Below are 121,896 nucleotides of genomic sequence, written 5' to 3' on the forward strand. Positions count from 1 at the left end.
TGAAACCTAATACCCAATGTGATGGTATTTGGAGGTGGAGCCTTTGAGACCTGATTAGGTCATGAAGGCAAAGTCCTCATGAAAGGGATTAGTGCCCTTATAAAAGAGACCCCAGAGAGCTCCCTTGCCCCTTCTGCCATGTGAGGACACGATGAAAAGGCAGCCATCTACCTCTCTCCAGACACCAAACCTGCCAACACTCTGCTCTTGGACTTGCCAGCCTCCAGAACTGTGAAAAATGAATTTTTGTTGTTGATAAGCTAACTCAGTCTATGGTATTTTTGTTATAGCAGCCTGAAAGAACAAAGACTCAGATGTACAGGAATAAAAATAGGCTCAGAGGATGAGGGTGGGGGTAGACCAGCCAGGATCCCAGTAGGAAAAGATGACACACAAACTGGATAATCTGATGAATCCAGGGAGAGCTGTATGGTGAGGATTGCCTGACAAGAGCTGCATCTTTGGTCAAGGGATGTGGCCAAGCCATTGGGACCCAACAGATGCAGCTAGGGATGTACATTTCCAACCTCACTCTTCTCCTACCTTCCAATCTCTTGGTAATGATCCTCATTTGCCAAACCTGATGGGAAGCCAGAAGCAAAGGAATCCATGATATAGACGAAGCTAAGTTTCTTTGGACACAGAGCAAGGAACTAAAAGGTAGGGAGTGCATTTGAAGGAACAAACAGATGACATGCTGCACCACAGGCAAAAATGAAAAGATCTTTTAGATGTTCTTTAAAATCAGCAAAAAAAAAAAAAAAAAAGGAGAGATAGATGAAACAATATTGGCAAGGTGTTTACAGCCATGGAATGAGTTCTTCATGGGGGCTAGTTCTACTTCTCTTTCTTTACACTTTTGTGTATTTTTGAAATTTTGAGAAGTTAAAAGGAAACAGAAGAAAGAAGAGGAGAAGGAAGAGGAGGAGGAAGGGGAGCAGTAGGAAGAGAAAGGAGGGAGCTGGAATTCTAGTGGTTCCATTAAAAGTTAAACCCTGTACTTACATTATAGTCAATATGTGTTGTGCTTTCTCATTGTGGGAAGCTCCTGTTAGTGCCTAATGAAAGCACTGTAATAGCTGTAAAGAGAATACAACCAGCCTCAGAAAAGGATGTGGGGAAGCGAAAACACAATGGAAAGCCTGACCATTAGATTGTTGGTGACCAGACAGGAGAAGAGACGACTGCACAGAAACAAAGACAAAGAGCAGCCTTCTCGAGCATCGCCCCACTCTCAGACCACGTCAGCTGTAGGGAGAGTAACTGATAAGTTACTGCAGAGAGTTGGAGAAGAAATAGCAGCTGCAGAAGATACTGTCCTGTTCTCCAAGGTAAGCGGTGGTCATCTTGGAAAGTAGGATGGGGAGGAAGCAGCCCATGGAGCTGGAGTAACAGTCCCTCTGGTAAGATTCACCAATATTTTCTACCTCAAAGCCCTGGAATACCCATCATCACGTGTGAAGTCTGGGGGATCCTGGACTATCTCATTATTTGTGTTTGGCTTTGAACTTTCAAAAACTTTGCTCACTCCTTAAGAAATAGGATGCAGAAACCAGGGTTGGCTCAACATCAGTCAGGAGTCAGGTCTTATTAAGATTGGATTCTGAGCTATCTGGTGTAGCATAGGTGTGTTCATTGAGATCCAGGTCAGAATCACAAAATTTACAGACTTCTTCTAAATATATATATATATATATATAGCTTTCTCATCCTGTAGCTTAGTGTTTATGCACACAGAATTTGGTGTCAGACAAACTTGGGTTTAAGTTCTAAATACTTACTAACTGTTGGCAAGTTATTTAATTGCATCAGAAAATAAAGAGCATCATAAATGTATCTACAGGGTTGTTGAGGTGATTAAATGCACACAAAGAGGTAGGAAATAGTTAGGATCTCAGTGACTATTATCTGTGATTATACTTACCATTGTCTTTGAATACCAAATACCTACTAAGTATTGTGCTAGGCATTTAACCTACATTTTATTTGGCCTTTACAATAACCACCAAATTATGCCAAATCACGTTAACATTCAGTGAGCCAGGCTCAATTTGTTAAATAATTTCCTCGATTATGCAGTTAGGAAATTTGGGGATCATGGTTTAAATCTGGGTCTATTTCAGAAACAATTGGGATTTTTCACTACATGAGGCTGAATTATGTTTCAGGTGATCCAGAGAACCTATTTCAAAATGAAGCAATGCCTAGATATAGGTTAATTTATTAGCTACTAAGTTCAATTTCTGTCTGAATATTGTTTTTTCCGCTTTAATAAAGATGTGGGTTTTTAAAGTAAATGTAGAGAATCGTGGATGAAAGGAACAAACCTCATGGATTAATCAACAAGCCAAGTGAATCGAAACTTCCCCTTTAAAATATATTATTATAAAAGATTTAAAATATTCAAAAGATACAGAAAATAGTATTGTGAAATCTCACACACCTATACCCAGATTTGACACCTGCCAACAATTTTCCATATTTTTTAAGAAGCAAAGCTTTACTGATAGAGTTGAAGCCTTAATCTCATTGTCCATCCTACGTTTCTTCCCCAGTAGTAATAACCCCATCTTGAAGTTGGTATGCATCTTTGTCCAGCTCTCTCTTGTTAGAAATAATTGTTTCCTTGATTTTAAATTTCATATAAACTATCATACTGTACATATTCTACAACTCGCTTTCATTTGTTCAATATCTTTTACAGTTAATATGTTTTATATATAATTGTAATGTATTCACTTTTTACTATATTATAATAACCGTACAAAATGTAGTATATTTATACATTATGCTACAAGTTAATTTGTTTATTCTACTATTGTTGGGCCTTGAGGCTGCTTCCAATTTTTGCCATGAGAACAGTTACAGTGCACACTTTGGTGCATGTCTCTAAATGTAGAGTTCTAGGTCCTAGAGTGTTTCCTTCTTCAGGTTAACTGAACATTTCCTGGACATTGCAACCCTGCTCCAAATTTTTAGCCTTATAAACAGAATCAGTGATGTATGTTTTTATACACTTTTTCCATGACTTTCTTAATTTGTTTACTAATTTTTTTCCCTTACGTCCCAACTCCTTCCCAACTATAGATCTGACTTATTCCTTTTATTAGCTAATAATATCCCATGTCACAGTTGTACCACACTTTATTCAGCCACCTTCCCTTGGATGAAAAGTTAGGTTATTTCAATGTTTTATTTAGCTACTACAAACAACTTTTCGATAGACATTCTCATTCATATACCCTTGTCTATTGATACTGTTGATTCCTCAAGTTAAATTATTCAAAGAATAAATGTTTTGCATTTTAATAAAATCACTTTCTGGGAAGGCTCTGGCAATTTTCTATCTCCACTCATTTGGTATTCTCTCTCTCTCTCTCTCTCTTTTTATTTATTTTTTTTAATTTTTGCAGTTTGATTTTATGGCAACCTACTGGCAAGATTGACAGTCTCTTCTGCCTTAGGGACCATTAAAATTTTCTCTGGTTGGAATTGCCTAATTCATCTTCTTTACCCAAATTTCCATTGGGCTTTTTCACTTACCAATTTGAAGGAGCTCTTTTTCATATTCAAACTATTTACTACTACGGGACAATGATACCCCCCCCACCCTGCACTGTACCTCTCTGCCTTGATAACAAAACCCTGAATTTCTTAAGTATCAGGTGACAACGTGCTCAGGCGCAGGTAAAGAAGTAGTATCGATCCCTAACCCAGGATGAAAATCTCACTCCCATTTTCCAGAAACTGGTATGAAAGTGGCCTCATGTCCTAATATGTCCAATACGATATAAGAAAAAGTTTACGGGAGTGGGGGGCTTCCGAAAGAGATATGCCACTCCCCCCCAAAACTGATGAAAATAGCATTAGGCCATTTTGGGGGTGGGGATAGTGTATTATTTGCAGCTGAAATTATCTTAACGGATACTTCAATTACAGTCACTGCAAATATTTTCTCAGTTATCAATAAAGTTTGATTTTGTTCGTATCTTTTGTGTTGCAAAAAAAATTTTACTATTTCTAAATAGGGCTATATTTTTCTTTAAAGATGTGCAATTTCCTGTATTAGTTTAATGGTTTCCCAAATCCCCAGGTTATAGAATGGTTGCTGCTGTTGTTTTACACTCAAGGGCTTTTACAATGTTGAGAATTAATTTTTTATAGATATGACGTAGAGATACAAAAAAATTCTTTATTTTCAGATGAATAGTGAATTGCTCCAAGTTTATTGAATATTAAATCACCTATACTTTCCCACAGTATGCAAAATGAAGCCATTCCACTACTTTTTTATCATGACATTTAATAAATATGTAAATTTTGTGGTATCCTATAATCTAATTCAATAAGGGAAGAGTACACAGCACTAACCACGGGATCCAGTGTCCCTTTAAGAGATGCTCTCTGTGTTCTGCTCCATCTTGCCACGGAAATGATCCCGTGCTGTGTCTCTCCTGGGAAGAATACTCAATCCTGTAAACTTGAGAAACATTGCCATGTTTCATTTCACCAATATAGAGAGTCTTCAAGTGGTCGTATCAAATTTAATCTGGGGGAGAATAAAAATCTCTCCAATGCATTTTCTCTTTGGTGGGTAAGGAAATCAGAATGTGTCCTGGGCACACTTCTTCCTGAGCCTTTACCATCTGTGCGTTGTCGAACATAATCTAAGAGTAGAAATTGGGGCAAAGTTACACGGCTTTTCCTCAAAGTTAATTTTTCTATCACAGGAGGTCTGACGGCTCTATTTCAGCACTGTTAAATCTTCTAGTTTTTCCTGAAGCCAGCCAACGTTTATCCTGTTAACAAGGATGACTTACGAAACAAGGCTTTTCAAAAGCAGCAAAATCAATGGCTTGCCATCGCTCTCTTGGAGGCTGACAAAAACAGACCCTGATTAATTACGTTCCTAACACATGTATTTTTTGGAAACTTAGTCAGGGGTGTGTCAGAAATGGCTTTAAATGGCTATGAAGAAGAGCTAGTGCACGTTTTCATCTGCATACATAATTTATGCTAATGGTACATAATTTATGCTAATGGCATACATTTTCCGTACAAAAATCTAGCAGGTTGAATTGTTAGTGGAATGGATACAATCAGAACATCACATATGAGGCATTTTCCTCTCCTGCAACTTCAAGTTTGTAATCGAAAACACAGAACTACTTAACAATGACTATAAATGTGGGCTACATGGCAAAGATAATTGCTTTTACATTTTGTCTCTTTTTTGTGGATTTCTTCCCAAACGACTTCCAAATGAGTATTTAAGGTCACCGTTTACAACTATGAGCTCCCTCTTCGCTGCAGTCAGGAGATCTTAGAATGTTTTCTGCACCAGCATTTCTCAAATTCTGTGTGGAAAGTAACAAGGTTCCATCCCCCTCCCCCGTCCCCCCAACACACCACTGACCAATCATCTTGGAAAAGAAAATGAAAGTGAATTGTTATAAAGATGAAATTTAAAAGGTACCAAATATAATCCTCAGGGATTTGTTTTAATGTTTAGATTAAACAGACATAAAATTACTCACTCTGTCCAATTGCTATAAAAGTTCTAACACTTACTCTTGAGTTGCTATATTTATCTCATTGCAGACCAGTGACAAATAGTTCAGGAGGGGCTCCTGTTCACAAGCCCTACTTTGAGAAGCACTGCTCCAGATAATGATTGATAAAGGAACATGTGCCACTTTCAAGGTCTCCTCTGTTAGGAGATACTTAGAAAGTTAATAGAAGTGTCCCCATCACTGTCTAAACCCAGCAGATTTATGGGAGCTGATAATGTGCCCTCGACTATATTTCTGATGAGCTTGCTGAGATCAGAGAGCCCCTGGGTTCAGGATTTTCTTCCAAATCATGTTTAGCTAACCATCTGAAGATGGGAATAAATCTCTTTGAGACCCCGTTAAAGAAGCAGAATTTAGGAAAAAGCTGCCTGAGAATGGGTGCTCTTAGAGCGCAAGAAGAACATCTCTCAAATCTGCCCCACTCCACTCCCTCCCCACTGCCATCATTTGATCTGAACATCTGCAAAATCCATCTGCAGTTCCACTCTGGGTCCCTTCCAAGTCATCCCTTGCTTACGTCCCTTCGGTGGCTTCCCATCCCCCTCAAGATGATATCAAGATGGCAGACCACGGCACACATGATTGTCTTTCTCTCCCCAGCATCTTCTCTGTCACTCTCTCCACACTCCCAGAAAACAAGGTCAGGTCAGAAAAACTCACAAGCCAACTTCAAGTGGCTCTTACCAGACAGAGATGGGGAAATTTAAGCAACAATAGGAGTAATAGCTGCAAAAGATCAGACATGCTAAATTATTTAAATCCATGTGTTCATAATAACACTTTCAAAACTTGTTGATCATCTTTGGAAGATGCCGGGGATGAACTCATTGTTCTGTAAGCAGGTGTATAAAGAAAAGCCACAAGCATTTATCCTGCCTTTGCTATACAGACTATACCTCAGTACAATCAAATAATTGATGAGGGGAGGTTTTTCTATATGGAATTATTCCAGCGAAAGAAGAAAGAATATCAGCAGTTTGCAGCCCCTCGTGGAATAATAGAGGTAGGTAATGATAATCAATTGGACTATTCTTGCTAAAAAATTTAACCTGCATCTAATCAAGCCTCTAGATCCAGCTACAAGTTTCAGGAAATACAGAAGGTAGTGAAATATACTGTGCGTACTAGGGGGATACAACTGAGAAAATCCAGAGTGTGGGAATTTTACAGGATGAACAACCCAGTTTCTCCAACAAAGAAATGGCAGGGGAAAAACAGAGACAGGGAGTTGGAATCTATAGATTAAAGTACATTTAGATGATGTATCAACGAAATGTCATTTTTAGACTTTGGATTTTGATGTGAATAAACCAAACAATATATATTCCTATATACTCATTCTATATATTTACATTATACATATATTAATATTTTGTATATTAATATATTAGTGAATGAACTGAGAAAATTTGAACCCTTAATACTGATATTGAGGAGTATTAACAATTATGTTAGTTTGATAGTGGTAGTGTGGATAGCTTTTTAAGACCCATTATGTTTTAGATATGCACACTGAAATGTCACAAATGAAATTGTGCAATGCCTAGATTTGCTTCAGAATAAACCATTTGGGGTAGGTTGAAGGGTTAATATGGGAATATAAATGAAACTCGATTGATCATGAGTTAATAACTGAAACTAGGTGTTGAGTCCATGGGGGTTCATTATTCTATTCTTTGTAATATTGTGTTTGAATTCTCATAATTAAATATTTTTTCATTAAATCGCCTATAATTTCAGGCTCCAAAATAATCACTACTTGTAACTTTTTAGCTGGTATTTTTCTATGTGCATGTATAAGTATACACATATAATGATTAAATATAATTCATACCTAATTTTATTTTTAAAAGAGGCAATTCTATACATAATGTTCTCATTCAGCCATTTGTACTTAACGGTACATCACAAGTATTTTGCATATCATTGAATATTCTTCTACAATATTATTTTAATGACTTCAAAGGGCCCTATTAGATATATTTAGATATATATGTAACTATTTCTTACTGTATTTACAATTCCTATCTTTCACTCATTTGTATTATTTCTACTACGTTGCTTATATAAATAATGCTGCATTGAACTTCTTTGCATGTTCATCTTTTTTCAAGCAATCATTCTCTTAGGAAATATTCCAGATATCCTGAAATAAAAATACAGAAGTTGTAAGACTCTGCACATTTATTGTCATATTGCCTGTGTGACAGGTGTGCTCATCTTCCTACCCCTCTTTCAGTAGTAGATACTATAGACTTTAAAAACTGGACCTGCAGTAACCTTTGGGCCATACCAGCCCTGGAACACCAAGAAATAAGAAAAGCTTCCCAAGAAACCATGACACGTCATGGCCTATGAAATGCATCCTGCTTTCCAACATCAAAATGTAGAAATTTTTGTATCTTAGACTTAACGAAAGAAAAGTATAGTGTTCACTTCTCATTAATTGATTTAATTACCCATTAATTCAGTATATAATTCCCACATTCAGAAATATTTCCCAAGTTCCTCATAGTCGGGGTACTGTTTAGAACTGAAATGTAAAGATATAAGAATGGATTCTCTGCCTTCAGAAGAGCTCAGGTATCAATCTGTATAACACATTACAATACCATATTTTCCTGTTAGATCAGAGGAACACGAACTATTATAGGAGCAGAGCGATTAGCACAATTCCTTTTTTTCTGGGGAGATTGGAAAGCACTAGTGAAGACAGTGCATGCCACCTGTCCTCGAAGAGGGAGCCTGTTTCTCCAGGCCGAGGGAGGCAGACACGGTATGGCCCTGGCCTGGCCCTCTGATCTCTGCCCCTGGCATCTCTTTGCTTCCTAAAGGTGTGCCTCAATTAGGTGGGGTAGTAAAGGTTATATTTCAGTCTTGGCTCCAAAAATCAGAGAAACAGGTTTTTAAAAGGCTTCTGAGGAATTCAAGACTACAATGGATTGCCTCTGATGCTGGAGTGAGAATCTAAAATCAGTGCAAAAGGTTAAAAGAAAAAGCGTGTAGCCAAATCTACCCTGGAAAAAAATCATTGACTCCTTTAGATTACTAGGAATCAGGCCCTTGAGGTTCCAAAGATGTGATCTTTTTTTCCCTTCATTGTTCTGTACGTTTAAAGTGATGCCTTTCTTTTCCTTCTGGCGTTTGGGGAAAAGTCCTTGAGAAGGCAAATGAGAAGATGAAAGGATTCTCTCAGCCTCTTTCTCTCCAGTCTCAGAGTTGAATTGGCCCAAATTGGATACTCAAATGATGTGACTCCATTCCCATCACTTGCAGAATATAAAGCAAGTAATTTAAAACATTTAAAGAATTTAAAGTGAGTAATCACTAGAGAAGACAAAAATAAATACCATGAACTAAAAGACAAATGAAAGGAAACCATGAAACACGTAAGTCACATGAAGTCCTATAAAAGGAAATACAACAGATATCAGCATATGAACACATTTAAATAATATTATATATGGTATATTTTCATATGTATAAGCAGAAAATCCACTGCAATCCAAATTGTTAACAGTGCCTATATTTGTGGAATAGAAACAGAAAGAAAAATGAAGAGCATTCATTTTTAACTGTATCTAATATATTATCTGAGTTTAAAAGCAGTGCTTCATCTTCAAGTGAAATAATTATTTAAAATATGAACATTTAGTTTAAGGTTTTTAAATCGTTCTATATTTATTTTGAATGCATCTTTGCTCTTTCCTTTGCTTTTGTTTTAGAAATATTGCTTTATTTGAGTAACTTACTTCCAAATTACTCTTATGTGTTTTGAAAAGTATCAAAGACCATCTAAGAAGGATATTTCCTCCCCCACATTCATATAAGTGGGTAGGTAGGGAATCTGAAAGAGTAAACATTTAACCAAAAGAAATGGGAAAATGCATGAAATTTTATTAAATTCCTTACTTGCCCCCAGCTATTCAGTGACAGTGCGGGAACCAGAAAAACTAGAATAGAAACTAAAGAAGTTAAATTTTTTCACTGCACATCTGAATATAATTGAGTAATTTAGAGACCTAATAACACATATATACCTACCTAGCCAACCTTTTCAAAAAATAGCAAAATAACAGACATAAATAGATTAAAACATTTATGTAAAAGACAAAACCGCATAGACTGGGTCAAAAATATAAACCTAAGTTTATGCTGTTTAAAAAAGAATATTTAAAATCAAGGAAAACAAATTTGTATTAGACAGATTTGTATTACATTTGAAAATAAATGTGAAAAACATTCAATGATATAAACGAAGTCACGTATTGGAAAGAGATCAATTGAAATGAGGAACTATTGTCATAAACTTTTATGCAGTGAATGATATATCCTAAAAATAAATAAAGCAAAATTTTTTTTAATTTTATAAAAAACTCAACAGCAAAATTTGATGTCTTGATTTTACTTTTCTTCCTGAAAAGAAAAAAAATTCCCAAAGTATGTTTTCTTCCTGACACTTGCATGCTATTTATATATTTATACTCTGGAATGTTTTTGTTATTTCCACCTTCGGTCCTTAAATGTGTTTAGCCTTAGATCCTGCCCCTCTGTTTTCTCCAGAAACAAGTGAATGGATTCTCGCTGGATCACTTAAGCACAGTTGGGGATCTCCCTACAGATACCCAGATCCTATGCCATTTGACCAGCCCCGAGGGAGGTGATGGACCTGGAGCCCATGGAGACCCTTGTAACAGTCCTTCCTTTAGGCAGTTTTCCCTCACTTTGGGCATGTGCTTCATGCTATGCCTGATATAGCAGGGCATCCTTCCTGGCACAGGAATAGTCCCACTTTATCTTGGACCTGTTTTGCAAGCTGTCAAATTTTACAACAAAAAAAAAGAGTTTCCTTGAAAACCCTTGTCTAGAATCATTGCTGTGGCTTTGGCTAGCTCTGTGATAGTCTTGCAGCCAAAGTCCTCAGAGCCAGCTCATAACAACAAATGTAAATGGATCAAAGTAAAAGGCAAAACTTCACAGAATTTAAAAATCATACAGGATTTAGAGTGGAAATTTTCAAGACTGGAGGACATGAAAGATCTGGGGGGAAAAAAGGAAAGATTTTGATACAGATATGGAAGGACATACCATATTCCTATGTGGGGAAAGTCAATATCCTTAATCAATTCCTGTTCTTTCTTTTTTTTTTTTTTTTTTGTGGTACGTGGGCCTCTCACTATTGTGGCCTCTCCTGTTGCGGAGCACAGGCTCCGGACGCGCAGGCCCAGTGGCCATGGCACACGGGCCCAGCCGCTCCGCGGCACATGGGATCCTCCCAGACCGGGGCACAAGCCCATGTCCCGTGCATTGGCAGGCGGACTCTCAACCACTGCGCCACCAGGGAAGCCACCTGTTCTTTCTTTAAAAATAATCTGTTAGTTTAGTGCAACTCCAGTCATATTCCCAGGTATTATTTTGGGGGGCGGGGGGAGGGGATAGGGATGGAGGAGAGAATTGTAGGAAGGCTGGATACAAAAGTTTTTTAAAAAGCAAAAGAATTATGACATTTTAACAATGCAACAAAGAGTACAGAAATTTTTAGTTAAAGGAATTGAGAAAGCTTCATAAGCAAATATAAATAAAAAATATAAAATAAAATAAAGGATAAGGCCAGCAATATAATACTAGATAAAAAAAGATTTCAAGAGAAAAGGCACTGAGTGGGCCAAAGAAGGTGATTTTAATTTTCTAAGATAAACTTGGAAATGAAGATGTGATATTTATGTATCTTTGAATTAAATAAAATCACTTTCATATTCATCCTCCTTAAGATGACTCTCCAGTCATCTTGTTTGGAGCTGTGGATGTCTCTCAAATTGCAATCACAGGTAATCTTTTAATTTGATCCCTTAGATGACTAATTATAACCAGTGTGTGTGTCTCTTACCAATTTATATCCAGGTGTTGGAGAGGACCCTTATTTCCCCCTCCAGATACTAACAACAGGTGTCAAAGTATAGAAGTTTTTTTTTTTTTTGGAATGAGTTTGCCCTAGATGGAATCAATCAATCAATCTTTGAATACAGTAAACGTGGGCTTCATGTCTTCTCTATTATTTTTCTGAATAGGAAGAAAGGAGATAATAAGGAAGAATTGTTGGGTCTGCAGTTTACTTCACCAGCAATGAGGTGACACTGTTAGGTCAGAACACCAACAGTTCTGAAATGAGTCAGAAGAAGTCAAAGGAAGAAAGAAACAAAGAATCATGTTGGATTCATTGGCGGGGGAGGGGGAGGTGTGTGGTGCAGGCAGGTGGATCCTCTGTGTAGAAGACACACATTGCCTTTAGGAATAGCCACAAACATAGTCCTCTTTTGCATTATTGAAACGGGTTCAGACGTTCGTTATTGCTGAAGTATTTTACAACAGTAGGAGAAACTGCTACAGAAAATAAAACCTTGAAAAGAGAATTTAAAAAGCCATATCTAGGTTAGGTGATCATTTCATTTTCAGCACAAAAAATCCAGAACAGTGAAAGAAGCCTGCTGGTCTTTTCATCTCTATTCTCCTGCATTGATTCAAGCATCCCTGAGAGTTATTTCAAGAACTGTTTTCACACATTCCCTCATTTTGTTTCTTTTTTTAAGCTTTCTGGAAGCAAAACCCAAGCTGTCAGTTGCAGCCATGGAGATAAACAGAGATCTGTAAGCCATCATTTTGAAGCCTTCTTCTCTTTTAACTATTCTTAGCAGGATGAAGCTACCCTGACTGCATGATAGGTCACCTGGGGAGCTTTTCAAAAACCCCAGATACTCAGGACACACTCAAGGCCAATTAAATCTGAACCTTGTGAGGTGTGCACAAGGCATGGCAGAAGTAGATGCCCCCTGGTAGCAACATTTTCTTGGGACCCAGATTCAGGGGTATTTTCTAGGTCATCCTGATAAGCCCTTATGTTAGAATAGCTTTCACTTCTCTCATAAATATCATCTCATTTAATCCTTACCACAAGCTGTGTGGTGGGTCATACTCTCCCAGTTTTACAAATGAGGAGTTTAAAGTTCAGATGAACTTGTAAGCATCAGACCCAAGTGTGTAACCCAGTGACCTAAATTTAAGGAAAAACTAGATCTTCCTGAACAGCCCCCAGTGACTTAACTCTCATTACAAAATTCCTGCAGAAGAGAACAGCTGGGTCCATATTATCAAACCTTGAGGAACACGGGTGAAAGCTCCCATGGTTTCCACATCACTCCCCTTCTGATGAGAGTCTTGTGGTTTGGAGTGACTAATGAATTATTAGTATCATTAGAATTCTTCATGGACTCATACAATCCTGAGAGTTAATAGAAAAGTTATGCTGGTCTCTGCCCCTGGTTCCTGACACAGAGCTCCTGAAACCCTTACCATTTCCTGGGTGATAGGAGTGTCTTTTGTTCGAATGAGATGACTCTGGGTGGGTTCCTGGATGAGGGCTGGTCGCTGGAAAGACCAACCCATGATTAGATGCTTAGAATTTTCAGCCCTGCCCCCCATTCTCTTGAGAAGGGAGGAGGCCTGAAAATGGAGTTTATGATCCATCATGACTACGTGATGAGGCCTCCATAATAATCCCAAAGTATGGGGGTTGGAGAGTTTCCATGTTGGTGAACACATGGAGGTGCCCAGAGAGGGCCTGGGCGCTCCACACCCCTTCCCCCATACCTTGCCCTATGCCTCTCTTCATCTGGCTGTTCATCTGTATCCTTTATCATATCCTTTTACAAACTGGCAAATGTAAGTAAGTATTTCCCTGAGTTCTGTGAGTCACTTGTGGATGAAAAATATCTCCTGCCGTATCAGTAAACAAAAGAAATTGCAGCCAGCCAGCCAGCAGCCACAGTAGCCTCCCCCAGAGATGCGCCCTGAGGGGATTCAGGCTGGAGAAAAGCAGGATACTGGCCCTAGACAGCTGAGGCGCCTATCAAAGGAATGCTTTCAATGAGCCCAGCTTCTTGCACCTTTCCATACCTAGAAAAGCACTAAATTCATTTACGGGAGATGTCTGGTTTTCTTTAACTAACAGCAATCTTCTGATGCTCCAACTACCTGGTTTTTATTACAAAACTCCTATGTATCCTGGCTCCTCCCCGACCTCTTCAGAGCATCCCTCAGAGAGATCTGAGAGGCTGTCTTCTGAGCCTAAGTCCTCAGCAAATGTGCCGAATGAAGCAGATTAATCAAACCCAAGGAGGGGTTCGTGGAAACCTCCAATTTACAGCCAGTCGATCGGAAACACAGACAAAACCCAGGGCTTGCAACTGGCATCCGAAGTGTGTCGGGGTGGCCAGGCTGGGCAGTCTTGTGGGACTGAGCCCTTAACCTGTGGGATCGGATGCCCACTCCAGGCAAGTAGTGTCACAACTGAGCTAAATTGTAGCACACCCAGATGGTGTTGCTGAATGGCTTGATGTGGGGGAAAACTTCCACACCTTTGGTGACCAGAAGTGTCAGAAATGAAGTATCTCTGTAAAAGTAGAAGAGACACCCAGGAGAGAAACACAGGTAGAAAAACGGAGTAGGTTTTTCCTTAACAAATTCATAATTTGGAGAAAACTGAGATGTCCTCAAATCATCCTGTGGTCAGATAGGGTCTTAGGAATGTGTACCATTACCTCTTATGATGAAGCAATAGGTATCTGATATTGTTTGGGCTATTTTTAGTAGCTATAAAGAATATTAGGTTTGATTGTGGGTACAGAAGTTATCTGGATAGGACATCCACCGGATTGTCCAGACAGGTGGAATTTTTCTGCATGATCAAGTGCTTAGTGGCAGGATAAAAGGGTGCTTCCCACTTAGGGGAGGATGGTTCACTGGACCAGAATATTAAGACTGAAACCAATCAAAAACATGGGTGAATCTTAAAATTATAGTATTAAGATATGAGTGAGAATGATGCACTAAAGACCTCAAAATCCTCTCCATAAAAGCAATAAAAACATACCAAAACTTGACAAAAGTAACTTTTTCAAAATTCTAGAAATTAACCAAAGACTTGCAACAAAGTGAATGTTTATTCAAAAAGGGGGGAGGAGTGGAATATTGATAAAAATAATGAGCCTTGGGATATTTTAACCTGCTCTATTATGGTGGCAGCCTGTCAGTCACTTAAGGGGCCAGGGAGGGTTGAAGCTCTTTCAAAGCCTCACTGTCAGAGAATTACCACTATTTGACCTGTCTGGCAGTTCCCTGGAAAACAACACACACAAGGATTGTCTTTATTTGACTTGACTCAGAAGTCACACAATGCCAATAGATTTTTGCCCAGTGGCATGTGTTAAAAAAAAATTAGCAGCAGTTGTTCAACATCACGGCTACCTGAAATGACAATAACAATTGAAGCAAATAACAAGTAGACCAAACACTTGCAAGGAAAAGCTAGGGAGTGAGATTTCCAGAGGGTGCTTTGAAAAGCTTGAACACTTTCCTAGGAATCTAGAAGAACACACATATACGTGGGGCTGTGCACAGGCTCAGGAAAAACCTACTGGCACGGAACCTTGAGGTTCCGTGCCAGTAAAGAGAGAAGGCTAAAAAAAAAAAAAAAAAAAAAAAAAAAAGAGAGAAGGCTAAGGTAGAATAATAAGTTAGATGGCTGAATGTTGAAAGCATGCCCCCAACATATACAGAGCTCTCAGTAAAGACAGGGAGACTTAATGATTCCATGAATTTAAGTACATCGGTGTCCGATCATTACCTGACCACTAAACTAACCATGCAAAGACGTCAGACGTCACCCAAGAAAAATATACAGAACTTACAGAATTAGCTGAGGAAAGAGATTTTTTTTAAAAGCAGCAGTGGGCTTCCCTGGTGGCGCAGTGGTTGGGAACCCGCCTGTCGATTCAGGGGACACGGGTTCGTGCCCCGGTCCGGGAGGGTCCCGCGTGCCGCGGAGCGGCTTCGCCCGTGGGCCGTGGCCGCTGGGCCTGCGCGTCCGGAGCCTGTGCTCCGCAATGGGAGAGGCCACAACAGTGAGAGACCCGCATATCACACACACACAAAAAACAAATCCGACGCAGCCAAAAATAAATTAAAGGAAGAAAGAAAGAAAGAATATTTTAAAAAAAGAAATGAGCTATATAGTCATGAAAAGACATGGAGGACCCTTAAATGCATACCACTAAGTGAAAGAAGCCAATATGAAAAGGCTACATACTGTAGGATTCTGACTTCATGGCAATCTGGAAAAGACAAAACTGTGGAGACAGTAAAAAGATCACTAGTTGCCAGGAGTTTGGGGTGAAAAAAGATGGACAAAAGATTTGAATAGATATTTCTCCAAGGAAGATATACAAATGGCCAACGAGTCCATGAAAAGTGCTCAAAGTTACAGAAAGGCAAATCCAACACCCCAATGAGATACCACTTCACAATCACCAGGATGGTTATAATCAAAAAGATGGATGATAACAGGGGTTGGCGAGGATGTGGAAAAACTGGAACCACCACACATTGCTGGTGGGAATGTAATATGGTGCAGTTTCTTTGAAAACCAGTTTAGGCAGTTCTTCAAATGGTTAAATACAGAGTTCCGTGGGATGCAGCTGTTACACACTTTGGTATATACCTAAGAGAAATGTAAACATATATGTATACAAAAACTTGCACGCAAACGTTTATAGCAGCATTATTTCTGTTAACCCCCCAAAATGGAAGCAACCCAAATGTCCATCACCTCATGAATGGATAAGTAGAATGTGGTGTATCTTTACATTGGCATGTTACACAGTCTTAAAAAGAAATGAAGTCCCAAAATACGCTGTAAAGTGGATGACCTTGAAAACAGTCTGTGAAGTGAAAGAAGCCAGACACAAAAGCCACATACTGTGTAATTCCTTTTATATCCAGAAATATCCAGAAGAGGCAAATCCACAAGGACAGAAGGTAGATTAGTAATTGCCAGGAGCTGGAGGAAAGGAGAAGTAGGGAATGACCACTAATGGGTAGAGGGTTTTGGGGGGAATAATAAAAATGTTCTGGAATTAGCAATGACAGCTGCACAACTCTGTGATGATACTAAAAAACACTGAACTGCACACTTTAAATGGACGAATGGTATGGCATCTTTATTATTTCTCAATTTTTTAAGAAAGGAAAAAAAATCGTGTTAAGCAAAAGTCTCCAAACAAACAAATAAAATCCCATTTAAATAAATTTCAAGAGGCAAAGCTAAACTATAGTGTCGAGGAATACATACTTACGTGGTGAAACTATAACAAAAAAAATTAAGTGATTATCATAAAATTCAGACTAATGATTATTTTAAGAGGTTTCTGGTTTGGTGGGAACACATGAGAACTAATGGGGTGCTGGTAGCGCTTCATTTTTTGGTGTGGGTGGTGGTTATCTGGCTGTTCCTTTTATGATAATTCAGTAACTTGCACATTTATGTAGTGTACACTTTTCTATTATGTGCTATATTTCATAATACGTGTCCTTTTTGATTTGTTAGGAAAAAACACCATGGATTAGAGGCTCTACAATTTACGTAATCATTCCCATATTGTTGACATTTCAATTGCTTCCAATTTTTCATTATTCTTAACAACACTGCAATTAACATTTTTTTGCAAAAATCTCCTCCCATATTTTTTAATATTAACTTGGGATAGATTTACATATGTGGGACTACAGAGTCAAAGGATTCAAATATTTTGCAATTGATACTATGAGCCCTCAAATGTAGTTTTCCTTTTTTGTGTTACATGTGGTTTATTTCAACCCAGTGTTTCAGTTTTCCAAGGCCTTTCTGAATTCTGATTCTATCCTTGGATATGTGAGCTACCCCCCTCTCCCTCCAGGGCATTTCCATCTTCCTCTCAAGCAGGCTCAAGATCTCTCATTACAAGCCCAGGTTATGCAGTGAGCTTGGGTTCTGCTCCCTCCTAGTTACATGCATCAATGTTCAGGACCATATCCAGAGCACTCCTGATAATGAAGGAGCTTCTGCATCTGAGATTTGCAGCCTGTGGCTTCCAGGCAACCTCCACTCTGCAAAGTACTCTTAAAACCACAATGCAGTGCCATCCACACTGTCAAGTTATAGCGTCCATGACTCATACAAATATAGCATGAGTGTGTGCCAAATATTTTCTTCAACTCAGTTAATGAGAGACCAGTAAGGTGGTAAAACTGTTAAGAGAACAATTCAAGGAATAAAGATTGATGGAGTCAGTCAGTCATTTTAAGAAAGGCTGAAATGAACTTGCTAATAGATATAAAACTTTGTAGAGTCGTACAGGGTGATTAAACAAAAGTAATATTTGGAATTATTTTTTTACCAAACACAGAAATACACAGATGAACATGTAACTTCACAGTGTGTGGGTTCTAATCGAGGGGTAACAAAGTCAAGTGTAGGTGTATTCAGCTAGATGATAAATAACCTTTAGGGGAAGGATTGTGAAATAGTGCCCCAGTATGACATTTTAAAGGACATGGAGTCATCCTTTGGCTTTATTTCCAAGTGTTGGATATTTTTCTAACCACACTTCTTCTGTGGCCCTGAAAAAATTTACTGTGTCTGTCTTTTGCTATTTAGAAAATGCTGAAAGACTTAGGTAGACTGCATTGTAAAATCTAAGTCACTACATAGAAAAATGTTTTTCTCTTCCTGAGGCTAACTCAGTTCTATTTTGCATTATCTGAAAGCTCACAAAAGGTCAGTTCTCTTTTGTTGAAGCCATTGATGCTTTGCAAGATGTAAGAAATCTCCCATCTTCAAGTGTCCATGGAGAGAGCATATGCCCATCAGTCTCCTAAAATTGTGTTCAGATTATTGGTATAGGCACATATGTGCATTTTGCTTAAAAAAGAAAACACATATCCATCACCACAGAGGGTTAAGAAACACTGCCAAGTGGGGCCTCTGCAACTAGTATTTCCATGAAATTAGCCACCATATTGCAGGGTGCCTTTTCTTTATGTGTGTCCTACTGCCTTCTTTAGAATCACTGGTTATAAACCCTGGTTTTAGTCCCATCCCTCCTATCCACCAGGCTGTGAGCAGCTCTCTCCTTCCTATGGGGAAAAAAAGTACCCATAATGCTCCACAGCACCAACCCAGACATGCGCAGAGTAACACTGCAAAAAAGGTAAAGAAACAAAAAGGTGCCATATTCTTGGACGTTATGTTTTGCAGACAAACAACCCAAAAAGCCCTGCTGTTAATGAAGCACTGCTCATTTGTTATTGTAATTCCTTCTGTTCTAAATTTTATCTGCAGCCTAGCTTTGTTAAGAATTCGAACACACTCTAACATATCATTTGCATTATGTGAATATATATTTAACGTAAAGCTATTCCAAGATACCAAAAGTAATTGATGGTAAGGTTAGATTTCCTATGTAAGCTATGAAATAAAAGTCCAAAAGCCTTCTCAAGGCAGGAACAATCCACCAGCCTGTGTTGTCTTTTGGTCAATCCCTAACAAATGACTCAAGCAAAGCCATTAAAGGCTTCTTTCAACTCACAAATTTTATTTTAATTAGAGACTAGAGTTCCTGGTTACTGAATGAATTGTGCCTATAATAAGCTTTATATTTAAATACACTCTGAGACACTATTTTTACTATGTTTTTCTTATTTGAATAGGAGGATTAACATTACGGGGGCCAAAAAGTTGATAGGAAAGATAAAAGCGACACAAAGCAGGATTTCAATCTCTCTCCAATGATGGATAAATAACATTTAACGGTGTAACAATAATAATAGCAGGTGCCATTAACTTAACAATTAATATGTGGCAATCATTGTGATCTATGCCTGACAGATATTTAGTCGCTCATTTATTTAACAACTATTTATTAAATGCTTGTTATGAGTCAAGCACTGTCTATGTGCCCTAGCCTATAAAATATAAAGTTTCTGCCCTCATCGTGTTTAATAATGCTAAAGAGAGGAGAGACCATAAACACAGAAAGAAATACATATACACACACATTTTATTGAGGTATGACTGACATACAAAATACTGTACCTATTCAGGATTTCCCTGGTGGCTCAGTGGTTAAGAATCCACCTGCCAACGCCGGGGACATGGGTCCAATCCCTGGTCGGGCAGGATCCCACATGCTGCGGAGTAACTAAGCCCGTGAGCCACAACTACTGAGCCTGTGTGCTGCAACTACTGAAGCCCGCTCAACGCAACGAAGAGTAGTCCCCGCTCGCCACAACTAGAGAAAGCCCACACGCAGCAACGAAGACCCAACGCAGCCTAAATAAATAAATGAATAAATAAATAAATAAAATTTTTTAAAATACCATACCTATTCAATGTATACAATTTGATGAAGTTGGAGATAAGCATACACCCATGAAACCATCACCACGGTCAATGCCATAAACATATCCATCACCTTCAAGTTTCCTCCTGCCATTATTATTATTATTATTTATGATAAGAACACTTAACATAAGATCTATCTTCTTAACAAATTTTTAAGTATACACTACAGTATTGTTAACAACAGGCACTATGCTGCACATCAAATCTCTAGGATTGGGACTTCCCTGGTGGCACAGTGGTAAAGAATCCACCTACCAATACAGGGGACATGGGTTCGATCCCTGGTCCGGGAACTAAGATCCCACGTGTCACGGGACAAATAAGCCCATGCTCCGCAACTACTGAGCCTGAGCTCTAGAGCCCACGAGCCACAACTACTGAGCTCCCGCGCCTCAACGAGACAGCCTGTGTGCCACAAACTACAGAGCCCACGCGCTGGAGCCCACATTCCACAGCTAGAGAAGAGAAAGCCCGTGCACCACAACTAGAGAGAAGCCCGCGCACCACAATGTAAGATCCCACATGCCTCAACGAAGATCCCACATTCTGCAACTAAGACCCAATGCAGCCAAATAAATAAATAAATATATTTAAATCTCTAGGATTTATTTATCTTATATAACTGCAGGTTTATACCTTTTGACTAATACCTCCCAATTTCCCCCTCTCCCCCAGCCCAGATTTCTACTCTCTGCTTCTGTGGGTTTGAACATTTTAGATTCCTCATATAACTGAGGACTCATGCTGTATTTGTCCTTCTGTATCTAACTTATTTCACTTAACATAATACTCTCAAGGTCCATACATGTTGATGCAAATGGCAAGATTTCCTCTTTTTAAAGGCTGAATAATATTCCATTGCCTGTATAGCATGTTTTCTTTATCCATTTGTCCATTGATGAACATTTAGCTTGTTTCTATGTGTTGGCTACTGTGAAAAATGCTGCACTGAACATGGGAGCGCAGATAACTCTTTGGGATCCTAATTTCAATTCCTTTAGATATATATAGCCAGAAGTGGAATTGCTGGGTCATGTAATATATCTATTTTTTTGAGGAACCTCCATACTATTTTCCATAGTGGTTGCACCAATTTACTTTTCCACCAACAGTGTACAAGCATTCCCTTTTCTCCACATTCTCACCAACACACTTATCTTTTGGATTTTTGTTAATAGTCATCCTAAAAATGTGAGGTAATACCTAATTGTGGTTTTGACTTGCATTTTTCTGGTGATTAGTGATTTTAATCATCTTACCATATACCTGTTGGCTATTTCCATGTCTTCTTTGGAGAAATGTCTACTCCATTTCTTTGCTCATTTTTAATCATGCTATTTGTTTTTTGCTATTGAGTTGTAGTAGTTCCCTATATATTTGAATATTAATCCTTTGTCAGATATGGTTTACAAATATTTTCTCCTATCCCAAAATTTGTCTTTTCATTTCGTTAGTTGTCCCCTTTGCCGTGCAGGAGCTTTTTAGTTTGTTATAGTCCCACTTGTCCATTTTTGCTTCTGTTGTATGTGCTTTTGGTGTCACATCCAAGAAATCATCGTCAAGACCAGTGTCAAAAAAATTTCCCCGTATATTTTCTTCCAGAAGTTTTATGGTTTCAGATCTTATGTTTAAGTCCCTAGTCCATTTTGACTTAACTTTTGTGTACGGTGTAAGAGAGGGGTCCAATTTCATTCTTCTGCAAGTGAAATATTTAGTTTTCCCAACACCATATATTGAAGAGGCTCTCCTTTCTCCATTGTGTATCCTTGGTACCCTTGATTACTGGTTCACCCTTGTCAACACACATATGTATGTATAAAATTTTATAACCTGAAACATACCTTAAAGAAAATAGGTTAATCAAATACAGAGGTAACTGGAGTGAGTCAAAGGAGGACTATTTTGACCAGATGGTCAAAGGCCTCTTTGGGGAGGTCCCATGAGATGACTTGGGGAAGAGCTTTCTGGGCAAAGAAAATAGCAAGTGCAAAGGCTTTGAACTTACTGAATAGAATTGAATGGAATTTGGCATGTTTGAGAGACTCAGAAAGAAGTCCAGAGGTCATATTGGATGAAGATGAAAATGAGGAGAGATGAAAAGCTCATTTGAGGGTTTAAGTAGGAGAATCATGTCTCTGATTCATTTTTCAAAGATCCCTCTGGAGAATGCATGGTAAAGGAGTAAGAGTGGAAGCAGGGAGATGGGGAAGTTGTTGAGTTGGTGGAGATGCAAGATGATGGTGTTTGTGACTGGATTTATCATTGTGCAAGGCAGGAAATGGCAGATTCTGTTTACATTTTTGTGGTGGAGTGATTAGGATTTGATAATGGATGAAATATAGGGTGTGAGGTCAGGGAGAACTCAGAGATGAATACTGGGACAAAATAGAACCCCTGCTCTCCTTATCTCCTTTCCTATAATGGAAAAATTGATACACAATGTCAAAAATTCACTATAGCAGCCAAACAAGTGTCCCAACACAGTGCAAAATATGTTTAACTTCAAAAATAATAAAATAAGTGAAGAGTTACAAACCCAAACTGTCATTTTGGTTTGTCCAATTATCAAAGACTTTTAAATGATATATATCAGTATTATCAAGGATGCTTAAAGAACCACCCTCACATCCCAATAGTAAACTGCAAAGGAATCCAAACACTCAAAAGGGCAATTTGAAAATTTATTTTCAATCACCTTCAACCTGTACACTTTCTCCAGCAGTTCTACCTCTTGGAAAATATTCTAAGAAAATAATCAACTATGAGCTAGATTTGCATTCAAAAATCATTAATTGCAGTAACAATAAAGGAAAATTAGAAACAATATAAATATCCAATGATAGCAAAATGGTTAAAAATATTATGGTACAAATATTTATGGTGTCCTTAAAACCATATTTGGTAATAATTTTTGTGATTATAAAATGATTATGATATAAATAATGAGCTCAAAAAGCATGATAAAACAACTTTACATGCATAAACATGCCTATGCGTGCAAATAATAGGAAGTATAAAGCTAAAAGGTTAATAATGGTTTTCTCAGAGAGGTCTGATGATAGATGATTATTTCAAAATATCCACAATGAATATGTATTACTTTTTTCCCCAGCTTTATTGAGGTATGATTGACAAATAATAATTATATATACTTAAGGTGTACACATTGATATACATACACATTGTGAAATGGTGGAAATTTTATCGTTACAAATTGTACAATCCCCAAGAAATCCAGGGAAATTTCTGGGCTGCAGTGTAGTGACAGTTGCTTTCAAACCAAGCCTGGCAATTTTCATGGACCCCTGAGTCTATCTCTCTAAGCTTGGGGATGTTTGCAGTGTTCTCCCGGGAGACTCTCACAACCACTCTTGTACTGGATTCTCTTTCTCATGTGACTTACATATATTGATTGGCTTTTTCCCTTCATCTGAGACCTTGTCTGCAGAAATTTTGCTGAAATGTCTTGAAGTTGGAAGCATGCTTCCCTGAGACTTGTGCTGGTAAAATACTTCCCTCTTAGGTTCTTTAGGTTCTTTTCCCTCTTAGATTTAAGTGGGAATGCAGGAGAGGTGGAATCAATTTGCTGAGCCCAGATCGCATTTGCACACGGTACCCTCATAGCAGGGCCTCTCCACATCTCCTATCTGCCAAGTTCCTTCACATACCAGCAGGAAGAGAACAGGGGAGAAACAGCAGATTATCATTTTAGGGGGATCACGTACACTTGTTTTTGCCACTCTCTCTACTGCTATCTCACCAAATCAGGGTCCCTTTTTTTTCTAATATGTGTAAAGCTGAGAAACTAATGAAACCAAACATACACTAGCAAACAACTTTTGCCACAAAGGCCATATTTAGCCAGCGATAGAAGCATATATACAATTGATTAATTGGTGTCCAAACATACAAGAGAAACCAAATTTTCAGCCTATTTTGGATGCATAGTCTGACTTAAAGGTTTGTGAATGTAAATCAGCAAATTTCCCCAAGATTATACCATCCAGTGACTCCAATGTTCATTGTATCAATTATCAAATTTTATTTAATTTTATTTTCTTAAAGTCTTATATGAAAAACTTTTCTTCCATGATCATTACAGCTCTTGTGGGTTTTGGAGAAGCAATGCCATGAAAAGGTGGTTGCTGAAGGGTAATTTAATCAGCATTCTCATAAATTACACATGTTTTCTGTCTGATTTGCAGACAGGAAATGTCTCAGGACAGAAAGCATGTCCTCCATATTTTAATTTGATTTCCAGGTCTAATTACATTTGCTTAAACTCAACACACTTGTGATTCTACAAGGAGGACATGGTTGTATGATATTATTTCAGCTTTTTAAAACTTCTAAAGTTGGCTTTTCTTCCTGGAAATTGAACTCCTACTGTCATCCAAAGATACAGGCATCAAAGGTAACTTACTTTTATCACATGTTAACGAAGAGATTTACTGTAAAATTGATAAATTGACCATAGCCTCATTGCAAAAAAAAATGATAATGGAAAATATAGCTAGAATTATCAAATAAGAGCAATAGGGTAAAAGGGCCAACTCTGTCAATTCTTCCAGATACACAAGCTTTCTCCTTCTCCCGAAATGCACCAGTTATATCACAAAAGGTTTTCAAATCCTGCCAATTTCTTTTGAAATGCTTTGCACCATTTTTCAATCCTTTTCATTACCAAATTCTAGATCAGACCTCAAGTATTTTTTACAAGCCTGAAACATTACAGTATCTTGTATTTCCTCTCTAGTCTCTCACCTGTCTATCTATTTGACACCTCAGTTTTCACTTTTATTATTTAAATTACCTAATTAAAATATCCATCATCATCTCCTCAATCAAAATCTTCCCAACATTGGTTACTTCCAATGTGTCAGATCCACTGTTGAGGAATTAATGTTATGGATGATGGGGCAGTTGCAAGAAAACAGACATGCCCTCTGTTTTCCGTGACCAGGGTGAACTGTCTGAACTCTGAGCTGCACGGCATCAGGAACCAATGTTTCCTCTACTTGGTCTTGGTCATGTTCAGAAACATGACAGCAAACGCCAGGAACAGTCTTGCTGAGATCATTCTCAGACTCAGAAGAGTAAGGAGAGGTCAAGGGACTCTCCAATTTCAGAGTCTCAGGTTACAGTTTGAAGCCAAAAGCTGAGCAGAAAAGGGCAGATTAGCAGAGCAAATTCTTTTTCTTACGTCTCACAGACTCTGCCCAGCCAGGAGGATACATCCAAGGAAATAAGGATTAAATTGAAGCACTTGTTGGTGCCCTTTCTTTCTTAGAATGTGGACCTGAAAATATTTAATTTTTCAATGAGGTTACATATGGAAACAACCTGGAGAGCTAGGACTCGCACATACTTAGTAAGTGTACGAGTCAGCTGGGGCTGCCACAACAAAATTCCACAGACTGGGTGGCTTAAAAAGCAGAGATTTATTTTCTCACAATTCTGGAGGCTGTGAACCAGATCAAGGTGTTGGCAGGTTCAATTTCTTCCAAGGCCTCTCTCCTTGGTTTGTAGATGGCCGCTTTCTTGCTATGTCTTCACATGGTTTGTGGGTGTGTGGTTTTTTTTTTTTTCATGAGAACATCAGTCAGGTTAGGTTAGGGTCCACACAATGGCCTCATTCTCATTTTACTTTGATTGCCTCTTTAAATTAATTATCTTGGCTTATCTCCAAATCCAGACACATTTTGAGGTATTGGGGGTTAGGACTTCAACATAAGAACTTGGAGGGGAAGTTCGAGATGGTGATACTAGAGCTGCTATACTGAAATAAAAATCATGCCAAGATGGGCTTCAGTTCATGATAAAATAGACTCATCTGGAAGCACTCGAGACTTTAAGAATGTGTCCATAAGAGTTGCCTAAATTGCCCCAAGTCTGTTTTTATTCTTCATAATCTCATAGGTTAAATAATCAAAACATCATATTGTAATAAGATTGTAGTGCTTGTATTAGCATTCAATGTTAATGTGTTTATAGAGATCCATTTTGGGGTATTTGATTCATGAGTTTTTAAATGCCTAAGCACATGGTGCATTTTTCATTATCATTGTGTTATTGCTTTAAAGTTTCATTGCACTATGGTGAGACGATGTGTCGTGTATGAAAATAATTATTTTAAATGTGTTGAGGCTTGCTTTATGGCTTAAGACATATCCAAATTTTATAACTGTTCCATGTGTATTTGAGAAAAATTGTATTCCTTGTTAGATGCTATATATGTCCATTAAAATCTACCTTATTAACCGTGTTATCAAAGTTTCCAATTTGTGTATCTGTGTGTGTGTGCTCGACCTACAATTACTACTGATATGGGCAGTGAAATTTCTTAATATACTGATGAATTTGTCACCATTTCCTTGTAATTAGTTTTAGATATTTTGATGCAATTTTAGGTAACTGTGTTTAGAATTCTCTCTCTCTCTCTCTCTGATGAAGTGACACTTTCATTATTAGTTAGTAATGTTCTACACTCATCGATGTTTTGTCTCAAAAACCATTTTGTTTGATATTAATAGACATCGGCTTCCTTTTGGTTAACATTTTCCTGGTGTATCTCTTTTCACCTTTTGCTTTTGATATTCTGTCATTTCAATGTCCTTATATGGTATTTTAGTCTCTTATAGTCAACAGATAACTAAATTTGGTGTCTTTTTAATCTTCTAGCACAATTTATGCCTCTTAACAGATGTATTTTGATCCTTCATCTTTTTGTGTTCTCAATTATTTAGTTGTATTTATCTGAAATTATTTTATGTTATTTTAATATTTTTGTATTCTTTTCTTTTTGCTTACTTTTGATTAATTGCCCACATACACACTCTTATTCTACCATCTTTTGTCTACTATTGGAAAATATACCCACTATTTTTATTCTTTAAGAGTTCTGCCAATCCTCAAATTCATAGCAGTTGGTTTGGAAATTTTTTGTTTATGAGTTTGTACTTGGCTAAATTTATTCTCTGGGAACCCCGAGGACTCTGGGTAGAGGATCGTTTTCTCCAGAGAGGATCTGCATTTGCCTCTGTTTAGTGTCAAGGGCACTACCAACCCAATACCATTTTAATTTCATTTTCTCAGCTGGGGATTGTCATGGCCCTGCAGGCAGCAACTAGTCACACCCCAAGCTCAAATGAGGTCTCACTTTGGGTTACAGTTTTTCTGAGTGAAAAATTTTGTTTTGTTTTGTTTTACTTTTTTTGGCTTCTTATCTGTCTGTCTGTTTGTTCTCCCCAGTCCAGAGTCTTGTGGAGATGAGCAGATTTCCTTGTTGATGCTCTGCAACAGCAGGTGTAAATGTTTTAACTTCCTTTTTGAGGGAGTATCCATTTTAAGCATCCTGATGTGATGGAGTGTCTCAAGTTCATCCCCCCTCCTCCTCAGGCAAAGCCCTAATCTCTTGTTCTCCTGTTTGCTGTCCTCAGTGACGCTCCCAGGCCTGTGCACTTTTACATCCCGGATTCAGCCCCCACTAGGGTAGTTTAGCACTTTACTTTCTGGAAAGTTCAGCAATGCTTATACGATATGCTTGCTCCAATTTATCCAACAACTATTTATTTTGCAGTAGCAGAAGTTTTCAGAATCCCTAGACCACCATACTGATGGACGCAGAAGTATAAAAAGCACTTTTCATCAGGTTGAATATTAAATTTGATCAAATGCATTTTTATCCCCTATTGAGAGATGTTTCCTCCCCTTCCATTTACTAATTCATAATATTTGTAGAGAATTTACAATATGCAAGGCACTGTGCTATGTGTTTTATGCGCTCTACCCTATCTAATCCTCAAATCCTCAACACCTTGAAGGGTGTCACAGATCGTTACTCTCTCGAGATGGGATGTGCTTCCAGGCGTTTCTTTGCCAAGACCTCTTTTTTCCAAAATAATCCACACAACTCAGTGAAGTAGCATTTAAAATGGGTGACTTGCTGTAAATGTTATTGTTCAGCTGTTGTTTAATTATATTGCTTCATCTTTTTAAGTCTCAGTTTCTCATCTGTCAAAAGAGGGTAAAACTGACATCTACTAGACAGGATTGTATGAGATGAAATGGCAAAAAAAAAAGTGGGTAAGAATGTAGTAAAGTACTTGGAGCATAAAAAGTGCTCAATGTATCTATTCATTCATTCAACCAATATTTAATTGATGACTTTTGACTTCCCAGGCATTGGCCTCAGGGTTGGGAAGGTAGCACTGAAGAGGAACAGACACAGTCGCTGCCTTCAGGGGGCCTCCATTCCAAGGGAGGTGAAAGACGTTAGATCACAAATTCCACAACTCCCTTCTTAATTACAATTGTGATCAGTGCAATGAAAGAGAAATACAGAGTGAGATGGCCTAGGAACCAGAGCTAAGAGTCTAAGAAAACTTTCTAGAGGTACTGACAGATTATCTTTTCCAGCTCATCTGGAAGGCTGTTAGAATGCAATCTGCGATGTATAAATACAGACAGAATCCAAGGCGTTCCTCACCCTCTTCTGGATTAGGGAGTTAGTGGAGGTTTCATGTGATTGTGCAACTCTAGATAAAATAGCAAAATAAACCTGAGATAGTGACAATGTTACTCTGCCCTTTTTGAGCCCAGGTATACTTGTTTTCATAGAAATGTACACCCTTTTGTGCAACTATTCATCAGCAGGACTCTTACGCCTTTGGATTCTCTTTTTCATCACTATTCAAAACATGTCTCACGGCTCCATCACTGGAGTGAATAGATTCTTTTAGTTTATCTACAATCTCCTCTTGTTATACACTGCCTTTTGCTACGGCATAATTCAGTTATTTATGTTGATAAAATATTCTCTTGCAATGGCTTTGATCCCAAACCATATTTTAAACCAATTTCACAACCAGAAGAAAATAAAGAAATGAACCAGCTTATCAGTCATCATTCAATCCTTCATTCAATCCATCCTGAGCTGTCTCCAACGTGCCAAGGCTGGATATACAGAAGGAGCCAGGCTGAAAAGGTTCCTGCTTGCTTCAACCATAAACTTTGGTGGGGGCAGGGGCCCCCAGTGAGGTGACAGTGAGGTGACATATGAACTGAGAGATGAGACAGAACCAGGCGGTGAGGCAGGGAAAGAACCTTCCAGGTCTCCCCTTGCACACTGGAGTCTAGCTATGGTGAGTGTCTTGGTGTTGCAGAATTCAACCATGAATGTAGGATCAAAGGTGCTGATGCTGCTGGGGGGTGAGGAGGTTGACTACGATCCATGCTTCCCTAGTGTGTGACTTCCTTGTGGAAGGCTAGATGTGTAGTACAGTAAGTCCCCTACACATGAAACTTCAAGTTGCAAACTTTCAAAGATGCGAACGTGTGTTCCATCAACGTCAGGCGTGAGTGACATTGCAGCTCGCCCTCCGTCTCCTGTTGCTGACGATCCTTCAGCTCTACCATCTCCCCCCTCCTCGCCCTCCTCCAGCCAGTAACTCTTCTTGCCCGTTCACTCGATGCCAGCCCCTGGATGCCAGCTGTTGTGCTGTACTACTGCACGTTTCAAGGTACTGTACTGCAAGAGTCAAAATGTTTTCTTTACTTTTTGTGTTTGTTTTTTATGTATTATTTGTGTGAAAAGTATTATAAACCTATTCCAGTACAGTATTATAGAGCCAATTGTGTTAGTTGGGTACCTAGGCTAACTTTGTTGGACTTACAAACAAATTGGACTTAATGAACGTGCTCTCGGGACGGAACTCGTTCGTATATAGGAGACTTACTGTATAGCAGGGGCAGGGTGCAGGTCGGGGTGCCTCTTTGGTTTCTTGGGTAGAACCTGTGTCTGCAAGATCAGCTAATAACAGATGGAGGAAGGTAAGGTGGGTAGCAACTGTCTGTTAGAACTGTCAGTTCCCCTGTCAGCTGAGCCAGGCCTTCTCCTTTATTGGTTTGAAGACAAAGTGTGTGCAGATCTCTGATTGCAGATTGATGCAAATTCACCCTGTAGTTAGTGAATCATCCCCCAGACTCTTTGCTACAGTTTTCAATCTGGTCTTTTTCTGCTGCTTGATGAAAACCATAGCAGGACTTGCTATCTTAAAAGAGAATAAACCACAAAGTCAAAGGTGGTGTAGACCTTTTATGTTCGTGCTTTTCTGGCAGATATTTTTGTATATCTGATGACTTTGCAACAAGAACTTTCATCAGTCAGCTCTGTAGTGACACATCTTTGAGCACTCCCCAAATTTGTTCCAAAGGGAGCCCAGAGAATGCATCTCTAGGGGTCCTGCAAGAAGACAAAGCTTGCGGTTTTTTTGCATCAGATTTCCACAGTCACGAATCTATAACAGCAACGGGCATTAGCAAAGAGCCTCATCACCTCGCTTCCTGGGACGGTGTCACAGATGGTGACTAGTAACAAACAGGGCGGTTTCCGTCGGCCAGCCTTACTCCTGTAAACGACACAAAGGAACTTTGGAAATGGAATCCTGGTTTTTCTGGTTCTCTGGTGCCATCTGGAGGTCTGATGCTAAATTCACATCCAATTATTTATTTCTACGAAACAGGTCCAAGTGTGTGGCGAAGAGGAATGAGTACGTAATTCATCAGTTCAGACTCTGTTGTATCCTTAAAGGTGAAGCGAAGCACTGGGCTGAGGAAATTATTTATATACTTTTGACCACACGTCCTTCCTGATGTAAAATCAAATAGCATGGTTTATCGTTTGTTCAAAGTGTGAGAAAGAATGAGCTATACAGATGGACTGCCTGCACTGAAAGGACTCATCGGCAACCGTTTAGGGCTTGAGTAGACTCGGGTTTAAATTGCATTAGCCCAAGTTCAAGTGTAAGGAGGACAATAGGAAAATATGTAAAGCATTTTTATTTAAGAGTGTGAGTTCTGAAGACAGTTTGCACTAATTCAAATACCACCGCCACCACTTACAAGCTGTGTGAACTTAAATGAGTTATATAATTTTTTTTCCCTCCAAAATGAGTTTAATAGTCTGTACCCTAAAAGGTCATTGTGAGAAGTAAATTATATAATGTGTGTAAAGTGCTTACCACAGAGCCTGGAGTGCAATCCTCAACAAACACTGAGATGTATTAGGTGACACCAGAACCTTCTGAGCGCTCTACCCAAAGGCTTCTGAATAATGAAGGTTTCTAGTCCAGCTGGTTGGAGCAGGTTCTATGCCAGTGAAGACAGCGAGCCCTGGGTAGTGAGTATTTCCCGAATGGGTTAAGTGTTCAGCTGACCACACTGGCCACGTGTGGAGGGGTATCATCAAGGCATGAGGTCAGGCTGGACATAGGCAGATGGCTTTGCTTCTGAAAACAAATCGTTGGAGTTCTTATTTGCAATTGGAAATGACACCCAATGCAATTCTAGAGAAGTCAGCCCATGGCACTTAATGTGTTGGATGGAGCTGTAGGGTGAACAAGATCTGATCCCTCCCAAGGAGAAGTATTTTCATGTTTCACAATAGAATTGAGGACATTATACCAACACAGGCAGAATTCAGGTTTAGTATGGAGAATTCCATCATAGGTGCACAAGAAAAAAATGTCTGGACACACACAGAAGGAACCCAGGATCCCCAGATATGGATGGGATGGAAGAGAGGGCCATGGTCTCCAACGGGCCTCCCGATGAAGAAGCAACAAGATAGGCTGTGATTTAAAAACATGCTAGGGGTTCCCTGGTGGCTCAGTGGTTGAGAGTCCGCCTGCCGATGCAGGGGACACGGGTTCGTTTCCCGGTCCGGGAAGATCCCACATGCCGCGGAGCAACTAAGCCCGTGAGCCATGGCCGCTGAGCCTGCGCGTCCGGAGCCTGTGCTCCGCGACGGGAGAGGCCACAACAGTGAGAGGCCCGCGTACCGCAAAAAAAAAAAAAAACATGCTGAACACGTTTCTTTTTTTTCTTAAATTCACATTAACATAACACACAAGTCAACTTCTGAAACAAGAAAACATTCTTATTATATTAGTGATTGTTATTCTTGCAATATCAGTAATACCCTCTGATAATCATGCAGCCTTTGTAGTTTGTAAAGAATTTTCAAAAATAGGAACATCAGAAACTTTTATCTTTATAAAAGTATATATTTTTATATATACTGAGTTGATAAACACAAAGCACCTTAGACAGAACTTAGCACACAGGCAGTGCTAAATTTATTATTATTGTTGCCGTCGTTGTTGTTATCTTTAGAGGAAAATGGTCTCCAGTTACACTTGGATCTAAACAGAATTTCTTCATAGCGTGTTGCAGCATATAGATGTGACATTTCTTTTTAATTTTTTTATTTAGTTATTTTATTTTTCACTGCGTTGGGTCTTCGTTGCTGCACACAGGCTTTTTCTAGTTGCAGCGAGCGGGGTTACTCTTCATTGGGGTGCACGGGCTTCTCACTACTGTAGCTTCTCTTGTTGCGGAGCACAGGCTCTAGGCACACAGGCTTCAGTAGCTGTGGCACGTGGGCTCAGCAGTTGTGGCTCGTGAGCTCTAGAGTGCAGGCTCTGTAGTTGTGGTGCACGGGCTTAGCTACTCCGCGGCATGTGGGATCATCCCAGACCAGGGATCGAACCTGTGTCCCCTCAGTTGGCAGGCGGATCCTTAACCACTGTGCCACCAGGGAAGCCCTAGATGTGACTTTAAAACATATCCAATATAAGATTCTCTCTTCAATGAAGAAAGTAAATTATTGCTTTGAGAAAAATTAAGCTCTTTATGATCAAGTTGTTTGTCCCATAATTGAATCCCTGGTTTCACATTCTCAACCTTAAAAATTGTGATCTTTGCTCCTTAGGTGACAAATTCACGCTACTTAAGATATTGACCACTCAAGGGTGTAACTCGATTTATTGAAGAGTCGAAACTAAATAAGCACAACAGGAAATGGTTTCTGTTTTTCTCTCATCTTTGCTTTCAAACTCAATAACTTGGATTGCTCCTTTCTCATCCATTTAAGGATGCTTTGGGCAAATCTCATAGCTTTTCAGTCACTTTCCAGTACTTATGTGATAGTGAACAGCCCAGTCTAGCCCAGTTGGTTTTGAATTTCAATCACTTACCAGATCTCATACACCCGTCTCCTGATCCACAGGACCTGCCAGGCATCAGACCAGAGACTTGAGCACGATATGATACACGTTCTCTGGAGCACTTCTCCCTTTCTCTTTTTTCCTCCCACCTTAGGCCAGGGGAGGATAAATCAGAGAAAAGGTGCAAAGATGTTTTTATTTAATGGGCGTTATTGCTGTTCTGGCAGCCAATGTGGTCTGTACAGGAGGCTTTTTTTTTTTTTTTTTTTTTGCGGTACGCGGGCTTCTCACTGCTGTGGCCTCTCCCACTGCAGAGCACGGGCTCCGGACGCACAGGCTCAGCGGCCATGGCTCACGGGCCCAGCTGTTCTGCGGCATGTGGGATCTTCCCGGACTGGGGCACGAACCCATGTCCCCTGCATCAGCAGGCGGACTCTCAACCACTGCACCACCAGGGAAGCCCCAGGAGGCTATTTTGTGAGACACACATGTGTTCCTTTGGGGACTCCATAGGTGGCTTCCTCATGCTCATTTTCTTTATTACTTGGGAGAGCCACTCCAGCTTAATCCCTCAGTAAGCCCCCTCCCCAGCTCCTGCCTCCAGAGAGATGCCCTTATCCTCTTGTTTTCTGGTGAGCCTACAGCTGCTCCTGCTTGACTGACAGCCCACTTTGGTGAGATACCTTCAAAGTGACTCAAACCTGACACCCTTCCATGGTGTCCACTTGAAAAGCAAGAAACCTGCCCACCCTGTCCCACCAGATAAAAGGGGTGTGGGGATAGAGGGCACTCGCTGTTGCCCCTCTCTCTGCCATCTCCCTCCTCTCTTTTCTTTTGTTTGAACAGGCACAGATAGCATATAGGAGCAATTCACTGCCTACACAGATGTCTAGCCAGGGATTGAGAAGCTCGCTGCCCCCCACTCACACAGACATTATAGTTTTGGGGGTTTTTTAAATAAATTTATTTATGTATTTATTTATTTTTGGCTGCGTTGGGTCTTCACTGTGGTGCACGGGCTTCTCACTGCGGTGGCTTCTCTTGCTGTGGAACACGGGCTCTAGGCGCGTGGGCTCAGTAGTTGTGGCTCACAGGTTCAGTAGTTGTGACTTGTGGACTCTAGAACACAGGCTCAGTAGTTGTGGCTCACGGGCTTAGTTGCTCTGTGGCATGTGGAATCTTCCCTCACCAAGGATCAAACCCGTGTCCCCTGCATTGGCAGGTGGATTTTTAACCACTGTGTCACCAGGGAAGTCACACAGACATTACTGAATGTGCAAATCTCTGTAAGTGATTCTTAGAGCACTTCTCATTTTGCCTGGAGGAGAAGTGTGCAAAGCCCCAGGCTTTGGCTATGACTCTGCAGGGTCCCCTCCCTTCCTCAGTCCTAGTCTCACCTACACTGAAGGATGTGGTAGAGGGGGGATACCCAGGCCAGTTCTTCCATCTCTTGGCAGTTCCTGGGCAGGCCCTTTGCATTCAGGCCACCTAACCTCTGATTTCCACCACTAGATATTAGTTTCAATGTAGCTATGTAAAAATACAAATGGGCTAACCACCTGTCAAATACAAACAACATGGGAAACATGGGGCTGTTAGTTGAATGGGAGCTGAGACTAACTCACCCAATCATTTCTTGGATCGCTTAAACAACCTTTAGAATAGACTAACTAGGAGCGCAATGAAATTTTAAATTTAAGGATATTATTACACTTTGAGTTTATAAAACATATGTAAGGAGAATTGTTTCATCATTTTTTCTCTAAAACTGCCACACTACACGAGGACCCCTTGATACACCAAGAGCAATGTGTAGGTCACAATGTGAGAAGCCTAACTCAAGGAGGCTCTTGGCTTTAAAAAGTCCATGACATTGACTCCTCCAACTAGATAAATGATAGTTGTATGAACTGAATGTTTATACCTCCCCAAATTCATATGCTGAAATTCTAATCCCCCCTATGATGGTCCTTGGCGAAGAAGCCTTTAATGTGGCAGATCAATCATTTGCTAAAAAAAATTACTGTGGATGTGAACCAAAGACCTAATAGGTGATCTCAGTGGAATCCTGGAGTAGCAAATGGGATTATACCAGCAGACACATGGCCAGCTGGGCCTAAAGGAAACAGAGACAATAGGATAGAATGAAGGTAGGCTTCAAACTTGCGCTATTCTTCAGCACAGAGGGGAGATTGTGAAAGCGATTCACAGGTCATCAAGGCCATCGCCTCAGCTTCATAAGCCAGCCAGTCTCTGCCCAGAGCCATGGGAGTGGGATCTCCCAAAGCCAGCGGGCAGGGCCACTCAGAGCCTTGGGGACATGACTTTCATGGGAAGATAGAACGAATGTACTTTGAGGTAAGAAGGACAGGAATTTGGTGGTGGTTGGGCAAGGGAAACAGGAGCACAATGTTATCAACAGAATGTTTGTGTTTCCCCCAAATTCAAGTTGAAGCCTTAATCCCCAGTGTGATGGTATTTGGAAGTGGGACCTTTAGGAGGTAAGGTCATGAGGGTGGAGCTCTCATGATAACATTAGCTCTCTTATAAGAAGAGGAAGAGAACAGAGCTCACTCTCTCTGCCACATGAGGCTACTGGGAACCTTAATCAGACATCGAATGCACTGGCACATTGATCTTGGACTTCTCAGAACTGTAAGAAATAAATACCTGTTGTTTAAGCGGCCCAGCTTATGGTATTTTGTTATAGCAGCCCAAGAAGAATAATATAATAGGATATACGGGGTGGGGGAGTAGGGCATATATATCTCTTTCTGGGGAAAATCTGGAATGTGCATAAACCTCAAGGTTGTTTGAGAATTGGGTAGGGGAGTTAGTCTAGTATAGTTCATCTCTCATGTCAGTGTAGTTAAGAATCAGCTCTTCTATTTGTTGAATAAATGTAAAAAAAAAAAAGAGAGAGAGTGAGAGAATCATCTCTTCTAACCAGGTGCATGGACTTTACCCCCATGGCGTATGATTCAGTAGGTAGTAGGGTCCAAGGACCTGAATCTTCAACAAACACCCCAAATGATTGATACAAGTGATCCATGGACCTGACCTTGAGAAATACTACCTTAGATCATGTTTAAGACCTCTCTGAATCCTAAAATCTGATTCCACGAATTTCATATGACTGTCCTTTCACTGGAAGGACTTTGTCTGACACAAGGTGACAGCATGTCAGGGATTTTCTGGCAGTTGTTTCCGCACTTGATGAGACATTGAGCTCATCAATCTTTAAAACCCTGTCCCATTTTTAAAATGTGTCCGTTCATTGTGCACAGCTCACAGGCATTCTTTACCTGGGACCACTAGTGTCCCTGGAAAGAAAGGAGCTGACACACGGAGACACTGCTATCTTCCACAGGAGAATCTGTCACTCCACAGGGTCAGAACAAAGGGACAAGAGGGCAAGAACTAGGAGAGGGATTGTGGTCCAGGATCACAATAGAGGCAGAGAAGTCTCCCTCAGACATACTCAACACCAAGTTCAATGAAGCACAGCAGGTGATGATCTGACCACTACTGCATGAAGCACGTCCTGCAAGAGATTCTGGATTTGAGCCCTGGAAGTTATGGCAGCTTCCCCAAAACACATGTTCAGAGAGGACATCCCCATGCTCTTACCTGGAGGCTGGACTGAACAGAAGCCACTCACACCATACTCTTAGTGCTGGGAAATGGCCGATAAAGAATTTCATGTCACAGGTAATTATAGGAGCTCTCTCTCTCCAACAAGAGTTACCCAAGAAAAACCAAGAGAGTTAAGAAATACAGTATTGTAAAGGATTGACTGCTAATTTATAAGAAGCCTGAAGTGTATCTAAGATGAGCCATCTTCTATAAAACATCCACAATGAGCAGAAAAGACCAAGGATACACAACATTTTCCCACAATGATGTCCTCAGAATATTCCATTTAAAAAATATTTCTTGGAGTCAACACACTTCTTGGACAATGAACATTGAAGTTAAATAAATAATAATAATAATAAAACATGATTTTCTGGAGAATAATAAGCAATACTCTGAAATTACATTATATTTGTTAGCTCTCTCTCTTTTAAATCAAATTATTTTTCCCACTTCAATTCAAAAACATCTTCATATAATTCAATCGAATAATTTGATAAGTCAAATATCACTGTGAGGTTTACAGTAAAAAAATAAAATAAAACAAAGACTGTAATCACTTGGGCTTCTTTTCCTAACCTCCAGGATAGCTGACATAAAATCCAAGTAGGAAAAATAATTCTTCTTCCACCACCATGGAAGAGGGCTGGGAGGGCCCTGAGTTAGTCTGAATTTGTTCAAGTGACCTTTCCTGAATACATCACTAAAATCAGGGAGATTGTCATAGTGAGCAGTTTATGCCAGTCAGGACCTGCTCCTGGAACTGGACAAAGGTCCCTCTGAATGACACCTCATGGCTGCTCTCCAGTGGTGGCAGTGATGCTGGACAGACCAGTAACAGTGTCCACTATACTCTTGGAGACACTTTTCCCAAGTCCTCTTCTTTTCCCCCCCGGTAGTAGACTGACTCGTAATCCCCAAAGATTTTCAGGCCCTAGTCACTGGAATACGTAGATGGCAAATCCCTGGACCTTATACGGCAAAAGAGATTTTGCAGATGTGATTACCTAAAGGAAGTTGAGATGGGGAGATTATTCTGGATTGTTCAGGTGAGTCCGATGTAACAACAGGTATCCTTATAGGAGTGAGGCAGAGGGGGATTAAACACAGAAGAATAAGGCAAGGTAAGGACTGAAGCTAGATGCTACCCTGCTGGCTTTGAACATGAAAGAAGTGGACATAAGCCAAGGAATAAAGGAACACAGCTCCAGAAGCTGGAAAAGATAAGGAGAAAATTCTCCCCCAGATGCTCTGGAGGGAGGGTGGACATGCAAACACCCTGATTTAGGTTCAGTGAAACTGATTTTGGACTTCTGACCTCCAGAACTGTAAGAGAATAAATGTGTTCTTTTTAAGCCATCAAGTGTGTTGTAATTTGTTACAGCAGCCATAGGAAACTAATACACTCCCCAATTCCCTGATTTTTTTAACCAAAACACACTCAAATCTCTGCTGCAACTTCCTGTCCTACCCACTATCTTCATCATGTAGATTGCCCAAGCCCATGACTCAGTACTTCTCACTGCTCCTCTATGCTCCAGGACATCCTTCTCCATGTAATTTCTTATTCTGCAGCACACACACAAAAATCTAGGAACTGGTCAAAAAGAGAGAGGCTCTAAGAGCTAGAAGAGGCTGAGTGCAGGAAGGGAGAAAATTGGCTCTGCCACTGAGGATTCTCTTTGTAGAATGAGGTGAGTCACAGGCGTGCAGAGACTGTGGACAACTAAGCATTAATAGTTAGGTCCATGGGCTTCCCTGGTGGCGCAGTGGTTGGGAGTCCGCCTGCCGATGCAGGGGACACGGGTTCGTGCCCCGGTCCGGGAAGATCCCACATGCCGCGGAGTGGCTGGGCCCGTGAGCCATGGCCGCTGAGCCCGTGCGTCCGGAGCCTGTGCTCCGCAGCGGGAGAGGCCACAACAGTGAGAGGCCCGCATACCGGAAAAAAAAAAAAAAAAAAAAAAAAAAAAAATAGTTAGGTCCTGCCAAAGATGGTCAACCAAGTAAGAATACATTTAAAAAAACAATTGCCCCAATAATAAAAGGAAATACACAATGAAGAAACATAATTGGCTAATGAAGATACAAGACATTATATGGTTAGTTTACCTACTAATAGTCAAACAAATGCAAATTTAAACCACACCATGATTGCATTTTCACCTAACAAATTGTCCGTCCGAGATTAAAATCGTTGCCTAATATTTCGGAAATAAATGTTCACTCTCATAAATTGATTACTGAGAAGTAAATTGGTGCAGACTTTTTTTAAAGATTTTTTTTTTGATGTGGACCATTTTTAAAGTCTTTATTGAATTTGTTACAGTATTGCGGTATGCGGGCCTCTCACTGTTGTGGCCTCTCCCGTTGCGGAGCACAGGCTCCGGATGCACAGGCTCAGCGGCCATGGCTCACGGGCTTAGTTGCTCCGCGGCATTGGGATCTTCCCGGACCAGGGCACGAACCCGTGTCTCCTGCATCGGCAGGCGGACTCTCAACCACTGCGCCACCAGGGAAGCCCTGCTTCTGTTTTATGTTCTGGCATTTTTGTCTGTGAGGCATGAGGGATCTTAGCTCCCCGACCAAGGATCAAACCCACATCCCCTGCATTGGAAGGCAAAGTCTCAACCACTGGACCACAGGGAAGTCCTGGTGCAGACTTCTTGGAGTACAACTTGTGATTCAATATCAAATCTCTTTAAAATATGCGTTCTGTTGAATCCTACCTTTAAGAATTTATCCTTAGGAAATAATCATGAACACGTGTAACATTCATCTTTAGCCACAAAAATGTCCTCAGTAGAATTTTTATAACAGGAAAAAAATTAAATTGTAGAAATAATATATGGGTGAAATAATTTATGCTCCATCCATACAGTATATTATTTAAGTGCTTTTTGCCAAATGGCAAGATAGCATCATTTACCTCTCTGTCCTTTGCATAGGTCTGTTTTATATTAGTCTTAATATCTTAGTTCTACAACTTTCATCTTCTAGCCAAAATTTAATAAAATTCAAAACTTTTATCTCCTAAGAAAGGTAAAAACCAACTGGTTCAGCCCTATCCCTGGGCCCGCCACATTTTAACACTTTCTTGAGACTCTTTTTCTTGTCTCCCATCAACAGCTTTAATGATCTGCTTTCTTTCCAAAACTGTATATCACAAAGAAGGTGTTTTATCACTTTAAGAGATCTACACTCCTCACAGCTCAAGGTAAACAGCCGTCCTGAAACAGGATTCTGCTGGCCTCACTCATGAGGTATGAGAATTGTTTCCTGCATTAACCCTGCTCAACTTCAGAGTTGTAATATGCACTTCTCCCTCTCATGGAATGTTTTATGGACTAAATACCACCTTTTCTGGTCTTGTGACTGCAACTCCTGTTTGGTTTTGTTTTAATTTGCCTTGTATACATTTGCCCATCTTTTTCTTTCAACCCTTCTCCATCGCGTCGTTTTGGGTATGTCTCTTATAAACAGAGGAGAGCCACATTTTGCTTTTGATCCAACAAAGTATTTTTTTTCCTTATAGATTAGTTAAACCCATTAGTAGTTATTTATAGGACATGTTTTGTCTCAGTTCTGTCATATTCTTTTCTGTTATAGTTCCTGTTTTATCATTTTAAAAGTCTTTTACTACGTGGAGTGTGTGTGTTTGGTTTTCTAATACAGGTATATCCCTCCTTCTGAAAGCTCGCTTTACGCCACTTAGCTTTTACGAAAGACCTTGCATTAGTACCTGGAGAGAAATTCGAAGAGGATTTTTACTTTTACAGAAAAAGCCATTGCCATACTAATGTAGGCCTTTCCTAAAAGTAAGTGACCTAACTTGAACTTTTGGAAAGTGGGGGACACTCTTCACTTTACAGCACTTCAGTTTGAGAAAGGTTTCATAGGAAGGCTGTACTGGGTGCTTTCATGTATCAGGGGAAACCTGTATTTCTAAACGTTTGTATGTGAGTTCTAGTGGTTACCTATATGACATCATTGAATACCATCATGAAAAACCATCTAACACCCTGTGTGTCCCTGTCTGCACAACTGCCCACTAGACTGTGAACTCACTGGGGGCAGGGACTGTGCCATGTACCAGTGTATCTTCACTTCCCAGCACATAGTAGGCCCTCCCCTGAGTAAAAGAATGAATAGATATCTCTGCATAGTTCACTGTACAAGTTGAAATCCCCTTCCAAATGGGTGAATGAAACCTGCCCTGCTCAGTTGAAGCTAACAAGCTGTGTTTATGTTTCTCGTGGAAGACATTGACAGCTAAGCTTCTCCTCTACGTTGACTTTTAGGTTTGCTTCATGTTCACAGTACTAAGAGTGACTGCAGAGCTGAATTTAGCCACAAGATGGAGACTTTATCCTAGTCCTGGAAAGCATTCCAGCTCCTGGAATTTCTGTACTCGACAATTTTAGGATGAATACATTAATTCACTTCTAGTCCAGCCTCTGGCCCCATCTATAAAATGGAGGGGGTCACAGAGAGGTCACAGAGCCTGTTTTCAGCAGACAGGAAGGAGAGATTCTCCTGCTGATCTTGAAGAAATAAACAACTGTGATGTGAACTGCCTATGAAGAGGGCCACAGAGCAGGGGACCACGTAGAGCCAGACTTATACAGGAGTTTAGACTGGATTTGGAAGGATTCAAATTGAGTAGTTTCTTATGGGATAAAGGTGACAGCACCATTTAGTCTCCTTAACAAGGTAACTCAACATGTCCTGGACGTCCCACTGAATGGGATGGGGTAATGGGCTGAGCAGTAGGGCCAGCGTGCAGCAAAAGGATGGGGAGCATGGCTTTCTTTCTGGCCTTGCTCATGTCTTCAGGATGGGAGCCCCTAAATGTTTCATGTATCCCTCCTACCTACCCACATCCGCTGAGTAGAACAAGGTCTGGTATCAGTTGATTAGCACAGGGAAAGACCTTCCCAATCGGGGATTATGAATGTGAAGAGGGAAAGTCTAGCTTCAGTATTCTTTTTTTTTTTGGACGATTTTTGGGTGCGTTGGGTCTTCGTTGCTGTGCACGGGCTTTCTCTAGTTGCAGCGAGCAGAGGCTACTCTTTGTTGTGGTGCACAGGCTTCTCACTGCGCTGGCTTCTCCTGTTGCAGAGCATGGGCTCTAGGCACGTGGGCTTAGTAGTTGTGGCTCGCGGGCTCTAGAGCGCGGTCTCAGTAGTTGTGGTGCACAGGCTTAGCTGCTCCGTGGCATGTGGGATTTTCTCAGACCAGGGCTCAAACCTGTGTCCCCTGCATTAGCAGGCGGATTCTTAACGACTGGGCCATCAGGGAAGTCCTGGTGTCAGTATTCTGACGTAAGTCTCTCCAAGTGTAAGGTGGCAGGAGTTGTCTTCTCAATGTGGCCTTGTCATCACTGGGCTTCAGCATCTGGAAAGGAAAATGAGTCTGTGTACATCCTATACACACACACACACACACACACACACACACACACACACACACACACTGGATCACTTAGTTTCCATCACTTGTATCCTGGACTCTATTGTACCTTCCTGCATACCCCCCGCCCCCAACAAGGCCAGACAATGAGACATCAGTCCTTCACTACAGAACCAGAAGACAAAGGTTGCAGATACTTGACTGTGAAACTCAAAAGGTCAATGGCATTGAGACGGGCAACTTGTCTAAGTAAATGATAGGAAAGGTTGCTATTTCCTGCCTTTAGATACCAGGAGCTGGGGAAGAGCCAGAGAAGGAAGGGACAAGGTAGACAAGAGAGTATAAGATCCAAAGATCTCCAGCAGCACAGTTGAAGCAGGCTTCGCAAGTCAGCATAATCTTAGAGCCCGTTTGTCTTTCATTTCATCATTAAGGGAAGACCAGAAATGGAGAACAGCCATCACTGCTTTCAATGATCCAAGGAGAAGAACATCTGTCTATGTTGTAAGAATTTGCCCTAGCCTCCATCCAAACCATGCCATGTGGATATCATCCCTCCTATGGTACAGAACACATTTCAGCTGTGCCACATACACAGGATGGGGGCCTGGATGCCTGCAGAATGGTGGGGTCTAAATGAGTTACCCTCTTAGCACATCAATGTGTGACATTATGCAGGATATTATCAACAAGGAGAGCTTACCCCAGCTTTGGTGCCCAGAGTGCTTATTGGGGTTTCATTATGTAGGCATGATTGATTGAATCACTGGCCATACGGTTGAACTGAACCTCCAGCCCTGCTGCCCTCCTGAGAGATTGGGCTGATATTACCTGCCTCAAAGCTTCACCCCACTTAATCACATAGCTGGTCTTTCTTACAGGACCAGCCCCCTTCCTGAGACATCTGCTTAGCATAAACTATCAAATGTGGCCCCATGAATAACAAAGATACTTATTTATTTATTTATTCTTTCAGTCAGTCACTCATTTATTTATTTGGTTGTGCCAGGTCTTAGTTGTGGCAGGCATGCTCCTTAGTTGTGGCTTGAGGGCTCCTTAATTGTGGCATGTGAACTCTTAGTTGCCGCATGCATGTGGGATTTTGTTCCCTGACCAGGGATCAAACCCAGACCCCCTGCATTGGGAGCACAGAGTCTTAACCACTGCGCCACCAGGGAAGTCCCCAAAGATACTTCTATAATGCAAGAAATTCCAAAGCTTTAGAGTCTACCTACCTTAATAACAAAGACACTCCTATTATGTAAGAAATTCCAAACATTTAGAGCTATAGGGGCAAGGGTCAGCCATACTGTTTATTACACATCAGCTAAAATAATAAGAATCATGACAAGAATTGGTTGTAGCAGGTGTCCATTTTCGATGCCAGATCATAGTTACAAGGAGAGTGATGGTTGGTAAAGTCAGAGTGTGTGAGGATCAAAGGGCCCAAGAGGTGGGGTTAGGAAATAGGGGGCTAACGCATAACAAAGTCTCAAAGTGTGAAAGAAGGATGGGGAGAATCCTGCCTTCTGGCTTAAAGGATTGGAATCCTTGGACTCTTTCAAAAGCTGTCATCTTCCAATGTTCCTGTGTGGCCTTCTGGCACTGACATCTCTATAGTGGCTCCCAGATTTTCCTGGAGTACCTCAGTCTTCAAGTACTGACCTGCTGTCCAAACACACATTAAAACTCTTCTTTGTATCTACCCAGCCTAGGTGGGAAAGTTCTTTTTTTTTCATTCTTATTGCCTTAAAAGTGAAGATTGGGGAGAATCCTTTCTCCATTTGCATTTTGTCATGGGCTAGGTCAAAGAAAGGCCTTGCTTTTATTCTCATATTATTAGACAAAAAAAATAAGAACAAAGGAGTTAGTTCACCTACTCTTTATTTCAACTCCTCCCTTGAGAAGAGTTCATTTCTACAACCTGTAAACTTAATTAGTAGCTTGGAGATGTCATTCTGAAAGACCGGCAGTCTGTTCCAAACCATCTAATCATTCAGTTTCTCATGTAGATAAATCTTGGACTGGTCCATGCAACCAGCCCTCCCAATATGCCTGGTCATGCCTCTACCATATGAAGGGACACAGCCCCAGCCTGGAGATGAGGTCTCCTGTGACACAGAGATGAGGAAGGTTATAATGAAAGGTTGGCTGTGGCCTAAAGAGTCAATAGATTATTCACTGGGAAGTCAGAATTCTAATGCAAATTTATAGCTCTATTCCCAAAGAAGCTTTGTTTGTGTTGACTTGTGTTTTCATTTGAAATGGCTTTCTTGTGATCCCTGTCCTCCAGGAGCTAATGATATCTTTGCAACAAGGCAGTGCTGCGATAGATAGCCTACTTCTTTCTCTTCTGAGTAACAGACACCGAGGGCTGCCTTGGGAAGACACTTGGCTAGACTTCCACCTATTTATCTGCATCAGGGCTGGCAGACACTGTAATTGCATTTGCTTCATTTCTTATACAATTTATAGGAAGATCATCGAGCAACAGGAAAGAACAGAGGTCAGAATATGTGAGAATGACACTGAAAGTTTTAGGCTGGCCATTGGAATTAGAAAAACCAGAAAGGTCTGCTTCAAGGACTTACAAAAAGGTCTGAAACAAGGCTGTAATCCTCTCGGGGATTGTTCCTTCAGCCAGTATTCTTCAGGAGATTTTGATTACAAAATAGATCATCAATCATATCAATAAAGACTACTACATAATTACATTGCGATTACATAGTAGATATTATACATTAAGTCTCGGGTCTGTGAGCATCATCATTAAAGAAGCTGTGTTCAACACAATAAAAATTAGTATCTGGCTCATATCCGAGACTTATGTTGTTCTAGTGAAGTTCCAGGGAAGCTCTTCTCTGTGTAGTGACTCAGAGATCCAGCTAACTTCCATCTGTGGCTCTGCCTTCTCAGCCCATAACCTCCATGGTCACTGCCAAAGGAGATAAGACATGTAGATGGGTTATAACATCTCTTAAATGATCTATATATATAATACGTTTTACTTTGGTTCACATGTCATTAGAATCAGGCACAGGACCTGGCCTAATCACAAGGGTGTTGAGAAATATAGTCTCCCCCATGTGTCCATGAAGGACAGAAAAATCAGATATGGGTGAGACCTGGTTGTCCCTTCCTTTTTGCCTCATAACTGTCCTTATTATCAGGGTCATATTAGAGGTATACTATTATATTTAACAGATGTAAATATAGCACACAGGAGGTACTCAGTGAAAGCTAGCTTTTGTCATCATTTATTATTCCATGTCATTACTCGTTACATTAAACATGTGGTTTGCACAAAAGAAATAGCATAAAAATAAAAGGAGGAAATGACATTTGGAAAGGCAGCTTAGAGCTCTTTTTCCCCCCCAGTACTTGACAGTACCACGTTTTTTAAAATAAACTTTAATTTTATAATACTTTTATATTTAAAGAAAAATTGTAAAGATAATACCCCCCCACCCAGTTTCCCCCATTATTAATACTTACATTCGTATGGTACCTTTGTCACAATTAATGAACCAGTGCAGATACATTATCATTCATTAAAGACCATGCTTTATTCAGATTTTCTTAGTTATTACCTAGTGACCTTTTCCTGTTCAGGAATCCTACCCAGGATCCCACATTACATTTAGTCCTCATTTCTTTTGACTAGAACATGTCACCCGAAAATATGTCACTTTGGCACATTGATTATTTTGGATTAAAGGCACTTAAGAAACAGCCAGTACAAGAAAGACACTCTTGTCCTCCTTTGTCCCTCTAAAAACAGGAGACAAGTCTCCCATGTGAAAGGTACCCTCCCTGAAGGCATCCTTTTCAGCAGAGACAGGGAATTTAGGGCTGAGAAGGCTGTATTAACAAACCTTGTTACTTATTCCCCATTTACTACCTTTGGCCCCAATCCCTTTGTCTTGTCAATTGTTCACACATTTATTGTTTCCTTGTCTACAAAATACAAAAGCTTCCTTCTCTGGTCACTTCTCTGGATCTTCATTCTCTTCAGAAGGCTTCAGTGTACATGTGAAAATTCAGTAAAATTGGAATGCTTTACTCCTATTAATCTGTTTCATATCCATGTAATTCTGAAGCCCAGCCAGAGACTCAAATTGGGTAGAGGAGAGTTTTTCCTCCCCCGCATAACACAGCAGTTCCCTCACTGCCTGGTGATTCTTGCTTTGTTTGTCTGTCATGCCACGAAGCATCAGGTTGCTTTAAGGAGAGGATCATGTATTGTTTTCCATCTCATCCCTAAGGAAGTGCGCAGAACCAGGCACAAACCAGACAGTAGGTAAATGCCTGGTGAGCAAACACAGCAATAAACGTGCTTGTTTACATCTCACATCCTGGCACATCTGCTTGTCCTCCTGGCCTCCGCCATGTCAGCTCATCCCAGAACAGGCCAAGTTTGAGAATTCTACTTGGGGACAGAGCAGACAGGATATGGACAGTAGGAGAGGAACAGAATTTTCTTCAATGAGGGTGCCAAAGAACTTCTGCCCGAAGGGAGAAAGAACAGGAAAGGGTCAACCCAGCTTTCGGAATAAACTAGTCTGGATATAGCAAGCGACACTTTATTCCCACCCCTAACCAGCACCCCACTCCCACCTCCACGTGTCTTTGACTGCCATCTCTACTTGATGGCCATTTGGAGATCATTTGAAGTCCATTCTGTCATTGTTTTCTTGCTAAGCTTCCTTTATACAGAAAAAAATGATAATACAGTTAGGATGCTTTCAAAAGTCCCGGGGGGGAAATTAATTTGTTTACAGGATTGGGTATCATACGGTTAAACCAACAAGAAGGAACAGACGGCTCTCCTTCGCAGCTGCGCTAAGCCACTGCCCAGTGAGGTCACAGGCAGGCGATGCTTCCAGGGTCCCAGCAAGCTCAACACGGGCTCTCTGTTTTGAACCGTGGCCATGCAGACACACCCTAGAGCCATTCTTTTGAGAGTGGCTCCCATATCATTCTCACCACGGTGCCGCTCTCAGTTACGCTAGCTCAGCTCTCTTCTCTGGGATTTTGGTCCTCTTGCTAGGATTGATGTGTACAGCACGGACTGACACCTCTCCTGCAACCCACCCCTGATGCTTCCTTGCCTGTGCCTTCATGAATCTTTTCTCTCCATCTTGCAACCACTCAGATGCTTTCCTGGCACTTGGGTATTAGTCCTGCAGCCCAAGCATTACACTGGAAGTGAACCTCAATAATATTCAAGCAGATGGCACCTAGGGGTCGAAAATAAGTACACAAAATTGAGATACAGTAAACTCCCATAAATTATTGGCCTGCATTGTCTAGCGGTGTGTTGTTAATATAAAATTTCCACGTGACAGCATTGAATTGTACGTACATCTTTATTCTCTTTAACATATGCCAAGTCTGCATTATCAGAGTTTCCAAATTTGCAGGGTAGAAATTTAATAAGACCCAATCATAACTAGGCCTAGTTCGTCTTCCTTTTTTAAATCTCACGAAAGATATCACTTAACAGATTTCATCTTTCCTGTGATTGGCTGGGACCACGTGTTCAAGGACACAGTGAGGTCTCTCTCAGCAACCAGCCTGCTTCCCTGGGAGCTCTGGGACTGAATCCCTGTGTTTCTCCACCTTGGCAGGCTGCTTCCCTCTTCCATGGCCGACTGCAGTAAATGCAAACACCCAGAGTTAAATTCTACACTGGTAATTGGCTACCGTTTGGGCTTGTTTATTAGATTCATACGCTTTTTAGAAAGGGGAAGATATTTTCAAAATTGTATTTGTATTTGTAGCCAGATAAAGGAGCACACAGTGTGGGCTTCCCTGGTGGCACAATGGTTAAGAATCCACCTGCCGGGCTTCCCTGGTGGCGCAGTGGTTGAGAGTCCGCCTGCCAATGCAGGGGACATGGGTTCGTGCCCCGGTCCGGGAAGATCCCACAAGCCGCGGAGCGGCTGGGCCTGTGAGCCATGGCCGCTGAGCCTGCGTGTCCGGAGCCTGTGCTCCGCAACGGGAGAGGCCACAACAGTGAGAGGCCCACGTAACACAAAAAATAAAAAATAAAAATAAATTAAAAAAAAAAAAAAAGAATCCACCTGCCAATGCAGGGGACACGGGTTCGAACCCTGGTCCAGGAAGATCCCACATGCCACGGAGCAACTAAGCCTATGTGCCACAACTACTGAGCCTGGGCTCTAGAGCCTGTGAACCACAACTACCGAGCCCACGCACCACAACTACTGAAGTCTATGCACCTAGACCCCGTGCTCTGCAACAAGATAAGCCACCGCGATGAGAAGCCCGTGCACCACAATGAAGAGTAGCCCCCGCTCGCCGCAACTGGAGAAAGCCCGCGCGCAGTAACAAAGACCCAACGCAGCCAAGATTTTTTAAAAATGTTTCTAAAGTTTAAAGAGCACACAGTGTGTATCTGTCATGTAGTTGGTAAGCAGATTTGCAACATACTTTCTTTGCAAGTTCTCTACATGAATCAGGTCAGGTCTTGAGAAATAATTTCAAATCCATTCTAATCAAGCTTTTAGGCTGAAGTTGAAATAATGTTAGTAATGGTGATGATAGTGGTCATAACAATAGTTCCTATATAATTGCTAAACTCAAACCTTTCTAGCTGTGCTTTCACGATGAGGTTTAAATAATACTAACATTAGAGACACAACAGTAAAACGTAGTTGCGCACACTAGTACTAATTCATACAACAACTTTGCAAGGTGATTGCCACTCTGCAGGTGAGAAAAGAAAGCCTCCAGGATAGTCAGTGACTGTTAATATTGAGAACTCTCTCCTAAGCGTCTCACCTTTGACAAAAGATTTGAAGGAGAAAAGGTAGCAGGAATTCCACACAGTAGAAGCGGAGAATTTTAGGTTTTTTTTTTTTTTTTTTTTAATTAGGGGGAAATCTGCAGTAGCACTAGGAACTGGGAAAGAGACGCTTCCACATATTAAGTGCTTCAAGAAGTTTCTAGAAGATAAGGTAAAATGGAAGAAGATTAAGGAAAGCTCTGTTGACCACTTTAGAACTCCTGTCCATAGGAAAGTTTGTTACCGAGTCCAAGCTCTCTCTGCTCGCCACACAACAGGCCAAATTCAGAGAGAGCTGTTGAGGCAAAGGAATACGACTTTATTGGGGTTTGGATGCCAGTTTCTTTTATAGCACAGAGAGGGGGAGGAGATGAGGAAGTAAAATTAAGAGGCCATAAGTTTTGCAAATATCCCCTGGAATGGCCAGCCTCGGGGAGGGGATGTGTTAATTTCTTCTTTCTTGCAGTCATACAGAGGTAGAACAGGGTTGCTTTGTTACCCTGAACAAAGGTGCTGTGGTTTAAAATTCAGGCAGAGGGGCAGGGTTCCCCAAGACAGGCCATTATGCATAGACAGTATCCTTTTAGTGAACAAACGCAATGGAAGCAAAGGTTAAAGTAACAGAAACAGATCCAACATGCAGTCTGACTTGGCTCTTCCCTGTTACAAGTTGAGGTGCATTCACAGGAAGTTGCTAGAGCCCCATAAATACCACTATTATGAAAGAGCAGGGGCTAGATATGAAGACGGATAGTGCAAGAGATGGGAGCATTTTTTATTCTGCCCCTTTCCCTGCTGTAGCTTAAAAACATTCAGAATGATAATATGCAGTAAATACATACAATGGAGTATGAGTCAGCCTTAAAAAGGAAGGAAATTCTGACACAGGCTACAACATGCATAAACCTTGGGGTCCTTTTGCTAAGTGAAATGAGCCAGTCACAAAAAGACAAATACTGTATGATTCCAATTCTTTGAGGTCCCTGGGGTGGTCACATTCACTGAGACAGAACGATGGTTGCCAGAGGCTGAGGACCTGGGATCCTCTGCTGCAGTGCTTGCACCTGGGCAAACCTCTCCTCCAGCGACAAAGTACAAAGAAACTATATGGGACTAAAAATAAATGCGTGCATGGGCAGTTGGGGCAAATTCTGGACGAAAAGACACAAAACACCAAAAAAACTCAACTGCCACTTCTGAAGAGCTGGGAGCAAAGCAGGGGGTCGGGAGCAATAGCAGGGTATTTTGCATGCCCCCTGCACACGACACCTCCTAAGCTACCCCTCCGGCCCAACCCCTGGACACACCCCTACCCTCACCCCATATAAGGAACAAGTGCCCCCCTCGGGGAGCTAGCAAGCAAGGGAACCAGTTGCCAGTTGTTTTTCTTGTCCCCCCCCCCCCCCCGGCTGCAGGTGGGGCCCCCAAAAAGCCTTGTCTGAATTTCTGGTCTGGCCTCTAGTCAATTTCTATTGATTGGGGAAGGTCAAGAACCCCAGTCAGTACCAAGGGGAAGAGCGGGATGGGGAGTTATTGTTTAATGGGTATGGAGCTTCCGTTTTGCACCATGAAGAGAGATGCATGGTGGTGATGGTTGCACAACAGTGTGAATGTAAATACCACTGAATTGCACACTTAAAATGGCTTTACAATGACAAACATTATGCATATTCAGAATTAGATTGTAGGGACGGAGGTGATCAAAACAAGAGTGGCCATTCCAAACAGGAAGTCTCCAGCATGGGTATTTTCCACAGATTCTGACTCTCTCCAATGTGGTGAGATCTTCCTGCTGTGGAAAAGTTCCTAACAGAGCAGGAAGGGAGGCAGGCTGAGCCACATAAGGATCTGAGGAAGAGGCCACGATGCACAAAAGAACACAAGGAGAGAACTGCCTTCTGGTGCAAGAAGGGAGGAGTTAACCGAACGAACGCCCAATTCTTCTTTTCAGGATGCTCCCCACCTCATGTCCCCCTCCACTGCCTCCACCACCCAGCAGTCTCCCCCAGTGACCAGCTGAGAGAAGGACTCCAACAGCATCCCTGAACCAGCGAGGAAAGCCAAAGAACATTATGGGGGAGCAAATACCAAACGTTCAGAACACTGCTTATTCAAGGAGCATGAATAGAAAAAGAATTAACTAAAAGTTCTGCAACATAAAAAAGGAAATGAATGTGAAGCATGCAAGAGTACAGATAAAGCATATTTCAGAAAAAAGATTTCCTGCAGAAAACAAAACGTAAATCTTAGACCATATTTACTTCTCCAAATGAAATAAAATCAAATGATTCTTTCTGAAACGAGAGGCAAATTGAGATAACAAGACAAGACAGTGAGTTATAAAGGAAACCGGAAGAGTTAAGAAAATGTGAGTGGAAATTGACATGGCAAAATGAAAACAGGATTAGCAGAATCCCAAGAAATAGGATAAGGGTAATCCGAGCCCCTCAATAGCCTTGAATGAAAGGTTAAGGTCAAGGATTATAAAAATAAGGGAAAACTTTAAACATGGTAAAAGCAAGGATATCAGTCATATAATACATATTTCAATGAGCTTTTTAAAGATACATCATAGATCAGACTATTAACCCAAAGTAGGTCATCAAGAATCTAGTCACAAGGGCTTCCCTGGTGGCGCAGTGGTTAAGAATTCACCTGCTAATTCAGGGTACACGGGTTCGAGCCCTGGTCTGGGAAGATCCCACATGCCGCGGAGCAACTAAGCCCATGCTCCACAACTACTGAGCCTGCGCTCTAGAGCCGGCGAGCCACAACTACTGAAGCCCGCGTGCCCAGAGTCCGTGCTCTGCAACAAGAGAAGCCACCGCAATGAGAAGCCCACGCACCGCAACAAAGAGTAGCCCCCGCTCACTGCAACTAGAGAAACGCCCTAGCGTGCAGCAACGAAGACCCAACGCAGCCATAAATAAATAAATAAAAAGAATCTAATCACAATTCCCACTTGGCTCTTTGCCCTTTCTGAGAAAGGAGTGGGGGAGGCAGGGTTTGGGGAGAAAGTCGAATAATTCTGACAGAGCAATACAACCATCTCCTAATTTAAGAGAAAAACCCCAGAGGCAAGAGCAGCCATGAGCGCTTTTTCTGTCAGGGTTCAACCAGAGAAGCAGAGTCAATACCTGGGATTTGTAACAGGGGTCAGAAGGTCTTCAGTCATGGCAGCTGGTGAGGTCGATGCAGAGGTGCTGCTTTTGCCTCTGCCGTTGGGCTGAAGTTGCTCTAGGTCGCCTGGCCTGGGAGTGAGGCAGGAGAGCTGAGTGTGAAATGGAGGAGAGTGAGGACGAGAGAGATTCCTCCCTTCCCCACCCCCGCCGAATGACCGGAACCCACCTGGGCAGACTAGAACCCACGTGTGTCCCCCATCATCTCCGACCTCAAAGATGCAGATGACATACAGGGGTGGTTGGTGCCTATCACACAGAGGTGCACGTACACCTGGTGCAGCGCTCAGAGGGGCTGAAAAAAGAGATCTGATAGGCGCAGAAGAAGTTGAGTGTTGGCTACAACCCCACGCCAGCAGGGCAGGCTAGCAACTCAGAGACAACGTGTGTGAGCCGCGCAGCACCTGCCGCTCGTCGCCAACCTCGAGAGCACAGAAAATGGCAGCTCCTTCTCTTCCATCTTCCAGATCGTTCACATATCTCTTGTAGCCAATCACAGCCCAGAACCACACAGAAAAGGGGCCACTGGGAAACACCTTTCCAGCTTAGCCATGTTACCACTGTACAGAGCCTCCCTCAAGAGACAGGAAGACCCTATGTTTAGAATCTCTTTTGTCACTACAGATCCATAACCCTCCTCTATGTCTGCCCAGGAGATTCAAGACAATGTTTCACTACCAAATACCAAAGGGTGCTGCTGATGGGGCTTCTCGCTGATGCTACAAGTTTCAACCTCCACAGAGAAGCGCTCATCCTACCCCTTTGTGGTCCAGCGGGACTCCCCACCCCCATCCCAGACCCAGGAGAAGGTAGCAACAGGAAGGCAGCCAGTCAGCCACAGCCACACTGGAAGCTGCTGGAATGAAAGTGACTTTGGAAACAAACAGTGATGCCAGAGGTTGGCAAAAGAAAGAGAAACACGGTAAGAAATTTTACTTTTGCCTGCTTTTTCTCCAGTCCTAGCTGCCCCTGCTCTGGGCTATTAAATCTCTAAACAAGTAGTATAAAAATCCCAGAAGATTTATAAGGAAGATCCTCATGGCATTCATGGGTACAATACTTAAGATGAGAAATGAATTTGTACATGAACTATTTTTGAGCATAAATGGGTCAGAATGGACCTCTCCTCATTTGAAAATCAACAAATATGAACGGACCTACGAAAATATGCTTTAACCTAAAAGGAGATATGGTTCTAAAGGAAAATAAAGAGAGAAGGGCACTTAATTGTTTAAAAGTCTTGCTTGAAGAAATAAGTAAATTTTAAGGGAAAAATTGCTTTGCACTTTAAGAAAATGGATTTTGAAAGGTCACAATAAAGCAAGAAGTGAAAATGATATGTCAAAAAAAAGATGAAAAGAGATGTCAGTAAAAATTGAAGGAAAAACAAATATAATTTTTTTAAAAGAGAGGATTTTAAAATATCACGCTTAGACTAAAACAAGAACGTGGTAAACTTCATGGTTAGGTGGTAGGTCAACATATTATAAAGATGTCCCGTGTGGAATCTGCTTTGTTCTGTTCACTCAACCGATCCGTAGATGTTCTGGGCTTCCATCAGCTTTTGGAGACATAATGTTTCTGTGAAGGATGTGAAGGAAATGCTGAGATGAGGCCACCACTCCCAAGAGACAACACTACTGTACTGTCTAAAAGTCCCCCCAAACTACGGAAAATACAATCTAAAAATCGTTAAAGAAAAACCGCAGCCAGCTACTAAATGGTTGCTTGACAAGGAATTCAACTGCTTTCCTTTACCCCAGTTTTTGAGAATGCTCGATTTTTCCGTTTCCTAGGACAGTTTATGTGTTTAGATATAATCACCCAGGAAAAAAATTTTCTTTTTTTTTTCTTTTTTTGTGGTACGCGGGCCTCTCACTATTGTGGCCTCTCCTGTTGCGGAGCACAGGCTCCGGACGCGCAGGCTCAGCGGCCATGGCTCACGGGCCCAGCCGCTCCGCGGCATGTGGGATCTTCCCGGACTGGGGCACGAAGCCGTGTCCCCTGCATCGGCAGGCGGACTCTCAACCACTGCGCCACCAGGGAAGCCAGAATTTCTCTTTTGGAGGAAGCATAACTGCAGAGCAGGACAGGAAAGCTCTATAATTCGTATCTCAGTTGCCACACATCTGATGATGATCATTTCTTCCACAGGATTCTGTTGGGGTGGTGACAATCTGTCTTCACTCATTGCAGCGAGCAAGTGTAGCAAAGGACCCCTTCAGCCCTGTGGTCAACCTCTCACAACTCTCAAAATGAGTAACAGAGTATCCCTATTTTCCTCATGGAAATCTCAGAGTGTCTGCTCAGTTTCAAACTTATTTGCAGCTGCTGATTTCAGGAGGAACTCAACAATAATAATTTGCTCTCATGTCTCAACAAATTCCGTTGTCATTTAGAAAATTGGAAACAATTCTTGAATGTCTTCCCTCAATAACATTCTCTGGATCCAAAGTGTATTTCTAAACTTCAAACAAAAGCTTTTAGAGTCACTCAAACAATATAACAGGCGAGTAAATATATCCCAGAAATGGAAAAGTCTCTCTTGTAAAATCCAGAGCTAAACACTTGATAACTTAGAAAAGGGAGCTTGGCGTTGCTGATGGGACTTAGTACCCTCTAGGGGATATTCATTTCTCAGAATTCTATTCACTTAGCAGCGGGGGGAAATGTCTTTAATTGACGACAAAGGGAATGAATGTTATTGTTCCTGTAAGCTAAGCCATCTGATGATTTCTGTTAAAACCTCCTGGGATTTCTAACAAAATTTTATTCTTTTTTTTTTTTTTTTTTCCAACTGAAAGGGATTTGTGTGTTACACAAATAGAGCTTTCCTTGCTACTTCTCTCCTTTTCAACCTTTATTATCTTCCTCCTTCTCCCACTACCCAGAACCTGTAAGCAGTTCATCTAGGAAATAATAGTTTAGCCCATTTTGACACTGGATCCTTTCTGATTTTTTTAAGTGTTTAAATTGTTCGCATTTAAGGGATTTTTAGTCATTTATCTATATACACATGCTGGCTTAAGTTAAAACCACCCAGCACATCTAAAACCTCTAATCAAATTGTCAGAGGAAGTCAGATGCACAGCTCAGTAATTTATCCCTTGCATTCAGAAACCGACATCCCCTGCCTGCACTTCCTCTTTCTGCCTGGCCCTTGGGAGCCCAGAGGAGCAGGGGGCCCAGAGGGGAATTGGGGAAATGAATCTGAGTCCCTCTTGCTGGGAACAAGGAGTAGCGATGACCCCCTCACCTTGCACTCATCACCACAATGAATGCCAGGTGGACTTCAAAAAGAATTTTTAAAAATCAGACCAAGGAAGCCGTAAAAAAAAAACAAAAACAAAAACACCACACAGACAAATTTGAGCACATTAAAACTCATTTTACCAATGTTAATAAAAACACATCATAACATAATTTGTTTTAATAAATCCCTGTAGTATACTTCAAAAATTGCTATTATCTTTTCCTACCCCTTGAAAAACACAAGCATATATATGTATACATGTGTATATACACATATACACGTGTATAATATATTTAAGCAAAGAAGAGACAAAAATGCTCAAAATAGCTGATTGCATAAAATTAACATAAAATATTTCAATTTTTGAATAAATATTTCAAAATAAGGCAAAGCGGTCTTTAGAAAAAGTAGGATGAAAAAAATCATTGAAATGCTCAGATACAGTTTATGTAAGAGCTCTAAAAGAATGCTACAAAAAAAAAAAAAACTAACCTCAGGAGGCTAGAAATAATTCTGTTACTAGGCCATTTTGTTCATTTGATAAACACAAATCTCATCTAGTAAGACAGACTATCAGGTCAAATAGCCTCAGGCAAATTGGCAGACAGGTGACCTTCCATCAGAGGCCCCAGTCCATCTCTGAGCAAAGGCCAGCTCTGGCACCCCGGCCTTTGCTTTTTCCTCATGCCCAGAGCCCTAAGTCTGAATAGTCTGGTAGTCCCTGAACCTCAATGCCCCAGGCTAGGGCTCTGGCTTCCTTTGTCAGTCTAGTGCATGGCAGACAGTAAGAGGGGTCTAATGATTTGCTAATGAATTAATAGAGGAATGAATGAGTGCATGAATGAAGTCCCCCTCCTAAGCCCCACACCTGGAGTTGCTAATAGATTTCCTTTCTGTCCTGTTGTCTGGTGCCTGCCCCATTCACTGACTCACCCCTTTGTGGCATCTCTAGTGTACTGACTAGGAGGCATCTTCAATGGCAAAGGCTGCTTCTATTTCAGTCCTGCACCAGGCCATTCAGTTAATGTACAACCAACCTTGCTGCAAGCAAATTGTTTCTTGTGTTAATTAAAAAATGGAGGTTTAGGGCTTCCCTGGTGGCGCAGTGGTTGAGAATCCGCCTGCCGATGCAGGGGACACGGGTTCGTGCCCCGGTCCGGGAAGATCCCACATGCCGCGGAGCGGCTGGGCCCGTGAGCCATGGCCGCTGAGCCTGTGCGTCCGGAGCCTGTGCTCCGCAACGGGAGAGGCCACAACAGTGAGAGGCCCGCATATCACAAAAAAAAAAAAAAAAAAAAATGGAGGTTTATATGGTGAAGCTATGGGAAAGTCCTGGACTTGGGGATGAATTCAAAGGTTAAAGTAAAAGAAACACATCTAATATGGAGTCAGATTTATTCTTCCTTATTACATGAACACGGACAGGATTCTTACCCTCTCTAAGCTTTTTTCTTGATAGTTACTTTTAAATGGTGTAGGGGGAAAAGTGTATAGATAGAAATAAAGCAAATGTGGCAAAATGTTAGCAATTGGTGGATCTATGTTAGGAGTATACAATATTTGTGGTATTGTTCTATCACTTATGTAGGTTTGACTTTTTTCAAAATAGAAAAAAAGAAGCTGAGAATAGATAAATAAAAACAAATAAAGTGTTATGCTGGTGCCTCTCCTGGGGCTCTGCTGTGTGGATGTTACCGAACTCAAGTACCGAAATGTCAGAGTCTGGAGCAGAGAAAGGTTTATTGCAGGGCCATGCAAGGAGACAGATGGCTTGTGCCCCCCAAAACCCAGAACTCCCCAAAGGGTTTCAGCAAAGCATTTTTAAAGGCAAGGTGAAGAAGGGGCGTGGTTGGTTATTGCAAACTTTTTGGTGTAGGAATCCTTTGTTCCTGCAGCTGTCCACCTAGGTCAGGTCAGGATGTTCCTGTAAACCTCCAACAAGACAACTGTTATTCTCTGTTCTGCAACTTTTTATCTCTATACAAATGGAAAAGTGTTATACCCTTAAAGGTCAGAGCCTTGAGAATGGGCCCTCCTGTATATTTCAGGCTATAGGCAACATTCTTAACTCAAAGCAATAGAATACAAAGGTTAAAGTAAAAGAAACAGATCTAATACGGAGTTAGATTTATTCTTCCCTGTTACATGAACAGGCACAAGATTCTTACCCTTTCTAAGCTTCTTTCTTGATTGTTAAAAACAAAAAACAAAAACCTATGCCTTGCATTATCCCTAAGTATTTTGTGAACGCCAGTCATGGTAATAGATACAAAGTGCTTTGCAAACCACAGAGCCCTTTCTGGGCACAAGGGTCACCGATGTGGTTATTTGGGCTGCACCAAGTGCTCTTAGATCACCTGGCCAAGCCTCTTGCCTTTGTCCGTCTTGACTCCAACCAATCTCTGCTGCCACAGCCACCTTAACATACATATGCATGATTGGCTTCCTGGCTTCTCCCCAGCTCTGAGCATCGGCTACAGACATGCAGTCCAGCTCCTGAGAACTGGAGGGCAGAGCACCTCGCAGATCCAGTTCAGAAACCTCGGTTGGAGCGGACTCCTGCCTGCCGGCTTCCCAGCACCCTGCCCACCAGCACTAATCACTGGTAGCCAGTCTGCTCCCATGAAACCATCAAAGGCATCCCAGCGTTACAGGAGCATCAGGAGAAATGCCAGCCAGCACTACTTCTACCAGGAGTCCCTGCTGCTCAGGTGAGCCAGTCCCGTCCATCCACTGGGGCAGGTTTGTGAGGAGGGAAAGCCTGGGTCACCCTTGCTTGCATCTGACCAGAGGACCAAGCCCCCATCCTGCTCGGTTCTCCTTCAGAATGAACTCCGAAACTCCTTTTTCCAGGTCACTATACAGCAGGGGTGGCAACCTCAGCGATGTACACAGACATGGATGGCTCCACCTGCTTCTAATCAGAATCCAAAAGCCTGTACCCCAACCTGGCTTTATTGCTGGCCAAACCCACAGACGTGCTTGATCTGTTTTCTCTCTGTTTACTCAATCAGCAATGTCAAGAGAGAGAGCAGACAATACATCTGTCCTAATAAATGAGGTTTCCGTTGGAAAAGGCTACAGGCTGGTTAGAAGTGGGGGAGTATTATTCAAATTTGTTAAATATTTATAAAGGTACATTAAAATCGCCATTAATTTGGAGAAACTGGAGAAAATTCTCCTTTGAGTGGGTGAAAACAAGCTGAATTAGAGAAAAACAAAGGAATTATTTTCCCTTACTTTTAAGTGCATCATTGATGAAATAGCCACAGCAAAATATCCTTAACTCCTCCTGAAAAGTTGCATTAGGGTTAGTGTATCCATTTTCGCTGGGAATAAGTGTTGCTGTGTGTTGAAAAGTTTTTCTCCTAGAGAGTAACTATTTCCCTGAAACTTCTGTGCATGTAAATTTGCTTAGCTAATTTCTTGTTCATAGAAACTGCTGCCTGTTTGCCTCTGTTATCTCTGATTTCAAATGAATCAAAGCAGGAGTACAGGGAGTGGGGGCTCTGGATGAGAAAGTTTGATTTTTATTTATTTTACATCCAGAGTTAGGGGACAGGAGGCCTCCTTTCTTTGGAATTAGCTGATTATTTCAATGAGCCTGAAAAAGAAATCGTTTTGCCACCAAAGATGCTGCTATTCAGCAATCCTACAGGAGCGCTCTCTGTTCCTTTTATGATATCTTCTGAGAGTATCTTTTATTCTTTGAAGCCTTTCTCGTTCACTGACCCATCAAACTAACAGAACCCAGTGAATGTGTTCCAGTGGCTGCTAACAACTGCCGAATTCTCTCTCTGCCTCCCTGGATCGATCCCTCCCCTCTCCTACACACACTAACTTCATACAGATGGCCCCAAGGCAGCAAGATGCTAAACTTACCCAGGGCAAGATCTGGGATGGAAGCAATTCTACTAATCAGATTTCCACCTTAATGCCCTGATCATTTCAGCAACTTGGATGACAGCTTTACTGCTGATGAAACGGGGGACAGCCATGATCCAGAACAAATCTTCCAGAATATACAGTTCCAGAAAGATCTCATGGCAAACATTCGCTGCCGACCCTGGACCATGGGACAGAAGCTGAGTGCACTGAGGTAAGGGTTATGGGTTATTGCAAGTATGCTGCCCACTAAACCACCCACTCTGCCCTGCCCTGGGAAACGAGCATAAAAATCCACATTGGAGTGGTGGGTCAAATGCTCTTGATCTGACTTAGAGAAGTCACAGACACGTCTGAGGGATTCACCTGGTCCAGACAGGGCCTCTGTGTGTGTCTGTGTATGTGTGTCTGAGTTGGGTGTGTGTCTTGGTAGAGAGTTTTTGAGTTTCTACCTCCTTTTCAAATACTAGATTTTAGCACTATGCCTAGAGATGAACAAAATAACTAAACTCACTAAGTATGCAATCTAGAATGAAAATAAATATTAGTGTTACCTGCTTGGCTATTACCTCCCTCTTGGCGGGGGGGATCTCTGTGAGAAACTAGATTACTGGGACACTTAGAGTCATATTGGAGAGTCTGTTTAGATAATAATGAAGAGCTGAATGTTGGAAGACATTGCCTTGCCATGTGATATTAGGTTCTTTTCATCATTTCTCTAAAGACCAGTTCCTTTCTCTGTAAAGTTGAAGTGAAGGTGAAGGAGAGCACCTACCTCCTGCAGCACTGTTAAGCTATCAGGGTGCTGCTAAAGGCAAAAATTCCTGCTTGCCCTCGGACTTAATCAGAAACTACGGCAGAGGGCTCCAGCATTTTTAGCGTGCGTTCAGGTTGATTCTTTTGCAAACTAGGGTTTGAAATCCCTTGATAGCAGTTCAAGGATTAAATGAGGTAAACTATATGATATTAAGCCTTGTATCTGGGCTATAGTAGTCACTCCCTATGAGTGGGTAGTGATTGATGATGGGGATCCCTGGGATCACAGCAAGGGGGGTGAGTAGAATGGTTCTTAATGACCAGTGCCACTGAGCTACTCTGACCCATGAAGTGGACCTTCCTAGAGAAACAGACATTACCCATAATCATAGGGCACCTACTGTGTGGACAGGATTAGAACCACGGTCGTATCTTACGTTTTAGTGCCCCTTTCCAGATACCAAGTACATTGCCCTGTCTCTCCAATCCACCATTAGGTTTGCATTTCTTTCCCATCAAATCATACCTTCATTAGATTTCTACTCCAGGCATTGTTCCTCCAGTCTGGCCAAAGAGCCAGCCTGCCCCCCAGGTGGCCGAAGCAGATAGCTAAGGTCATCCATAGTTTCCACTCCCAGAAGTTTCCAGTTAATTCTCCATGTCCGATATCAGTTCTCGTCACTTCCATTTCTTTGAGTAAGGATGACATTTTTCAAATGAGAAGACTGATACTCAGAGATATTAAGTGGCTTCCCCCAGGACACACAGCTTCTGAGTGCTGCAACTGAGCTTTAAAGCTGGGCTTCCTGACCTCAACTCCAATGTTCTAGTCTATTGAAACAGAGGAACTCTACCAATTTATCCTAAAAAAAAAAGCCATGTAACTATGTAGCACAGGGAACTATATTCAATATCCTGTGATAAACCATACTGGAAAAGAATATAAGAAAGAATGTACATATATGTATAACTGAATCACTTTGCTGTACAGCAGAAATTAACACAACATTGTAAATCAACTCTACTGCAATAAAAAGTCATGTATTCTATCAGAATTTTAAAAATCATACAGAAATGCTGATGATTAATGACTATCTGAACTGTAAGAGATTGAATCTTTTTAACCTGCAGGCAGAGCAAAGCAGATGATAACTTTTCTGTCAGAATCAAAAGAACAAACCAGGCCTTCCTCCACAAGCGTAAGCCAGGGACCTCAGCCAGGGCTCCAAGACACCAACACCAGCAAGGCACAGGCCAGTGGTCCAGCTCTCAGAGAACAGCTCACCCTCTGAGACCTGCATTTGTCATTCCCGCGTCACACTTTTCCTCCCCGTCACCTTGAGAAGCTACTGGAGCAGTGCTTCACTAATTGGGCCTGCGAGACTCATCAGGTCTGTGGAAGGCGCACAGAGCACTGGACCCTGACTGCTGGAGGCTCACGGGAGCATTGCTGACACAGATAAAGCAGTGAGCTCTGTCTGTGGGGGGACAGGGCATATATTTGTTTCCCCTGTAGGGAGGCAAGTGGTCAGTGTCGTGGAGTCAGCATTGGTCTATGATGGGGCCTGGGTTTAGGTACTGTCCCCACTGCTGTTACTGACCAGGGTCCTTGGCCTCCTTAATCAATAGAAATTAATCAGAGGTCAGACAAGGAATTCAGGCAAGGCTTTATTGGAGCCGCGACTGCAGCAGGGGGGTGGTGAGAACAAACAATAAGTTTCCTGGCTCACTCACTTGCTGAGGGGGAGGCGAGCGTGTTCCTTATCTGGGGTGAGGGTAGGGGTGTGTCCAGGGGTCGGGCCGGAGGGGTGGCTTAGGAGGTCTGCCCATCCCCTTGGTGGTGGTGGTGTGTGCAGGACGCATGCGCAGTACCCCGCTTTTGCTCCTGACCCTTCAGAAGTGGCAGTTGGGCTTTTTGGGTTTTTTTGTATCTCGCTGTCCATAATTTGCCCCAACTGCACTTGCACGCAGTTGTTTTTAGTCCCTTATAGTTTCCTTGTATTTTGTTGCTCAAGGAGATGTTTGTCCAGGTGCAAGCACTGCGGCAAAGGGTCCCAGGTCCCAGCCTGCCTCACTGCCGCCTCAGCCCCCTACTCAGCTCCCCATCCCAACACTTACGCACCACCCCCCACTCCTGTTGTTGTTTCAGGTCTCTATCATCCCTATTAGCTAGTGGGCTTTTCCAGGGCAACAACTCTATCTTATGCACCTCCGTATTCCACTGTACTTGACCCAAACAAGTGTGCAGAAAATGTTTACAGGGAAAAAAATTATAGTGAATGAAATTAAATGAATTATTATTTCACATATATAGGCCCCTATCTTTTAGATGCTATAAAAGGTATAACATCAACCCCTCACCCTTGCCTGCATTTCTGGTTCTAACCAGGATGAAGCCAGCACATTGGCGGGGCTGTGAAGGTGGAGTATTTGCAGTGAGGGCAGGGAGGTTCAAAGCTCAGCACTCTGGTTAGGCACGTTCTGAAGCGGTCACGCTGTTTGTGGAAAAGGAAGTCAGCTAGTTCCTTGTGTCAATCAACGAAAGACTAGGAACCTGTGAGTGTTACTTGGGATATACATGCATGAACTCCCCACCCAGTACACTGGTCCAACTAACAAACGGAATGATTCAGCAGTTCTTCAACACTGAGCATAATTAAGTGGTCAACCACGGATTAATGAAGAGCTCATCGGCGTAGTCACAGATGAGGTCACCTTGAACGTGACATTCTTCGCTAAGAGTTTTTGACTTCAGTCCGTTCCACGGAATTAACTTTTTTTTTTCTAATCCTGTGATTCTTTAAGTGTGAATTTAACCATCTATCCTAATGAATTCAGTCTATTTTCAAGGATCAGCCATTTCGGTGACCCCTCAGGTCAACTCACCAAAGTGTTCAGCTAGTGCGCCAGTAGTTAGTCTGGGCTAAATCAGGTTGTTCATGGCTACATAGACACAACTTTCTTGGTCACATTAACCAGACACTACCCTTTTCTCAAAGCAGATTCTCTGAGCTAGGTCTGACTTTCACTTCCAAAGAATTAATTGCAGGAGGAAGGCTGCTGAGATTAAGTGGAGGAGCTGAGATGCTAGTACCTGATACCAGGATTTCCAAAGCCCATAATACCCAGCCAACAGCCAGAATCAGGGCAGGGAGTTAAGAAATTCAGTTGCAACTGACTTTAGTATTCACTCATCATTTCCTATGAAGTCATGCCTTTAAATGTTATAGAAAATATCTTAAGGAAGTTTTCTGGTTACCACTGTTTGACTATCTATTCCTGCTGCACTTCCACATGTTTTGCCAAGATTATCAAGGTGATAAAATTGCGCTCACCACCAAGTTTTTCTTCTCTCAGGCGAGCGAAGGACATTGTGCTGAAGTTTGAGGGGAGGCTGACCAGGACCCGAGGCTACCAAGCAGCAGGTGCTGAGGTAAAGAGCCCACACATGGACATGCCCACCCTTCCTGTGGTCTCCGGGCCCGGGAAGTTGTACTTGTCCTTGCAGTTGTTGTACTACATAGGTTGTGAAAATCCATCATTAATAGCTGTAGAACAGTATGGTGAGCTTGAAGGTCTGCATGTCCCCAAACTTGGATTTTAGTTCCCGATGCTGTCACTTACCAAATTGTGTGACCCTGGGTAAGCCCAACTCATCAGAAAAAGGTTATATCTGCCCTTGGGAGAATCATCTAGCCTCTTTCCTGAGTTAAGCCCACCCATGTGTGTCGGTTTTATTCACTGTACAGTAAGTCCCATACATACGAACCTTCAATTTGAGAACTTTCAAAGATGCGAATGGGCGTTCACATGTCCAACCACATAAGTTAGTTTACGTATGTGGCATATGCCTTCACGTGTGTGCATCCTCCACAAGTGGTTGTGCTTTTGTGTACTTTACTGTACAGTGCTGTATAGAGTACAGTAGTACAGTATCTTTATTTCTTGCCTGTTCACTCGATGCCAGCTTCTGTATGCCAGCTGTTGTACTGTACTACTGTACTTTTCAAGGTACTGTACTATAAGATTAAACATTTTCTTTATTTTTTGTGTTTGTTTTTTATGTATTATTTGTGTGAAAAGTATTAACCTATTATGATATAGTACTATAGAGCCGATTGTGTTAGTTGGGGACCTAGGCTAACTTTGTTGGACTTACGAACAAATTGGACTTACAAACGTGCTCTCGGGACAGAACTCGTTTCGTATGTAGGGGACTTACTGTATTTCGTATAATGAGAAAGTTACAGGCATAGTCCAATGCTCATTTTATAATACAATGCTAAGATTTTTGTTTGTTATTTTTCCCATTCAGTTACTTGCAGTTAAACTTTAGTATACATTGAAATTATCTGTTTATAGACATTCCAATAATTTTCATAAATGTTTCCAAGACAAAGAAAAACGTCATTTCTCCTACTATAATCCCCTACTTCCCAACATAGAATCTTTTAAAATTTCACATTTCAGCCGTTGTATATATCATTTTCACATTGGAGTAAGTATACTATACAAATATTTTTGTCTTGCTTTTTTTTTCACTTAACACCATAACAAGGATTTTTCTCCATGTTGCTATGTAGTTTTTTTACCTATTGTTTTATATATATTGTTTTATATAATATTCCATCAGAAAAATGTCTATTAATTTAATTAGTTACGTACCTGCTGGTGATCCTTAAATAGCTTCTAAATTTTCGTTAGTATTAACAGCCCTGCAAAGACTGTCTTTGCACAGATGGCTTTTCCTATCTTTTAAAATTCTTTTTCTAGGATAAATGTCAAAACTATGACCTCTGTAGAAAAGAGTATGATCCATGTTTTTTGGTTCTTGATAAATACTAATCAGTTATTTTCCAAAAGCTTTGCCATCCACAATGAAAGAATTTGCTGTCTTCATAGTATCTCCACTAATGCTGAATATTGTAGTTTTTTCAAGGTTATTATTTTAACAGACAAAAACTGACAGACACACTCTTTTTACATTCTCTGAAACAAAAAATATTCTTAGTAAAGTTTAAATTAGAGCTGGTCATAAATTTTGCATAACTGAATAGTTATAAAATATCAAAGAATCCCCAAGATTCTACCTTGGCTTTCTTCTTACTTTTCACAGAATCTGCCTGAAGATGCTAATCCACTCTTATGATCAAAATTATCCATAACTCTTTATGCCTGTCACACTATGATGGAGCTTATGGAATAAATATATAAAACAAAATTATCTTTTTATAAGCATATGTGCTACCAAGCTCCCTCATTTTCTCTAAATAAACTGTATGAAATGCTATGGAAAAATATCTGAAATAATGTAAGGTCTCTCACTTGGGTTCAGACAACCTGTAATACATATAACAATGAAAAAGTCCTGGGGCATTTAGTAACAGTGAGCTCCAAGTGGATTAAAGGTGTAAGTTAATAATGGACTGAATTCTTAGAGTCAGAGTTTTTAAAATGAGAAAGGCGATCCAAATGTTCAGTCTTACCTACAGATTGTCCCAAAGTTTTCAGCCTGCACTTAACAGACACAGCTGCCCCAGTCCTTTCCATTTTACCAATGGCCCTGCAGAAAGCAGTTCAACCCAGTTCAGCCTCATCCATGTGCCAATCCATGTTTTTTGATTCTCGATACATACTAATCAATTATTTTCCAAAAGCCTTTCCATCCACAATGAAAGAATTTGCTGTCTTCATAGTATCTCCACTTTGTGCTGAGCACTCAGGGTAAAGAGATGGTGGCTGAGATAGTGTCTTCTGCCCTCTGGAGACACAGCAAAATGTCAAAGAAAATCATCCTCCCACCATGTCTTCCTAACACTTTGGTTTTCCCCCTCCTCATTCTGAAGATCATTCCTCTACCTTTTCATATTCAGAATTTTTTTACATTGGAAATTGTAATACGGACCCCTGAAGATCAGCAGCCACTCCAAAGTAGAGAAAACAGAAGCTATCTAGCTATTGCCTGCAGCCCAGTGAGTTTTGTCTCTATTTATAGTCTTTGGTTTCTCTTAGAAAAATGATAACTTCGTTTTTCAAATAGTAAATTTTGTATAATATAGCTACTGTACACTTTCTCCCATGATTCCCACGACTGAGATCCTGATCACCACTCACCAGGGCTGCCACTCTATCCTCTCTTGGGAATCACTGTTCCAGAACACAAGTCATCCTCTGGAGCACCTCCCACTGTTTCCCACCTGCATCCTCTGTGCGCATGGGTTTCTCCTTGGTTCCAGCAGGAAAACACCTTGTTACAGACAATCTGCCTTTAGCACCAGTTTATTTCTATGTTTCATAAGAAAGCAAGGTCTGAGCATGTGAGACCACCGGGACCCAAGGAGTCACGTAGGCAGAAATGCTACCCTGGGCACATGGAACACCAAACACCAAGCGTCAGGACACCTCGGTCTTTCTGCCATTGTTTCCCTGCTCTGAGTAATGACTTGGAACCTGATGAGGTTTTCAAGTTTGATTCTTAAGATGTCTTCTAGTTCTAATAGTCTATGTCCTTGGTTTCTCACATGATACCAGCAAGGGACGTCATCCTTCCTGAGAGCCTTCATGGCGTGATTTGGCAAGAACGCTTCCTCTGTGCAGAAGCTAAAGGTACCTGCCCAGGATGGTATATGGACTGACTGGCCTCATAACAGATCTTTCTGTTTCCACTCATGTCCCGCCATCTTCCATTCTCTTCCACATAGGAGCCAGGGAAATCTTTGAAACGGTAAACTACTCATGCCATCTTTTAATTAAAATAATGAATGATAGGGACTTCCCTGGTGGTGCAGTGGTTAAGAATCCACCTGCCAATGCTGGTGACACGGGTTCAATCCCTGGTCTGGGAAGATCCCACATGCCACGGAGCAGCTAAGTCCATGTGCCACAACTACTGAGCCTGTGCTATAGAGCCTGTAAGACACAACTACTGAGCCTGCGCGCCTAGAGCCCATGCTCCGCAACAAGAGAAGCCACCGTGATGAGAAGCCCGCACACTGCAACAAAGAGTAGCCCCTGCTTGCGGCAACTAGAGAAAGCCCGTGCGCAGCAACAAAGACCCAACGCAGCCAAAAATAAATAAGTAAAATAAACTTATTTTTTAAAAAAATAATAATAATAATGAATGGTAGATAGATAAATAAGATAGATAAACAGTTTCATTACACTTAAAATCAAATCTGAACTCCTCCCTTTAACCCACCTGATCTGGCCATGACCTAACTATTGGACCTCATCTCACTCCTCTCTCCTTTATTCTCTTCTGTAAAATGCCCAGCTTATGCTAACCCACAGGCTCCTAGTGGCCATTCTCCCCTCCGAGACAGATCCTCTACCAATTTATTATTTTTTTGAAATATTGACTCATTTTCATTCAAGTCTCAGCTCAAGTATGACCTCCCCAGATAGACCTTCCTTGACCCTTTGTTTCAAAGAGCCATCCCCCCAGTCCTAATGGACTGTGTCCCATGTGGCATTGAACTCTTTGTGGCTGCCTCCCCTCGACATGAATGCAGACTCCACACCAGTTGACGTCTCACACATCTTGTTCACGATTTGCATCCACGGTACTGGAAACACAGCGTAGGTGCTCAGTACACACTCTGGATGAACACACTTTTCATAAACGGTGGCACATGTTGTTAGAACACATCTGCTCCAGGTGCCCTTAGAAGCCCTTACCAAAACTCAATAACCCGGGCCATAACCATTAGGACCTGTTTTCTTCCAAGTTTGGTTTTTGGTTTTGCCTTATTTTGTGTTCACTTTGCTCTTATTTTTTTTTTCTTTTTTAAAATTAGTTTCTATTGGAGTATAGTTGCTTTACAATGTTGTGTTAGTTTCTACTGTAAGCAAAGTGAATCAGTTATACACATATCCCCTCTTTTTTAGATTTCCTTCCCATTTAGGTCACCACAGAGCACTGAGTAGAGTTCCCTGTGTTATATAGTAGGTTCTCATTAGTTACCTGTTCCTGTTTTAAACATAGTATCAATAGTGTATATGTGTCAATCCCAATCTCCCAATTCGTCCCACCCTCCCCTTCCCTCTTGGTATCCATACACGTTTGTTCTCTACGTCTGTGTCTCTATTTCTGCTTTGCAAAAAAGATCATCTATAACACTTTCCTGGATTCCACATATATGCGTTAATATACGGTATTTGTTTTTCCCTTTCTGACTTACTTCACTCTGCATGACACTCTCTAGGTCCATCCATGTCTCTGCAAATGACCCAAGTTTGTTCCTTTTTTATGGCTGAGCACTTTGCTCTTAAAATCGTGATTCATCCCAAAGTTTCAAGGCTTTTGCCGTAGAGATTCAGTGCAAATCATCAGAGAAGTGTGGTGTTTTTCCCCATGCCTTACCAAATCTTGGTCATCAATAATAAATCATGTTTTTCAATGATATTTGCCTCTAGGAAGCTCCTTGCTAATGTAGATTCTCCTCATCAGAATGAGTGTTGGGGTGGGCGTTATTCAGTCCAGTGCCCTTTAAACTGAGTTTGGGGTCCCTGGCTTCTCAAATGACCACCAGAGGCTGGGGAAGGAGGCTTTGCATCTCTTACCTACAAGAGTTACTCTGCTTTAGTGGGTTCTGTGTATTGAAGTTCCTACTGAAATTCAATCGAAATTTAAATTCAGAAAGCACCCTGAAACCCACTGATTGAATCGTACTTCTTGTACAGATGAGGAAATTGAATCTCAAAGAAAGAAAATAACTTTGCCAGGGCACACAGTAAGATAGAGGTTGAGCTAGAACTCAGGTCTCTGGCCTTCCACCCAATGCTTCTTCCTCTTAACGACTTTACAATGGACCAGAAACTCAAATGCTTTCAACACCAAACCCTCCCCAAAGGATACTGGGCATTCTGTCTCTGTATGCTGTAGAGGATGAACCATCAGAAAACTATGGTCTTCCTCTCAATGCTGGATGAGAAAAAGCCAGGTGAACAACATAAAGGCAATATAAGCTAGGATGTGATAAGCATTATCAGAGACCAGAATGATAGCTGGGGAAGTTTACAGATGGAAGAATGTATTTCTGGCTACAGAGAATCTGTGTGAGGTCTCCTTGGGAGTAGCTGCATTTGAGTTGGGTCTTAAATCATGAGCAGAAAGTGAACAATTCCAACTTCTGATAACATTCAAATAGATTTTCATTTACAAGCAGCCGTTTTGGCCTTAGCAGACATAGTCAGGATAACATAATCATGCATGTCTGCATCAGGACCACGTGCTGTCTTATAGTTCAGAAGGTTGTAATTACATTTGTAACCCTTCTTTCTGCAATGATATCATTTGCTTCCAACACAAACCCTCATTGTTTGCGTGTTAAAATGAACAACCTGCTAATGTTGTGGGAGAGAAAGCCCAGTGTCAGGGCACGTTTGCACATTTTGCTTTATTCTCCTTTGAGAAAAAAAAAAAAAAAAAAGATTTTTGAACTTTTGGAGATTGTGTCTTAAACATCCAAGACAAATTTCCAGACCTTATTTTGGCAACTTTGGCCAGGAGAGAGGCTGGGAGATGAGCTTCAGCTGCAGGATGGGAGGCATACAATGGGGCTCATTTTCAGGGTATGTTCTAGACTCTTGGTCCTTAAACAGGGACAGGAAATGTAATCACTGGGGAGTTTGTGAGCCATGTGGATTCCTGAGCCCCACTCCTGAAGGGGACCAAGGGGGTGTATTTGGACATCATTCCTCAAGTAGTTTTACCTGTTCTTAGTCCTCACAGCAGGAATGGTGTGAATAAGGCAGGCTGAAACCCTAGAGAATATGCACCTCAGTACAGACATCTCAGCTCAGAGCCCCAAACAGGAGCCTTCACCTGGGCAGGAGCCCAGAGAAGACAAGCAGCTGCTTTGGTCCTAGGGCTCCCTAAAGGCCTGTGGAATCATAATGAAAGGTATCAACTGGTGTGTGTACGGGCCTCACCTCCATTTAGGACCCTGGTTCCACAAAGGCATTGCCGTCTTCATGAAGATCAAGTCCTCTAATTCTGCTCCCTCCTGTCTAGCTGTGGCGGAAGTTTGCTCGTCTGGCCTGTAACTTTGTGGTCATCTTCATACCCTGGGAAATGAGGATAAAGAAAATCGAGAGTAAGTGCTGGCACTTGGAGGAGTGGGGTGGGGGGGGATGCGGTGCCAGTAGCCAGATAAAGGTGAGGCCTGAGATGGGTCTGGTACGTCCCAGGCCTTACACTGAGCATCCAGGGGCCCTTGCACACGTAGTGCCGACCTAGGCTGGACATGGGTCCGTGGAGATGGAAGACACAGTGCCTGTCTCCACCACCTCCCAGGATAAAAACGGTCCTACGTTCCACTGTGGCTCTGCAGTTCTCTGTCAGTTCATGCCTTAGACACAATACAAACTCAAAAGCATAGAGGGGAAAACTGTAGATGAATAAAAGGATAACATGGGCAATTGCAAAACAAAAATGCAGAAATTTGCATTTTGAGAGAAGTGATTGTAATTGTTTAGAAAAATATCCTAAAAAATAAATCATTCACAGTCACATTTTAAAACACACACACACACACACACACACACACAGTACAAACACACAAATGCAACACACAAGACCAGGAATAAATATAACCAGAAGTCTGAAATAAAGAAACTGTAAAATTGGACCATGGGATTTTTTTAAAGTCTTGTGAAGAGACATAGAATGATTCAATATTTGGAAGGTGTTGAAGAATGATTTAATATTTGGAAGGTGTTGATTTTCTCAATATCAGTTTATGTTTTAATGCAATTCCAATAAAATTCTCAATGCAATGTTTTTTGTATTCAACACAATGAACTCATATTAAAAAAAACTAATTGAAAACTTTTTTAAAAGGAAAAACTCAAATGAACTTGTATAAGCAAAATGTTAAAATACATTATAAAATCTACAAGAATTGAAACAGTGTAGCATAGCACCATAAATGATGCTGGAACAATTCAACTGTTTTAAAGAATAACATTAGATCTTTCATTTTAAAGTTCCATGAAATATTTAAATAGAAAATAGGAAGCCATGAGAGAATTAAAAGAAATATAAGTAATGTGATCTCAGAATGGAAGCCTGTCAAATTATAAAAGTAAAGAAGGAATCATCAAGGAAAGTACTGTTGTATTTAACTATTCATAAAAGAAATTTTCCATACATAAAAAATAAACAGATCTAAAAGATTACAAATTGAGGGAGGAAAAAAATTTTCAACATTGAAGTGGAATTAAATACCAATTGGTGGAAATGTCAATTGGGGTGATATTTCTAGGGGAAAGTTATAATTTGGAACAAATGTCTTCAAAATGTTTATACTCTTTGATTGAACTCTTCCACTCCTTAACAACCAGAGAAAACAACAGCCACAACAAAATCAATGCACTAGGCTGTGTGGACACACTTGGTGCCCAGCCCAGATCCCTTTCCTTGGCTGGTCCACCTTTTCTCAGCTGCTCTGAGTGTTGGCTGCTATGACTCATAGCTGTCTCCTTCTCTAGAGGATGAGCCTTGGCCCACATTGTTCCAGATGTTGGGCACTCATCACCTGCTCCCCCAGCCCCACTGGGTAGCCTAGAAGCAATGACTAATGGATATTCAAGTCCAGCTTTTTCTTCAAAGTGGAACCAACTCTGTGATGCAACTTGCCCTCCAGAGCTCCCCATGCGATAAGGCTAAGCTGGTCTCCAGCTGAGATGACATCTTTGCTTAGCTCTTTCACCTGACCTCCCTTGACCCCCTCACCCCCTTTATCCTGAGAGCACTTCCTCAATGTATCATGTTAGCTGAACCCTTTTCTCAGGCTCTGCTTCCAGGAAATCTGACCTTAGACAGAAATTGATTCTTGCAGAATTATCTACCTTAGTGAAAAGTTAGAAACTTCCTAAATGTCAAGTAGTGAGGGATAAGTTAAATCAATTATGTGAAATTGGTTTGCTGGAACAATAAAATTCATTTTATAGGGAGATATTTTGTATGAGAAAATGCTCATAATATATTGATAGCTCAAGATGCATATTATAGAGATATGCCAATTTTATACAAAAAAAATACATATATAGAATGAAAATGGAGGGTTCCCCTAAAAATTTACTAGAAAGTAATTCTGGTAGTGATTTTAATTTAGTAACCTTGCAATAGGTAATTTTTTGGTTTTCTTTGTGATGTTTTGTGTTTTCCTACCTGATATGAAACATAAGCTAGATTTGAAATAAAATTTCAAGATGTTATTCTTCCAAAGTATGATACAAGTCCACTCATTCCAGAAAGTCATCACAAGTATCACCCATATCCCAATCCAACTTCTTCTATGCCCCCTTTTTTTCTCAATAGAAATTTGTTTTTAACTACACTTTTTATTTTAGAATAAGTTTAGATGTATGGAAAAGTGACAAAGAGAATTCTCATAACCCCTTCATCCACCTAACACTATGTCAGATGTTAATGTTAACATCTAACATACTGTTATTTCTTTTGAAATTAAGACAAAAGAATCCTTAGAATATCCTTGGAATTTTCAGAACTATGCAAAATAGAAAAGAAATATATTAAATTTTAAAAAGGTGCTGATACTTCTGAACATGGGTGAAATGTAAATTTGATAAAAGCATTTTCGATCAATATGACATTAGGGAAAGTAATCCATTAGAGATTAGGGATTTGTGTATATGACTGGTAGACATTAATGAACATCTTAATCCTTCTAAATGATCATCATGGGACAACACCCTGATAGGTACAATTATGGCATTCTTAGTCTATGTCCTGCTGCTATAAGAAAAATTACAGTGTTGCTTTACAGAGAACTTCTTACACGGGGAGGATTTTCTATAAACCATTCTCATTATCTTGTCTTTCTTTAGGTCATTTTGGATCTGGTGTTGCCTCTTATTTCATATTCTTGAGATGGTTATTTGGAATTAATATTGTGCTCACGATTATGACAGGTGCTTTTATTGTCATTCCAGAGGTAAGAACTATTTCAGGTGAGTTTAAAAGTGCCATTTGGTAAAAAGTAGAGACGTTTAGAGCCATAGCATTAGACAACCGCACTCATTATCCTCATGGGAAGGATAATCTGTGTGTTAAAATAGGGGCTGGCAAACTTTTTCAGCAAAGGGCCAGAGAGTAAATATTTTAGGCTTTGTGGGCTGTATGGTTTGTCACAACTTCTCAAATCTACTGTGTAGAACAAAAGCAGCCATAGACATTAGGTAACTAATAAGTGTGGCTGTATTCTAATAAAATTTTATTTATAGATACAGAAATTTGAATTTCCTATCATTCTTACGTGTCACAAAATACCACTCTTCTTTGGATTTTGTTTCCTAACCATTTAAAAATGCACAAACCAACCTTAGCTCTTGGGCCACACAAAAAGTGGCGACAGGCTCGATTTGGCTTATGGGACAGTTTGCAGACATTGTGTTAAAATAAAAACCACTTCTCAACTAAAATTTATCCTTGTAAAGTAAATGGGGCTATGTCCCATGCCATTATAGAAACCCAGTGGCTTCAGTCATGTCATCTACCCACAGAAGCCATGTCCAGCCTAGAGAGAGTACACCCAGACAGGCCCCAATCAGGCAAAAAGAAAATCTGGCCACTCATGATTAATTTCTCATCAATGAGTATCAAGCAGAATCCACCCCCTAGGGATCTCACATGTGCAGCATCTTCAGAGGTGCATGGAGATCAGTGGCCCCTTTTCTTCTGGTACCTTCCCACCCAGAGGACCGTGTGACATCCTTTCCTCTCTCACCAGCTCATTGCAGGCCAACCCTTCGGAAGCACAGCCAGCAAGACCATCCCCGAGGAGCACATTGCATCTGCCCAAGATCTGGACACCGTCTGGTCCCTGGGGGTGAGGTTCAGGCTTGGCCACACTTTTGTCTCGAGGTGGGTGGTGGAAGTTCTGGGACCTGGGAGTCAGAAATGACACCGAGTGCTCTCTTTGCAGGGTTACCTCCAATACTCAGTCCTCTTCTATGGCTACTATGGCAGTGAGAGAAGGATCGGGAGGGCTGGCTACCGGCTGCCCTTGGCCTATTTCCTGGTGGGGATGGCAGTGTTTGCTTACAGCTTCATTATTCTCTTAAAAAAGTATGTCTGTTCAGTTTCTCAAAATACATGCCAAAATGATACATATGATCTCATTTCATCTTGTCACTCACCCTGTGAAGTCAAGGCATAAATCTACACATTTTACAGATGAGGAGACCACAGATAAAAGAGATATATGCTCATTTTAACCAACACTGATAGAACACTTAAAGCTTTGTGCCAGGTTCTGTGTTGAGTCTAGAGGGACAAGAATCAAATAGACTTACCAGGTAATGTCATTTTGGACAATGTAGGTGTTACCGACCAGGGTTCCTGGCCTTCCCCAGCCAATAGAAATTGACTAGAGGCCAGACAAGAAATTCAGGCAAGGCCTTACTAGGGCCCCTGCTGCAGCACCAGGGAGCAAAAGCAAACAACAGGCTCCCTTGCTTGCTCGCTCCCTGAGAGGGGGCAAGCTTGTTCCTTATATGGGGTGCGGGTAGGTGTGTGTCCAGGTGACAGGCCAGAAGGGTGGCTTAGGTGTTCTGCCCACCCCTTAGGTGATGTTGTGTGCAGGGAGCATGAGCAGTACCCTGCTTTTGCTCCCAACACCCTGTTTTTGCTCCAGGCTCTTCAAAAGTGGCAGTTGGGTTTTTTTGTTCTCTTTGTATCTTTGGGGTCCAGAATTTGCCCCAACTGCGCATGCACTCAGTTATTTTTAGTCCCATACAGTTTCTTTGTATTTTGTTGCTCGTGGGGACATGTGTCCATGTGCAAGCACTGCGGCAATTCAGCAAAGGGTCCCGGGTCCCAGCCTGTCTCATAGGAACTGCACTAAAAGAGAGGTGAACGAGATGGGTTAGGTGACCAGAGGTTGCAGAAAGCAAAGCATCCTCCTTTGACTATATGTTTGCCTGTGACCTAGATACAAATTACGCAAAGGCCAGTCTCGTCTGTGTTATGATGCAGTTATTGAAAGGAGGGCGCAGTGCAAAGAAAGCAGACTGGCTGGGGCCTCATCTGTAAAATGGGCAGGTTGGCTCAGAATATCACCAGGTTCCCTTACAGCTGTTACAGTCTGTGCTTCTGGGTAGGAGCTAGATAAATGCAAGGTGACATACAGGCTCTGAGCCCAAGAAGAAGCGGGGCCCCACCCTCTTGGCTCACCTGCTACTTCCCTCTGATGCCTGTGTACCAGTATGTCTTCATCACACTGCCCCTTGTGGCATCTTTGCAAAGTGCAGGTAGAAGGGGTTGGGATTTTAAAAAGAGAAAACAATCATCATCACCATCATCATCATCATCATCATCAAACAAAAACCTAGGGAGATGCACAGTGACTTGAGGACCTTCGGTTCACATGAAGCTTTCCAGCTTAGCCTCTGGGTGGCCTCAAGACCCCATGACCGAACTTAGAACACGGGCTCTTTGCTACATGTTACAATTTAAGAGACAAATTGGTGTCAACTCGGGAGCAGGAAGTATGGATGGACAGAGTGGTAAAAGCTTCTAACAGGAGAGATGGTCTAAAAGACAGGGAACTTGCACCCAAGGAGGGATCGTGACCCCTGCCTTCCCATACATCTGAGGGAAAGTCATGTTAGGGAGGGATCCGAAGTGCTCCTGCTTGGTGAGGTGGGGTAGTTACTTCAATGGGCAGGGGCTCCAAGGAGATGGATTCAGCTCAGAGTAAAGAATTTGGTTTCACGATCACAGTTGCACAGAGATGCAGTGGATGCACACACCTCCTGACCACCAGTGATGGGAGAGCTTGTGCGCCGGACTCACCCAAGAATTTGCCGTTTTCACACTGTTCAAAGGGGTTGGCTGAGGACACAAGCCACGAGAGGGGCTGAACCCAGACGGCGCTCTGCTTGCCCACATCCAGACGGGGCTCCTTGCTCTGCGCGGAGATCCCCCTAGTGGCTGAGCCTGCTCCTGACACTGTTCTTATGTGACCCTTTCTGGTCTTTTTAAAAAAAAAATATTATTGGGGTACAATTGATTTACAGTGCTGTGTTTCAGGTGTACAGAAAAGTGATTCAGTTATACATATACATATATCCACTCTTTTTTAGATTCTTTTCCCATATAGGTCATTATAAACTACTGAGTAGAGTTCCCTGTGCTATACAGTAGGTCCTTATTAGTTATCTATTTTATACATAGTAGTGTGTATATGTCAATCCCAATCTCCCAATTTATCCCTCCCCCCTTACCCCCCCATAAGCATAAATCTATTTTCTACATCTGTAACTCTATTTCAGTTTTGTAGATAAGTTCATTTGTAGCCTTTTTTTAGATTCCACATACAAGTGATATCATGATATTTGTCTTTCTCTATCTGACTTACTTCACTTAGTATGATAATCTCTATTTGCATACCTGTTGCAGCAAATGGCATTATTTCGTTCTTTTTTATGGCTGAGTAGTATTCCATTGTATATATGTGGCACATCTTCTTTATCCATTCATCCGTCGATGGATATTCAGGTTGCTTCCCTGTCCTGGCTATTGTAGTGCTGCAAGGAACATCGAGGTGCATGTAACTTTTCAAATTATGGTTTTCTCTGGTCCTTTTTTGCAGGATGGCAAAGAATTCCCGCATGAGCCTCGCCAGCGCGTCCAATGAAAACTACACGTTCTGCTGGCGGGTGTTCTGCGCCTGGGATTACCTCATTGGAAACCCAGAGGCGGCAGAGAGCAAAACCGCTGCCATCGTGAACAGCATCAGGGTGAGTAAGCGAGCCTGTTCAGGCTGCCAGGAGTCAGAGCTCTGCAGATCACAGCCTCTGCAGCGTGAGCCGCCGGCCCTCTGCTGGGAGAGTCAGCGTGGTCTCCTTCCCGCGGTGATCACAGACCAGGGCAGCCACAGTCTCCACCGAGACGTGACATAATGTGCCTCCAACACGCACCGAACAATCTGATGGTGTGCTGGAGAAAAATATGGGAACTTCTCTTTTTTAAAAATTTCATCTCTTTAAAATTTCAGTGTGTGTATCTTTGTGCATTTGCATAATGGATTACTACCGTGTTGCATGTACGTAACTTGTAAATGAATAAATACATATATGTGAGGGATATAAGCTTTTAGTGTTACCTTAGAAGATAGTGCAGTCAAAGGCATTCGGAGACCTGGATCCACTGAACAACACAGACAGTTAAATGGTGCCTCCTTTTGAGAAAAAAATTATTTAGATCATTTCAGTGACCTAAATAATTTACTTCTCCCTCTCTTCTTCCCATTCCCCAATTTCCTTTTATATCTATTATCATATAAAGCACTGATATCAATAGAATCTTATTGGATGAAGTCTAGACATTGAAGTTATGATTAAAAATACTGGATAAGGGCTTCCCTGGCAGCGCAGTGGTTGAGAGTCCGCCTGCCGATGCAGGGGACACGAGTTTGTGCCCCGGTCCGGGAAGATCCCACATGCCGCGGAGCGGCTGGGCCCGTGAGCCATGGCCGCTGAGCCTGTGCGTCCAGAGCCTGTGCTCCGCAACGGGAGAGGCCACAACAGTGAGAGGCCCGCGTAGCAAAAAAAAAAAAAAAATACTGGATAAGTCATTTCTTTCATAAACTATTTCTGAATATTTATGATTAACGATGATGCTAAGCTTTTGATACCATATGTGTCTTTCTTTAAAGGAGGCTATACTGGAAGAACAGGAGAAGAAGAAGAGCAAAAACCTGTATGTATGAAGACTCCCCATCCTGAATTCATTGATAAGCTGTTTTAATTTAGTAGAAAGATCACCAGACTATATCTCATTTTCACACCTTTTCAGGCAGTTCTTCTCCTTAACATCTGTCCTTCTGGTCATGTGGAATGTGGGAACCCCATAATTTTTCAATAGCAGTATTTAGGAGTTCTTCCTCCTTCCATGGATCTGGCAGTAGGGTGAGAGGTCTGAGGCTGACCAGCTTCCTATTCTTTTACTTAGATAATACAAGATATTTTTAGCACCAATTTCTAGTTTGTTAAACTAAGCAAAGACTAATTTTATTTAGCAACAAATCTCTGAAGTCCTAGGACACAAATAGTATCCAATGCTTGTTGACAAAACTTCTAAGGTGACTTCTCGGGTTTAGAGTTCTTCTCAAGGTTGTGAGGGCTTCCTTGGTGAGGGTGAGGCCCTTTGGCCACAGCGTGGATGACACAGAAAGGCAATGACCCTGTCCTCCTGGGCCAGACACGCCTGCTCATCCAATAGCCCCACTGGTTCTTTCTTTAAATTAATTTCTATTGGAGTATAGTTGCTTTACAATGTTACATTAGTTTCTGCTGTACAGCAAAGTGAATCAGTTATATGTATGCATATATCCCCTCCTTTTTAGATGTCCTTCCCATTTAGATCACCACAGAGCACTGAGTAGAGTTCCATGTGCTATATAGCAGGTTCTCATTAGCTATCTATTTTATATACAATAGTGTATATAAGTCAATCCCAATCTCCCAATTCATCCTACCCTCCCTGCCCCCTTGGTAACCATAAGTTTGTTCTCTACATCTGTGACTCTATTTCTGCTCTGCAAATAAGTTCATCTCTACCATTTTTCTAGATTCTACATATAGGCGATATTATACGGTATTGGTTTTTCTCTTTCTGACTTACTTCACTCTGTATGACAGTCTCTAGGTCCATCCTCACTGGTTCTTTAAGCCCCACGAATAGTTCCTACCGTGCAGAAAGCCTGTCCTGGGGAGTGCTGGAGACCTGGGAAGTGGAGGAAACACCCAGCCCCTGAGAGGAAGCAGGGTGTTGTGGTGGGAAGGACTCTCCATAGGGTGTCAGAAGATGGATTCTAGCCCTCTCTTTGTCATTAACTTCTATGACCCTGAAACTCCCTTGACTTTTCCGGGCCTCCACTTCCTCACTTACGAAAGGAAAGGATGGGACTCCATCCGTGCTTCTCAGAGGAAAGAGAGCACCTACCCACATCAGAATCACCCGTGGGCACTGCAGACGCAGACCCCTTTGGCACCCACCCTGATTGACTGACTTACGTCTCTCGGAGTGAGAGACAAGGCTCCACCGTCTTAGTAGGTCTCGCAAAGCAAATCTCACAGGTGGTTTTTATGTTCCCTCAAATTTGGAAGCTCCTGCCATCCTAAATGCATTCCAGGCAAAAAACGTCTCATTCAATGATTCATGATTACAAGCAAACAAATCAACAAGAAACCGAATTCTCGGGCTTCCCCGGTGGCGCAGTGGTTGAGAATCCGCCTGCTGATGCAGGGGACACGGGTTCGTGCCCCGGTCCGGGAAGATCCCACATGCCGCGGAGCAACTAAGCCCGTGAGCCATGGCCGCTAGGCCTGCGCGTCCGGAGCCTGTGCTCCGCAATGGGAGAGGCCACAACAGTGAGAGGCCCGCATACCGAAAAAAAAAAAAGAAACCGAATTCTCATCGCACACACAAATCCTGAGTCCTCCTGATTCTGTCAAAACTTGAGGAAAATAGATGTGTAAGAGGTATTCTGGGATATCCAGGATATTATAACAGGAGGTGGAAGGAAGAGGGTGGAGACAGGGGGAAACTAGCATGTGACTGCCTACTTCCCCCGCAAGCCCATCACGTGCATTTTCTGGTGTAACTGCCACAAGGACCAACAGTGCTGGAGGCGGGGAGGGGGGACCAGAAATGCAGGACCTGCCTCAGGGACCACGTGGGTACAAATGATGACCGCGTGATCTGGGGACAGGAGGAAGTGAAGAAGCACTAAGGTGGTGTTAATGGAGCTCACTCTCAAGTCTTCCATCTCTGGTGCTCTATGACGCCTTATCTAAAGCTCTCCTCTGCCAGAAGACAAGGTGACACTTACCATTCCATTTGGGAGTGAGTTTCCTCATTGTGCAGAGGAAAGGCTAAAGATGCATGCAGGAGGAGATGTTGTGACCTGCCCAAGGTCTCCCAGGAGGTGGGCAGTGGGTGGTACACCCCTCACGTGCCCCTCCAAATCCTCCTGGCCACACCTCTTTCTCCAGCCCTTGATGCCAGGCAGGATGTGCAGGCTGCCACCGGCTGCACACATGCCCCTCGGAGCCTTCACTGGTACCCATTGCTCGCTGCCTAGAGCTCCTCCGAGGCTGCAGTGTGGGGCGCCCACAAGATCCCAGTCCACATGCGTGCATGCAGCCAAAAGAACTGGGTGCAACGCTGGGAGTCAGTGCTCTGGAGTGGCCTTTGACCACCAGGGAACAGGAGCTGATGGTAAAGGCTTCTCATTTTCACCCCGGCCGGGCATCTCTGAGACGCCATTTCACAGGCCCCTCAGAAGGCCCTGCAGTTGCCTCCAGCTGTGGCCAGCTCCACTCACACCTTGTACCGCCTGCCCTTCTCTCTGGTCTCACTCCCCAGAACTTCACGCACACTTCCAGGCATCACTTCCCAGAAAAACTCCTTGCAAACGCACCTTTGCCTGAGGTCCTGCTTTCAGGGAAAACGGACTAAGACTGACCCCAAAGTCAGAAGCAGATGCCTTAAAGATAAGCCAATTGGAGTCAGTGAGTTTTCCTCCAGGAAGAGTGGGGTTTTTTCAGTTAAAACTGGAGACTTACTGTAAATGCAGTAAGTCCCCTACATACGAACGAGTTCCATCCCGAGAGCATGGTCCTAAGTCCAATTTGTTCCTAAGTCCATCAAAGTTAGCCTAGGTCCCCAACTAACACAATCGGCTCTCTAGTACTGCACTGGAATAGGTTTATCATACTTTTCACACAAATAATACATAAAAACAAACACACAAAATAAAGAAAACATTTTGACTCTTACAGTACAGTGCCTTGAAAAGTACAGTAGTACAGCACAACAGCTGGCATCCAGGGGCTGGCATCGCGTGAACAGGCAAGAAGAGTTACTGACTGGAGGAGGGCGAGGAGGGGGGAGATGGTAGAGCTGAAGGATCGTCAGCAACAGGAGACGGAGGGCGAGCTGCGATGTCACTCACGCCTGACGTGGATGGCACAGGTTCCAGATGCATGTTCGCATCTTTGAAAGTTCGCAACTTGAAGGTTCACATGTAGGGAAGTTACTGTAGTAGCATCACGGTTGATTGTAAGATGCCTTTGGGGAGTGAGACCTGGTGAGGAAAGAGAAGCCCGTGTCCTAGCTCCTTTCTTTACTTCTTCCTCCAGCAAATATTTATGAAGTGCTTCTAGGTACTGGGCCTGGTCTGAGAGCTGAGAATACAGCCGTGAAGAAGACTTTAACAGTTGAGCACTTGCTTTCTAGAGGGAAAAGACATAACAAATTCCAAGTAAATATGTGGTATAATATCGAAATCATGGTGTGAAATGAGAGGCAGGATCAATACCTCCCCTCGTTTCTTCCTCTCCCCTTCCCTCTCCTGAACACCCGTACTTGAGCTCCTATAACTGAAATGTGCATATGCCACAGGACTCCAATTTTAAGTGGCAAAGCAAACACTGAAGCCCAAATACTCAGACTCCAGAACACGTGTGTGTGTGTGTGTGTGTGTGTGTGTGTGTGTGTGTGTGTTTAAAGCCCCACTGATGCTGGTGGCTTAGATTTATAACTCACTGTTGATCTCTTAGGAAATGAGGGATTCTGGGGGTGGGGGAAGAACACTGATTCTTCAGGGCAGAGAATCCACTTGGCAGTAAATGTCTTCCCATCCTTCACTGGCCTTTTCTTTGCATCAGGGTGCCGTGCGCAGAGCCCGGTATATCGTCCTCATACCTGCCTCTCCCCGCAGGGCAGTGACCATCTGCCTGAGGGTCATCGCCAACATCTTGGTGCTTCTCTCGCTGGCTGGGAGCATCTATCTCATCTACTTCGTGGTGGACCGGTCCCAGAAGCTGGCACAGTCCAAGAAGGAGCTGACGCTCTGGGAAAAGAACGAGGTACCCACACAACGGTAGCTGCCCCTCTGTTTCCTGGGTGTTTCTTAAGTGGGTTCCTGGAAACATCTCCGCGGAAAAATTGTAGTCCTCTTCTTCTAGAGCACGGACTGCGAGAGCTTGGAGCCAGATTGGCAACACCCAGCCTTGGCTAAATGATTTCACTGGTCTTAATGAGGAAGACTTTGATTCAAAAACACCTGCAGGCATTTGCACAGTCTTGACCTTTGAGTTTTGCTGCTGACTGTGCTTTGCTTTCCTGGCTTCGTGTTTCTTTATATACACGTTTCCAGAAACTGACTTCACCTAGACTTGCGTTAGCAACTGCGCTGTCTTTCGTTGCATGTGTCAAAGTTGACCGTGTGGGGATTATTGAACATTTAGGTGCTTTCCATATTTCTAAATCACAATTAATGCTTCCCAAACAGCCCCACACCAGTGGCTTATTTTTAAAAACACTCTTTCCCCTCCATTTATGGGAATATTCCCATGAATAGAAAATTACCAAGAGGAAGGTTATAAACAATTTTATAATTCTTAATATTTATTGCAAGTCTCTTGTCCTGAACGCTTGACTCAATTTACCTGTAAAGATTTGAGTGGTAGAAATAGCACAAATGCTGCCTCTCAGCCCCCTTGTATGAAAATGATTATCATCCTTGGGATTTAAAAAACAAAGTGTGCAGGCAAGGTGATACTTATCCATTTATCCTCAATGTACCATAATTTTTCAAAATCTGAGACTGCATTAGGTAATCTCTTCCCATACCTCTTTGTGTTTTATGTCAATTAAGTGGGTTATATATTGATAAATATGGGCTTGTGTGTAGATAGATATTTTAAAGGTAAATTCAGAAATTATTTCTTCCTTTAGCTCACACCTCTTGTGTACCAGCTAAACCTCCTTTTTCATTTGCAGAGAAAGTACATAAGTACAAAGAAACAAGAGCCAGGCATAATTCTCCAGATAATTAATCTTCCATGTGCAGAAAGAATATTAAATTACCTCTCAGCCTTCCCTTTTCTATTCTTAACAGTTACAGTTATTTCCTTCTTCCATCCAAGGTAAGGGAAGTAAAAGTAGAATGAGATGGTAACTGGAGAAGGTGGCAGAAACACCAGTAAATCCCAAAAGGCATGTACGAGTGTCTTCAGATTAAGGAGTGTTCCTAGAAGGAATAAACCCATGGCAAAGTGGCCTTTTGAAAACAGCTAATTAGCCAAGATTTGGGGGAGGTTTTCCATGTAGGAACTGCATGACCTTCTGAATACCCGCCTCCCCGACCAAACATTAGGCTACAGACCAACTGTGAGGTGAGGGAGGCTGGAATGCGGGGCCCCGAGGAGCTCAGTGGAGCTTACCCTCTCCTGGTAGGTGAGCGTGGTGGTATCCCTCGTCACCATGCTGGCACCATCAGCCTTTGACCTCATCGCCGCCTTGGAGATGTACCACCCACGGACCACACTGCGCTTCCAGCTGGCAAGGTACCGCCACCCCTCTGCGAAATGGCTTGTTGTGGGTTACCCGTCCGGCCACCCACTGTGGGAACTCGGTCCCTCGGGAGCCAGGGCTTGCTTCTTTCCCCCCAAAACTTAGCACAGGACTTCCCCTATGGCTGCGTCTCAAGAAAAGCAGGATACCACAGGAGAGAATGGCGGGAAAAAGGGGGAAGAGGAAGCAGGGAGAGAGGAGGGGGCTGGAGAGGATGGACCAGGAGGACAGGACAGAAGAAACGGGTGAAAAGGTGGTGATGAGAACAAGAGGAGGAAGAGGAGGTGGCTGTGCTGGGATGGTCAGTGGCTGTGAATACAGGTGGTTAATGCAGATGTGAGCACAGCAGGCGGGGAGTAGGGGCAGGGGAGTGGGGAGGTCAGAGGGGAGAAGCCCCTGAAACCACACTTCTCTAGCGCTGGCATCATCACTGTCTTCCCGAAAAATCCCCGTCTCTGTTAGGGTGACTGTCTCAGAGGGTGGCACTGTCCAAGCCCCGCTGATTTACCTCCCATCCCTCCCGGGTCTACAGTGTTTGGATTGTGCTTTCTCTTGTAATGCTTGATCACATTCCCCCGAACAAATTTCCCACAGATCTCTTTGGGAAGAATGCTGTCACTCAGGAGTCGGCAAATGTTTTCCTTAAAGGACCGAATAGTAAATATTTTTGGTTGTGTGGGTCACACGGTCTCTGTGGCTCAACTCTGAGGTTGTAGCACAAAAGCAGCCACAGACAATACATCATCCAAAGGGTATGGCCGAGTTCCTTGCAACTTTATTACAAAAATAGAAGAGGGTAGGGTTTGGCTAAAAGGCTGTAGTTTGCCACGATCTTGAAGTCCAACTGTCATTTCAGAGATAGAGAAACATCACTCGAAAGATCAAGGGGTGTGTGGAAGCCCCTCACCCAGGGCAGCTCTGGAAGAGACTCCCAGCCCCCCAGACTTGAACCCTGGTCTCTGTGCTCTGCTCGGCACCTCCTCTGTTGACCTAGGAGAGAGGAGTGCCGTCCTCAGCAACTCCCTCACGGCAGGCATTGGGTCTAACAGCAGTCCTATTATACAGATTGGCCTCGTTATTCTCGTTCAAAACTAGAGAAACAGAGACTTCAAGAGACTTGCCCCTGATGAATTCAGGCTAATTCTAGAAACAAGAGTAGGATATATTACTTTAGTTCCACTAACTCACCAGCAGACGAAGTTACCTTTTATTCAGGGCGCAGTGAGAACCAGAGCCATGCGATACGAAGACGGCAGAAGGTTAAATTCTCTCAGTCCTTCCTTCAGCCAACAAGTGCCAAGTTGACTCTGAGGGTCCTGCCCTGTGTTAGGTGAAGACAGAGATGGAAAGGGAAGCTGAAGGAAATCCCTCCACAGTGCACAGGGAAAGCCAAGATGAGTCAGAATGATGCCCCCGGAGGTGGGCAGGGAAACAGGGGGCCTCTGTTTCCCTGCTCACTCCTGCACACTGTGGGGATGGGCGACTCAAAGTTCCAATCTGGAGTCTTTTCCTCATGTTAAATCTGCTTTCTCTTTTTCACCAACTGGCACTGGCTTCATGATTCTCCAAGTGCCAACCACTGTCCTGTGAGAGATTTGTAAACCTGCCATTTTCCTTTCTCATCTCATTTTCCCAGACATGTTTCTGTTAACACCCAAGGCTGCAGCCTGGGAAACTCCATGACGTGTTTCCCCAAACCTTCCAACTCCGGGGAAACGGGCACCAAGTCCTGGATCACTGGCTGATAGAGGCTGCTGCGGGCAGGTACCATCTGCTCAAGGTTGGCCACCTGTGAGCAGGTGTAGATGTGCCCACAGCCCCTCACTGATTCAGCCCGTCTGACAGGTTCAGCCTGTATTTTGGAACCAGACCACTGCGATCCTGAAATCTCACCCTGCCTCTTTTTAACTGTGTAAACCCGAGCAGGTGACTTAAGCCCTTCCTATGTTTAATACCCTTGTCCCTTAAGTGGGGGTTATTATAATATGGACCTCACAGAGTTGTGAGACTCAAAGGAGATAATGCCTGGAAAATCACTTTATAATTGATTATTGGCATGACACAAGGACACGTATAATTCACACTACACTTCAGAGCCCTGCTTCCTAAGCTCACACACTGTCTGCTATACCAGTGGTTCCGAAATACTGATCCAGAGATCGGCTATAGTAGAATCACCTGGTAGGGAAATAGAAGGATTCCCAGACCCCATCCAGACCTCTTGAAACAGTGTAGATTCTGGAATTCTGTATTTTCTTTTTTAGTGCCCACAGTCTGATTCTGAAGGAAACCAAGTGTGGTGACCAACAACTGTCTTAGCCAAAACATGGTGGTCTCTCCCAAATTGTGGTCAGTCTAGAACCATGGAGTGGTGATCTGGTCATTCAAGGTGGGCTTGTGGCTTTCAGGGTCCTTGTGCTGTACCTGGGAAACCTCTACAGTCTGATCATCGCCCTCTTGGACAAAGTTAACAGCATGAGCACTGAGGTGAGTGCTCCGTCCTGGGGACGTGCCCGGCCAACCACTGCCCCCCCCACACACCACACACACATACACACATATATACACATACACACATATACACAGACACACGCACATACACACATATACACATACACACATATATACACATGCACAAACACATACACACATATACACAGACACACACATATACACATATATACATACGCACATATACACATACACAAACACATGCACATACACACATATACACATACACATATATATACACATGCACACACAAACACACACATATACACATACATATTGAATACATACACACATATATACACATACACACACATGCATATACACACACACCCATATACACATACACACATGCACATATACACAAACACACGCACATACACATATATACACAGGCACACACATTTACACAGGCACACACATATACACACATATATACATACACACATATACACACACGCACATACACACATATACACATGCACACACACAAACACATACACACATATATACACATACATATATACACATACACACATATACACATATCCACATACACATACAGAGTCATCATCAGTGTAGTCAATATCCCTGCTAGTATTTGCACTCAGTTCATCCTGTTCAAAAATCAGTTCATTTGTGGTCTTCTCAACAAAGGATAGGAAATTTGGTCTCATTTCCAAGATAAAGAAACTGAGGCCAGAATTTATAGCTAGTCATTGACAGGGCTGGAATGAGAACCTGGGTCTCTTGACTCTCTTTCCTGGAATTCCATCCGGAAAGGTTATCAACAGCTATTGTAAATGATCCCAGAAGAATGGCAGACCATGGGACTAATGTTCACTTAGAAAATCAGGAGAAAATAAATATCTTATGGAGAGCAGTTCAGAGCAGGCCCCACCCTCCCAGCCTAGGGTAGTGTTGGAGGTCATTTGAAACCTGCCCCACCTGTGAGGTTATCCCAAAATGGTAGGGGAAGAGGAGGCAGAGAGTAGGAGGTTTCTTTAGGGTTGTTTGCCCAAGCCATACCTTCCTAGCACCAAATCCTGCTGCTTATAAGACAGAAGAGGCCACAGGGAGAAATGGTTCTGCATCTGGGCTTTGATGTTGCATAGACTGGGTCCTTACCTGTCACTTCCTAGCAACATGACCTCGAGCGTTAGACTTCAACTAGCTGAGCTTCAGTGCCTTCATCTGTAACATGGAATAATCCTTCTTACCTGACACTCTTGTAAGAATGAGAAATATAACATGCTGAAACCTAGGACAGGCTCTGACACTTTACTAGGGACCAATCAATGCTATTCGTTACAACTCTATGTTCATTACTGGACCAACTCTAGTCAAGTGGCTATCAACCAAGCTAGAGATAGTGAGAGAGAGAGAGACAGAGAGTCCGAGACAGAGAGAAACAGAGATAAAGAAAGAGATTATTCCCAAGCAATGCAGTGATATCCTTGGTGTTCACGATGGATTCTTATTTACACATAACTGGACAACCTTTTCTTCTTCCTTCCCTCTCTCCACAGGAAACCGCTCCCCCAAATAGCACAAGTCATTGGATAGATTCTACCATCTTCTTTGTCACCAGGGCAGCCCCTGGAGAAGAGAAGTGGTCCACGCCTGGGCCTGGGATAGGGCTCAGGAGAAACAGCACTTGGGCTCTGGAACAAGCCAATGTTCTGGCTTACACCTCGCCTCTCTCAGAGGCCAACAAGACCACGGCTTCCACCCAGAGTCCACAAGGCCAATGCTGGGAGACATACGTTGGACAGGTGGCTCCCTCGTTCCCTTATAAAGCCCTTCCATGTCCATTTCATCACTTAATTCTAGCGACTCTCTGAAGTGTCATTATCTCTATTTTATAGGAAAAGAAAATAAAGTTCAGTGGGGGATTAGGATTTTCCAGGTCTCAAAATGAATGATCATAATCAGTGTAAAGACTCAGGCAGTATTAACGATGTGCTTGGTCCCGTTCTAAGTGCTTAGTCTAGAATCGTATTATCATCCGTAGAAGCAGAGATGAGGAAACTGAAGCACAAGGGTTTAAGTAACTTGCCCCGAAACACAGATAGTAAAAGCAGGATGAAGGGGACTTCCCTGGTGGTCCAGTGGTTAAGACTTAGCCTTCCAATTCAGGGGATGAGGGTTAGAGCCCTGTTCGGGGAGCTAAGATCCCACATGCCTCGCGCCAAAAAACCAAAATATAAAACAGAAACAATATTGTGACAAATTCAATAGACTTTAAAAATGATCCACATCAGAAGAAAAAGCAGAATGAAGCCCTAAACCCAGGCATCTGCTCCAAACTCTGTGCTCTGAACCCCTCGCCCTTTCACCTTCACTATATCCCATGATCACACCTCAAGTAGTCTCCTGTGGCTCAGAGCCATAGACTTTTTCCCTGGCTTTGTGTAATGCTGGCCTCAGACATCAAAATTCAAATTAACAAATAGTTGTTGAGCAGCCATCATGTGCCAGAAATGAAGTCGCCACTGGAGGGGGCCCAGTGGCTCAAGCCATGGGAATGAAGAGAGAAGGGAGGACCCCCAAGGAAGAGGTAGACAGTGGGAAGGGCAGGGCGTGGTGGCAACCAAGGACACCTTGTGTTGCAGGAGATGCTGAAGCTCTCCATCATTGACATGCTCTTCACCGTGGCCAGCATTCTGCTCATAGACTTCTTCCGAGGACTTTTCGTTCGGTACTTAAGTGACTACTGGTGTTGGGACATGGAGAGCAAGTTTGTAAGTAAGATGCCCTGTCCACCGGGGAAGCTCATATGGCCACATCCATCCTTTCCTGATGGCCAGGCTGGGAAACTGACATGGCTGAGAGAAAATATGTGAGGGACGAGGGAAAGGCTGTACAAAGCTGAGTTTCCATTTCTTTCTTACATTTACCATTTGCTGGGATGGCCTCACGGACAATGATCGCAACGTATCTAGGCGAGCAAAGAATTCTGTGTATTTGACTATAATGAACTGGTTTATGCAAAGAAATTTGGAACGTTCTTTAATGCAGAAGTTCATTTTCTCTTGTAGCCTGAATACGGGGAATTCAAAATAGCAGAGAACGTGTTACATTTAGTCTACAACCAAGGAATGATTTGGTACGTAGCAAAGCTTCTTCCTGCTGTGCTTACATCTAATCTGGGCTAAGATTTTAATTTACCGGGTCTGGATGGGACGTGACCATAATAAACACAGTCATAAGAGTCAAGAAAGGACATAAACAGTTTCTAATTGAACTATTTCACATATATAGTAATTTCAGTAATGGTTTTCTAAGCATTTTGCAGAAAGGAATGAGGAAGGAAATAGTCCATTTTTAGGCCACTATCGGTCACTGAAAAACAAACAAAACTGCACAAGAACCAGTAGAATAAGCTGCTGGGGAGGATTGCAGGGAGGCTAGGGGGAGAGGCTGCTGACCCCTGAGGAGGACTTCCATCAGTGGCTGTGTCACAGCTGGGGAGCCTGCCTTCAGCTACCCACTCTCCTTCCGTACTTTCACTTGGACATTGAACCCAGGTGCACGCCCATCCCCCAGAAAGATAGACCCATCCTAGGGGAGGTCTGCTCACCCAGGGCAACTCCCAGCCAAGGCAATCATGTTCCTAAAGATACTAAAGGCTGAAAGGGATCATCTGATCGACATGGACATGTGTGTCCATGGGGACACGGCAGAGAGCTCCCTAACCATCCCTCCAAATCTGGCTTTCCCTACTGGACTACAAAAAGTGCTATTTGTTAAAACACAAGCAAACGACGAAAAAGAAGAACCTGGGTGTCCCATACCTTCAGAAGACAGAATCTCTCTTCATAATCATTCAATAAAATGCAGGAGGAATGGAATATAAAGTAATATCACTTTACTCAAATTCTGTATTCTTAGAGTCCACTTATTTTGAAAAATATTTTCACAAATACAGTATTAAAAATAGTACAAAACATTTACTTAACGTTTGCCAGAATGTCGGGCACGGTTTTACCTGTAGTAACTGGTTTAATCCTTATGGAAACCCCATGAGGTAAATAGTATTATTTTCTCCATTTTTATGAGGAAACTGAGGAAAAGAGAAGCTAAGTGTCTCACCTGATGTGAGAAACCAAAAGTATTTTTAAAAAGAGTTTTACTTATTAAACCTCTCTTTGTATCTATTTGCCTGCTGCTAAATCCGAACTTCACAAGTATTGCATTGAATGAACATCCAGTATAAGTGGATTTAGCCTTAGAATCAGAAGATCTGGGTTTAATTCCATATATGGCACTTATTTGCAGGGTAGATATACCTCTGTTTTCCTGGGATGTTATCCCAGATCTGTCACTCTCAAAGGTGTCTCAGTTTGGATGATATAGGGTCACCCTTTTATTAGTCTCTGAGCAAATCACCTAATTTTCCTAGACCCACCTTTCATGTCTAAAAACTTTGGACGTTTACCCCTCCTTTTATGGTTGCAGAAGGTTAAATGTGCCAAAATGTGTGAGGATGCTTAGCACAAGGTCCAAAAAAAGTAGCTCTGCTCCGCATAATGTTGACCAAACCTGAAAGTCAATAATTTATTAACGTAGCCCCACCAACCCCATAGACAGGCAAAATCTAGAGCTTTCCCGAAACCGCAGTTATCCACCATTTGCCTCTTGACTGGAAGAGGGCCTTTCCTTTGCTAAGTGTGAAGAGGCAGGAGATACTTAGCATCCTTGTGCCAAGAGGATATTTTAAAACAGGCTCCCTGCTCATCTGCAGGAGTGACTTGTCTTATCTCCAGCAGGTGGAAGGTTGGGGTCTCAGATCTCCAGGGGCTTCTTCAGTTCTTTAAGCACAGAGTATAAATCTCAAGCTCTCAGAGCCAAGATAGACCAGAGGAGGACAGACACTAACTGGCTTCCCATTGTGGTTTCAGGATGGGAGCATTCTTCTCGCCATGTCTCCCTGCCTTCAATGTCCTCAAACTCATTGGGCTCATGTACCTGCGCAGCTGGGCTGTGCTGACCTGCAACGTGCCCCACCAGCAAGTCTTCCGAGCCTCCAGGTCAGTGAGCGTCAAGTCCGCTTCACAGAAAGAACTCACGTCACCCGCACTCGCCTTAGCCAGAGTGACCTCCAGCAAGGGGGTCTCCCCAACTCCCTGCCTGTCAAAATCTTGTCGACCCTCCAGTTGCCTTTCCTCCCTGAAGCCGTTGCCAATGCCCCACCCTTCAATTGAATCATGACTCTTCTTAAGCTCATGCCACATCTTTTACAAGTTTTCACTGAAGTTTAATAATCATCCAGAAAGGGCATGCATCACAAATATCCGGCTTGATGAATATTCACAAACTGAACACACCTCTGTAGCCAGCCCCAGCCCCAGATGGAGAAACAGAACAAGAACAGCACCACAGAAGCCCCCTTGTACTCGACTCTGGTCACCACCAGCTTCTAACAGAGTAATTCGTTCCCCCCACCACACCGTTTTTTACTTGATGTAAATAGAATCACACTCAGTATGACCTCTTTTATTCCTGTCTTCTTCTCAGTATTGTGCTTGTGAGAATCACCTCATTGAGGACACCCCCCCCCAATTTCTTTATCCATCCTCCTGTGGTTAGCTATAACGAATAACACTGCCTTGAACGTTGTCACGCATGTCCTTTGTTGGGTACATACCTAGGACTGCGCTTGCTGGCTCGCAGGCCACGCATGTGTTCTCCTCTAGTGGAGAGCGCCAACTATTTTGCCAAACCAGAGGCGCCCTTTCCACTCGCACCAGCATCATGTGAGAGCTCCAGTTGTCCCACAACCTTGTCAACACTTGTTCTTCTCTGTATTTTTCACTTTAGCCATTTTGGTGAATTCATATCACATTTTGAACACCTTGATTAGAACTCATTTATTTTATTTTGACATAATAGTTATTGATGTGGGTGTATATCAGTGTCTTTCAAACTTTTTGACAATAATCAGCATGACAGTGTATTTATCTTTCACCTAGTGACCAGTGTAGATGCATATATTCATATATATGTTTTATATATGAATGTGTATATATGAATATATATATGAATATTATATATGAATATATATACATGAATATATATATGAATGAATATATATTCATTGACATCTATGTATGCCTATATATAAAAATACATGCATGCATATATACACACACATAAATATACGTAACACAAACATACATATAAATGGATACACACATATATTTAGTGTATATGTGTGTGTGTCTATACATATATATAAAGAGAATGTGTGTATATAAATAGAGAAATGTTTCACAAATTAACACTCACCTACTTAACCACATTGTATGTGCCCTGATATTTTCTGTTCTCTTCTAGTCCAGTCTATTTCATTAGAGAGAGAGAGAGAGAGAGCATGCTGGCGGAGAGTCTCAAGATTAACAGACCATTCATTCTCTTTTCAGGACTATATACAGGGCCTTGCACAACAAACAGACCTGTGCTGCCCTCAGGGGAAGCCTGGGTAACCGAGCTTTCAGACCAGCTTAGGGCCCAGGGCCCAGGGCTTACTCAGGCAGAGACCATTCAACCTGAGCAGCCAGGAGCAGAGCAGATAAGGGGTTGAGAGAGACATCCAAGTGAGAGAGTCAAGAACCGTAACAAAAGGGTCAAACCATCCTCAGACATAGGGGGACAAGTTCAAGGCTGGGAACCGGACAGGGGACCACTAGGTAAGGACTCAGCTGGGTGGGGCCAAGGTGCTAAGCTTTTTCCATGAATTAAGTTTATTGTGTGATGGCCATGGGGTCACCCGTCTCTTGGTTTGAGGTGGACAGGTGCTCAGCGAGCATTTAATAGATGAAGAGGTTGGGCTTGGTGATCCACGAATTCCCTTTGAGCATCCGTTTCTAGTTTGCTAAATCACCTGCGATCCTATAACAGACCCTCTCCTAGGCAGTGATGGGAGGAGGAATTTTCCGTTTGCAGAGTCAGGGCTACAGTTTCTGTGTCAGTTTTTTTTGGGGGGTGTAGGATGGTGCACATACCTCATCAGCAGCTGGCCAGAGAGTGAACTCAGCGCCTGGCACTTGGTTTCTTTACAGATCCAACAACTTCTACCTGGCAATGCTCCTGTTTATGCTCTTCCTATGCATGCTGCCAACCATTTTTGCTATTGTCCGGTACAAGCCATCTCTAAATTGCGGGCCATTTAGGTAAGTTCTCTTAGTTCAGTCCACTCGGCCTGGAGCTACTGACAGAGGAAGGACCCCTGCATTGAACTGAATTCTCCTTCTGGCTCACAAAACAGGTCAACAGCAGAGAAAAACTTCTAACTCATGTCTTTTGAATCCAAGACCATTGCCCTTTCTTTGCTAAGCAGGCTGCCCTCAAGTATCATCATGTCTGTGCTCATCTTTAAAAGATACAGCCCACTTCAAATCAAAACGGGAAACGGCATTGCTCCAAGGCTAGAAGGAAATTCTACCTGGTCAATCTTTCCCTTCCAGAACTTGGAAAACTTTTATTAAAAGATAGCCCAGGGGGCTTCCCTGGTGGCGCAGTGGTTGGGAGTCCGCCTGCCGATGCAGGGGACGCGGGTTTGTGCCCCGGTCCGGGAGGATCCCAACATGCAGCGGAGCGGCTGTGCCCGTAAGCCATGGCCGCTGCGCCTGCGCGTCCGGAGCCTGTGCTCCGCAACGGGAGAGGCCACTACAGTGAGAGGCCCGCGTACCGCAAAAAAAATAATAATAATAATCCATGTCACTTTTGATTCTACATTATCTAGCTGCATCAAGACAGAAGTCCCTTGAATTATCTTCACCTAGCATTAGCTTTAAGTCAGTGTTGATACAACCTATATGTAACATTTAGAGTCTATCTTTGTGTGCATTACACACACACACACACACACACACACACACACACACACACACACACCATGTGGTTATTGACCCCATCTTCAAACCTACATGTTAATTAAATGACTACTTCAGATGAAATCATTTCAGGAATGTTATGTATCTTTCACATTCATCAGATACTTACTTTAGCTTTGAAACTGACTTTGAGGGTTGGACGCTAGCTAGCTAGCCTTTTTTCTTTTTTTTTCAGTGGCTTGCAGGATCCTTCTGCCAAAAGCAATATAATCTGGAATTATGGTTTTCTTTCTCACAGCGGACAAGAGAAAATTTATGACATCGTGTCAGAAACGATTGAGAAGGATTTTCCCGCATGGTTTGGCTCTGTGGTTGGGTATGTCAGTAGCCCTGTGGTCATCCTGCCAGCTGTGCTGCTGCTTTTGTGAGTACTTTCCTGCCTGCTTTAGGGGGGGGGGGGCTTCTGCACGTTTGGCCGAGAAGAAAGCACTGCTTTCCAATCATTGCATACATTCAGTGAGTTCATTCAAAAGTCACTTATGGAGCCTGATGATCTGAGCAGGGACACTGAATCACACAGGGGCCAGGGAGGTAGAGCATGATTGATTCATCAACAGCATTTCGGCGATCGCTGTGGCCGTGATCATGAGGTTGAATGTGATTATCATCATCTTATTTTCCAGAAGTTTAATCTCAACATGGAATTTTACAGTGCAGCTAACTTGCGTCTGTTTTAACTTAAAGGGGAAAGAACATCAAGTAGTTAATCCAATACTCCTACCATGATACACGGTAACATGCCTCTCCCATCCTCACTCCTTCCTTATTGCTGTCATCCGTGCAGAATTCCAGGTCAATGGAGGTTGCTTTGAAAATCAGGAGAGAGAAAAGGAAAGCAGCTCCTTCCCAGCGCTTGCCAGCTTGAAAACTCACTGATACCTTTTGTCCTCAGGGGGTGGTGGGGCGGTCAGTGGGTAGCCCACATCTGGCCGGGAACACGAAAGCCCAACAAGGGGGATGAAGTACACTCACCACCCTGTGCTGTTCTGCCCTAGCATGCTCATCTACTACCTTCAGAGCATCGCAAGGTCCTTAAAGCTCAGCAACCACCAGCTCAGAACGCAGATCCAAAACGCAAGTATTACGTAACCTTTGCTATATCGTGAATGTGCATCAACTGTCTGACTGATTTCCCTGGCCAGGGATTACCAGGGAGGTCACATTTTCAAATTACTAGGACTCTTGGCCACCTGCTGGAGTGCAAGGCCACCCCTCCCCGGCCAGGATCTCCTAAGGCTGTTTCTAAGAATACCCAGGCCCTCAATTGCCAGAATGAGCCTCCTCTCCTAGAGGCTTTGCTCACGCCCTCAGCACTTCAGCTCCCCTTCCTGTGGCCACACGTGCCCCTGGATGCCAGCTGTTGTACTGTATTACTGTACTTTTCAAGGTACGGTACTGTAAGATTAGAAATGTCTTCTTTATTTTTGTTTGTTTTTTTATGTATTATTTGTGTGTGTGTGTGTGTTTGTTTTTGTGTATTATTTTATAATAGTATTATAAACCTATTCCAATACAGTACAATAGAGCCCATTGTGTTAGTTGGGGACCTAGGCTAACTTTGTTGGGCTTACGAACAAACTGGACTGATGAACGCACTCTCGGAATGGAACCTGTTCATATGTAGGGGACCTAACTGTATTTGTTACTCCTTCCTGCTAAATCCAAAACAAACATATGGTTATCATTTATATTTTAGGCAAGATCTGAAGATAAGAAAAAGGTTGCCCAAATGGTAGAAGGTAAGTACACACAAAAATTCCCAATGTCTCAGTTGGTGAGCATTTTAAAAAAACAGCAGTTTAAGGTTCATCACGAATAAACATTCCTACTCAACTGAGGCTTTCACAATTAACTAGAAACAATAAAAATCTAGGGATATAAATGTTGGTTTGTATATATAATTTTTACATCAGACCCAGACCTGTGAATAACCCCAAAACACGTCTGAAATCACAAGGAAATATTGAAGTAGGAGAGAAAAAGAAGCACAAAAATCTGAAGAAAACCCGTAAGAACATCTTGGCCTTATTCACTTTTGTGTACTTCCTCTCAATGGCCCGTTTTTTTCCTTGCAAGCCCCCCTCCCCAGTTCTCTGCCCCTTAGGTCATGTCCTCTCTGTCCCGGCCTGCAGAGCAATGCCAGGTGGGCAGGTCCAGCCATGACAACAGATTCCCTAGTATGAAATCCAAACCCAATGGGCACACTTCTTCCCATCTTCCCCAGCAGCACCTGGACACACTTGTTCCCATCTGGGCTCATCGAGGGAAAAGGAAAGAGCCTCCCTGTAGAAAGAATGATAATACAAGGAGCACAAGTCTGGTGTGGGCTGAAGGGAGGGGAAAGTGGGCAGGTGCAGCTCAAAGGAAACATGTCTGCCACTTGGAGCCACTAATAAGATCAGTGGGCAAAGGCAAAATGGCGTATGTAGTCCATATTCTTCCTCAGAAAATCAACAAAAATGAGACCCAAAAAGGCTTTGTTGGCCAACTCCTTTGTCTGCTTCAATGCAGAGCTCATTGGGAGCATTGTGTTTCCTTCCAAGAAAATGCCTGAGTAAGAGTCATGAGGCCTAAGGGTTGTGTTTGCTCTATCCACTTCCTCAGAGAGCAAGCCTACAGATAAAAACTGCTATGGAAAGTGACATGTGCACACTGCTATATTTAAAATAGATAACCAACAAAGACCTACTGTATAGCACAGGGAACTCTGCTCAATGTTCTGTAACAACCTAAATGGGAAAAGATTTTGAAAAAGAATAGATACATGTACATGCGTAACTGAATCACTGTGCTGTACACCTGAAACTAACACAGCACTGTTCATCAACTATATTCCAATATCAAATAAAAAAATTTTTTTAAACTGCTATGGAAAGAGACTGCAGCTCTTGTTATAAAATTCCGCTCTAATTATCAAGTATTATTTGCCAATGAAGCATAATTAAGTTTAGTTCAGGTTGCCTTCAAAAACTAGGAACTTTCTCAGGATAACAATACTGTCATCTAATGTTTTTCAAGCCCAAGACCACACTTTTTGTCAGAATGCTCTGTGAACTGTTTCCAGAAAGTCATAATTATCATCTAAGCTTCATCGTATCCATCGTATAGATAAAGAACCAGAGCCCCAAATCTGGTGAATAGCCCACTTTGCTAATGGGGGCATCAGATGGTGCATGTGTAAAGCCTCGGGGTTCATTTTATCCCTCCTACACTCCCTTCCAGCTCCAACTCTCAGTGAAGAAATGATTTGAATTATGAAATGTTTGTCACCCATAGGGTCAGGAGTATCTGCAAGTGCACACAACTGTTTGTAGACCCACCTGTTGGAAGTCAGGACACTTGCAGCGAAACCAACCTGAGCGTGTCCCCCCCTCAGATTGTCTTCCCCTCACCCTCTCTCTTCCCGCAGCCCGCATCCAAACCCAAGAAGAAAGCACCAAGAGGTTTCCAAGGGACAGCGATTTCGGCAGCCAGCTGTCCTCGGCTCACTCGGCGACACCTCAAAACAATGGCAATGTGGTCAATTTCGACTCATCAAGTAGCAAGAGTAGCAGGGTGGAGACCATCCCCCAGCCTGCGCCCCCGAGTTCCCAGCCAGGACCTGGCAGTCCCAGCTTACCTCTTCCTGGCATCTCCAGATCCGGGCACAACTCTACCAGGTGAGTTAACTGCAGCTTGGCAGGAAATCTGCCTCCTGGGTAATACTTACCAGTGATGACCCAGAGACATAAAGAGCAGGATAAAAAGCCATTAGGGATGCTGAAATGTTAGGGACAGCAACAGATAAGGAAGGATTAGGTGATGAAAAGGAGCAGAAGACCAAAGCATTACTTTCCCATTGAGAAGAACACAGATCTTTCAGAGCAGAGGAGACTGTCCCAGTCATCCAAACCTGATGGAGCGTTTTAGAAGGATAAAAATTAGTTCTTATTTTTGTTGTGCTTATTTCCAAATATAAAATAAAGTTATAGTTCAGTTTTTGTGCATCAAAAACAAAACAAAACAAAACAAAACAAAAAAACCATTAGGGCTTCAAAGGCCCTAACAGGTTCAGAAAGTAAGAGCCATTAAATTCCATTTCTGCCTGAAGGCCACAAGGCCATTTCTGCCTGTTGACAGCTGGTATTGAGAAGAAATGAGGGGACAAAGTTTGTCAAACAGGACAAATTCTTCCTCCTCGGCCTTCTGCCATATAACCTATAAGCAAACCTTCCTGCCAACCTAGGATATTTATTTCTATAGCCTAAGAAAAGAAAATGCCTTCAAAAATTTTTTTTCCATTGGGGACCTGGTTTAATGAATAGAGGGATTAATTTTAATTAGAATATTAGTTGTTTGCTTGTCAATGGCAACACTCTAACTCAAAAGATTCCAAATTAGCATAATCCAAACATGTTTGTATTGTAAAGAATTCTCTAGTATCTAATTCAACAAACTTTTATTGAGAATCAACTCTATCGTACTCTCTGTGATGGATACTACAGATTCATCAGAAACACCTCTGCCTCCAAGAGTTGAAAGTATAGTGAGAGAAGGATGTAGTTAAATATTAGATAATGTGATCAATGCTATGCTTCTGTGATAAACAGTATGTTTTCAGAGGACAGGGGGGATTGAGATAAAGTCTATGTGGAGAATGCATAAGTATTTCATAGGAGAAATTATATTGGACTTGGACCTTAAAAACTAAGTAAGAGCTCACCAAATGGAGAAGAATCAGGAATGTACCATAGTGTTGAGTAATAAACTGGTATTAATGAAAAGCCATTTTTTTAAATTAAGACTTAAAAAAAAACAAACCAATTCTTGTATTTCTGGGATAAACGACACTTGGTCACAGTGTACGATTCTTTTTATTTATTAAGAAAGAAACTAGAATATGTTCCAGAGCATTCTTGGTTGGTTATAGACAGTATTGCCTAAGCCATATACCAGTTTTTTAAAAAGAAGTTTGCAGTTCTTAGTCAATTAATTCCCTCTATTAAAAGGAGACGATGACATGTGTCGTAAAAAAAAAAAAAAGGTTATTCTGTGAGATGATGAGTGTGTTAATTAGCTTGACTGTGGTAATCATTTCACAATGGATACATATATTAAATCAAGTTGTACACATTAAACATATGCAATTTTTATTTGTCAGTTATACTTCAGTAAAGATGGGGAGGAAAAGGTCAATTACTATTCCACTGTCCAGGTACGCTATGACTTATTTAACCAATCTCCATTTAATATTTTTTGGGGGGGATATAGAAAAAATGTTATAAAGAAAACACAAAAAAATTTAAAAATAAGAAAATAAAAACCAAAAAGGTAAAAAGAACGTACCATAGTGGAGAATAAGCATGAACAAAGGTATGATGTTATGAAGAAGTGAGGCATCTTTGGGAAATGACTGCAGCAAAGGGAGTCTGGAGGGAAGCCAGAGATGATGCTGGAAAGAAGTGTAATACAGACAACTAAGGCCTTTGAGTCTCTCTGGAGTTGGGACTTTATCTCTTTTTTTAAAAATTTTATTGAAGTATAGTTGATTTACAAAAGTGTTAGTTTCAAGTGTACAGCACAGTGATTCAGTTATATAAACATGTATATACATATATATTCTTTTGCATATTCTTTTCCATTATAGGTTATTACAAGATACTGAATATATCAATAGTTCCCTGTACTATACAGTAGGATGTTGTTGTTTAAATTTTTTTTTATCTTTTATTTTTTCACTCCAGACTGGCTATATTATTGGCAAGTTCTTTTCTATTTTAGTTCCAGGCTGGCCAAGTTATGGGCAAGATCATTTCTGCATTTGTATGGGCCAATTATTTCAGTTGTGCCTACACATAAGAAAGCAGTAGAACCCTGTGATCTTTTCAGGGAGGGAGGCCATCTAGAAGGATGCACTGACCCTAACTGACATGGAGAATTATATCTGATCTGAATGTAACACAGTGAAAGCAATATAGGTAAAATATAGGAGAGTTGTTTGGCAGGGGTTAGGGGTGAGGTTGTTTTGTTTTTAAAGACAATGACTAAGTGAACAAAGAATTCAAAATCTTGCTGTATTAGGAGTTGTCTTCATGTATCTATTGGGCTTTGGTACAGAGGAGAGATTCCAATCGTCCTGGATAGCTGTCGACTGAAAAAAAATGCACAACCTAAAATCTGAGAATTACGTTTTATTTGGTGGACTTACTGAGGACTACGGCCTGGGACACGGCCTCTCAGATGGCTCTGAAGGACCATTCCAAAGAAGGAGCTAGGAGATACAGCAGTTTTTGCTGAAAAAAACCCACGTGGTTGAACATCAAAGCCTTATCAAAAAGACAGACATTTCAAGTTAATGATTTTAGTGCTTTTCTATCTTCTAGGGAAATATGCAAGAGTCTGAGCTCATTGAAGCTATTCCTTTGATACACATCTTAACTATCTAGGGCCAGTATCTTGTTTTTCTCCATCCCGAATTCCCCGTAGGGTACACCGTCAGGGCAGCCGCAGTGACCGATGGCTTTACATCCTTTGTTTTCTGAAATGACAGGTGACATTCTTTGTCCACATAGGCTATGGGGAAGAAGTGTCCAAGAACCTGGACAGCTGCATGGCAGAGACAGTGACGGGCAGCGTTCCCAGCATGTGCCCCACGGTTCTTAGGCCCACTATGTGCTCCTGGACAAAAGGAGGTCTCCGTGATGAAATACACTAGCACAACACTCTTTGCCCTCCATGGAGATTCACGGTGCACATCATTACGTTAAGGGTTCTGAGAATTCCAGCAGTAAAGAGATCTATTTAGCCCAGTTCCCCGAAGCCTCCTGTGCATGCAATCCACTGGACACCCATTAGGAAATTTTTTTTTTTTTGTCCTCGCTGCACAGCATGTGGGACCTTAGTTCCCCGAGCAGGGATCCAACCCATGCCCCCTGCAGTGGAAGCACAGAGTCCTAACCTCTGGACCACTGGGACATTCCCCAGTGGACACCCATTAACATTGCAGAGCACGTTTCAGTGGAAATGCAGAGAACCGCTGTTCTGGCTCGAAGTGCTGGGACAGCATAGGGGTCTGTGAGCGCCAAGGCTGCAGGTGTTTAACCACATCTGTCTTTCAGGTATCCACATGGCCTGTGTGCAAGCACAGGTGATCTTTACAGGAAGAAATCCTGCACACCTGGAATGTTTACAAAGCACATCGAAGACGTTCACTCGGAGCCTCTTTTCCGAAAAGACCTTCAGCAAATCGACCATGGATCAAGGGTCTCAGCCTTGGTGCCACGGGGTCGTAGGTCCCGTGCCCCCAGATACTATATGGTTAATGAATGTGATCCTCACCAAAATCACCGTTCCACTTTCTGGCCAGAAAGACGTTTCAAGGTAGACATCTTTGGGGACGCTGTGGAGATGTACCCCAGGAACATGCGACAGTGTGTTCCCTGGGCCTCTCCACAGCTCAGTGAAGAAGAGGAGGAGATGCAGAGGAGAAAAATGAGCAGACAGGCTTTCTACCCACGCTCCCTGACAGACCTCCACGGGGCTTCTCATTTTTATGTTGGCAAAAGTTTAGAAAGTCAGGCCCTGACTCCTGAGCTCCAGAGATGGACACATTACAAATCTCGGGATGATGGCGTTGAGGGTCAGCTTGACCGGCCGATGTATGTGCATAAAAAGCCACGCTACCGGAATTTCCAACACCCCCAGAACTCTCTGAAGCCCAGAGTTAAGGCCAAGTTCGAGCCATCCGTCGCAGAATCTGATTCCGTGTCGGCAACATCCAGCAGTGACCAGCAGAACAGCAGCACCGACCAGTGTCTCAAGGTCACCCGCAGCCAGCCCAAGTTTCCGAGGTCTGGGGGCCCGTCTGGCAGGAGGAAGGCCGTATCTAGGCAGGAGCTGACCACAGACCTGAATGACCTAATTTGTTCAAATGTCTAGGGCCTTCTTCTGGCGTCCCATTCATAGAGATCAGAGGCCTACTGGAATGCGTGACAAGTGTACAGTCCCTCGCCTCCTGGGAAGAGAGACAAACACACCCAGTAGGTGAGATCAGTGGGGCATATCCAGGCACGTGGCCTGCTGGCTGCGGCCCTGAGACCCACAGGGCTATGGCTTCCTAATCTGCAGCAACCATACACAAGTGCGGGGATCTGTTTCCAGGGGGGTCTCTTTGGGTCCAGCCACTTTAGGCCATCATTTCCAAAAACCTCAGTCCTTGACCTCCATTCAGGGTGACCCCAAATCATAGGCAAGCCAGACAGCTGATCCAGTTACAGAAGACTCACCCCACGTGTCTGCCCTCGTCCTGAATCTTAGGAGTGGCCTGTTCCTATTGTAATGTTCTCTTTCAGCATACAACACCCAGTCCTCCCTGATAAGCACCCCAAAATGATGTGGCTGCCCTTAATGATTTCACAGTGCTTAATTACTTCAGTTTAGTAATGACCAGAGTAACAGAAATTTACTGAGAGCTTACCATACTGTTTACCCAACTATCTATCTGTATTCCTTAGTCAGGATACTTGGGTTGGAGGTAACAAAATCCCCAGGGTTTACTGGTTGCTTTAACTGGGAGGGTTGAGCATCAAACTGGCTTCAGGCTCAGTTGGATCCGGGTGTCAGACATCTTCAGGATTCTCTCTTTCACCTCTCAACTCTATGTCTGTCTGTTAACCTTGTTTTCTCCTACTGCTGACCGGCTTCCTCCATGCGGTAGGTGGAGGAGGAATGCACAGCCACAGAACATTCCAGGTTGACGGCACCCAGCCGGTGAGCCCCAGGGAAAGAACAGAGCTGTCCCTCCCCACTTGATGTTATCTTCGCCTTTATGGTCAATGCTTCTTTCACTGGCATATGCGGGGGCTTGGCAGCCATGAGTGTTCAGCCTTCCGTGGTTAACCAGACTTGCACCCCTATTCCTATTTCCATGGTAACTTTTCACTTTAAATTGTGTCTTTTAAGTTTTCTGTCTCCTCCAACAGACAGTGAGTGCCTTTCGGAGAGGAATGGTGTTTATTCATTTCTGCAGCCCTGGTACCTGACATATAACAGATATTGTACTTGCTTTCTCTTGCTGCATAACAAACTTAGTGGCTTAAAACAACACTCATTTATCATCTCAGTTTCCATTGCTTAGCTGGGTACTCTGCTCAGCGTCTCAATCAAGGTGTCGGCCAGAGCTGACATCTCATCTGAGCCTAGGGTGTCACCTTCCAAGCTCGTGTGCCTATTGGCAGAATTCATTTCCTTGAGGTTGTAAGACTGAGGCCCTCTGCTCCCAGAGGCTGCCCACATTTCCCTCCCACATGGCCCTCTCCATAACGTGGCTCCTTGCCTCTTCAAGGCCAGCAAGAGAGGGACTCCTGAGCTTTGAATCTCGTTCTCCTGGCAAGATGTAGACTCTGTTTTAAAGGACTCACCTGATTAGGTCAGGCCCACCCAGAATAATCACCTTTTGATTAATTCAGAGTTAATTGGTCAGAGACCTTAATTACATCTTCTAAATAACTTCACCTTTACCATATAACAGAACCTAATCATTGGAGTGAAGTCTTATCAGATTCACAAGTTCAAATATACTCGACAGGAGATTTTATAGGAAATGTAAACCAAGAGCAGGAATCCTGGGGGCCATCTCAGAATGCTGCCTATCCTAGGTGCTTAATAAAAATTTTTTGCATGTGAATGGATGGATGAATAAATAACTGGACTGTACTAATGAGTGAATCATGAATGACATGGTAACGGGATGATCTTCCAAGATGTACTGCTAATTCTAACCTCAAAGAAAAATCCAGTATAAGTAACGCCATTTAAAAGTATTCACAGATGAATACTCCTCCCCAAATTCATAAAACAGTGTGCAGTATTTTCCAGTTGCTTGACAGTGCTTAATTACTTCATGTCATGACCTCCTGACCATGACATATCCAGGAGGTTGTGGCTTGTTCAAGATGAAATGCTCTACATGCCATGGGAACGTCCTTTTGTGATACAGGTGCCCACCAGAGTTCCACGATGAGGGTACGCTCTTCTACATGCTTAGTCTGGGGCTGTAGCCAAGAGCTCCCTGGGACACTGAAACATATTTTGGAAAAGCCTGGCCCTGCCTCCGGGCACCTGCAGGAGTCCTTGTGTCTGTGTGAGAGCAGAGAGGATTCCATTAGGATTAGGGGACCAGCAGGCACTGCAGCATTCCGAAGAAAACACGAGTTTTGCCAGTACTTCTTCAGAGCTGCAGATACGTTCATCACCTTTCAGTGAGCAACATAGCTCACGTGCACTCCAGCACTTAATATTCAGCTACGTCTTTTTTTCTTTTTTGTCTGAATTTTCTTTTATTGAAGTATTACAGAAAAGTATACAGATCATAACGGTATGGGATGGTACTGTTCTTGAAACTTTTCTGTAGGGTTGAAAATATATTTATTTTATTGTTTTTTAAAAATTTTTATTGGAGTATAGCTGCTTTACAATGTTGTGTTAGTTTCTGCTGCACAACAAAGTGATGGGCTCTGTCTTTAATTTAGAGAAATTTAAAAGATGCAGAAGAGGGGCTTCCCTGGTGGCACAGTGGTTGAGAGTCCGCCTGCCGATGCAGGGGACACGGGTTCGAGCCCCGGTCCGGGAGGATCCCACATGCCGCGGAGCGGCTGGGCCCGTGAGCCATGGCTGCTGAGCCTGCACGTCCAGAGCCTGTGCTCCGCAACGGGAGAGGCCACAACGGTGAGAGACCCGCGTACCACAAAAAAAACAAAAAAACAAAAAACTAAAAAGATGCAGAAGAGCACAGAGACTAGAGTGACAAGCACCCATACTCCCACTGTGTCAACAGCTATTGAAATTTTATTTCCATCTAGTCATTTTGTTATTATTATTGGAGAAAATATGACAGATGTCATCAGAAGCTACTCTAATCCCCACACTTAGTTTCATTCCCCTCAGGCTGCCAAGGCACGTGACACACGGCACGGCGTGTGTCCATTCAGCCAACTGTTTATAGCTATATATGTTGTGTGTGTGCATATGTGTAAATATGTATGTATACACATCCATAAACAATATGTAAGTATGTCTTAAGTAAATGCTATTATACTGCACATATTGTACATATTTATGTTTCGGAGGTCTGTAGAAGAAATATGCAGATCAAGCTCACTTGTTATATCTGCTATGTAGTATTTCACCATTTGAATAAACTACACGATATTTATCCATTTCTTACTGATGGACGTTGAAGTCATTTCCACTTCTTTGCAGCTAAAAGTAATGTTGCACTAAACATCTTCTATACAGCTCTATGGCACGTGCTCATGTTGATTTAGAAGTGGATACTGGTACTTTTATTTTTTTCTTCATTTTAAAATTTTAATTGAAATATAGTTGATTTACAATGTTGTGTTAGTTTCAGGTGTACAGCTACGTGATTCAGTTATACACACACACACATACATATATATTCTTTTTTTTTTTTTTTTTTTTTTTTTTTACCCGACTCGCATCAGAAGCTATATATTCTTTTTAAGATTCTTTTCCATTATAGGTTATTACAAGCTATTGAGTGTAGTTCCCTGTGCTATACAGTAGGTCCTTCTTGATTATCTATTTTATATGTAGTAGTGTGTATATTTTAATCCCAAACTCCTAATTTATCCTTCTACCCCCTTCTCTTTATGGTAACCATACGTTTCTTTTCTACATCTGTGAGTCTATTTCTGTTTTGTAAATAAGTTTGTTTGTAAGATTTTTTTTAGATTCCACATATAAGTGATATCATGTGATGTTTTTCTTTCTCTGTCTGCCTCTGTCTACAAATGAACTTATCTACATGACAGAAATCGAGTTACAGATGTAGAAAATAAACTTATGGTTACCAGGGGGTAAGGGGGGAGGGATAAATTAGGAGTTTGGGATTAACAGATACACACTACTATACATAAAAGAGATAAACAACAAGGACCTACTGTATAGCAGAGAGAACTATACTCAATATCTTGTAATAACCTATAATGGAAAATATTCTGAATCACTGTGCTGTACACCTGAAGCTAACACAACATTGTAAATTAACTATACAATTTAAAAAAAAAACAAAACTTCTCAGAAAAAAAGCAGTCTGGTAAATATCTTAGCAACTTGAGGATGATTCTCTCTGTCACTCCTATTTCTGAATTCGTGAATGCCAGGAAACTCAGAAAAAAGTTTTCTATGTGCTTCTAGAAGACTAACTCCCCTAGTCTGAGGTAGTAGTCCTGTTTTCCTGCCACTCTGTATGTCTTTGTGTTTTCCTCCTTTTTAGAGTTTGTAGGTTATTGTGTATGTGTTTTAATTTTTACCCACTTCATGGTAACCACTGCATATCCTTAGAGGAAGTAGGAATCGGTAAAGCATGAGTATACATGTGACCTTCAGAAATAGAAACTGGGCAAGGTGTTTGCCATAGTTCTGCCACTTATTAGCTGTGAGGCCTTGGACACCCCATGTGATCCTCAGTTTCTTAACCTATAAAGTGGGAATAGATGTCTCTACCAGTGCGGGTTACATGGCACAATACAGGTAAAGTGCTTCGGACAGTGGCCTGCCAGTGAATACATAAATACATGTACGCTTACAGACTCGATTCACCTAGCAGCTGCCTGAGCTAACTAAGTAAACACACATACAGTTCTTCATCAGTGACTAGGTAGAAAGCAAATACTCCATTCAGGAGCTTTTAGGATTGGAGCACTTGGACACTTGGGCCCATACCCTTGATGGTCTGGCGGTGGTTTGGGTTAGAAGTCTCTGGGCCCCCTGCCACATATACACCTATTTAAACTTCATCTAGGACTTCAGTGAGGTCTGCTTTGGACAACTGGCTGACTTGGAGGCCCGAGGACCTCATGGGTGGGATCTGATCAATGGAATCTACAGACATCAGTTATTCCTTCGACCCTGTCAGCTCTGAACTGCAGCCTCAAGGAGATTGCGAAATAAAGAGCCCAACGCAGGCTGGGCTGAGCAGCTCTGTGGGCAGCTCCCACCCTCCCCGGCTCTAGCCAGATGCTCACCCTGCCCTGGCCTGGCCTCCAGAGGCAAAACAGACCAGAGGCCTGCCTACAGCTGCTCCAACTTCACCCATCTCCTGCTGCCAGTGTGTACAGGCCTCAGGGTTAAACAGTTTGCTTCTCGGAATATTTCATGTATACCCAGGACTGGCATTTTCTGGCAGCAGAGATTAAAGTCTCTTATAATGCTAGAAAAATTTTAAAACCCATGCTCCATTTTGTAAGTATAAAAATCTCTTAAGCGTTCGATGTCTAACAAAAGTCACTTTCTACAGCAAGACTTACTTTCCCGCAGCTTTGTTTTCATAGTGTTTTATCCCCAAACAAAATTCTAATAGGCTTCAGACTGAGAGGGTCCAGAGCTGCAGCTTTCTAGAAATATTCTACATTGAATTTTTTAATGACACTTTTTATTTTTATTTTTTAATAATTTCTTAAATTAATTAATGTATTTATATTTTTAATTTTTGGCCACATTGGGTCTTCATTGCTGCATGTGGGCTATCTCTAGTTGCAGCAAGCGGGGGCCACTCTTCCTTGAGGTGCATGGGCTTCTCACTGTGGTGGCTTCTCTTGCTGTGAAGCACTGGCCCTAGGTGCATGGGCTTCAGTAGTTGTGGCACACGGGCTCAGCAGCTGTGGCTCGTGGCCTCTAGAGCGCAGGCTCAGTAGTTGCGGTGCACGGGCTTAGTTGCTGTGAAGCATGTGGGATCTTCCTGGACCAGGGCTCAAACCCATGTCCCCTGCATTGGCAGACAGATTCTTAACCACCGTGCCACCAGGGAAGTCCCAATAACTCTTTTTAAATTTAAGAAAACCTACATGTTAGTAATTAATATATTAAGCAGTATATGATGATATAAAATGAAAAAGAGGGACTTCCCTGGTGGCACACTGGATAGGAATCCGCCTGCCAGTGCAAGGGACACGGGTTCGATCTCTGGTCTGGGAAGATCCCACATGCTGCGGAGCAACTAAGCCCCGTGCGCCACCACTACTGAGCCTGCGCCCTAGAGCTCACGAGCCACAACTACTGAAGCCCAAGTGCCTATAGCCCGTGCTCCACAACAGGAGAAGCCACTGCAATGAGAAGCCCGTGCACCGCAATGAAGAGTAGCCCCCTTGCTGCAACTAGAGAAAGCCCGCGCGCAGCAACAAAGACCCAACACAGCCAAAAATAAATTAATTTTTTTAAAAAAAGAAAAAGAAGTGTCCTGTGGCATTACCCCCTCCTGTTAATAGTTTATTCTATACCTTTCTAGAAGTGAATATTCCAAACCTATAGTACATATTTAAACATACATAACATATATGTAAACATAAAAATATAATCATATATAAGCACATCTTTAGTTATTTCTCTTTCTCACTCAAGATATATATACATGATATATGATATGTATCGTACTATGATATTATATATAAATATTTACTTACTGTATGCCAAGCACCATTCTCATTGCTATTCATTTATTAAATCCTTTAACCCACATGTCAACCCTATGAGTTAGTACTACTATTTTTCTCATTTTCCAAATGAGGATGCAAAGGTCTGGAATGCTCAGTTGTTCACCAAGGTCACAGCTAGTAAATGGTGACACTGGGATTTGAACCAGGGCACTCGGACTTGAGCCCTGACTCTTATTCTTATCTACAGTACTGCTGTCCTTCAATTTACATTTTTTAATATATATAGTGGATATTTTCCCTGTTAGTACACATAAAAACATTTTATTTGGTGGGGGTAAGAATTTAAATAATTTTAAGTTATTTTAAAGTTAAGTTAGAAAATACCATTTGTTTCCTTCATAGAGAGTGAATTGCTCTTGATTAAAAGAGTCCACTCATATCCGCTCAAACTTCTAGTTCCCTAGGCTCTACTAAGCATTTCCTGTCTGTTCCAGCCCCACCTTTTTTCATCTGGGCCACACTATATTAATGGCTACATAATAATCTAATAAATGGATATCCTGTAACTTTGTTTAATCTATTGGCAAACACTAGGTTGTTTCCAGTTGCAAGATCAATCTCATACATCTCTGTGCAGGAGTTGCTGGGTCAAAAAACAAGTAAATTAACATTTTAATACATGTTATTTTGCTCCCAGAAGGTTACATAAATTTACACTCTCACCCACAGAGTGTAAAAATAACTGTATAAAGTTGTATAAAAACAACCGTTTCTCTATACACTCATCAACACGGAATTAACCGCTGTCAGATTTGTCAGCTTCTTGTTTGTCCCTTGTTTGTCCTCTGAGGGACAAACCTCTTCAGATCTGTCCCTCAGATAGGTGTAAAAAGTGTCCCCTTGTTTTAAGTTGTAATTCCCTAACTATGAGGGTGGCTCTGCACCTTCTCATATCCTTGTTAGCCATGCTAATTTATTTTTCTGCAAAGTGTCTGTTCATATCTGATATGTTCTTTTTGTCTGTTGGGTTATTTGAAAATGACTTAGTGATTTGTAAGACCACTTGGTACATTAAGAAAACCTCCTTTTAGTTAAAATATGCTCTAATTTTTCCCTCAGACTATGATCTGACTTTTTATGAGATTTTGATGTGCTTAAATTTTAACCATGGTTAACTTATTGGTCCTTTTTTTTTTTTAATGGCTCCAAGGTACATTCACAAGCATTTCTTCACTTGCCTATCACAGTGGCATGGGGAGACATTCACTATGGTCCCATTTCACCTACAAGCAAACAGGCTAAGTGCCTTGCTCCAAGCACACGGCAAAGTGTGGGTGAAACCAGGTCTAGAACTTGGACTCCCTAATTCCCCATCCAGCTTCTTAACCCCTGGCAGCCCATCACATCTTCCAAAAAGGGGTTTCAAGTAGTCATTTTCCTTACACCATTTTTTTTCAAACCTTTAAATGAAATAATAAGCACACACAACAGAAAATGCAAACTGATCTCAGTGTTGACCTTTTCAAATATTTAGTTGGTTATAGCGCTGAAGAGGAGGATAGGATAGGAGGCTGGAGGGATGTGACCGCACCACTCACCCTCCAAGGTAGATGCCACCCAGAAGCACAGAACCCTGCGACCTCTTATCTGGAGCCCAGCTCTCTCCCAGATGCCAGCGTATCCCACTGTCTCCCGGACATCACATAGAGGTCTTTCAGGCACCTCCAACTGAACATGCCCAGAACTGAACGCACCATGTTCCCCCTCCAGCCTGTCTTGTCCCCAGCTCAGGTAAGCCACCCGTGGCTCAAGCCAGAAGGTGGGAGTCACGATGATTCCTGCTCCTCCGGCCTCCACCATCTGTCACAGAGATCTCTACGTTCTACCTTCTAAGCACTTTACGAGGGGTCCTCTTCTCTCCAACCCCACCACCCAGCCCCGGTTCCAGGCCACCCCCATCTCTCCCACTATTGCTGCAGCTTTTTAACGGGCCTCCCAGTCTCTACGCTTATTCCCTCTTGCACCCCTGCGACAGCCGCCCTAGAAAGGTATTTCGGATGGAAATTTCTCCATCGTCCCGCCTGGCTGAAAGCCTCTGTGCATTCAAGACAGAAGTCCACGCTCCTTATACAAGTCTACGACGTTGCCCACGACCTGGCCCGGCCCACTTGGCTCTCCACCACTGGCCTTCTCAAGATCCGGAGTCCCAGAGCCCCTCCCTGAGCTGGGACAGGCGGAAAGCAGGTCGTGCGGGACCGTGCGGGGCGCGCCTTGGACCCGTCGGGGCGGAGGGCGTCCTGCAGTGACCGGCCGGTGACCTCCGGCCCTGCCAATCTCAGAGAGGGGCAGCGTCTGTCTGATGGTCTAGGCCAATCATAGAGCGGGGGCGGGGCTGGGGGCGGGACTCCTGGCTCCTCTGCGTGCCCGGGCTTTCCGGCTCCCCATACCTAAGTGCCCAGCCGCCACCGCACACCGCACCTGGTTCCCAGCAACCTCGCGCAGCTCTCGGCGCAATGGACCCGGCGTTGGCCGCGCAGATAAGCGAAGCGGTGGCGGAGAAAATGCTCCAGTACCGGCGGGACGAGTCAGGATGGAAGATTTGCCGGGAAGGCGTGAGTGACGAGCTGGGCAGGAAGGGGTCGAGGGGCCTTTGCTGCCTGGGGCCGGGGTTCCAGAAGCCCACAGGCTGCTCCTCTCCTGGAGGTTTTCTGCGTTCCATCCTCCCGGGCTAGACTGAGGAGGAGATTGCACTGGGGGTTGTTTCCTTAAAAAAATATCGGGCCTGTTTTGCACACAATGCCCGCCCCCCCCCCCCCCCCCCCCCCGCCATATAAGTATCCGTCTGTTTCTTTGAAAGACTTGGCCAAGGTCACCTGGCTGGTAAATGGTTAGGATGGAACCGGAAGCACCAGGCTGCAAAGGCTTTCCTCCTTTCCTCCGAACAGGAGCCCCTCTCTGCCTTCGCAGGAGGGTGGTGCTGCTCACTGGACACTTAGGATATTTAACAAACAGACCTAAATTGCCCGAGGAAACAAGATGCATGGTGGGTTTTAAGGTGGTTTGAAAACTCCTCAGCGCCCTTCAGGTCAGCCACATAAGATCCCTTTGTCACATCCTCCTGGGGCAGCTTTGTCCGAGACCACTTCCCACTCTGCTACACGTCAGTTGGGTACCTTGGAGATCTGCATCTCTTGGGGCTCTCGACGTTTCTTCCGTAAAACAGGGGATTGGGCCTGGTGATCTCCCAAGGGCCCTTCTAGCTCTAAAATTTTGCGATTCTGTGCCTTTTGACAGAATGGAGTTTCAGTTTCCTGGAGGCCATCTGTGGAGTTTCCAGGGAACCTGTAAGTGCACCCCTTGTTCAAAGCTTGTCAAAGGTGCCACACCTTTCCTGCTGTTGCTGTGGGTTTGCTTCCTAAGAGACTCCCGTCAACCCTAGCACCTGGAATCAACTTACCAGTTATCTTCCGGAAAAGTTTCCGTGTTTAACTACGTCATTTCCTCAAACTATATTCTTATGAAAGCTTGCCGTCTGTCCATTTCTGGAGGCCTGAGGGGAGGTGGGCTGGTACACGTCAGCCCCTTCTCTGCAAGGCTGTCTTAAAGAACAGTGACAGACATGACTTCTAGTCCTTATATGTAATCCCAGGATAAACAAGTTTGAAGCCTTGGGGTCTCATTCCTCTTTGTGCTCCAGGTACCGAGGAGAAGGCATCGTGAATGGGACACCAGAGCAGGTGTGGGACTGTGTGAAGCCACTTGCTGGGACCCTACGAGATAAGTGGGATGAGAATGTGAACAGTTTTGAAATTATCGAAAGCATCACTGATGTAAGTCTTTCCAAGCACTGTTCTCGCTAGACAGAAACTTGACTCTGTTCCCTCTGCGAGGGGTCAGTGACACCTTTAGGCAAGAGGAGTACACTGCGAGCCCCTGATGCCCAGCAAACAGGTTGCCCACTGCTTGACACTCAAACCCAGCCTCGGCCCAGGTACAGGTAGGTAACAATGAGACCCAGAGAGGTAGAGCTGCCCTAAACAGAGCTGAGAGAACATAGCAGCGGATGATGAAAGCAGGAGTGCAGAGTGGACATGAGCTCTGAGGATGCTGAAGCAGTGCCTGGATTGGACACGTCAGCTCTAGTTTGAAATATTGCCCGTTACTGGGACCATGGTAATGAATTGAGTCCTGGCCGAAGAGTCAGGATTCTCTGCCAGCTATAAGGCCGTGCCAGGTGGCAGATGCTGGTTGACAGTTGCTCCATTTGTAAAATGTGTGGTATCTACTCTAGCGCCGCCCAGGAGAACTTTCTGCCATGATGGAAATATTCTACAACAGCACTGTTCAATACGGTAGCCACTAGCCCCACGTGGCCACAGAGCATTTGAAAGGTGTCTAGTTTGAAGAAATAAATTGTTAATTTTATTTAATTTTCATGAGTCGATGTAAATTTAAATACCCACATGGAACTAGTGGCTACCATGTTGGACGGCAAAGATCTAGTTTGTCCTGCCCTGGGATCCTCTGTAGTATGAAGTATCCACCTCCTTTTGATTATAGAAGTTAAGGAGAAAAAAAACCCACAAAACATAGCCAAAACAAATTAAAAAGTTGCCCTGGGGAAATGTTGCCAACTTTTTTTGATTTGAACGGTGCCTTGATTTTGACATCTGTGGACGTGGTACCCTCTTGGGTGTTTCTGTAGATGGCACTGTGAAACCTCAAGCCATAGTTCTTTACTGGTCAATCTGTAGGACCCAAGTGTTCTTAACCTTGACCAAGAATTCACATTTCAGTTCATAATCACAAATTATGGCAGTGTTTCCTGAAGGGTGGGGCACATAATGTTAGGGCACTAGGTGATACAGTGTATTAGGTCTTTAACAGTCAAATTGAAATTGAATCACACATAGCGAGGTCACCCCATTTCAGATCTTCTTCAATCTCTCTGATAACTTGAAGGGAAAAATCTGGGATAGGTGCTAATGTGCCTTTGACACCTGTTTAACACTTGTGAATCTCCATTATAACAAACAGACAGCTGGCCTCAGAATTAGAACCCAAAAATCCCTTGTGTGTGTGTATATGTATACACACACACACACACACACACACACACACACACACACACACACACACACACACACACACATATATATGCAGTTGTCTTTTACTTATGCCAAGTGGTACCTTTTTTTCATTTCCAGTAGTTAAATAGCTTCCTTTTTAAAATAAGTTTATGTTTTAAAAAGTGAGCACATTTAGATAAAAATATTAAGTGAATAACAGGATAGGTGCTACCAGAGATAGGAAAAAATTGTGAAGATAGGATACAAATAATTATACACAAATGCTTGAAGTTGAGGAAACATGGGTTAATGCCCTTTGAAACATGATGGAAATGTAATAACAGAATGACAGCATGATTTTGACAAATCTCAAATATCCTAATTCTGAGATTGATAGATAGTAGATGGATGGATGGATGGATGAGATACAGAGCCATGCCACAAGTTTGTGGCAGTTGTAACACATGCTGCCGCTTTCAGCATTTCTTACCAATATGTCCTCTTCATCTTGTATAGTTATCTTTTTTTTTAAATCTCATCACTTCTGCCATTCCTACTACAAACTACTAGAATTCAGAAAAGGCAAAATTACCTTGTTTCTAGCAACAAGCTTTGGCCTTTAAAAAGAATATATGCTTCAAGAGAGGGGAGAACATGGAAATTCTAACTCCGGTGTGCAGTGCCTTGGCTAAATATTGAAATCAGCATCCCTCAGTGTCCCTTTGTCCCCCTGGGGGATTTTACAGCCTAGGAGAGTGTATGATTGGAAGATTCCGGATGGGTGGGGTATGTGGCACCTTTTTCAAGTGGGAAAGGGAAACCTGCATGAAGGTGCAGGCTGTTCCCAGGCAGGTCATTCTAGGAAGGACACGTGGAGGATGAGCCATCTGGAAACTGATTCCCAGTGCTCCCAGAGCCCACTGGAAAGTTCTCAAGTGCCCCCAGGGATTGCATGCCCACCTGGAAGACTCATACCCAGGTTCAGAGTTTTCTCAGCAACACACGGTGCCCCTAGTCTTAATAGCCAAAGAGGCAAGAGACCTTCTCGCCTGCTCCCCAGAGGTCTCCCCAGGACTGTCCCATCCTCGGGCCTGACCTGTACCTTGTGACCTTGAAAGGACCGGGGTCCTGTTGGAGGAGGGGAATCATGGGATATAAAGCATGGGGTGGGTTTGAAGGACCCTTGGCTTGTAAAGTGGGAGAATGGACTTGGTGGGATATTCTGAGATGGAGTACAGTTCAAGGGGTGCTCCCTCCCAGGGCTGGGGCTGGGAGAAACCAGAAAGCTGCCCAGGACACACATTTAAGGAGGCACTGCTCTCAGGGTTAGGCAAGTGCCGGGTTGGCCTTAGGAAGGAACGGCCTCTCTTGCCTCACCCTACTCCTGGCCCTATTCAAGCCTCATCTCCACCCTGAGCTTTGGGGTGAATTCCTTCATCTCTCCAAGCCTCAGTTTCCTCACCTGTCAAATGGGTTCATGAAACCTATTTCTCAGTTGCAAAGGACCGCTGAGAGCTTTGTCCAGCCAGGCTCTTACTACGTGTTCAATTAATGGCAACTCTCATGATCTTTTGAGACACAAGCTCACAGTGGTCCTGATCAGCCATGGGCAGCCCGTGTCACAACCCTAGATTCTACGAGCCGGGTGTGTTGCCATGACCCTTGGCACGTCCAGGAAAGTTCATTCTAGACCCTCCAGGTCACGACGCCACCCTGCTGTCAGTGCTATTCCCATTTTCCAGACCCTGGGGTATTGGGACAGGGTGGAAGAGCTCCGAGTCGAGTTGGGGCGGGGAGCAGATGCGCGGCCATCAGACGCAGCTGGATCCCCCTTTGCTCTGACAGACACAGTGCGTCAGCAGAACCACCACCCCCTCGGCCATCATGAAGCTCATCTCTCCCAGAGACTTTGTGGACCTGGTACTGGTCAAGACGTATGAGGATGGGACCGTCAGTTCCAATGGTGAGTGACGGCGGGGCTGCTGCAAAGCCTTCATGGGATGCTGGGCTCTGTCTCCTCCACGCCCGCCCAGCTCTTCAAGGAAAGCCGACCAGCTAGAAATCCCTGGAGCACTCAAAACCTGGGTCCCTTTTTCTGTGCCAGCCTCCCCTTGTCAGGTTTGGGAAGATTCTGTGCCAGGGAGGTCTGAGGCGGGAGAGTCCACACACTAGTAATTTTAATTATAAATCACAGATTCCATCAGCACCCCGTTTTCATCCCTGCTGAGGCGCATAGTTTGTACCCTAGGCATGCAGGGTGCGGCTTGGCTTCAGGGAGCCCCAGGGTGTGGTGATGCCCTGCACCCACGGAGCACCTCCCCGAGAGGGCTGTGGGGCTGTCCGCTTCCCTGCCTCCCACGAAGGGCAGAGTTCCCGCCTCTGCGCTTTTTATGGTGCCTCCCGCTGAAAGCCACAGCGCCTGCCTGCCGCTCCCGTAATCTTCCACATAGGGGTAGATTGTGTGTCCATCCACACCTCTCTCGGCTGCGACTTGAGAGGGGTCCCCTGCGTTCTCCTGCCCCCAAGCCCCACAGTCTGAAATGTTCTTTTCTCTAATATTCCAGCAGGCTTGGGGAAGCTGTGGACAGGAGTGTGTGCGTGTGTGTGCGTGCACGAGTCTGCGTGAACGTGTGTGTGAGGGACGGGGGTGGCAGTGGGAAGAGCTCAGGGCCAAGTGGCAGGGTCGTCCTCGGACGCCTGGGCTCCAGGTGACTGGTCCGTACCCACCGTGGGTGCCCGGTAAGGCCCTCCAGCGGCAGTGGCCCAACTGCGCGAAGTTGTAGCTTGCTGAGCGTCTTTCTCTGTCTTCCAGCTACCAGCGTGGAGCATCTGTTATGTCCCCCGAAGCCAGGTTATGTGAGAGGGTTTAACCATCCTTGTGGTTGCTTCTGTGGACCTCTGCCTGGGTAAGGATAACCTCTTGGATTGAATGATGTGCCCAGACCTAACTGTGGCTTAACTGAGGACATTCTACTCAAGGGTAACATTAATGATAATTCGCAGTAATAAAAATGCCTCACCACTCTGGAGGCCTTGATGTTACAGAACCCTATACATACACATTGGTGACGTAACACGCCAAAGTTCTAGGCACGTGGGAAAGAATTGCGGGGAGGTGTCATTATTTCTGATGTGGGGAACCCTCCCTCCGGCCCCAGGCAAGCTGGACAAATGTCACGGTGCCATTTAGCAAGTGAGGAAACTGAGGCTCGGGGAAGTTAGGTGGTCTGTGCAGGGTCACGGGCTGGCCATGCGGGCCCTGGGCACCCAGTCTTCTCCTCCGTGTTCTGAGTGCTCTCCACCAGCCTGGAGCAGCCAGGAGCTTAGCTGTCCTCACCCCGAATCCCACACAGTTCTCTTCACCCCTCACCGAGGAATGGGGTGGAGACGCTCGGGGCTAAAGGGCGATTCTCAGAGCATACCGTGAGTCAACCCCAGAACTGAGCTCAGAAATGGTTCTTTCCCCATTTTCTCACAGGTCATGGCCAGGTTCTTTTTGGTCTTTTGGTTTTTTTGTTTTTGGCCTCACCGAGCAGCGTGTGGGATCTTAGTTCCCTGACCAGGGATCGAACCCACGCCCCTTGCAGTGGAAGCGTGGAGTCTTAATCACTGGACCACCAGGGCCAGGTTTTTACCAGGAGCTTTCCGTGTAATAATAACCTGAAGGTCACTGGTTTATCCTGGGAACCAGTCAAGTTGACAAAGAAAGAAACTGTACCTGAGGGTCCGTCCCTGTCACCCTGCAACCAACAAACAGACACCAGGAGGGGAAACATCAGTGCTGTCACCGCACAATCCCAGGAGAAGGGTTTTGGTGCTATAGCATTGTACCTAAAACCCACATCCCACACCTCCACATAACACTTTGGACTAAGCTGGCTTTTCATACATCTTGTGGCAGACTTCTGTTAAACGTAGCAAAACTTTATGAGTTTGAAAATAATAGCATAGCTGCAATCCAACACAGCTCCCCTCACCATGTGTGTGCGCGCGCGCGCACACACACACACACACACACAACACACACACACACACACACAGAGGAATTTTCAGAATAAGAGTCAGAGCACTTTCCCCTTAGGGGCTGAATTCTATGGATAGCTTCCTTGGGGAAAACACACAATTTGATGAGTATCATTATGCCTCATTCCAGATAGCAAGAGTTGATTGCAAAGACTTTGTAGCTGGGTCACTTAGAGCCAGAAAGATCCCACAAAACCCAGCTAGTGTGGAGGTTTTCTTCTTAAGACATTTTTAAAACGTTTTATATTATATATGTTACAAATATTTCTTCCCAATATGTTCCATATATATATATATGTGTGTGTGTGTGTATATATATATATATATTTCTTGTTGTTTTATCTTTTGGCTGCACCGTACAAGCATGTGGGATCTTAGTTCCCCGACCAGGGATGGAACCTGCCTCCGCTGCAGTGGAAGCGTGGGGTCTTAACCCCTGGACCACCAGGGAAGTCCCTAGCGTGGAGGTTTTGACTCGGCTCGCTTGAAAGCATTTTATGTGGATCTGAAACCTGTGGCAATGATGGTTCCCATCACTCTATGAATATAGGCCTGTTCTAGGTGCTGTGGATTCAAGAAATGATGCTAATCGTGACAGGAACAGCAGCAAATGTTTATACATCACTCTTTTGTGTGTCAGGCACTCTTCTATTCTTTATATTTTATAACTTAACTCATTTTTATTCTTATAACAATTCTAAGGTACTGTTATTACCTTCATTTTTTTATATGAGGACTCTGGGCACAGAGAGGTTATCTAACTTACTCAAGATCACACAGCGAGGAGCTGGTCAGGCTATAGCATCTGTCTCCAAAATCTATGCTCTTAATCTAGATATTGACCCCTCAAAACAGATAAGCCTTCTGGGAACTTAGATTCTAGTGGGAGCAGGGTAGACAGACAAAACACAAGCACCATAATGATATCAGATGTACACGCTTGTTAATGATCAGATTGTAAATGATTTGGAGAAAACTGAAACCAGATAAAGGTGCCGGGGAGGGATGGGGGAGCTAGACATCGGGGGGGTCACCAAAGGCCCCCCTGACAGGACGTTTGACCAAAGCACAGAACAGGGATCCTTGGGGATGGAAGGGGGGCTGGGGGGAGTGTGTTCCTGGCAGAGGGATAAGCAGGTCCAAAGTCCCTGAGGGGGGGGCAGGCAAGGGGCATTTAGGGAATGGCATGGAGGCCATTGTGCCAGATGGCAGTGAGTAGGGGGAAGGGCAGGGAGAGCCGGTCACCGAGGTAGCAGGGCCCACACTTTGGAGTCGTGGGCGCTGTCCTCGGAATCGAATGGGGAGCTGGTGGGGAGTCTGGAGCAGGATGTGCTCTGAGCTGGGTGTCCCGTGCTGTGATGCCTCTGGAGTGGGCGAGCCATAGCAAGGGGCCTAATTAGAGGTGAGGGATGGTGGTGCCTGAGTCGAGAGGCTGCAGCGGACAGGGCAGAGCTGTCGGGTTCCGGTTATCCTCCAGGCGGGGGGGGCTGGTGTTGGTAGCAGCGGCAGCACAATCACATGGTGAATGCAGCCCTGCTCTGTGCCCAGCGAGTCTGCTGAGTGCTCTGCACGTGTTATCTCACGAATCCTTACAACAAGGACCAGTGGTGGACGCCGTTATCTAGCCCAGCCTTCTCCATGGGGAGACCAGGTGATTCCAACATCTCTCTGAGCCCCCCTTTGCCCGCTCTGTTAATGATGTCCAAGAAGCGAGAAGCACTCTTCACCGTGACCACTCCGTAAGGTACCGAGTTTGCCTCTTCCACCCGGCCTGTTGCGTGTTTACCTCCTACCAAGCCCCGTCCTCACCCGGAGGAAAGCATGGTCACTGGGCAGACTTTCTCCCTCACCTGTTCAGGCCAAAGAGGACAGCACTGAGAAGTATGAGGGCTTGAGTGAGCCCGGGGAGGAGGAGCAGAGAGAAGAGAGAAGGTCCCAGCAAAGGTGGAGGGGCTGGGGGTTGGTGAGCAAGGAAGAGAGTCCGATGATGCCGAGGCTTTGGGATGGAAGGCAGTCTGTGCCCCGCCCACCCCCCACCCCCGCCCCGAGTTCAGGCTCTGTACAGAGAAGGCATGAGCAGAGGAGAGAAGCCTGCCCAGCCAGCACCGTCCTGCACTGTCATTCATCTGCTGGCCCCCGGCCCTGTCTGTGCATCTGGGAGGGAGGGCAAGGTTCTAAAGGGTCTCCAGTTCTCAGCCCTTGACCTCCAGGATGTCAGGAAACACTTGATGGGCAGGTGCAATGCTCCGTGGGGTTCCTGACGAGGCTCTGAGGCTTGCTGACCGCTCCATTCAAATGAAACGCCAAATGGTCTCCGCAAAGCCCCGTGCCTTTGTTGTCCTGGCAGTTGGGAAGTTTGTGACACTGAAGACCCCTTGTCCCTACCACGTGGGGTCCCATCTCCTCCTGTGCGTGCCCCTCGCCGAATCTGACTCTCATTGGTGGGCTTCGCTGCCCTTGTGCCCCTGAGCGTGAGGCCACTACGTCTGCAGCCCAGGGAGGTCCGCTGAGTTGCTAGGTTGGTGACCGGACCCTGCCTCTCGACTTCAGCACAGGTCTGTGCCATGTTCCATGTTGTGGCCTCCCTCGGGGCTTCTGCCACCCCCAGCCGAAGCCCCTTCACATGTGTGCAAGCTATGCGTCAGGTCTCTAAGTCAGCCATTCTCACATTTTTGGTCTGAGGCTCCATTACACTCTTAAATATTATTCAGGGCATCCAAGGGCTTTTGTTCAAAACTGATGGATTATATCCATCAGTATTTACTATATTTGAAATTAAAACTGGGACATTTAAAAAACATTTATTTTAAAATAACGATAATACGTGTATTATATATTCACATAAATATTTTTGTGAAAAGTAACCATATTTTTCAAAAGAGGAAAAATAGTGAAGAGTGGCCCTGTTTGACATTTTGGGAAATCTCTTTAATGTCAGGTTTAACAGAAGCTCATATCTGCTTCTGCATTCAGTCTGTTGTGATATCACACCTCGTGTAGCCTCTGGAAACCTCCCCCGGTAGCTGCTGACAGCTCCATTCAAATAAAATGCTCAGTGGTCTCCACGAAGCCCATGCCTTCATGGTCCTGACCAGGAGAAAATTTGTGAGAGTGAAGTACTCGCTGAGAGAATGCGAGTGAAAAAGGCAAATCAAATCTTAGGGCTGTGATGAAAATAGCTCTGACCTTGCAGACCCCTTGAAAGGGTGTCTGGAACCCCCAGGAGCTGCCAGGCCATTTGGAGAATTGCTGCCTTAGCTGGACAGAGGGCAGCATTGTGTCTGTTCCTCCCAGGACCCAGTACAGGAGTGATTTCTCTGAAAGCCTTGGCCCAGTGAATCAGGCACAGGGAACGAATGACCTTCCTGGGCTGGAAGTTGGGGATCGTCCTTGCTCAACGGCCTGGTGGGGCCATGGAAGCATCCACGAGAGGACCTGCTTCCATCCTGAAAAGAAGCAGGTCCAGAGGGACGCCCTGGGCAGTGAACCCAGCGAAACCCCTGGGTCTGGACCATTCATTCCCTGGGCGGGCTCTCTGCTCCAGACACATAACAGCCCTGGCCTTGCTTTCACAGGGAGCCCGACAAGACCAGCCTTGTCACGTTCTTCCAGACCGACCTCAGCGGTTACCTTCCGCAGGGCGTGGTGGACTCCTTCTTTCCCCGCAGCATGGCCGGGTTTTACTCCAACCTCCAGAAAGCAGTGAAGAAATTCTATGGCTGACACCCTGGCTGGTGGGCTGAGAACTGCCATGACACGTGCGGAGCTGCCATTGTTGGGATGCAGCTGGAGAGCCTGGGAGAACGCGGGCTCCTTTGGAACCGCTCTACCTTTGGAACCCACCAATGACCAGTTCATCAACAGGGACATCAGCCAGAGGCAGCCCCGGCCCCTCCTGCTTCTCCTTCCACTTGGGCGGGGCTGCCGTCACCCAAGCACCCCTCCTCCAGCAGGGTGCCCCCCAAGCCCCCCCCCGGCCACTGGACAGGGACTCTGCCCGGGCACCGTGCGATGCTCTCGGGTCCAGAGCCTTTCTGTGCCGATCACTCTCAGAGACCATGTTTCCCCGTTTGTTGAGAAGAATCACCATCCATCCCGAAAGCCTGGCTCAGCTCCTTGGTAGCATTCGAGCTCTCAGTCCTGTGCCACAGATCCCCGGATGTGTGTTTCTGATACCGTGCCAGACTTTCCCCCTTAAGAGACGTCAGCTTGGCAAAATGATGCTTAAAAAATGAGATAAGCGTTCAGGAAAAAACACTTTCAATACTCCTTTTGTTGTCTCTTCTATTCAAATAATTTTTCTCTCTTTTTCCCCTGCATGAGTTAACTTTCAGGCGCCCCAGGGAAACCAGGCCGTTTGAATCTGCCCCGGCAGCGCTCTAGAATTGATTCTGGGCTCAGGGCATCTACAAGGGGAACTTAGAGGAGAGCCTCCTCTCCCCTGGGCATTTGCCTGTTCTGTGTTCTGTTATAGAAGATGGAGCAGGAGTCCTCTGGCCTCCAGGACCTGGGGAGCCCGTACTGCTGTCAGCGGGAAGGACGGAAGAGCAGATGCCCCACCCCCAGCAGTGCTGGCTAAAATCCACCGCAGGCCCCGCTGCAAGATGAAACGACCCCGAACGGGCTATGCCCAGCCCGGTGCATCATCAGAACCAGGGGGCACGGCCTTGCCACCTGGAAGGGGCTTCAGCAGCCACACGACTCCCTTTCCTTCTCTCCGGTCAGGGCCACACAGTCTGTGGAATTCTCCAACATTCCCTCACAAGCTCCTCCATGGGCCCACCAAC

General features: G+C 43.2%; 2 protein-coding genes across 6 annotated transcripts; both read left to right on the forward strand.

Annotated features, from left to right (window-relative positions):
• The first annotated feature begins 57,762 nt into the window (after window positions 1–57,762).
• On the forward strand, window positions 57,763–101,499 carry TMC3 (transmembrane channel like 3). The gene is made up of 22 exons (XM_059059150.1): window positions 57,763–57,851; window positions 59,093–59,239; window positions 63,139–63,214; window positions 69,797–69,878; window positions 72,637–72,743; window positions 73,539–73,637; window positions 73,734–73,876; window positions 76,404–76,551; window positions 77,469–77,512; window positions 81,540–81,687; window positions 83,060–83,169; window positions 85,585–85,663; window positions 87,214–87,459; window positions 88,300–88,428; window positions 88,726–88,793; window positions 90,589–90,717; window positions 92,749–92,859; window positions 93,821–93,946; window positions 94,578–94,656; window positions 95,279–95,321; window positions 96,992–97,241; window positions 100,680–101,499. The coding sequence occupies exons 1-22, from the start codon at window positions 57,763–57,765 to the stop codon at window positions 101,497–101,499; spliced, it is 3,273 nt and encodes a 1,090-aa protein (XP_058915133.1).
• Window positions 101,500–110,427: 8,928 nt separating this feature from the next.
• On the forward strand, window positions 110,428–121,378 carry STARD5 (StAR related lipid transfer domain containing 5). 5 transcript variants are annotated; one of them, XR_010839846.1, is made up of 7 exons: window positions 110,428–110,629; window positions 111,312–111,361; window positions 111,715–111,847; window positions 114,932–115,049; window positions 115,899–115,992; window positions 118,658–118,853; window positions 120,685–121,378. XR_010839846.1 is itself a non-coding variant. In XM_059059160.2 (6 exons), exons 1-6 carry the CDS (start codon window positions 110,531–110,533, stop codon window positions 120,830–120,832), a joined length of 642 nt encoding a protein of 213 aa, XP_058915143.1. In that variant the 5' UTR covers window positions 110,428–110,530; the 3' UTR covers window positions 120,833–121,378. The 5 variants fall into 5 exon arrangements, 2 of the variants coding, with proteins under 2 accessions (XP_058915143.1, XP_066886134.1); XR_010839848.1 differs by having other exon boundaries at window positions 118,709–118,853; window positions 120,685–120,770; XR_010839847.1 differs by lacking the exon at window positions 120,685–121,378 and adding an exon at window positions 120,404–120,676.
• The last annotated feature ends 518 nt before the right edge of the window (window positions 121,379–121,896 follow it).

This window comes from Kogia breviceps, chromosome 3 (assembly GCF_026419965.1).
Source record: "Kogia breviceps isolate mKogBre1 chromosome 3, mKogBre1 haplotype 1, whole genome shotgun sequence".
NCBI lineage: Eukaryota > Metazoa > Chordata > Mammalia > Artiodactyla > Physeteridae > Kogia > Kogia breviceps.

Bases quoted from the DNA above. Each gene is read 5' to 3' on its own strand.
- STARD5 (XM_059059160.2), top strand. From the start codon at position 110,531: ATGGACCCGGCGTTGGCCGCGCAGATAAGCGAAGCGGTGGCGGAGAAA. The intron at 111,362-111,714 runs GTAAGTGCACCC...TTTGTGCTCCAG, and splicing joins GTGGAGTTTCCAGGGAACCT to GTACCGAGGAGAAGGCATCG. The intron at 115,993-120,684 runs GTAAGGATAACC...TTGCTTTCACAG, and splicing joins TTCTGTGGACCTCTGCCTGG to GGAGCCCGACAAGACCAGCC.
- TMC3 (XM_059059150.1), top strand. From the start codon at position 57,763: ATGAAACCATCAAAGGCATCCCAGCGTTACAGGAGCATCAGGAGAAAT. The intron at 59,240-63,138 runs GTAAGGGTTATG...TTCTTCTCTCAG, and splicing joins CAGAAGCTGAGTGCACTGAG to GCGAGCGAAGGACATTGTGC. The intron at 97,242-100,679 runs GTGAGTTAACTG...TCTGTCTTTCAG, and splicing joins TCCGGGCACAACTCTACCAG to GTATCCACATGGCCTGTGTG.